A 144179-nucleotide genomic window follows, 5' to 3' on the forward strand; every position below is an offset into this window, starting at 1 on the left:
TACTGTAATATGTTCTTAAGGCATAACTCTGTTAAATTTACTTTACGTTTTTTGTCTGCTTTTTGCCTACGGTACGGTATGTGCTTGTTTGCCTTTAGTTCAACTACTGTTGCACATAAATCTTCATATATTTGTATGATTAATCTGACATTTTCTGTTCAAGCTGGGCTGAAGTGTGTTCTGGTAGGCTTTCATTCTATCACAACAATTTATTTTAAATACATGTTACATTTTGGTGAAAAGTGGTATTACGTAATGACAGTCATTTGTCCATGTACTTCAAATGTAATATTTGACACTTGTTCTCTGTGTAACAATGTTTTGACCCAAATGTAGACTATTATTGTATGGCAAAACAGCATGTTACCTAAAATAGCTGAAATGTGTCAGTGAATGTGCTAATCTATTGATTAGCTCTGGCACTCTGATACACAGATCTGTGTTTATATCACTTAAGACTGTGTCTCACGCACACATGCTTTGTTTGTCTCAGATTGCAATCTGAGTGTGTACATCAAGTTCAGCTGAGGCTTTAGTCTGATGTTTGGACTGTTTGGTTAATGAAATAATATAAATCCATTTTAATAATCAATCCTATCTTATGAAATCTTATCTTTACGAAATAACAGATACTTAGAGAATAGGGCTTTGTTTCAATTTGCCATTTTAAAAAGGTGCATATATTCTTGTACATTGTGGACAATACTGACCTGCTGTGATGTATGTTCTGAAATGCAGGTAATACAAATTAATTATTTGACATTCAACATTATATCTTGATTGTGTGTAGGAAAAGGAGGGGTGGGATGGTAGAGAAGGCATAAATATATAAGCAAAACTGAAATCAGGACTACATTAAAAATAACCCAGCTGCTGGGTCAATCCCCCAACCCAGTGTGCTGGGTTTATGTCAGAACCCAACACATTGGGTTGTTTTAACCCAGCAATATAGTCTAATTTACCCAACCGCTAGGTCAAGCGCTTAACCCAAGGTGCTGGGTTAAAGCACAACCCAACCCCGCTGGGTTGAATTAACCCAATGCTGTGTTTGACCAATATTGACCCAGCGCTGGGTTGTCGAAATGACCCAAATTGTGTTATTTTTAACCCAGCATTTTTTAGTGTAAAATTATTCATTTTGGAAAAATCATATGAATTGCCATATTAGGCATAACTCAATTTCTACCTTTTTAAGATGCAAAAACAAAATGTTTTCATTCATTGTTTTCAGTATCCAAATTTTGTTTTTGTTTTTGTGTTTTCTGATTGTTTCAGTGCATGCATTCAACAAGCTTTTGGACAAAGGACTTCCACAGGGCCGCCATCGCCAAAGTTCTCTCAAAAAGGCAATAGTTCTGAACTGGGTTTGATTTAGTTGTTTTAATTATTATAATTTTGTTAATTGTCTTTTAAACTTCCATTGGTTGAAATCTACTGCTCAGTTATCACTTGGCTCATGTAAATAGTTCTGTAGCTGCACATTTAAACATCCTAAGGTCAACATCCCCATAATGTTCACATTTCTCATGTAAACGTTTTAGGTACACACAGTGGGGAAAAAAAGTATTTAGTCAGCCACCAATTGTGCAAGTTCTCCCACTTAAAAAGATGAGAGGCCTGTAATTTTCATCATAGGTACACGTCAACTATGACAGACAAAATGAGGAAAAAAAATCCAGAAAATGACATTGTAGGATTTTTAATGAATTTATTTGCAAATTATGGTGGATATTTGGTCAATAACAAAAGTTTCTCAATACTTTGTTATATACCCTTTGTTGGCAATGACACAGGTCAAACGTTTTCTGTAAGTCTTCACAAGGTTTTCACACACTGTTGCTGGTATTTTGGCCCATTCCTCCATGCAGATCTCCTCTAGAGCAGTGATGTTTTGGGGCTGTCGCTGGGCAACACGGACTTTCAACTCCCTCCAAAGATTTTCTATGGGGTTGAGATCTGGAGACTGGCTAGGCCACTCCAGGACCTTGAAATTGTTCTTACGAAGCCACTCCTTCGTTGCCCGGGCGGTGTGTTTGGGATATTTGTCATGCTGAAAGACCCAGCCACGTTTCATCTTCAATGCCCTTGCTGATGGAAGGAGGTTTTCACTCAAAATCTCACGATACATGGCCCCATTCATTCTTTCCTTTACACGGATCAGTCGTCCTGGTCCCTTTGCAGAAAAACAGCCCCAAAGCATGATGTTTCCACCCCCATGCTTCACAGTAGGTATGGTGTTCTTTGGATGCAACTCAGCATTCTTTGTCCTCCAAACACGACGAGTTGAGTTTTTACCAAAAAGTTATATTTTGGTTTCATTTGACCACATGACATTCTCCCAATCCTCTTCTGGATCATCCAAATGCACTCTAGCAAACTTCAGACGGGCCTGGACATGTACTGGCTTAAGCAGGGGGACACGTCTGGCACTGCAGGATTTGAGTCCCTGGCGGCGTAGTGTGTTACTGATGGTAGGCTTTGTTACTTTGGTCCCAGCTCTCTGCAGGTCATTCACTAGGTCCCCCCCGTGTGGTTCTGGGATTTTTGCTCACCGTTCTTGTGATCATTTTGACCCCACGGGGTGAGATCTTGCGTGGAGCCCCAGATCGAGGGAGATTATCAGTGGTCTTGTATGTCTTCCATTTCCTAATAATTGCTCCCACAGTTGATTTCTTCAAACCAAGCTGCTTACCTATTGCAGATTCAGTCTTCCCAGCCTGGTGCAGGTCTACAATTTTGTTTCTGGTTTCCTTTGACAGCTCTTTGGTCTTGGCCATAGTGGAGTTTGGAGTGTGACTGTTTGAGGTTGTGGACAGGTGTCTTTTATACTGATAACAAGTTCAAACAGGTGCCATTAATACAGGTAACGAGTGGAGGACAGAGGAGCCTCTTAAAGAAGAAGTTACAGGTCTGTGAGAGCCAGAAATCTTGCTTGTTTGTAGGTGACCAAATCCTTATTTTCCACCATAATTGCAAATAAATTCATTAAAAATCCTACAATGTGATTTTCCGGATTTTTTTTTCTCAATTTGTCTGTCATAGTTGACGTGTACCTATGATGAAAATTACAGGCCTCTCTCATCTTTTTAAGTGGGAGAACTTGCACAATTGGTGGCTGACTAAATACTTTTTTTCCCCACTGTAAAAAGATTAAATAAACAATTTATTTGGGAAATATCCAGTCTCTGCTTTTTTCTTCATTACCATGCTGATGATTTCACGTTGTATTGGACTTATTTATCTGTTAAGACATTGAATACATGTTTCAATGTCAATGTCCCCTGTAGCTCAGTTGGTAGAGTATGGCGCTTGCAACGCCAGGGTTGTGGGTTCGTTTCCCACAGGGGGCCAGTATGAAAATGTATGCACTCGCTAACTGTAAGTCGTTCTGGATAAGAGCGTCTGCTAAATGACCAAAATGGAAATTTGTAGTATATTTACTATCTTTAGTACGTTTAGTTTTTTCTCTGAGAAGTAAGTTCATTTAAAGTTATATGTGATTTGGTTTATGTAAATAAACTCTTTCAATGTTGTTAACACACAATAAACAAAAACCTCTAATTTGAATATTTATACGGAGTTTGCAGCAAATAGAATGTTCGCCACAAGTTTCCCAGAATTGTTTGCCAGAAGTTCACAAGTTGCTGCAAATTACTGCAACAGTTTGCCACAAAACAAATTTGCATGTGAAAATATGAGCTTGCTACAACTGTTTGCAAGAAGCCATTTCGCAACAGCAAAGTTAATGTTGTTAATTTAGCAAACTTAGTAAATTTAGTAAACCTGCCAACAATACCTAAGTTAACGAGGCTAGCTAGACAACTTGCGTTAATGTTATTATCCTAAAAATAATGCAGTGAAAAACGCCAACTAGCTAAGTTGGCATGTACTTCATCGTTGAGTTTACTTTGTTAGCTGAACGTGTTAACGTTAATGTACTGTTTGAGCAAACATTAAAGACAAACAATCGTAAGTTATCAAAGTTTGCATTAGCTATGACAATAGTCTGATAACATGTAACACAAGAAGAAAAGGTGTAACGTTACTTACTTGAGGAAACAAGCTTAGTCGCAGTAAAAAAACTCTGTAGTAGAGAAGGGTGTTTCTCTTAAAAATGTCACCAAAAAAATTGGGACGGTTGGCATCCAACATCAATGAAAATAAATGGATTCCAAAAATGAAAATGAATGGGTTGGCATTGAAGATAAAGTGGATGCGACAAGCCCACTAACCAATCCAATTAGACCTTTTCCTTTTTGCGCAGGAACATGGGTGGGGGTTTTACTCAAGGACCAATGGAATTGCCCAAATTGACTTCAGTTACAAAACAAATATAACTAGTCATACAAATATTTGTGAAAAAGATACTCCATTGCAAGGAGAAAATAACAAATGCAACAGACTTTGAATTCCAATCTGGTGCATGAACAGATGAGTAAACTAAAAACAAACAAAAAAATTCAAATGCGTTGGTCAAGATTTTACATCGACAACGTGAATAGCTCTCCATGATTCAAAATCCAGGCCAGCATATTGGTGCTCCATCTATCTTTTGACTAAAAGTGTGCCACTAGTGTATATTTGGTATTTCAAAACTATTCTTTAGTTCCAAAAGCCAAACGTCACAATTTTTCTATAGCTACTACAGCATTTGAAGGAGGAATGCTTACTAACTTCCAGTTGATGACATTTGCCGTTTGGTCTTCTTCTTCTACGGGGTTTAATGGCGGTTGGCATCCAATGTTAATGGTGCATTACCGCCACCAGCTGGACAGGGTATTGAATAAGAAACAAACAAGAAAAACATTTAGGGAAAGCAGGAAAACAACATCAAACAAAACAAAACACGTCAACTAAGAAAACCCATCACACTTCTTCAATCACAGTCCACTCCAAAATACATCCCTACACAGGCTCAGGGGCCTGTGATGGGGGTACATTAACCGACAGGAATTCTTGCACGGCCTCGGCTGTGAAATCACGAAGACCCAAAAAACGTTCAGCGGCATTCACAATGATTCCAATTTTCTTAAGACTTCTTCTCTGCTTGTGCTGTACAGTTTATGACCATTGCAATAAATAATACAAAGTCCACGTTTTTAACATGTAGCATTTCACTATCCTTTCGTTGATGAGAAACCTTCACTGGTCGTGGTGGCTCTACTACCATTGCTTCTTCCCCGCCACTCGTTCCTTCCAATTGTCTCACCGCCTCCAGATAGGAAACACGCTGGACACTCCTTAGCCTTGCCACCTCATTCTCCTTCACCCTAACAGGGCACTCCAAGAATTCAGGCGCATGTTCACCTCCACAGTTGCAACATTTCCCTTCATATGGCATACGATATTCTTCCCTTCTGTACACACTTGACACCTGACCAAATCTTTTACATTGATGACACTGAAGGGGCTTGTGCACAAAAGCTCTTACAGGGTATCTCATGAATCCTAACTTTATATGAGAAGGGAGAGACTCTTCATCAAAGAACACTAGCATGGATGAAGTGAATTTATTTTCTCTGTCCACCATACAGGTCAGTCGACGTGCACCAACCACTCCATCGATGTCTTCAGTTATATCCTCTGCTTTTATTTATTGCGCCACCCCAGAAATAACCCCCTTGATAGGCACCCTGCTACAAAAATCCATGCAGGAAACATTCCACTCCGATATCTTTTTGAGTCTTAAAACACGCTTCTTCTGCTCAGCAGATGCACAAAAAATCCAAATAAAACCACTTCTTGTGACTCTCACCAACTCCACACTTTCCTCCAACACATTCAAGATTTTCCTGGAGACGTTAAACGGATTTCCCAAGTAGCATTGATCCAAAACCTTGACTCCGACCAAAAACGAGTCTAATGGTTTCCTATTTTCCAACATAGCTTTACCTCTCGTTTCCCTTTTTCTTCGCCAGTGTAACCCACTCATTCTCACTTTCTGTTCTATTAGCTTCACTCGACTCACTAGCAGTTTCAAACAAAACCTCAGTTTCTGCCATCTTCCGTCCTACCCAGTTCTCTTCCTCCTCCTCCTGTGCAATAATTTCACCTGCCTTTTGGTCTTCTTCTGTGAGGGTTTAAGAGGTGCCGCCACCTACTGCACGTAGTGTGCATTTCTCTTTTGGCAAGATTGTGGGAGAGTATAAATCATAGACTGTAGCAGTTTCCCCACCACTATCTGTAGTCACAGTTGAAAAGGCTGACATCCCCCCCCCCCCAATTAAATGGCTATGGGTTCCTAAAGTTTAGCAGTACAGGCTATTCATTGAAATGTGCATTGCAAGTTGCAACATTGGCTGTGGCTTCGATTTGAACATAGTTTAAAGCAATAAACAGGCCATGAAATACATTTAACAAAGTAACTGGACCAGTTGCTAGGAACAGTTGTTATTGCCTCCAAAATATAGCCTAGTATATAAAACAAATGACAAAAAAGGTAGGCTATTAATGGCTATAAACTGTAAATGATCACTTTTGTGTCATCCTCAATTATTTTTTATGCCTTGTGTCCTCCTGTGTGGTTGTTTTGTTTTAAAATGGGCAAATAAATAAAATCACAAAACATCTAGGCTAAGGATTATATATCACAACAAAAACAGCTAGCAGGCTCTAGCTGGCTGTGGTTAGCTGGAAGGTGGCAGGCCGAATGTGAGATTAGCGAAATTCCTGCCTATTGTTTAAGAAATGAACTCATGGCTTGCCTAAACGCCATAGATGAAAAAGCAGCCTGCCGAGGGCTTATAGCGGTCCTCTGAATGGGGGCCCGATGGCGGTTGGAGTGTATAGCTTTGGGCGTAGCGACAGCGGGAAATAGCAAGCAGGGGAGATTTTTTGCTATCTGGGGAACTGCATAGAGTTTGCATGGAGTCGATCAAAGACTAGCTTGTCTCATGAATCAACTTAATGGTTATTAAAGCTTCACTGCCTTTATATTGATATATTTTTTTGTTTGTGAAAGAGTGAGGATAGTTTTAAATCTCAGCTGTATCCCTAATGAATGTGTAACAGCCACACGGATACAGTTATATTGAGGAAGAACTGATCGTAGGAAATTAATGAGCGCGAGCACCGCCTCCGCGCACGCACCTACACGCTCCATCATCATAACGCACACCGGAAAACAGCTGATGTCATGGAGAGCACGACACATTGCCACCGATAACCGGGAATATACACTCTTATCGCGTAAGTGATTCAACATGTATCTGATTTGATGCTTCCTTACCTTGAAACGATCGAATGCGAAAACGTGAATGGTATGGGTGTGCGCGCAAGGGACTGCGTTGAAGCTTGTAGATCAACTCCAGGAAGAAAAACAAGTTATGGCCATGCCTCCAAAACCGCATTTTATTAGGTGGACATTATCCTTCTTCACGTATAACAAGCGCTTTGTTTGCCTTGAACAGAAACACATTAACACCGCATATTGGATAGGCCTACAATACACCGTCATTTTCCCTTTATTATTTTGATGTAGCTTGGTGCCTATCCGTTTCCATAGTAACCTTGGTGAAGCAGCAGATGCAATTCAGTCGGTGTCTGGGGATCTCCAGCAAAGATTAGAACATATTTGTTTACAGTCTCAATATGGGCATGTATTACAAATTGAAAAATCGCCTGTATATTGCATAATCTCTGTAATAGATAAAACACCTGCTACATTTGGATGTTTACTTTGCATACACTTGACATTTGATGTAGGCCTATCCAGTGCCAGCCAGGTGACATTTGTATTCAAGATGGATGCTGAGGACACAGACTTATGGTTGCAATACATGTACATTTGATTGATAGCCTATATATTGTTTTATTATCATGGACAGGAACCATAGGCCTATGCTGGACATTCTTTCTGGAACTGATAAGCATTGTGGAAGCTGCTTTAACACACAGAGTACAAATACCATTATTTAAGTCGCTATAGGCCTCTGCTCTGCAACTGTTGTCTTAAATTCCTCATGTGCAAGCTATTCCCCATTCCACAGAAGTTAATTGAAAGCCATATCAAATGTTAGCCAGCAAATTCCGACCCTACCTTATGCTTGTTTACACTGAGCTGCACTGGGGTCGGAACACCATCATGGTTAGATTAAGGGTGTTTTCACATATAGTCCTCTTTAAAATAACTGATCTCAGTCCTCTTTAAAGAGACTCGGGTAAAATCATTATGGGGGTATTGTGTGTAGATTGATGAGGAAAAATATGTATTTAATCTATTTTAGAATAAGGCTGTAACGTAACAAAATGTGGAAAAAGGGAAGGGGTCTGAATACTTTCCAAAGGCACTGTAGGTCAAATTTGGAGTAGAGTAGCATATCCCATCCCTGCATTAAGGTACATTTTTTCCAACCAATATCTCATGCCAGCTTACTTTAATTTAGGTTGCCGTTATAGTTATTCTACTATGGTATATAACACACAAAGATTATGTTTTGCCTAACAGTCTCTCTTAGGGTTGTGGCGGTCATTAAATTTTGTCAGTCGGTGATTGTCTAGCAAATAGCCTCTCCTGGCTTCCACGCATAGACCTTTGGAACATCTACATTTGAAAAAGTTGAATAAATCCATGTAATATAGCCTACACCATCAAAATAAATCCATTATTTATTTTAGACAGGTGTAAAGAAACATGATATGAAGAAAATGTTGTCTATTTCAGAAGAACATTTACATTTACATTTTAGTCATTTAGCAGACGCTCTTATCCAGAGCGACTTACAGTTAGTGAGTGCATACATTTTCATACTGGCCCCCCGTGGGAATCGAACCCACAACCCTGGCGTTGCAAACACCATGCTCTACCGACTGAGCTACACAGGGGGTTTAAGCAGAATAGCATACTCTGAGTTGTCCTTATGTTTGGCCCAGATCTGGCTATGCCATATGGCTGTGGGCTACTCTAGTTAATTTATCAGACAAGATTTGCTTAGAATTCCGGGGCATTATTTTATAGTATGAAAAATACAATTGAAAATAGCAGAATAAAACAGAAAAGCTATTTTCTCCAAACGATTTGAGGGAGTGCGCACATGCAGCTATTCTGTTTTGAGCGGTTAACAAAGAAACAGGTACTCTTATGTGATTAATTTCGAGTTATTTATGTAAATTTAGTTGTGATACAAATGTTGGGCTATATTTTTAAATTTTTAATACATTCTAAGGCTGCATGATGCGACTAATGATGATTTGAAAAAAGTTGCATGAAAGGCATGAGCTCTGCTTAGTTTTTTGCGCAGGCTGTACACACTTCATTAGTCTCATTCACAATTTGACAAGCACTTGATAATGCCTCGAATTTCCTGGCTGCATCCCCTTTGTGTGGCCGTGATGCCCCTTAAAACAATCCATGCATTTTGCGGCCAGTGGCCGTTGTGCCCTTGGGCTGAATATAATAATTATAATTCCCTTCTCCCGGCTGCGTGCCGAAGCACCTCTCACTCACACATGGCTCCCTCGTTTCTCACAGGCTACAAGTGAAGATAGATACATCTGGGATGCAACTGCACGCGTCCTTATCCAATTCCGAGGCGCATATGGAAGATATTGGAAAAACTATCCACATTTACTTTTGGTCAGCCAACAAGTTGAGTAGGCCTAACGAACAGCAAAAGCACAAGCCTATGTCAATCTACTATCCCCCATAGTACACAAGTTAACCTATTCTATTCTGTGTGAGAAATAAATATTCCAAACATAGTCTGGGACAGTTGTGGGATGCAATAGATCCCCAAATAAATACAACCACTAGCATAAAAAACTCAGTTTTAAGCAATGAGCCTGATGCAACAGATGAGAACGTTTAGCTTAATGTTGAGAAACTATTAGACTATTTCTTCACATTATAAGCGCAGCAATGCACACATGGCAGTATACTATAAGTATGAATGTTCCATTAGCAGGAAAAAAACATTATCAAAAGTGACCACAAATGTGATTATGTATGTAATGCCTTTATAATAAAGGTGCATTTTTATGGTGAAAATTATCTTCCCCAAATTTGAAACTCGCGCTGTGTATGCCAGTTAGGCTCGACACCCGTTGTAAAGCGGATTAATGTGCTTCATTTTAAGAAGTTATTTGGCCACTTTAGTTGTGATACAAACCTTATCAAAACATATAGGCCTATGGGCTAGGCTACATGAGGTGTGCGACTATGATTTGAAAAAGTCGGGGGAAAAAACACACTGTTTCTTGCCTTAAGCTGGGCATCATTCACAAGTGATAGTCTAATATATCATTCTTTACATATACTAAATAATATGTGTGAAATTTGTTTTGATTTAGAATGGACAATTATCATGCACCCGTCTCGAAACGGGCAGCGGAAAAAAAATACCTGTCATCTATGCACTTAAATAGCGAATGGAGGACCCTTTTCCCGTGGTTCATTTCCATGCCAGCCAGGTAGGCTATACTCCTGTTTTAAAGAGAGGCAATATGCTTAATATTAGGAAAGTTGAGAAATAAATATAGTAGGCCTAGCCTATAGAAAGCTGATGGGATCCTCCTCTTTTTAATAGAGGCCATCACTCTGTTTTCTCATGCAATTGCATAGCCTATCGAAATGTTGGGCAACATGAGCTCTCATCAAGTGTTTGATTAGATTTTAGGTTACATTTGCATTGATGTCAGAGTGATTAGAGGGACAATAGAGTGCTGAGTACCAGGCAGTTAGCAAGTTTAGTAGGCTACTAATGACCATCAGCAGCATCAGAGCTTGGAGAAGCCTAATTACCGTGACTAAACGTCTGTCGCATGAAACCACTCATATGTCCTGTGCACTTTTGGCAAGGTGAAACTTCTCAAATGTCCGGTAAATAAAAATATCCAGCACCACATTCTCTTAATGGAAACCCTGATATGCTCGTAAAAACCAATGAGTAGATGGGAGAGGCGGGACTTGCAGCGTGTCTAGCGTCTAAAATAGAACGTTCTATTTTAGCGCCTCGCTACGCAGACGCACGTTGACAAACGCAAGCAGTTCAGATGAAATTATTGAATACCATGTAATGTATGTGTAAATGTATTTTGCAGTGCTCGCGCACGCAACACAGCTGGCTGGGTCAGCATGCAAGTGTCATAATCGAGATGGAAAATTGTTTGTGTCTTGACAGTGTGTTAAGACAGTTGTCATACACAGTGGTGGAAAAAGTACCCAATTGTCATACATGAGTAAAAGTAAAGATACTTTAATAGAAAATGACTCAAGTAAAAGTCTGTCTTCCAGTAAAATACTACTTGAGTAAAAGTCTAAAAGTATTTGGTTTTAAATATACTTAAGTATCGAAAGTAAATGTACTTGGTAAAATATACTGTCACACCCTGGTTCTGGGACTCATTATGTTGAGCCAGGGTGTGTTCATTCATTGGGTGTATTTCTATGTTGGTATTTCTGTTGTGTTCATTTCTATGTGTGACTGAGTGACTCCCAATCAGAGGCAACGAGTGTCAGCTGTTTGCTGGTTGTCTCTGATTGGGAGCCATATTTAACTGTCTGTGTTTCACTTTGGGTTGGTGGGTTTTTGTTCCTTTACGGTCATTGTTACTGTGGACTTCACGAGTCGTCTATTGTTTTGGTTTTTGTGCGTTAGTATAATAAAGTCAATCATGTTCGCTCAACACGCTGCGTATTGGTCTACTCCTTACCCAGACGATCGTGACATATACTTAAGTATCAAAAGTAAAAGTATAAATCATTTCAAATTCCTTATATAAAGCAAACCAGGCGCCACCATTTTCTTGTTTTTAAAAATGTATTAACGGATAGCCAGGGGCATGCTCCAACACTCAGACATAATTTACAAACGAAGCATGTGTTTAGTGAGTCCGCCAGATCAGAGGCAGTAGGGATGATCAGAGACGTTCTCTTGATAAGAACAATCTGGGCTTTAATGGCCATGTACTCTCATAATCTCCACCTGGCACAGACTGAAGAGGACTGGCCACCCCTCAGAGCCTGGTTCCTCTCTAGGTTTCTTCCTAGGTTCCCGCCTTTCTAGGGAGTTTTTCCTAACCACCGTGCTTCTACATCTGCAATGCTTGGTGATTGGGGTTTCAGGCTGTGTTTCTGTATAGCACTTTAATTGATAAGTGTGTGAATTAGATAATTTTCCTGTCCTGCTAAGCATTCAAAATGTAACGAGTACTTTTGGGTATCAGGGAAAATGTATGGAGTAAAAAGTACATAATGTTCTTTAGGAATGTAGTGAATTAAACGTTTTCAAGAATATAAATAATAAAGTAAAGTACAGATACCCCAAAAAACTGCTATTGTTACTTAAGACCTTTACACCACTGGGCATACAATGTCACTTTGACAATAGTAGCTAGGTTATTAAGGTAGGCTATTACTGTACTTTGTCACTTTTCCCTATACTGTAGTCTCATTACGTCACACTTATTTTTCTTGCTATAGTTACTGTAGCAAGGTACAGGACTATTTCAGAGTGCACTGAAACAAACTCTTAAAAAGTATGTTTGTTGAAGCTAATAGATACTCACAGCTACAATTAATGTGCCCGATGATTAGATCCTGCTCGTGAGAGAAAATGTCCCTTTCTCCAAATGGGAGGCTAATTGTAGTCTCTGGCAACTTTACTCCCGCATTATAGCACTCACTCCCTGTAATTTTGTTTTCTCTCTTCCTCAAATCTCTACCAAAATATGCTAAGTGTAGCAATTACATTGCAAATTGCTTCTGACTGCATTGTGTGTTTAGAGGACACATATAAATCTTTTGCCACAAGGCGAGGGTGATATAGTGGGCATATAGGCATTATACAGTCCTCTCTCAGTTTCTAATGTAATTTCCCCATGCCTTGACTATTTTCGAATTGTGGACTTTGACGTTAAAACATTTCGCGAAGTGCAATTGGAGAAGTCTGTTTCCATCTATGGCTATTGGAATAAGACAGGGTGGAATTATAGGCTACTTATTGTCATTGATAATGGTCCACGGACTTATGATATCATGCTAATGTGATGTACAGAGAGTCTTGGCAGAGTCAAGAACAAACACGAATTCACACCATGGTCTATCTGGATGGAATATTTAGGATTTCACTTTGATTTCTGTATGGCTAACTGAACAACAGTTAGGCCTAGCTTACGTGTTCAGGCTAGCTGTTCATTTGATCAAGGTACTTAGTAAGGCTGACATTGAACTGACATATTCATTGAGCTGGAATTGATAGGCCAAACACTTATTGAAATTAATATTGATGATGTTTTCTATTGATAATTGCTCTATGTGCACACAGACCTCACTTCTGAACTGTCTAGCTGTACTTTTGACTGCTGAATGTTATCTCTCTCTTCCAGTCATTTGACTGCTGTAGTATTATCTCTATCTTACAACAGGTAACCCTAAGACACTGATACAGTATCACTCGCTCCCGGTCTCTCTCTTTGGCTGGTCTCTCTGCCCCCCCCCTCTAACCTGGGGATGAACGCACCAATGAGGAGCCAACTCACGGTGAGTCACATAACCCCTCCCCGCTGTCCCATCCTATCCCACAACACCTCACTCCACTGAGTGTGTCGTTTGCATATATGCCTCTCTGTCAGATGTTGGTGGGCGTTTTCTTGTCTCTCTCTGATCGTACTGTAGATGTTGGTACTGTACGTGTACATTGTACATGCACCATATATGCCATATTTACAGGGTATGCCTAATTGCATGTTATGTGCAGTACTGGAGCAATTTCAGCTTTACTTTTCCCTTTGGTATGTGTGCTTTGTCTCCATTGAGGGTGCCATTTCCCCCTATATGTGTACTTCTGTTCCAATTCTATCAGCCCTTGCTTACCACACACACACCCCTCTCTCAGTCACTTTGCTGTAGGTTGTAAGCCTACCCTGTAGCCTACTAGCCTTTGATGCTTCTTACATATGGTGAAGATCGAGTATGATCTTTATATCCTGGTAAGTAAGTTATTGAAGCTGTTGTTCCAATGTGAATACACTTGTTCCGTGTTCCCATGTGTGCTCTGTTGTTGTCTATCATGATGGCCATTCAACAACACAATATTGTTTTATTTTAATTCATTCATGTTGTCTATTATGTTATGAATAATATCTGGGCAGGAACTCTGGGCTTTTTTTGTATTTCAATACCAGAAAGCTTGCAGACTTCAATTGGTTTTAATGAAGCAAGTCAAATACTATTATTTTATTCAGAAAAAAAAGAGTCATGGACAGTATTTACCAGACCTGGGCAGAAAATACTTCTATTGGTGTTAGGGCTGTCAAATTTATTTTATCGTGATTAATCACATTGTCTGAAAGCATTCAAAATACCCAAAATACATTATCTATATAGCAAAATACATTATCTATACAGCAATGCAATGTAAAATAAGTTGATATTGAGGTTAAAGTGTGTTTCATCGATTTACCAGATTTTGCTAACCGTTACTTTGGACAAAATCAAGACGTCAATATTCTTGTATAAAAAAGCGTAAATTACAGCTCAATTTGAGCAAATTCGGAATTTGCAATTTGCTGTGATGCTGTAATTATCGCGATTAATTTATTTTCTTCTGTTTGACAGCCCTCATTTGTATAATTACCAACTTTTCAAATACTCTAAGTAGTTATTTGAAAACAGAAACATATTTATTTGATGGCTGGCAAATATGAAAAAATAACCTACAACAGTTATTCGTTTAGTTAGCCTAAATACAGTGCATTCGGAAAGTATTCAAACCCCTTGACTTTTTCCACATTTTGTTACGTTACAGCCTTAATCTAAAATGGATTAGATTGTTTTTTCCCCCTCATCAATCTACACACAGTGCCCTATAATGACAAAGTAAAAACAGGTTCTTAGACATTTTTTCAAATGTATAAAAAAAATATATATATATATATATATATATATATATATCACATTTACGTAAGTATTCAGACCCTTCAGTACTTTGTTGAAGCACCTATGGCAGCGATTACAGCCTAGAGTCTTCTTGGGTATGACGCTACAAGCTTGGCACACCTCTATTTGGGGAGTTTCTCCTATTCTTCTCTGCAGATCCTCTCAAGCTCTGTCAGGTTGGATGGGGAGCGTCGCTGCACAGCTATTTTCAGGTCTCTCCAGAGATGTTTGATCGGGTTCTGGCTGGGTCACTCAAGGACATTTAGAGACTTGTCCTGAAGCCACTCCTGCGTTGTCTTGGCTGTGTGTTTAGGGTCATTGTCCTGTTGGAAGGTGAACCTACGCCCCAGTCTGAGGTCTTGAGCAGGTTTTCATCAAGGATCTCTCTGTACTTTGCTCCGTTCATCTTTCCCTGTATCCTGACTAGTCTCCCAGTCCCTGCCGCTGAAAAACATCCCCACATCATGATGCTGCCACCACCATGCTTCACCGTAGGGATGGTGCCAGGTTTCCTCCAGACGTGACGCTTGGCATTGAGGCCAAAGAGTTCAATCTTGGTTTCATCAGACCAAATAATCTTGTTTCCCATGGTCTGAGAATCTTTAGGTGACTTTTGGCAAACTCCAAGCGGGCTGTCATGTACCTTTTACTGACGAGTGTCTCCCGTGTGGATACCCTAGCATAAAGGCCTGATTGGTGGAGTGCTGCATACAGTGGGGAAAAAAAGTATTTAGTCAGCCACCAATTGTGCAAGTTCTCCCACTTAAAAAGATGAGAGAGGCCTGTAATTTTCATCATAGGTACACGTCAACTATGACAGACAAAATGAGAAAATATTTTCCAGAAAATCACATTGTAGGATTTTTAATGAATTTATTTGCAAATTATGGTGGAAAATAAGTATTTGGTCAATAACAAAAGTTTCTCAATACTTTGTTATATACCCTTTGTTGGCAATGACACAGGTCAAACGTTTTCTGTAAGTCTTCACAAGGTTTTCACACACTGTTGCTGGTATTTTGGCCCATTCCTCCATGCAGATCTCCTCTAGAGCAGTGATGTTTTGGGGCTGTCGCTGGGCAACACGGACTTTCAACTCCCTCCAAAGATTTTCTATGGGGTTGAGATCTGGAGACTGGCTAGGCCACTCCAGGACCTTGAAATGCTTCTTCACGAAGCCACTCCTTCGTTGCCCGGGCGGTGTGTTTGGGATCATTGTCATGCTGAAAGACCCAGCCACGTTTCATCTTCAATGCCCTTGCTGATGGAAGGAGGTTTTCACTAAAAATCTCACGATACATGGCCCCATTCATTCTTTCCTTTACACGGATCAGTCGTCCTGGTCCCTTTGCAGAAAAAACAGCCCCAAAGCATGATGTTTCCACCCCCCATGCTTCACAGTAGGTATGGTGTTCTTTGGATGCAACTCAGCATTCTTTGTCCTCCAAACACGACGAGTTGAGTTTTTACCAAAAAGTTATATTTTGGTTTCATTTGACCATATGACATTCTCCCAATCCTCTTCTGGATCATCCAAATGCACTCTAGCAAACTTCAGACGGGCCTGGACATGTACTGGCTTAAGCAGGGGGACACGTCTGGTACTGCAGGATTTGAGTCCTTAGCGGCGTAGTGTGTTACTGATGGTAGGCTTTGTTACTTTGGTCCCAGCTCTCTGCAGGTCATTCACTAGGTCCCCCGTGTGGTTCTGGGATTTTTGCTCACCGTTCTTGTGATCATTTTGACCCCAAGGGGTGAGATCTTGCATGGAGCCCCAGATCGAGGGATATTATCAGTGGTCTTGTATGTCTTCCATTACCTAATAATTGCTCCCACAGTTGATTTCTTCAAACCAAGCTGCTTACCTATTGCAGATTCAGTCTTCCCAGCCTGGTGCAGGTCTACAATTTTGTTTCTGGTGTCCTTTGACAGCTCTTTGGTCTTGGCCATAGTGGAGTTTGGAGTGTGACTGTTTGAGGTTGTGGACAGGTGTCTTTATACTGATAACAAGTACAAACAGGTGCCATTAATACAGGTAACGAGTGGAGGACAGAGGAGCCTCTTAAAGAAGAAGTTACAGGTCTGTGAGAGCCAGAAATCTTGCTTGTTTGTAGGTGACCAAATACTTATTTTCCACCATAATTTGCAAATAAATTCATTAAAAATCCTACAATGTGATTTTCTGGATTTTTTTTCCTCAATTTGTCTGTCATAGTTGACGTGTACCTATGATGAAAATTACAGGCCTCTCTCATCTTTTTAAGTGGGAGAACTTGCACAATTGGTGGCTGACTAAATACTTTTTTTCCCCACTGTAGATGGTTGTCCTTCTGGAAGGTTCTACCATCTCCACAGACGAACTCTGGAGCTCTGTCAGAGCAACCATCGGGTTCTTGGTCACCTCCCTGACCAAGGCCCTTCTCCCCGTTTGCTCAGTTTGGCCGGGCGGCCAGCTCTAGGAAGAGTCTTGGTGGTTCCTAACTTTTTCCATTTAAGAATGATGGAGGCCATCATTGGGGACCTTCAATGCTGCAGACAGTTTTGGTACCCTTCCCCAAATCTGTGCCTCGACACAATCCTGTTTCGGAGCTCTACAGACAATTCCTTTTGACCTCATGGCTTGTTTTTTGCTCTGACATGCACTGTCAACTGTGGGACCTTATCTAGACAGGTGTGTTCCTTTCCAAATCATGCACAATCAATTGAATTTACCACAGGTGGACTCCAATCAAGTTGTAGAAACATCTCAAGGATGATCAATGGAAACAGGATGCACCTGAGCTCAATTTCGAGTATCATAGCAAAGGGTCTGAATAATTATGTAAATAAGGTTCTTTTTTTGTCTTTTTTTTACATGTGCAAAAATTGCGAACACCTGTTATCGCTTTGTCATTATGGGGTATTGTGTGTTGATTTATGAGGAAAAACATTAATTTAATGCATTTTAGAATAAGACTGTAATGTACCAAAGTGTGGAAAAAGTCAAGGGGTCTCAATACTTTCCGAATGCACTGTGTATGATCATTAGCAAATATTTTGGAGGGCTTTCAGATATGAATCTTATTATGTAAGCTTAGAATTAAGTACTAAATGATTGAAGAAAAAAAATTAACATGCTTAACTAACAGTTATTGACCAAAATAATGGAATGTAATACAAACAAATAAACAATCCGACAAATGTTGAGTGTTGAGTAAACTTTAGCTAGATGTAGGCAGCAATTTGTGAGGTACATGGACTCATTTCATCATTAGAGTAGTTTCAAAATGACAAAGAAATACATTTTCATAATGAGTGAGACATAAGGTGGAATTTTTTTGGGATCTGTATTAAAATAGTTGTGGTCACCTCCAAAGTAAGTAGCCCCCCCCCCCACTAAACTTTACAGTTGGCACTAAGCATTTGGACAGGTAGCGTTCTTCTGGCATCTGCCAAACCCAGATTTGTCTGTCTGTGCCACGTTGAAAGTCACTGAGCTCTTCAGTAAGGCCATTCTACTGTCAATGTTTGTCGATGGAGAGCTGTGTGCTCGATTTTATACACCTGTCAGCAACGGGTGTGGCTGAAATAGCCGAATCCACTAATTTGAAGGGGTGTCCAGATACTTTTGTATATACAGTGAGGGAAAAAAAGTATTTGATCCCCTGCTGATTTTGTACGTTTGCCCACTGACAAAAACATGATCAGTCTATAATTTTAATGGTAGATTTATTTGAACAGTGAGAGACAGAATAACAACAAAAAAATCCAGAAAAACGCATGTCAAAAATGTTAGAAATTGATTTGCATTTTAATGAGGGAAATAAGTATTTGACCCCTCTGCAAAACATGACTTAGTACTTGGTGGCAAAACCCTTGTTGGCAATCACAGAGGTCAGACGTTTCTTGTAGTTGGCCACCAGGTTTGCACACATCTCAGGAAGGAATTTGTTCCACTCCTCTTTGCAGATCTTCTCCAAGACATTAAGGTTTCGAGGCTGACGTTTGGCAACTCGAACCTTCAGCTCCCTCCACAGATTCTCTATGGGATTAAGGTCTGGAGACTGGCTAGGCCACTCCAGGACCTTAATGTGCTTCTTGTTGAGCCACTCCTTTGTTGCCTTGGCCGTGTGTTTTGGGTCATTGTCATCCTGGAATACCCATTCACGACCCATTTTCAATGCCCTGGCTGAGGGAAGGAGGTTCTCACCCAAGATTTGACGGTACATGGCCCTGTCTATCGTCCTTTTGATGCAGTGAAGTTGTCATGTCCCCTTAGCAGAAAAACACCCCCAAAGCAAAATGTTTCCACCTCCATGTTTGACGGTGGGGATGGTGTTCTTGGGGACATAGGTAGCATTCCTCCTCCTCCAAACACGGCGAGTTGAGTTGATGCCAAAGAGCTCGATTTTGGTCTCATCTGACCACAACACTTTCACCCAGTTCTCCTCTGAATCATTCAGATGTTCATTGGCAAACTTCAGACTGCCCTGTATATGTGCTTTCTTGAGCAGGGGGACCTTGCGGGCACTTCAGGATTTCAGTCCTTCACGGCGTAGTGTGTTACCAATTGTTTTCTTGGTGACTATGGTCCCAGCTGCCTTGAGATCATTGACAATATCCTCTTGTGTAGTTCTGGACTGATTCCTCACCATTCTCATGAACATTGCAACTCCACGAGGTGAGATCTTGCAGGGAGTCCCAGGCCGAGGGAGATTGACAGTTCTTTTGTGTTTCTTCCATTTGCGAATAATCGCACCAACTGTTGTCACCTTCTCACCAAGCTGCTTGGTGATGGCCTTGTAGCCCATTCCAGCCTTGTAGGTCTACAATCTTGACCCTGACATCCTTGGAGAGCTCTTTGGTCTTGCCATGGTGGAGAGTTTGGAATCTGATTGATTGCTTCTGTGGACAGGTGTATTTTATACAGGTAACAAGCTGAGATTAGGGGCACTCCCTTTAAGAGTGTGCTCCTGATCTCAGCTCATTACCTGTATAAAAGACACCTGGGAGCCAGAAATCTTTCTGATTGAGAGGGGGTCAAATAGTTACAGTGGGGAAAAAGTATTTAGTCAGCCACCAGTTGTGCAAGTTCTCCCACTTAAAAAGATGAGAGAGGCCTGTAATTTTCATCATAGGTACACGTCAACTATGACAGACAAAATGAGAAAATATTTTCCAGAAAATCACATTGTAGGATTTTTAATGAATTTATTTGCAAATTATGGTGGAAAATAAGTATTTGGTCAATAACAAAAGTTTCTCAATACTTTGTTATATACCCTTTGTTGGCAATGACACAGGTCAAACGTTTTCTGTAAGTCTTCACAAGGTTTTCACACACTGTTGCTGGTATTTTGGCCCATTCCTCCATGCAGATCTCCTCTAGAGCAGTGATGTTTTGGGGCTGTCGCTGGGCAACACGGACATTCAACTCCCCTCCAAAGATTTTCTATGGGGTTGAGATCTGGAGACTGGCTAGGCCACTCCAGGACCTTGAAATGCTTCTTACGAAGCCACTCCTTCGTTGCCCGGGCGGTGTGTTTGGGATCATTGTCATGCTGAAAGACCCAGCCACGTTTCATCTTCAATGCCCTTGCTGATGGAAGGAGGTTTTCACTCAAAATCTCACGATACATGGCCCCATTCATTCTTTCCTTTACACGGATCAGTCGTCCTGGTCCCTTTGCAGAAAAACAGCCCCAAAGCATGATGTTTCCACCCCCATGCTTCACAGTAGGTATGGTGTTCTTTGGATGCAACTCAGCATTCTTTGTCCTCCAAACACGACGAGTTGAGTTTTTACCAAAAAGTTATATTTTGGTTTCATCTGACCATATGACATTCTCCCAATCCTCTTCTGGATCATCCAAATGCACTCTAGCAAACTTCAGACGGGCCTGGACATGTACTGGCTTAAGCAGGGGGACACATCTGGCACTGCAGGATTTGAGTCCCTGGCGGCGTAGTGTGTTACTGATGGTAGGCTTTGTTACTTTGGTCCCAGCTCTCTGCAGGTCATTCACTAGGTCCCCCCGTGTGGTTCTGGGATTTTTGCTCACTGTGATCATTTTGACCCCACGGGGTGAGATCTTGCGTGGAGCCCCAGATCGAGGGAGATTATCAGTGGTCTTGTATGTCTTCCATTTCCTAATAATTGCTCCCACAGTTGATTTCTTCAAACCAAGCTGCTTACCTATTGCAGATTCAGTCTTCCCAGCCTGGTGCAGGTCTACAATTTTGTTTCTGGTGTCCTTTGACAGCTCTTTGGTCTTGGCCATAGTGGAGTTTGGAGTGTGACTGTTTGAGGTTGTGGACAGGTGTCTTTTATACTGATAACAAGTTCAAACAGGTGCCATTAATACAGGTAACGAGTGGAGGACAGAGGAGCCTCTTAAAGAAGAAGTTACAGGTCTGTGAGAGCCAGAAATCTTGCTTGTTTGTAGGTGACCAAATTCTTATTTTCCACCATAATTTGCAAATAAATTCATAAAAAATCCTACAATGTGATTTTCTGGATTTTTTTTCTCAATTTGTCTGTCATAGTTGACGTGTACCTATGATGAAAATTACAGGCCTCTCTCATCTTTTTAAGTGGGAGAACTTGCACAATTGGTGGCTGACTAAATACTTTTTTCCCCCACTGTATTTCAGAGGGGTGAAATACTTATTTCCCTCATTGAAATGCAAATCAATTGATAACATTTTTGAAACGTGTTTTTCTGGATTTTGTTGTTGTTATTCTGTCTCTCACTGTTCAAATAAACCTACCAATAAAATTATAGACTGATCATTTCATTGTCAGTGGGCAAACGTACAAAATCAGCAGGGGATCAAATTATTTTTTGCCTCACTGTATATTGTATCTGAAAATGCATGCAGTTACTTGCTGTATAACTCTGATAGAGCTAAATGTGGAATAATCGGAAATGTGTAGTTTTGACTCTGCTCTTCAAGAGGTGATGATATTAAAACCAAATAGTTATTACATTTAACAATTCCTTTAAAATGGCACGTAGGCCTAGTTGTCAATGGTTTTACCGGAGCTGGGGGTCTCCTTGCCCCCCAGCAGCCAAATCGAACGCTCTGCACTGTATTGTGACGTTATATTGATAACAACCAATATTCCCATGTGTGTGTGGTTGGCCGTAGAGTGTATATTGACCAGAGTGTCTCCTTCACTTCCTCTCTCCTTAAGTGGGCAGTCAGGCGAACATCCACCTGCACTTAACCAGACCAACTCATTCATGCAACATTACTGACATAGCCCTTCCTAGAGCATTGGTGGGTGCATTGTCTCTCTGTCTATGAGTGACTCACAGATCAAACGAGGCCTCTGCTACTCTTCACATACACACATGTCCGGACGTATTCCAAATGCTTTCCAAACACCTCAACAGACCAGCAGTCATACCCTGGGTTCCAAGGCTTCATGTTTTTGAAGGTGTAGTGCATTTGAACTATGATGGAAAATCACTTGAGCATCCAAATGTGTTACCTTCAACAGTGAGTTACCATGTGTCAGGACTAAGATGAATTATAATCAATACCCATTTTACACCACCCTCTGTCACTGTACAGTGATAAACCTGCACTCAAATTTTCCTTATGAATAGTGTGAAGCACAAGCATCCCAAATGTCCATTACTAACAAGACCATTTTATGCCCTTTTTATGCCCTCTGTCCATGTTTTTTTTACCACATATGTAACTCTGTGTTGTTGTTTTTATGGCACTGCTTTGTTTTATCTTGGCCAGGTCGCAGTTGTAAATGAGAACTTGTTCTCAACTGGCTTACCTGGTTAAATGAAGGTGAAATAAATAAAATAAAATAAAAAATGCTAATATTAGCATTTCTGGTCGCAAACCCTATGCAAGTCAATCTCTCCCGTTAAGCATGTTTTACATTTTGGAACCCAATCATCTGAAAAATATTTTTGGTTGAGCAACACAATCAATTTAAGAGATTATTTGGGCATGGAGTTGAAACATACTAAACGGGGGAGATGGTGTTTTGGGCCCAAAACGTTCATAATATTATTAGCATTTATTTATTGGCAGTAGCTTGTTAAACAAAACCCACACACTCCTTGTCCATAGACTGCTTTCAAGTTAAGGAAACAAATATTTTAATAGGTAATTTCACTAAACTCTCTGTTTAAAAGGAGGTTCCCATCCATAGAACATCCCCCTTGTGCTTGTACTCCTGAGGTGCTGACCTGTTGCACCCTCTACAACCACTATGATTCATTATTTGACTCTGCTGGTCATCTATGAACGTTTGAACATCTTGAAAAATGAACATGGATGATCAGCACAGCCAGAAGAGGACTAGCCTGGTTCCTCTCTAGGTTTCTTCCTAGGTTCTTGCCTTTCTAGGGAGTTTTTCCAATCCACCGTGCTTCTACATCTGCATTGCTTTCTCTTTGGGGTTTTAGGCTGGGTTTCTGTATAAGCACTTTGTTATATCTGCTGATGTAAAAAGGGCTTTATAAACGAACACATTTGATTGATTTTCTTTCAACCTGGCTAAGAGTGACCCTGTGAGAGCATGTGAAGTGCTTACCTACTTCAGTGGTGATTAGATATGGCCATGTTTGTCTGGCCTCGTGGCCTTTTAGTGTGCTCCCGGTTGAATTGTCTAATCAACCATTTTTCTTGTTTAATTTATGCAAAATTATCCTAAAGGAGGCGCATGGTCAGTTTCCCTGAGGGAGCACAGTCATTTGTTTAGTGCTTCTCCTTTGGCTGCAGTTAGGTATGTGTGTCTTGGAACATAATTTCCATTATGTACTTCAGTATATCACTCTCCCCACGTGTCCATTTATTAAAGGGATAGTCCACTCAAAATACAACCTAACGTGAAATATATATTTTGTATATTTGATATTGTGTTTCGTTAGTTTTATCACAAAGCCCCATTCAGTCTTAGAACATGTCTAGATCACCTCACAAATACTCCAATCCAACTCCAAATGGCATCAGTAGGCATCAAGTTATTTTAGAGCTCTGCAACTCTGAATTGATAAAGCCTGCTTTGAATTGAACATTTAAATGGATCTCAACTCTCTCTGTGTCTCTGTCTGTCTCTCTCCCTTTTTCTATTTGCTCCGCCTGTCTCCCTCCCTCTCCCCCCTCCATCCAGGTGGATAACTTGTACATTAAGGATCGCTGGTGTATGTTTGACGGCTTCATGGTCTTCTTCCTCTGGGTGTCTCTGGTGCTTCAGGTACAAACTTTACACCTTACATTGTCTCTGTGTGTGTGTGTCCAAAACCTTGGTAAATAGGTCTTTGTTTTCTTTAAAGTAGTTTGAACTATTATAGTGGTTCCATTATGCCAATCAAGATAAATCAAGTGCACCTAACGTATTTGAAAGAAAACAAATCCGTATTTATTTAACAAAGATCTGGAGTGTTAGTACATGCAAATGTGTGTGTGTGTGTTTGCATTTGCATACAGATTTACCTTACAACAGAGGTCTTCCAGGTACAGCACCTGTTCATAGCCTTCCCTCTCTCCCTCCGGTGTTTGAGATAGCGGATGTTGTTGACCAGATGTCTCCCTGGGGCATGTTGAGAATCCCCAGAGCCCTCATCACGAGCCTTCAGGATCTACTTCCGCTTCGAGCTGCCGCGCTCACGCATTACCAACATCCTCAAGTGCTCAGGGTTTTCTTTGGACATGACATAACCTGGATATGAAATATCATTTGAAATGGAAATCTATACTTGGTTGATGGTTAATGTAAAATATTCTCCCAGGCAGTCAGGGGAACAGATCTGGAGTGTGTCGATATTCTTGCTCTTCTTCTTCCTCTGTATGGAATCCTGGGAGTTCAGATGTTCGGAACGTTCAATCATCACTGCGTTACCAACGACACAACGAAAGGGTAAGGGCCTCCATTTACTCAATTTTTAGTGTACAAGATGTTTTCATCTACGGTATCAATGATAACAGTGGGCTAAACAGGCTGACTATAGGCTATTCATAACCTGAGTGCGTGTATGCAGCTTGTGGCAGTGAAATATGACAAGGTGCGTTTCTGTTGTACCCAGAGCCAATCAGCTCATGAGTGATTCCATACGAAACCAGGACCAACAAAATACCATGATTTTGGGGATTTTCATGAAATTGAATGGTCCTTTAGAGGAAGTATTGTTGAGATACACGTGTATATACAGTACCAGTCAAACGTTTGGACACATCTACTCATTCAAGGTTTTTCTTTATTTTTACTATTTTGTACATTGTAAAATAATAGTGAAGACATCAAAACTATGAAATAACACATATGGAGTCATGTAGTAACCAAAAAAGAGTTAAACAAATCAAAATATGTTTTATATTTGAGATTCTTCAAAGTAGCCACCCTTTGCCTTGATGACAGCTTTGCACACTCTTGGTATTCTCTCAACCAGCTTCACCTAGAATACTTTTCCAACAGTGTTGAAGGAGTTCCCACATGCTGGCTGCTTTTCCTTCACTCTGCCGTCCGACTCATCCCAAAACATCTTAATTGGTTGATGTCGGGTGATTGTGGAGTCCAGGTCATCTGATGCAGCACTCCATCACTCTCCTTCTTGGTCAAATAGCCCTTACACAACCTGGAGGTGTGTTGGGTCATTGTCCTGTTGAAAAACAAATGATAGTCCCACTAAGCGCAAACCAGATGGGATGGTGTATCGCTGCAGAATGCTGTGGTAGCCATGCTGGTTAAGTGTGCCTTGAATTCTAAATAAATCATCAACAGTGTCACCATCACACCTCCTCCTCCATACTTCACGGTGGGAAATACACATGCGGAGATCATCCGTTCACCTACTCTGCGTCTCACAAAGAGACGCCGGTTGGAACCAAAAATCTCAAATTTGGACTCATCAGACCAAAGGACAGATTTCCACCGGTCTAATTCCACCAGTCTAATTGCTTGTGTTTCTTGGCCCAAGCAAGTCTCTTCTTCTTATTGGTGTCCTTTAGTAGTGGTTTCTTTGCAGCAATTAGACCATGAAGGCCTGATTCACGCAGTCTCCTCTGAACAGTTGATGTTGAGATGTGTCTGCTACTTGAACTCTGTGAAGCATTTATTTGGGCTGCAATCTGAGGTGCAGTTAACTCTAATGAACTTATCCTCTGCAGCAGAGGCAACTCTGGGTCTTTCTTTCCTGTGGCGGTCCTCATGAGAGCCAGTTTCACCATAGTGCTTGATGGTTTTTGCGACTGCACTTGAAGAAACTTTCAAAGTTCTTGAAATGTTCCGCACTGACTGACCTTCATGTCTTAAAGTAATGACGAACTGTCGTTTTCCTTTGCCTATTTGAGCTGTTCTTGCCATAATATGGACTATTTTACCAAATAGGGCTATCTTCTGTTTACCACCCCTACTGTGTCACAACACAACTGATTGGCTCAAACGCATTAAGAAGGAAAGAAATTCCACAAATTAACTTTTAACAAGGCACACCTGTTAATTGAAATGCATTCCAGGTGACTACCTCATGAAGCTGGTTGAGAGAATGCCAAGAGTGTGCAAAGCTGTCATCAAGGCAAAGGGTGGCTACTTTGAAGAATCTCAAATATATTTTGATTTGTTTAACACTTTTTTGGCTACTACATGATTCCATATGTGTTATTTCATAGTTTTGATGTCATCACTATTATTCTACAATGTAGAAAATAGTAAAAAATAAAGAAAAACCCTTGAATGAGTAGGTGTGTCCAAACTTTTGACTGGTAATGTATGTCAATCTAACCAACCAGCAACTAAAAGCAACTTTCTAAACAATGCTTTGGTTAGTTTCTAGCTTGTTAGCTATCTAGCTAACGTTAAGTCACAAGCTTGATGTAGTCATTGCATGCTAGGAATATGGGAATTTGTGAATTTGTCCCTATATTTTTGGTCCCCTAAAATGGGTGGGAATATGTACATAAAGTGCTGTAATTTCTAAACAGTTCACCCGATATGGACAAAAATACCCTACAATTAAAGGTGACAGTCTGCATATTGTATCATTTCAAATCCAAAGTGCTGGAGTACAGAGCCAAAACAACAAAAAATGTGTCACTGTCCCAATGCTTTTGGAGCTCACTGTATATTATCCATATCCTCGCTCAGCCACAGAGCTCATCCAGTTTGTTCTCCAGTGACTGCACGTTCACTAATAGAATAGAGGGCAATGGCGGTCTATTTGCTCACCAACGTAGTCTCATCAGGATGCTGCCTCGCCTGCTTCTCTTTCGCCACCACTTCCTCTTTCGAGTCCTGGGGATTAGGGCCTGGTCCGGAGTACGCAGAACGTCCAGTGCTGCCGACTCGTTGGACATTTTCATCCAAATCGATGTTAGTGATTGCTGTTCTGATGTCCAGAAGCTGTTTTCTGTCATAGGAAATTATGGCGAAGACATAAAATAAAATAAAAACACAAAATAGCAGAATTGGTCAGGAGCTCGTAAGATGGCTACTATCCAGTGCAGCGCACTCTTTTCAGGAGAAGGTACTGTTTCTCCATTTGCAAATGGCAATGACTCAACTCCAGTGTGCTGTATGCAATTGTCCTCTGTAGCTCAGCTGGTAGAGCACGGCGCTTGTAACGCCAAGGTAGTGGGTTCGATCCCCGGGACCACCCATACACAAAAAAAAATGTATGCACGCATGACTGTAAGTCGCTTTGGATAAAAGCGTCTGCTAAATGACATATTATTATTATAGATATTTTCATCTAGTAACTACCTGTCTTGTCAGGCCATGGTCTGTAGAGAGAATATTTTCCAATCTCTTAAATTTCAAATATGAAAGTAATGAGGAAACACCTCTCTGCTCCCCTATATGCAATGAGGTCATGCTTGAGGGTGGTGTGTGTGTGCGTGCGTGTGGATTTATATGCCCCCGTGCGTGTGTGTATGTATTTGTAAGTGTTTAATATTCAGATACAGATGATGAGTGAGTGGTGAGGAGAGCAGAAACCCCAGCAGGGGAAACAAAAGAAGCATCACCATCACAGTTAGAGCTGTGATGCGCTGCACGAGAGAACCAGCCCTAATCATAATCATTAACATGTCCTGTATTGTCTGGGCTTTATATTAAAAGCCTCCACTCCTCCACCCTCGGAACTGTCCATCTCCGCTCATTGACAAGCGCTCTCCTGCCCCAGGGGACACTGCATACATTGAATTCTAAACAGATTTCATGAAACTAATCAGGATGAATTCCAGATTTCACAAGTTTGTTTTTGCTTTTAACTTGGTAAATGTTCTGTGACACAATATTACTGGACCTCTTAGGCATTAAGTCACCTATTTATGGGACCTTGAGTGGTTCTGGACCGGTTCTGACAGACATTTCTGTGTACAGAGCACTCTCTGAATGATGCAGCATCAATCCCTGTGCACTCCTTGAAAGGTCTGGTTGTCCCGCTTCTAACGTTGTCTCCCACTCTCCGATGAGATGCAGTATGTGAAATCTGACACCTAATTTGCGTAGAGAGCATCATGTCACATTTGTATGGACTATCCAGACAAATGATATATTTTCTCTGGCTGTGAAGCTACGATTGTGATATGGCATATGAAACGGAAGAGTCTAGCGATTGTAGCAAAAGCAGTCTCATCTCGCTGTGATGTTCTCCGGTGGATTTAGAGCTCTCAACATTAAAAAATACAAAATAATTGAGTAGAATTGAAAGAAGACTACTTTCTCTTGGTCACAGACGGACGAAAGCTGAAGTTCTAATGAGTCTGCAGACATTTCAATGGCGTCTGCGTTGCTCAGAAGACGCTTCACAGAACATTCTCTGTCGTCAGTTATATGAAATGGTGCCAATATTGTACTGTCAGTAAGTATGATCATATTTATTCATCTGTGCTTGAAATTCACTTCTAGATTAAGGGACCTTACAGATAATTGTATGTGTGGGGTACAGAGATGGGGTAATCATAGAAAAAATCATGTTAACCACTATTATTAAACACGGAATGAGTCCATGCAACTTATGCGATTTGTTAAGCACATTTTTACCCCTGAATTTATTTAGGCTTGCCATAAAAAGGGGTTGAATACTTACTGAATCAAGACATTTCAGCTTTACATTTTTATTAGTTTCTAACATTTTATACAATCAACATTCCACTTTGAAGTTATGGGGTATTGTGTGTAGATCAGTGACACAAAACCGCAATTTAATAAACAATTTATTCAGGCTGTAACACAACAAAATGTGGAAAAAGTCAAGGGTTTTGAATACTTTCTGAAGGCACTGTACACAGCGAATATGCCCACTCTGTTATTGGCATGTGCACTCTAGCCAACAGCTCGCATATACAGTGCGTGTATAGCCTAGATAATGAGATTATTATGGTCAAAAGAGATTATTTTTATTTGTCAAACGGCAGCCAAGCATCGATCATGTCACCAGAATAAAACACTCAATATTTATTGGAAAGGAGCATCAAGCTCATCACCTTGCACTTTCACCACCCTGTGAAGTTCATCATAATTTATTTAATCTGTAGCCTAATAAACTTCATGCTTTCACGAAGACCACACAACATGTCATCGTGTGACTCCAAGTTTACTTCGATATGATGGTTATTATATGAATATTTCAACATAAAAGCATTTCCACCGCCATTTCTCACATTATTAATTTTACCGACACAAAAAGATCCCACTTTGTCTAGCCTTTTTTTGTTTTGGCGACATTTGGACATTTCACCGACAAAGTTGCTGTTTTCATCAGGCCTGTCGTAATATTCTTTATCCGACATCTATTTTACTTGCATAAGAAGGCTGGATGGAAACCTGGTTACTGACAGTCACTCAATTAGCCAATTAGCTAAAATTGTTTAGATTGGTAAATTAGTCTAGCCAGCTTTCTAAACGTGTAATAATCATGGTCGAATTACCGACTGGGCAAGCAGGGCACGTGCCCAGGTGCCCAGACCACCAGGGGGCCCACACTGATTTTGTTAGTCACTCTTACTCAGATATCATATTAAGACGGCATAAGTCATGGCAAAATGTGTAGAATTGCAGGAAATTAGCTTTAAAAAAAAAAAATCTCCGCACCATGGGAAATGAAGTCTCACATATCTAATGCTGCCCTTTAGCAGTAGCATTTCCCCAGCATTACAGCACTCTACATCTCACAATATGTTCTCCTCTTGTCTGTGCATGTTACAGTTAAGTGTATTGAAAGAATTTCAGTAGTGTGTGTATACGTAAAGTATTTTCCTGTCTTTCATCAATTATAGGAGAAACAAAAAGAGGGGATATAGTTGAGACTGTTTAACGTCAGCTCTAAGGGCTTTCTCAAGACCAGTCTCAATGAATAATGTACTTATGGCTAACATAAGTAAGCACTAAAATGTAATGTGTATTCTCTGTGTTTCTGTGATTGTCAGTAATGTGACGTGGAACAGCCTGGCCATCCCAGACACCCACTGTTCACCAGATGGTGAGGGCTACCTTTGTCCACTGGACCTGGAAGAACTGGTGCTCAGCAGGCAGGGGGTGGGCTACAGCGGGTTCAACAAGCTTGGTACGTACAGACACACACGCATAATACACACGCACGATACACACGCACGCACACAAACAAACAAACACACACACACACACGCACACAAACAAACAAACACACACACACACACGCACACATGATGCACACAGGCATGATACACAAACAAACAAACACACATGCCCACACCTACACACACATTACTGCCTTCATGCTTTGAATAAATATTTGTACAGATATATCGGATAACAAATGTCAGGGTTTATCAGACTGGTTACTGGTATATTGTAGGTTGGAAACAGCATTTTTAACTGCTGTCTGAATAGCAGCTTTGGGTAGTATTTGTACAACTACCTATCTGTCAGATTACAATATTTCAAGGCTTGCATCTGTGTATTAGAGCTGTGCGACAGAGGCTTCATCAACCATAACATACAGATTACACCTCTGCTGAAACAGTGTTGATTTACATTCCTTCACAAATCTATCAGACCAAAACTGTTGAGGATTGTTGAGGATTATCCTGGTGTCAAGACCAGTCTCTCTAGACAATGTACAGTACCAATGTTACAGCATAGGTCTGGGATTTCTAATACTAGGTCGGGACCATTCCTGTGTTATTTTCTGAGCAGCAGAAAAGGTTACAAAGGGAAAAAGGCTTCTACATGAGCCTTGGTCTGGGGTTTTGGCCCAAATCCAGTGTTGGGTGCACTGAGCAGTGGCTCTAATCTCTAAATAGCTGTTAAGGATGGAAGAGAGAGAGACAGAGAAAGAGGGGATTCCGAGAGAGAGGGAGAGAGGGAGAGAGATAGCTTAACGGAGAGATGCATACCTTGACAAACTTGCGCACACTGGGCATGTAGGGAAGCCTAGACAAGGCTTTACCTCTCCCTTTCTCTCTCTTTCTATCTCTCTATTTCAATCAACCTCCGTTTCTCCCTTTATCCATCCCTCTCTTGCTGAGGAGTATTTTTCACAATGGAGGACAAAGTGCATTTCTCTGTCTACCAATGTGTCTACCTCTCGTCTTGTAGTGAGCACAAACACTCTCCTCTTTGGGTAGTTGGAACGATCCCCCCCCTCTCTCTGTTTGTTATATATCAATGGCCGTGTCCGAAATATGGCTTGCCTACAACTTACTTAAACTGCATACTGTGTACTAATCGTACTACATGATATTTAGAATGTACTGTTTAGTACAAACGTATGCAGTAAGACATAAATATCAACATAGTATTCATCCATACTGAGAAGGCGTCATCAAATGTGAAATTGCGCTTGTTCCCCGCCATTCATAAATTTTTGTAGAGGGCGTCCCCTACTCTGATTCTCTTCCTCAATAATGTGCAGCGAATTCTACTAGATGAAAAGCCAAAATGAGTATGACATCCGGGCATTTACATTTGAGTCATTTAGCAGACGCTCTTATCCAGAGCGACTTACAGTTAGTGAGTGCATACATCTTTCATACTGGCCCCCCGTGGGAATCGAACCCACAACCTTGGGGTTGCAAGCGCCATGCTCTACCAACTGAGCTACAGGAGGCCTATTTAAAGTATACTCCATTTTCAAAATGTCACATACTATAATATATACTGTATATTACATATATTATTCTCTACATCTCTCTGCACTTTAGCTCTTTTGTCGGGTGTGCGGTACAGTAGATTTCTCCAGTCTACAAAGACTTTCACACCTGTGTGGTTTCATGACTTCCATTCCCTCAAGGGTTAGATGGAGATGTAATAATTAGGCAAGTGAACTGTAGAGGGGAAACACTAAGTGGTTAGACAGGTCATGGTGATACATTCAAGTTCTATTTAACTAGAAGACCCACTCTACCTGCCTAGTTAGATGTCACCTATTGCTCCTCTTTAGTGAGATCAGTGTACTTTCTAACTGGACTAATGACTAAGAAACTGTCTCATTTCGTTTGTTCTCTCTCAACTCTCCCCCTTTTAATGTCTCTCTTTTGTGGTCTCTTGCTGGGACCTCTGCAAAAAATTACAGGGAGTTTACTGTACCTTCAGTGACAAATCCACATGTAAAATGTTGCAGAGATTCAGGAGGGATTAATATCTGGTTGAAATAAGATATTTAAAATTATATCACAGCAGAGAGGAAAGGAAAGACACACCTGGCTAAAAAAAATATATATTTAAAAAAATGATACTCAGATCGATACATTTACATGTGTGCAATGTACTGTATATTCCCCCATCTGACTCTTCATATTTTAACAAAGATTGTTTTCAGACTCTATTCTAATATAATTATTTTTCAGTCAAATCTAAATACTAGAACTGGTAAAGAAGCAGACTACATAGATTTAGAGGGAAACATCCATGTTCATTGTACTACATCTGTGTATCAATCATAACTGACTACACAGCTATGACAGTGTTGTCAACAAAAATGAAAAACAAGTGCTCCAGTTCTGTAAACGCCTGCGTCTGTACATTGTTAATGGCAGGACAAAGAGTAACTCTCTGGTTAGGTTTACTTATTGCTCCTTACTAGAAAACAGTGTAGTCGACTGTGCCAAAACAGATATGGAGCAAGAAGAAATATTTATGGTCATGCCACAGACCACTGCTAAATTATATTTAAAACCTAAACTCTACCCACCCACATTCAAGTAGACAAAAACTAGCCATGTTGAATTTGAGGCAGCATTAAATAGCATTGATATTGAAAACTTGATCTACAGTTTTATTTTTACCAAATTTAAAGATGACTAAGAGGGCATTCATTTAGCCCCTGATAAATTGATCGACATATTCATCAAACTGGCAAAAATATAAAATCTAAAAAAGGTGATAAATGGAACATCAAAAAAAAAAAATAAGAAAGGAAAAATGGTTTGACAAAGAATGTTCAACTGCAAGAAAACAACTGAGACTTTTGTAAAACCAAAAACACAGAGACCCTGTAAACCAGGAGACCTGTCTCATATACAGTGTCTTGCAAAAGTATTCATCCCCATTAGCATTTTTACTATTTTGTTGCATTACAACCTGTAATTTAAATTGATTTTTATTTGGATTTCATGTAATGGACATACACAAAATAGTCCAAATTTGTGAAGTCAAATGAAAAAAATTACTTGATTCAAAAAATTCAAAAAAATAAATAACAGAAAATTGGTGCGTGCATATTTATTCACCCCCTTTGTTATGAAGCCCCTAAATAGGATCTAGTGCAACCAATTAACTTCAGAAGTCACATAATTAGTTAAATAAAGTCCACCTGTGTGCAATCTAAGTGTCACATGATCTGTCACATGATCTCAGTATATATACACCTGTTCTGAAAGGCCCCAGAGTCTGCAACACCACTAAGCAAGGGGCACCACCAAGCAAGCGGCACCATGAAGACCAAGGAGCTTGCACAATTGGTGGCTGACTAAATACTTTTTTCCCCCACTGTAGATAGAGTAGGTCTGCTCATCTCATACGGGTGAATGGTTAGCTTGAGCGGCTGTGAATCATTCAGTGATTCATTCTGTCTGATTCATTTAAGCATGAGTGGCTGCTTATCTGTGTGGGTGATCAGACAACAAAAAGAAATCCTGTAAATAATAGCCTTTTCTTTGTGGAGAAAGTGTAAGGAAAGGGACTATATTTTAGGTCGTTTGAAGCTTCTAGGCTGGTGGAGAAAGGGAAAGTCCAATCTTGCATTAGGAAGAGGAGAATTAATAGTATGTGGATATTCATTTGAGTGTGGAAAATTCACATTACTGGGAGAAGAATGAAGAGGTGTGTGTGTGTCTTTTCCCAGAAGGGAGAGAGAAATCCTGTTGGAGGAACATGTCACGTGTACGGGGGTGATCATATGACGTCAACACATTGTATTTTGGTCAAGTTTTTAGGGGGTAATTAAAGTTGGGAAATTTAAAAGTAATATAGGATTATGGTAAAATTTACCACAGTAAAATAATAACTGTGATAGGGTTAACATTCGAAATTGGGGCCCGTTGGTAGAATAAAATATTCCTGTAGATTATACAAATAGTGATTAAGCACATTTGGGAACAACGTTGTGTGAATGTGATAAGAGAGTGGATAAAAGTGGAATAATATATAAGTGCTGGCTTCCGCGCCCAAACACGTAGACGTATGTGGGGGGGGGGGGAGACAGTACATACAGTGGGGAAAAAAAGTATTTAGTCAGCCACCAATTGTGCAAGTTCTCCCACTTAAAAAGATGAGAGAGGCCTGTCATTTTCATCATAGGTACACGTCAACTATGACAGACAAATTGAGAAAAAATAATCCAGAAAATCACATTGTAGGATTTTTAATGAATTTATTTGCAAATTATGGTGGAAAATAAGTATTTGGTCACTTACAAAAAAGCAAGATTTCTGGCTCTCACAGACCTGTAACTTCTTCTTTAAGAGGCTCCTCTGTCCTCCACTCGTTACCTGTATTAATGGCACCTGTTTGAACTTGAAATCAGTATAAAAGACACCTGTCCACAACCTCAAAAAGTCACACTCCAAACTCCACTATGGTCAAGACCAAAGAGCTGTCAAAGGACACCAGAAACAAAATTGTAGACCTGCACCAGGCTGGGAAGACTGAATCTGCAATAGGTAAGCAGCTTGGTTTGAAGAAATCAACTGTGGGAGCAATTATTAGGAAATGGAAGACATACAAGACCACTGATAATCTCCCTCGATCTGGGGCTCCACGCAAGATCTCACCCCGTGGGGTCAAAATGATCACAAGAACGGTGAGCAAAAATCCCAGAACCACACGGGGGGACCTAGTGAATGACCTGCAGAGAGCTGGGACCAAAGTAACAAAGCCTACCATCAGTAACACACTACTCCGCCAGGGACTCAAATCCTGCATTGCCAGACGTGTCCCCCCTGCTTAAGCCAGTACATGTCCAGGCCCGTCTGAAGTTTGGGAGAATGTCATATGGTCAGATGAAACCAAAATAGAACTTTTTGGTAAAAACTCAACTCATCGTGTTTGGAGGACAAAGAATGCTGAGTTGCATCCAAAGAACACCATACCTACTGTGAAGCATGGGGGTGGAATCTTCATGCTTTGGGGCTGTTTTTCTGCAAAGGGACCAGGACGACTGATCCGTGTAAAGGAAAGAATGAATGGGGCCATGTATCGTGAGATTTTGAGTGAAAACCTCCTTCCATCAGCAAGGGCATTGAAGATGAAACGTGGCTGGGTCTTTTAGCATGACAATGATCCCAAACACACCTCCCGGGCAACGAAGGAGTGGCTTCGTAAGAAGCATTTCAAGGTCCTGGAGTGGCCTAGCCAGTCTCCAGATCTCAACCCCATAGAAAATATTTGGAGGGAGTTGAAAGTCCGTGTTGCCCAGCGACAGCCCCAAAACATCACTGCTCTAGAGGAGATCTGCATGGAGGAATGGGCCAAAATACCAGTACCAGTGTGTGAAAACCTTGTGAAGACTTACGGAAAACGTTTGACCTGTGTCATTGCCAACAAGGGGTATATAACAAAGTATTGAGAAACTTTTGTTATTGACCAAATACTTATTTTCCACCATAATTTGCAAATAAATTCATAAAAAATCCTACAATGTGATTTTCTGGATTTTTTTTTCTCATTTTGTCTGTCATAGTTGACATGTACCTATGATGAAAATTACAGGCCTCTCTCATCTTTTTAAGTGGGAGAACTTGCACAATTGGTGGCTGACTAAATACTTTTTTTCCCCACTGTAGATCATGTGATATAAATAAAATTAAGCATTATAATAACTATCTATCACTTCAGAAGCAGAGGTAATATAGTAAAATTATTTTAGTATATTAGTGGGGAAAAACGTAATCCATTTGATTAAATTCATTAGATCTGTTACCAAATTAATGAATGTAGATTTGACTCGTTGACTGCTAAATTATTTCCTTTGAGTTTATGAGATCGTTGCCCGGTAAAGCTATTTTCGGATAAGTATGAGGTGCCAGATACTAAAACTACAGATCCTTATAATTTGGATAAAGGAAGATTTACTTGTCATTTCAATGAAGCATAGTTCTGCATTACTGACTAAAATTTAGATTTTCTGATTAGAGTGTAAGACTGGGATTTAGAAGTTTCCGGGGTTTGAAGTGAACAACTACTGTATTCAACAGGAATAGTGGGGGGGAGAAAGATAGTTATTTTCTGTGGCGCCGAATGAGTTGATAATTTGAAAAACGACTGAGAATATAGTTGTAAGTTGGAATATTGAATTGAATATGGATGTGAATTAAATGTATGCTTGTCAACGATAGCAAGTATTTGTTTTATTAATTAGAGAGTAATCAGAAAGGACAGTTACAGAAATTGAATGAGCGGACTGGCAATTGCGATTGAGCTGTGGCCGTGATTTGAATTGATAACAAAGGAAAGTAATTTAATAAGGAAGTTAGAATTTCAACGGTGAATTGTTTGGGTAGACAGAGGAAAATAATGTATTTTAGTAATATGAATGCAAATATACTAGTAGTTATTGGTGGTTTGGGAATAGACTGTGCTAATGCCATGTTTTAGTTTGCGGGTAAAAGAGAGACAGTCTAGCGAGAAAGAATCGAGCTGTAAGAGGCATTTGAAGTAGAAGGAAAATTAATTAATGGAAAACATTTATTTTTCAAATTCTAATTGTTATTACTTTATTCTATAGGTTGTGTAACACCAGTGGTGTATGGAAATAGTTGTTGAATTCTAAAACGATAATTTGTTTTCGTTACGTGAACCAGTGGATCGCAAGTAGCTTTAGCTATTATGCTGATGGGATAGCACCAACTTATAGTGGGTTCTAGATTTGTTAAACAACAAATGTATATTTTAACTAAATTAATCCAATAAGCTACAATTATAACATTATCCGGAAAAGGCACAAGCTAATACGAAACGGTTATTACCTATGTCATTGATCCAGTAATGATACAAGGATAAGAATGATAGTAAATGATAAGGATAGGGAAGGGATAAAATCTAATTTAAGGAAAGAAGAAGAGTATGAAGATATATTAGGAAGAAGAATACCATTAACTGAGGGATATAAAAACGTTTAACTGAGAAAGGTAACAGGAATAATTTACCTTACACCCTAATATAGACACTGAACCACACAAGGAGTATGGATGGCAGGAACACCAGTAGCAATCATGAATAGAAGGTTCCCAGAAAATAGTAAAGATATTGGTAAAATCTCTGACAAATGGGTAAAAAGGACCAGGAAAATAGTAACTAAATGGCCAAAGGAGGGAACATTTGATGTTACAGTGTGCGAGGAAATGGATACCCTAATAAAGAACCATAAAACAGGAGAGAAAGGGGAGAAAAGAAAGAAGAAGAGAGAGAAATCTTGAAAATGTTCTGGGAGGAAGGAAAGAGTTGGAGGGACAGCATAGCAAAGACTAGAAGGATAATAATGGAGAGGGAGAGTGAACCAAAAAAGGTTGGCTTAACTACACCACCACCATACACAGAAGGGGGGCAGTATTCTCAGGTTACAGGTCTAGTCTCAATAACAGGGAATGTAGAGATAGAAGAAGAAGAAGAAGAAGAAGAAGAAGAAGAAGAAGAAGAAGAAGAAGAAGAAGAAGAAGAAGAAGAAGAAGAAGAAGAAGAAGAAGAAGAAGAAGAAAGGAAGCAACAGGTTTCCACGCCAAAAAGTGGAGAAAAATTACATTTACATATATACTGTTATGGAGGACTGAGGGGCATGTTAACAGAACTGGACAATTATGGGATAGATGAACAAGAGTATGATGGGCAAAGAGATGGGGGGAATACAAGTGATGAGGAAGGTGAAGAACTTAGACAGTATGCTGACTCTGATCAAGGACAGAGTGAGACAGAGGGACTAACGTCAGAATCACGCAAGGATTTCTGCGACCATATTATCCATGCAATGGAGAAATACAGGAGGGATGAACGGAAATTGGCGAAGCAGTGGAGAGAGATTCTGAGAAAACTAGGACAGTTGCAGCTGGAAGAGCTGACAAGAAAGGACAAAAAGAAAACACAAGCTACACCTGTTCCCCAAGGAGGTCAACAGATCCCGCCTCAGCAGCAAGGCCAAAGAGCTCCTGCCTTACCAGTAGTGAATGTGTACACACACCAGTCCCCTGGACAGCGGCAAAACAAGAATAATGAAAATGGACCCAGGAATCAATGGTACCAACCACAGCATCAGACACACCAGAATAGTGGACCAAGAAGACCAGGTGTCTGCTGGGGGTGCAATCAATCAGGACATGGGATGTCCTGACGCCCCGAGTGGCGCAGTGGTCTAAGGCACTGTATTGCAGAGCTAGCTGTGCCACTAGAGATCCTGGTTCAAATCCAGGCTCTGTCATAGCCGGCCGTGACCGGGAGACCCATGGGGCGGCGCACAATTGGCCCAGCGTCGTCCAGGATAGGGGAGGGAATGGCCGGCAGGGATGTAGCTCAGTTGGTTGAGCATGGCGTTTGCAACGCCTGGGTTGTGGGTTCAATTCCCACGGGGGGCCAGTAAAAAATATATATATATTTTTTTTATTTTAAGAATGACTCACTAACTGTAAGTCGCTCTGGATAAGAGCGTCTGCTAAATGACTAAAATGTAAATGTAAAATGACATATGAGAAGGGATTGTCCTACCATTCCGTGGGTGCCTAGGCAACCACAACAGGGAAATTGGCAAAGAAATGGCACCAGCTAAGATGATTGGCAGCAGTCTTAGAACTCATGGGATGGACCAAATCAGGGTAGCTAGAGAAGCATTTATTTTGGACTAGGGGACATCACTAACTTCTTGTAGGTTCTGGATTGATTGCACAACAATTTAAATGTTTACTAAAATCAATGCAGCAGGTTGAAATGATTAGATTACTGGAAAGTGGTTATGGGTTTTATGTTATAGGTGTATATTCTACTTAATGAAACATGATAATGTCTGATGTGTCTTGATTGGGAGTCTTTTTTCTGGGATTGATGGAAATCCCCTACAGTATGAATGATAAGGGAGATGTAGGAAACCACGTCTCAAACAACATTTTAATAGATAGTTGGGATCAAATATCACTGATTCCTTACACTGAGAAATTGACTGAATTTGTGACAGGGAAAAGTATTACATTCAGTGGGGTTAAAGAATCCTTCCGAGGGTCAAAGAAAATGGATTCTGATAGGTGAAATGTAAATTGACAGTATGTATGGGTGACAGTGCGAATGAGGGTTACAAATAGTCAAATGGTGTATCATGCTGCATTTAAACAATCGCTGGAGGGGTTGAATTTGAGTGTTGTGGATTGTAGTAAAGTGTTATGGGCGTCGAATGGCGAGGACACTAGTGGGCGAAACCATCAACACATTAGTAAACTATTTTGGTAGAAGGGGGGCCACAGGGCATGTGGGAAAGTACAACCAACAAGGCAAGAGATAGCATATTTGAGTTTTCGACATCATGAATTTTGGGCATGATCGAGTGGTAGCAGTGCGACTAGGGAAAAGCCTAGGGGTTTAAATCTTATGGGATTTTATTTTGTTTTATGTGCACTGGATTGTGGAATTCACCAGTGAAGGGAGCAGTCACGAGTGATGTTGTTGGGGGTTGTCTGAAAGGGGGAATCAGGAGATGTGGCAATAGAGAGGGATACTTTCTAATTTAAATTGTTTGGACTGATTACGAGGTATCAAAATGGAAACTAACTAAATGTGTACTTTTTCTTCCAGGAAAAAGGGGGGAGTGATTTTCTATTTTCTTTGAAATATTTTCAGAGACTAGAAATAAGGCCTGGCCATTTTTGTTTTGTTTATTGTTTTACTATATGGTGTTCAAATAACCACAAACAACCTACTTAGTATGAAATGTTAGCTGTGTAGGATTTTAATTTTTTATTTTAGGGTTCTTTTCACGGGGTATAAGTGGTATGTCTTAAGGGGGAAAACACATGTATTTTGGGCTTTTATTTACTGAATGATAGGTAACTACGTGTGATTTCTTTTGAAAAGAGCTGTACTAAGGACTTAATGGATACTCGGTATACACAACATTTATGAGATGTTTTAAATGTTGGTAATGTTTAGTATACTATTGGATAGAACAATTCATTGAATGATTTCAATGACCGCTGCAATCTTTCCTGGCTTTATAATGTGACTTGATCACCCGCACTGTAAATCCTAGAGGCATGCTGAATTGGGGGTTAGTTATAATAAGGAATTGTGAAGAAGTATTTAATTTGGCAATAATCCTATATATCATTCCAAACAGGACAATGATGAAGTGAGAGTTAGTCTGGAAGGAGAGATATTCCTTGAATAATGATGGAATGCAAGTAGGTTAAGATATTATCAAAGGTTGGCATTTTAAGTTCAGTTATTATTTTTGGTTTAACAGGCAGTATTGTTGTTGTTTTGTTTTTTTTAACACATGAATCACGATGTGATGCATGTGTTCAAAGTGGGGAAGTTGAGGTTTTAACGGTGTTAATGTTTTTTAATGTTTTTGTGGTAAGATATGCAAATTGTATTAAGGATATGAGCAGTAGAAATAATCGGTTATGGGTTAGGTTAAATCTTTTTGGTTTTTGTGATAGGAGGCAGGGTGTAGAGGCGGTCTGTCTATGAAATGAGTGGACTACAACAAGCTGCAGGAAGTGCGCTTCATAATCTCAAGGCTTCTCCTGACAGGAGAGAGGATATAAGTAGCATACTGTGTCTCACCTAACCTAACAATGTTCTTAAGACTTTCTTTCCATGGGTGAAGGTAACTCTGCCTAACTGAGTAGGAGAATCTGAGCATTTTCTGCGCCCTGAAGACTGTGACAGTAAAATATTACAGAAGGAAGAGCTGGAAAGACCCTATGTGGAGGGACCCGTACCAGGTGTTGTTGGCTACCTCAATGATGGTAAAAGTAGCAGAGACAGATACTTAGATCCATGTTTCCCACTATAGGAGTGTTCGAACCCCAGGAGAAGAAGATGGCCCCGCCATTGGGTAGCATTGTTGTCTTTTGTGTTTGTCTATGGTTGTGTGTCTTTGCAGCAGTAACTCCGAGCTTCCCTATGGGTAGGATGGAAAAAGGACACTTCGCAGACTGATGTCAATAGATTGAGAGGGACTCTGGCTGATCCGGAGACCCTAGTGACGGAAGAAGGTTAACAGCTAAAGTGACCATACATCGTCATCCAGGTTACACCAGAGGCTGTACGGAGAGAGGGGAGCGCGACCTGGTATCATCTAAACCATTGTACTAGAGTACCACGAGGGAACCGATGACTTAGAGATGAGCGAGCTGAGAATGCTGGAGGTGGCAAGAATCAGGAGATGGGGGAGGATGGCAATTACTGATGAGCTACGTGTTCTTGCTGATTCCCTCGGCGTAGGGGCAGACCTTCGAGACCTTCAAGACCTTCTAGATCTTCAGGATATTTCATACATCCAAGACGCACCAGATATCCCCATCATTGATTTCTCTGCCCTTGATTAGTTCCCCTAAAAATAAGGGGAATAGCATACTGACATTAGTGAAGAGCAAAATATCAAGACATAGAGATATAGAAATGATTAAAATGTATATTCCTGCGCAAGCAGGAACCATAACTAGAATACAGAAGGGGATCGCTATTAAAGTACAAGGATTAAATGATTATTGGTGTGGGAGGAACCAGCACAAGGAGTATGGGGAAATTACAGGGGGTAGTGTGACGTAGGATAATAAAAGAAGAAGGCAGGTGGATAATAGACATAAGGATAACTGCCCAAGACTTAGATAAACAATTTATTGTAGTACTTAGTGCTACATTTTCAGGGGGAAGTGTTGGTGAAGTAGTTATTCCTTGGGAAAGTGCACTAAACTTTGTACATGTTAGAGCCATACCAACTGCAGAAGAAAGGGAAAGGAAGGAGCCGTTAGACAATGATTAGTATAGATGAGTACAATATATTACGCTAAAATTAAATAAAGAAAATAGTCTAGTATGCATCACATCTCCTGTGAAATAATTAACAGTAATTCCAAATCCTCACAGTTACCAGGACTGTGATATGTTCAACCACAACTTCTGTCAGTTAAGGAACTCTGAAAGACTATATTGCCTGGCAGAATGTTTGTCATATATGGGAAATCCTAAATATGACCAATTTTATAATTTACATTTACATTTACGTCATTTAGCAGACGCTCTTATCCAGAGCGACTTACAAATAGATGCATTCACCTTATAGCCAGTGGGATAACCACTTTACAATTTATTTATTAATTAATTTTTTTTTTTGGGGGTAGAAGGATTACTTTATCCTATCCCAGGTATTCCTTAAAGAGGTGGGGTTTCAAGTGTCTCCGGAAGGTGGTGAGTGACTCCGCTGTCCTGGCGTCGTGAGGGAGCTTGTTCTACCATTGGGGTGCCAGAGCAGCAAACAGTTTTGACTGGGCTGAGCGGGAACTATGCTTCCGCAGAGGAAGGGGAGCCAGCAGGCCAGAGGTGGATGAACGCAATGCCCTCGTTTGGGTGTAGGGACTGATCAGAGCCTGAAGGTACGGAGGTGCCGTTCCCTCACAGCTCCATAGGCAAGCACCATGGTCTTGTAACAGATGCAAGCTTCAACTGGAAGCCAGTGGAGTGTGCGGAGGAGCGGGGTGACGTGAGAGAACTTGGGAAGGTTGAACACCAGACGGGCTGCGGCATTCTGGATGAGTTGTAGGGGTTTAATGGCACAGGCAGGGAGCCCAGCCAACAGCGAGTTGCAGTAATCCAGACGGGAGATGACAAGTGCCTGGATTAGGACCTGTGCCGCTTCCTTTGTAAGGCAGGGTCGTACTCTCCGAATGTTGTAGAGCATGAACCTACAGGATCGGGTCACCGCCTTGATGATAGCGGAGAACGACAGGGGTGTTGTCCAGGGTCACGCCAAGGCTCTTCGCACTCTGGGAGGAGGACACAACGGAGTTGTCAACCGTGATGGCGAGATCATGGAACGGGCAGTCCTTCCCGGGAGGAAGAGCAGCTCCGTCTTGCCAAGGTTCAGCTTGAGGTGGTGATCCGTCATCCATACTGATATGTCTGCCAGACATGCAGAGATGCGATTCGCCACCTGGTTATCAGAAGGGGGAAATGAGAAGATTAGTTGTGTATCGTCAGCGTAGCAATGATAGGAGAGGCCATGTGAGGATATGACAGAGCCAAGTGACTTGGTGTATAGCGAGAATAGGAGAGGGCCTAGAACTGAGCCCTGGGGGACACCAGTGGTGAGAGCACGTGGTGCGGAGACAGCTTCTCGCCACGCCACTTGGTAGGTATAATCAACCAGGATGAGGAGAGAAGTGTAAGCAATTGTTAGAATAGGAACAAGGAAAAGGGAAACACCAGAGTAATATCAAATAGACTATGAGCAAATATAGGAGTGTTACAATAAAACAATTGGGTTATATAATTTGGGAGAATTCAAGGGAGAATGTGGAACTATGTGGCATTTACAGTGGGGAAAAAAAGTATTTAGTCAGCCACTAATTGTGCAAGTTCTCCCACTTAAAAAGATGAGAGAGGCCTGTAATTTTCATCATAGGTACACGTCAAATATGACATACAAATTGAGGGAAAAAAATCCAGAAAATCACATTGTAGGATTTTTTATGAATTTATTTGCAAATTATGGTGGAAAATAAGTATTTGGTCAATAACAAAAGTTTCTCAATACTTTTTTATATACCCTTTGTTGGCAATGACACAGGTCAAATGTTTTCTGTAAGTCTTCACAAGGTTTTCACACACTGTTGCTGGTATTTTGGCCCATTCCTCCATGCAGATCTCCTCTAGAGTAGTGATGTTTTGGGGCTGTCGCTGGGCAACACGGACTTTCAACTCCCCTCCAAAGATTTTCTATGGGATTGAGATCTGGAGACTGGCTAGGCCACTCCAGGACCTTTGAAATGCTTCTTACGAAGCCAATCCTTCGTTGCCCCGGGCGGTGTGTTTGGGATCATTGTCATGCTGAAAGACCCAGCCACGTTTCATCTTCAATGCCCTTGCTGATGGAAGGAGGTTTTCACTCAAAATCTCACGATACATGGCCCCATTAATTCTTTCCTTTACACGGATCAGTCGTCCTGGTCCCTTTGCAGAAAAACAGCCCCAAAGCATGATGTTTCCACCCCCATACTTCACAGTAGGTATGGTGTTCTTTGGATGCAACTCAGCATTCTTTGTCCTCCAAACATGACGAGTTGAGTTTTTACCAAAAAGTTCTATTTTGGTTTCATCTGACCATATGACATTCTCCCAATCCTCTTCTGGATCATCCAAATGCACTCTAGCAAACTTCAGACGGGCCTGGACATGTACTGGCTGAAGCAGGGGGACACGTCTGGCACTGCAGGATTTGAGTCCCTGGCGGCGTAGTGTGTTACTGATGGTAGGCTTTGTTACTTTGGTCCCAGCTCTCTGCAGGTCATTCACTAGGTCCCCCCATGTGGTTCTGGGATTTTTGCTCACCGTTCTTGTGATCATTTTGACCCCACGGGGTGAGATCTTGCGTGGAGCCCCAGATCGAGGGGAGATTATCAGTGGTCTTGTATGTCTTCCATTTCCTAATAATTGCTCCCACAGTTGATTTTTTCAAACCAAGCTGCTTACCTATTACAGATTCAGTCTTCCCAGCCTGGTGCAGGTCTACAATTTTGTTTCTGGTGTCCTTTGACAGCTCTTTGGTCTTGGCCATAGTGGAGTTTGGAGTGTGACTGTTTGAGGTTGTGGACAGGTGTCTTTTATACTGATAACAAGTTCAAACAGGTGCCATTAATACAGGTAACGAGTGGAGGACAGAGGAGCCTCTTAAAGAAGAAGTTACAGGTCTGTGAGAGCCAGAAATCTTGCTTGTTTGTAGGTGACCAAATACTTATTTTCCACCATAATTAGCAAATAAATTCATAAAAAATCCTACAATGTGATTTTCTGGATTTTTTTTCCTCAATTTGTCTGTCATAGTTGACGTGTACCTATGATGAAAATTACAGGCCTCTCTCATCTTTTTAAGTGGGAGAACTTGCACAATTGGTGGCTGACTAAATACTTTTTTTCCCTACTGTATACAGATAGCCTTTGGAATGCTATCTCCTCAAAGAAAAATCTATCAGGCAGCAGGATCAAGTATTAGAAATTGGTATTAAGAATGAGTGGTGAAACATAATAATTTGTCATATAGACAATGCTTATAGGGATGTGTTGGATTGGAAATTAACCCAACTAAACTGTTATGATCTGTCCTTTCTCGAGGTTACTACGATGGTGTCTTAATGCATAGCAGAGATAATTCGGTCCAGAACGGTGTGAACCTCAATATAAACCCTCTACCCGGCTGAAGAGGAGCAACAAAGGCGTTTAAGACATTCCTGTCCAGCACCACCTCTACCAGGAGACCTGAATCAGAACCAGTATCCAATCGAAGCAATCAACTGCCTTTTCTCTTAGGCCTTTTCTCTCATGAATGTGACAGGAGTCCATGTGGAGTGAGCAGGAAGAGAGATCTATTCAAATACAACCTTTCTCATAGTTTGGGTATACTGGTTGGCAAAATGGACAAAACATTATGAAGGTAGAGGTGGGGCGGCTCAGGTGTTACATTGGAATTGGGACATTGCCATGGGCAATCCAAGATTAACTATGAAGCTATCTGAAGAACAAAATGAAGACGCCAGAAGATTAAGTGCCGGGGGAGGAAGGGATTGTTATTTGAGGTAGTTTGTTGATTAAGGAGGTATTATACACTGCTAAATTTATAGTAATTTAGACTAGGAATGTATTGAGATACTGATCTGTTGTAATTATCTTTATGAGGAAGCTAATGCTAAAATTATGGATAATATAAATGTACATTCTGCCAGTGTCAGTATGTGCCAAGGTAAGAGTTTTAACTTTGAATTATGGAACCAAGGTGACTAACTAAGAATTGTCATTCTCTCTTTAGCTCTGTAGCTCAGCTGGTAGAGCATGGCGCTTGCAATGCTAAGGTAGTGGGTTCGATCCCCGTGACCACCCATACACAAAAAAAAAATGTATGCACGCATGACTGTAAATTACTTTGGATAAAAGTGTCTGCTAAATGGCATATTATTATTATGATTATGAATTGTAAGCTGAATGATTGAACTGAATGAAGATATGTGAGTTAAAGATGTTGACACTATTCTTAAACATGTCCTAGGTAGTATGGTTAAAACAATGCTACATTAGTTTTAATGTGGTAGGATACTAACACTTATATTGGAATTATTTTGAGTAGAAATAGTGATATTTTTATTATGAGTATAACCTGGAATGCAAAGATTGTGATTGATAGCATAAGCATAATATACTTTTGTAAATTTATGGGATTAGTAATCCCATATGCGGGGATATGATGGAGATTTTTTTAGTGGACTATGAGATAAAACTGGGTTAACGACGAACATAGAGTTAATGTTCTTTTTTATTGGGCCAGTAACTTAATTGGATCATTTCACTGTGTGTGTGGGGGTTTGTGTATGTTTCAAGGATTTAGGGACCTGTCATGTCCAACAATCGGTCTTCAGGTCAAGCCCGGGAGAGCCGGGGTTGAACAGAGTTTAAACTAAACATGAGTGTTTTTGCAAGATAAGGGATTGATTGATGGTATTAGTATTGATTCTGAACTGAATGAAAGTCGAATTTAGCCGCCATCATTGACAAAAGAAGTGGGTGGAGCGATGAAGAGCAGGAAACTGAAGAGGGAGGGATTTTGAGCTAGAGGAGATATGGATGGGATATATAACTGGGTGAGAGAGAGAGAAAAAGGGTGCCACTCTGCAGACCGGCATCGGCTTTGTTGAAACTCTAATAAAGTCATATCTTGATGCAACAAAAACTCTGTAAGAACTTTGATTTTCCACAACACTAGTTTTTAGGGTAGGCTATTTTCCTGAGATCTGGAGCCAAGGCTTTATCACACCTACTGTATATATATATTTTTTTGACCCTAGTAACTATAGAGGCATCTCTGTTAGTAGTAACTTAGGAAAGGTTTTCTGTAGCACAATGAATGCCAGAATCCAACACATTTTAAGTAAAAGTAACATTGGATTCCTCCCTAAACACCGAACAACTGATCACATATATACCTTCCACACCTTGGTCAAAAAACATGTCCACCATACTCACAAAGGATTATTCATTTTTTTTTGCCTGTTTTATAGACTTTCAAAAAGCCTTTGATTCCATATGGCATAAAGGTATGTTCTTAAAGCTCCTTCAAAGTGGCATAGGAGGCAAGGTCTATGATATTATTAATGTGATCTATAAGAAATACAACAAAATAACACAATTCTTTAGTTAGGACAGAAGAGTTAGACAAGGTTTCAATGTTAGTCCAACCTTATTTCATATTCATATAAATTAACCATATTAGAACAATCTAGATCTCTGGGACTCACCCTAGAAGACAACAAAAATAAAGTTGATTTTATATGCTGATTATTTAGTAGTCTTGGGCTACAACAAAGCCTGTCCTTGCTAGAACAGTATTGTAAGGACTGGGCACTATCCATTAATATGAAGAAAAAAAAAGTCCAGATCTCAGGAAAACAGATACCATTTCACCCTAGGAGAAACAACCCTGAAACACACCACCAACTATACTTACCTTGGTCTGACTATAAATTAATCTGGGCAGTTTGACATGGCCATAAAGCCTCTTGCAGATAAAGCACTTTCACATGATGGGGTATTGTGTAGGCCAGTGACACAAAATCTAAATGTAATCTATTTTAAATTCAGGCTGTAACACAACAACATTTTGAAAAAGTCAAGGGGTGTGAATACTTTCTGAAAGCAACTGTGTACTATCCGAAGCCGGTTCATCTAGACCGAATCAACCGTCAGAAGTATGGACACTAAGCACCATATGCGCTAACGAGGGAGCAGTGACATCCAGTTGGTAGAACCTCATGAAGGAATGGGGTGGTTCCTCCAACATGCCGTATTACAGATCTCTTGAATAGAGATGCCTTTTATGTAGTTATACCTCTGGTGAAGTGAGCACTCAGGCACTCCGGAGGTGGTAAACCCTTGCTATTAAATGCCACTATAATAGCCTCCACTATCCAATGGGATCCACACTGGTGAGAAATGGGACTCCCCTTATGGGGAGGTGCCCAAGAGATAAGGAGCTGCTTGCTCATAAGCGGTGGAGACGCTGTTCCTCCATAGAGGAAAAAGCGGTAGGTGAAAGGTCAAAAGCTCTAAATTGAGGCCATAGTAAGCACTGCTAACGTTAGGCACAAAATGGGATTAGGTTGAAGTAACCCTGTCACTCATCAAAATCAGACCAGTGACAGAGAGATAGCTCAGCCTGCCAAAGAGGACACATTTTTCTTCAAACTGGCACAATAGATGGTACACACTCTCAACAGGTCTCTCTGACACAAACACACACACACACAAACACACACTCTCAACAGGTCTCTCTGACACAAACACACACACACACACACACAAACACACACTCTCAACAGGTCTCTCTGACACAAACACACACACACACAAACACACACTCTCAACAGGTCTCTCTGACACAAACACAAACACACACTCTCAACAGGTCTCTCTGACACAAACACACACACACACACACAAACACACACTCTCAATAGGTCTCTCTGACACAAACACACACACACACACACAAACACACACTCTCAACAGGTCAGCTCCCTCACGACGCCAGGACAGTGGAGTCACTCACCACCTTCCGGAGACATTTGAAACCCCACCTCTTTAAGGAATACCTGGGATAGGATAAAGTAATCCTTCTACCCCCCCTTACCCCAACCCACCCCCCACCAAAAAATAAATAAATACATTGTAAAGTGGTTATCCCACTGGCTATAAGGTGAATGCACCAATTTGTAAGTCGCTCTGGATAAGAGTGTCTGCTAAATTACGTAAATGTAATGTAAATGTCTCTCCAACACACATACAAAGCTTGTCACCTCATTTTCTCATTTCCCTGTGTGACTTCAACGGGCCCATTGAAATAACTTAATGATGTGATTTTAAATGAGACGAGCCCTGCCAGTGGTTCAATGCATAGATGCTGCTCTAATGGCGAGGCTCGTGATGACAGATTAGTTTTAAATTACATCTAAACGACGGCTGTGTTGTCGTCGCCTCCTGCTCGGACCAATCTAAATGGCTGGGCTTTAAAGATAAGGGGAAAGCAGCAGGCGTCGCTTACAGCTGTCTCCATGTTGATAGCATTGTGGCGGGAAAGGCCAAGCGCTCGCTGTGAGGGACTGCCAACAGAGAGAGGAGGGGGTGGGTGGGGGGGGGGGATAGAAAGAGCGAGGGAGAGGAGAGATACAGATGGGGAGAGAGTGAGTAGCTGGAGGGGAAACTCCCAATGATGATGTATTATATTTTATTGTTTTTCAGACAGGTTGAAAGATGGAATGGGACACTAAATTTAGAGGGGAGAAAGGGTGGAAATACAGCACTAGCACTGCGCCACACTCTGGCACCTGTTTTGCCTCTCTCTGACAGACAGGAACGATGGTCAGCACTTCTCTTTGACTCCCATTGGCTGTTGAATTCTTGACAGGAGAATCCCATTGCACAGCATTTGGTCTATAAATTGAAGCCAGCCTATTTCGCTGCTGCCAAGGGCCCTGACCCCTGTTGGATGGTTGCATTGCAGTGTGTGTGTGGCTGTGCCTGTGTGTGGGTGCGTGCATGCGTGTGTGTGTGCTTACCCCATCAAGCATTTTCAATGGGCTAAAACTATGCTGGTATGCACCAACAAGTATGCACCAACATGTTAATTACGACACTGATCGGAAGGTCAATATTTGTGCATTCCTAGGATTGTAATGATAATGTAAACGTTTGCGCCCCAGATGGCACCCTATTCCCTATATAGTGAACTACTTTTGACCAGGGCTCATAATGCACTATGTAGGGAATAGGGTGCCATTTGGAATGTAATTTATTCCGCTCTATTTGTTTGTCTCTCTGGACTGTCCTGCAATTAACTTGGGAATGTAGGCTACTGTACAGTCTTGGTCAAAAGTTGAGAATGACACAAATATTAATTTTCACAAAGTCTGCTGCCTCAGTTTTTATGATGGCAATTTGCATATACTCCAGAATGTTATGAAGATGAATTGCAATTAATGATTTGAATTGAATTTGCCATGAAAATGAACTTAATCCCCCAAAAACATTTCCACTGCATTTCAGCCCTGCCACAAAAGGACCAGCTGATATCATGTCAGTGATTCTCTCGTTAACACAGGTGAGAGTGTTGAGGAGGATAAGGCTGGAGATCACTCTGTCATGCTGATTGAGTTAGAATAACAGACTGGAAGCTTTAAAAGGAGGGTGGTGCTTGAAATCATTGTTCTTCCTCTGTTAACCATGGTTACCTGCAAGGAAACACGTGCCGTCATCATTGCTTTGCACAAAAAGGGCTTCACAGGCAAGGATATTGCTGCTAGTAAGATTGCACCTAAATCAACCATTTATAGGATCATCAAGAACTTCAAGGAGAGAGGTTCAATTGTTGTGAAGAAGGCTTCAGGGCGCCCAAGAAAGTCCATCAAGCGCCAGGACCGTCTCCTAAAGTTGATTCAGCTGCGGGATCGGGGCACCACCAGTGCAGAGCTTGCTCAGGAATGGCAGCAGGCAGGTGTGAGTGCATCTGCACGCACAGTGAGGCGAAGACTTTGGAGGATGGCCTGGTGTCAATAAGGGCAGCGAGGAAGCCACTTCTCTCCAGGAAAAACATCAGGGACAGACTGATATTCTGCAAAAGGTACAGGGATTGGACTGCTGAGGACTGGGGTAAAGTCATTTTCTCTGATGAATCCCCTTTCCGATTGTTTGGGGCATCCGGAAAAAAGCTTGTCCGGAGAAGAGAAGGTGAGAGCTACCATCAGTCCTGTGTCATGCCAACCGTAAAGCATCCTGAGACCATTCATGTGTGGGGTTGCTTCTCAGCCAAGGGAGTGGGCTCACTCACAATTTTTCCTAAGAACACAGCCATGGATAAAGAATGGTACCAACACATCCTCCGAGAGCAACTTCTCCCAACCATCCAAGAACAGTTTGGTGACGAACAATGCCTTTTCCAGCATGATGGAGCACCTTGCCATAAGGCAAAAGTGATAACTAAGTGGCTCGGGGAACAAAACATTGAAATGTTGTGTCCATGGCCAGGAAATTCCCCAGACCTTAATCCCATTGAGAACTTGTGGTCAATCCTCAAAAGGCAGGTGGCCAAACAAAAACCCACAAATTCTGTCAAACTCCAAGTATTGATTATGCAAGAATGGGCTGCCATCAGTCAGGATGTGGCCCAGAAGTTAATTGACAGCATGCCAGGGCGGATTGCAGAGGTCTTGAAAAAGAAGGGTCAACACTGCAAGTATTGACTCTTTGCATACACTTAATGTAATTGTCAATAAAAGCCTTTGACACCTATGGAATGCTTGTAATTATACTTCAGTATACCATAGTAACATCTGACAAAAATATCTAAAAACACTGAAGCAGCAAACTATGTGAAGACCAATACTTGTGTCATTCTCAAAACTTTTGACCACAACTGTACATAGGGCTCCATGCCATCAAACTGGCATGCCATTATTTTAACATACAACATGGTCTTTCAAGGTCAAAATAATCACACAATATGTTTAGGGTAGTGGGTCGTTTACAGTTACTGTAGACTCCTCTCACAGGTTGATGCTTCCAGGCATGTGTCCCAAATGTCACCCAATTCCCTATTTAGTGCAGTACTTTTGACCAGGGCCCATATGGCGCTACCTACAGTATCGGTCTTTTCTGTTTTTCTGCCTGTCTATATGTACAGTATGTGTGTGTTTGTGTGTGAGTGTCTGTCTGTCAGTCTACCTGTCTGTCGGTCTGTGGTAATATGAAAACCAGTCTGCTTGTCCGTGTGTAGGCCTGCCGGTCTGTCTGCCTGCCGGTCTGTCTGCCTGTCTCTATGTGTGTCCGTGTGGCCGTCTGTCTCTCGGCCAACTGATTTGATTTATTAGGATCCCCATTAGCCGACGTCAATGGCGACAGCTAGTCTTACTGGGGTCCAACACATAACAAAAACGAATTACAGACAAAATACTTTACAATTTACATACTTTTAAAAACATCTATCAGTTACACATACATGTCAGTACATACACACAACAATGCAGCAGGTGGAAGCAGCACTTAATTGTGTAAATGAGTAAACACCTGCTCATTCTAGAACCAGATTAGGAAACAGGAGAGTTCCCTCATGAGTAGTGCTGAGTGATTAACCAACATTCCGGTTTATTTTTGGTTTTTAAATAACAAATTGACTGACATCGGTTCAATTATTTTGAATTCCTTTTAGTCATTTTTTTTCCTGTGCGCTCAACGTGCCGTTTGTGCCATTTCTCTAGAGAGATTTCTCTCTGGGACATCTTGTCCAACTCATCACAGTTACGTGCAGAAAAAATGATAATTAACTAGAATGACCAGAATCCTTTGCGCCTACAGCTGCCTATTCTCATTGGTTCTTGCCCAGGCAAGCCTGTGGGGCCAGCAGACAGACAGACAAGGAGAGGAAAAGCGATAGAGAGACACGAGAGGCATAGAGAGCGGTTTCTTAGATATCTCTAACCGACAATACATCTAATTGATTGATAGTTGTTATTTAGCAGTCTTAAAAGTATGCCTTATCTACTTCGAAAAACTACTGAAATAGTGATTTCGTCAGACAGCAGGCAGCTAGCCAGCTAGGCTAGTCTACTAGTGTAGTGTATTAGGATTATGTCTTTGTTAATGTTTTTCATGTGGAACTGAACGGATGTTTATTTTAGTTCAAAAGTAGCCATTTGTAGGGTGACGCCCCAGGGGAGACAGGTGATTGGACAGCAGAGGGAGCAACCCATATTTTTGCATTGTTTATAAGTATATGCTGGACGAAGAAGAGGTTAGAGCAGACATTACAATTCAAGGACACTGCTCTCCGGGTGGTCATGACATCCGTCACTTATGCTGAAATCTTGTGATATGAATAAAACTTATGATCAAAGGTTCAGTATGAGCGGACTCCTTTGTTTGACAGCAATGAGCACCAGCAGCGACAAGATACACTACACTAGCCTGAAGGATGAATCTTTGGGCTGCACAGAGATAGATGGCTGGCTGCTACTGGCTGAGCAGAGATGAGATGATGACTTGGAATAAAATAATAAGTCATAAAAGAAAAAAATATGAACAACAACTGAATAATTTTATTAAAGTAATGTGAATAAAGGATGGTTTAATAACTGATATTCAGTGATGGGCAGTCACTACCATCATCAGGGTTTTATTATACACACTACCGGTCAAAAGTTTTAGAACACGTTTGGACACATCTACTCATTCAACGGTTTTTCTTTATTTTTACTATTTTATACATTGTAGAATAATAATGAAGACATCAAAACTATTCAATAACACATATGGAATCATGTAGTAACCAACAAAGTGTTAAACAAATCAAAATATAGGCTGGTAACTCTAATGAACTCATCCTCTGCAGCAGAGGTAACTCTAGGTCTTCCATTCCTGTGGCGGTCCTCATGAGAGCCAGTTTCATCATAGCGCTTGATGGTTTTTGCGACTGCACTTGAAGAACCTTTAAAAGTTGTTGAAATGTTCTGTATTGACTGACCTTCATGTCTTAAAGTAAAGATGGACTGTCGTTTCTCTTTGCTTATTTAAGCTGTTCTTGCCATAATATGGACTTGTTCTTTTACCAAATAGGGCTATCTTCTGTATACCCCCCCTACCTTGTCACAACACAACTGATTGGCTCAAACGCATTAAGAAGGAAAGAAATTCCACAAATTAACTTTTAATAAAGCACACCTGTTAATTGAAATGCATTCCAGGTGATTACCTCATGAAGCTGGTTGAGAGAATGCCAAGAGTGTGCAACGCTGTCATCAAGGCAAATGGTGGTTATTTGAAGAATCTCAAATTTTAAATACATTTTGATTTGTTTAACACTTTTTTGGTGACTTCATGGTTCCATATGTGTTATTTCATAGTTTTGATGTCTTCACTATTATTCTACAATGTAGAAAATAGTAAAAATAAAGAAAAACCCTTGAATGAGTAGGTGTTCTAAAACTTTTGACCGGTAGTGTGTGTGTATATACAGTGGGGGAAAAAAGTATTTAGTCAGCCACCAATTGTGCAAGTTCTCCCACTTAAAAAGATGAGAGAGGCCTGTAATTTTCATCATAGGTACACGTCAACTATGACAGACAAAATGAGATTTTTTTTCTCCAGAAAATCACATTGTAGGATTTTTTATGAATTTATTTGCAAATTATGGTGGAAAATAAGTATTTGGTCAATAACAAAAGTTTTCAATACTTTGTTATATACCCTTTGTTGGCAATGACACAGGTCAAACGTTTTCTGTAAGTCTTCACAAGGTTTTCACACACTGTTGCTGGTATTTTGGCCCATTCCTCCATGCAGATCTCCTCTAGAGCAGTGATGTTTTGGGGCTGTCGCTGGACAACACGGACTTTCAACTCCCTCCAAAGATTTTCTATGGGGTTGAGATCTGGAGACTGGCTAGGCCACTCCAGGACCTTGAAATGCTTCTTACGAAGCCACTCCTTTGTTGCCCGGGCGGTGTGTTTGGGATCATTGTCATGCTGAAAGACCCAGCCACGTTTCATCTTCAATGCCCTTGCTGATGGAAGGAGGATTTCACTCAAAATCTCACGATACATGGCCCAATTCATTATTTTCTTTACACGGATCAGTCGTCCTGGTCCCTTTGCAGAAAAACAGCCCCAAAGCATGATGTTTCCACCCCCATGCTTCACAGTAGGTATGGTGTTCCTGAGTGGCGCATTGGTCTAAGGCACTGCATCGCAGTGCTAACTGTGCCACTAGAGATCCTGGTTCGAATCCAGGCTCTGTCGCAGCTGGCCGCGACCGGGAGACTCATGGGCGGCGCACAATTGGCCCAGCGTCGTCCAGGTTAGGGGAGGGAATGGCCGGCAGGGATGTAGCTCAGTTGATAGAGCATGGCGTTTGCAACGCCAGGGTTGTGGGTTCGATTCCCACGGGGGGCCAGTATAAAAAAAAAAAAGTATTCACTAACTGTAAGTCGCTCTGGATAAGAGTGTCTGCTAAATGACTAAAATGTAAAAATTTGTTCTTTGGATGCAACTCAGCATTCTTTGTCCTCCAAACACGACGAGTTGAGTTTTTACCAAAATGTTCTATTTTGGTTTCATCTGACCATATGACATTCTCCCAATCCTCTTCTGGATCATCCAAATGCACTCTAGCAAACTTCAGATGGGCCTTCTTGCACTGCAGGATTTGAGTCCCTGGCGGCGTAGTGTGTTACTGATGGTAGGCTTTGTTACTTTGGTCCCAGCTCTCTGCAGGTCATTCACTAGGTCCCCCCGTGTGGTTCTGGGATTTTTGCTCACCGTTCTTGTGATCATTTTGACCCCACGGGGTGAGATCTTGCGTGGAGCCCCAGATCGAGGGAGATTATCAGTGGTCTTGTATGTCTTCCATTTCCTAATAATTGCTCCCACAGTTGATTTCTTCATACCAAGCTGCTTACCTATTGCAGATTCAGTCTTCCCAGCCTGGTGCAGGTCTACAATTTAGTTTCTGGTGTCCTTTGACAGCTCTTTGGTCTTGGCCATAGTGGAGTTTGGAGTGTGACTGTTTGAGGTTGTGGACAGGTGTCTTTTATACTGATAACAAGTTCAAACAGGTGCCATTAATACAGGTAACGAGTGGAGGACAGAGGAGCCTCTTAAAGAAGAAGTTACAGGTCTGTGAGAGCCAGAAATCTTGCTTGTTTGTAGGTGACCAAATACTTATTTTCCACCATAATTTGCACATAAATTCATTAAAAATCCTACAATGTGATTTTCTGGATTGTTTTTTCTCAATTTGTCTGTCATAGTTGACGTGTACCTATGATGAAAATTACAGGCCTCTCTCATCTTTTTAAGTGGAAGAACTTGCACAATTGGTGGCTGACTAAATACTTTTTTTCCCCACTGTATATATATTTTTTGATGTGTGCCTTTCCAAATCATTACATTTACATTTACATTTTCATGTCCACCTGTGTTAAATTCAATTCACTGGACATAATTTGGAAAGGCACACATCTGTCTGTATAAGGTCCCACAGTTGATAGTGCATGTCAGAGCAAAAATCAAGCCATGAGGTTGAAGGAATTGTCCGTAGAGCTCCTTGACAGGATTGTGTCGAGGCACAGATCTGAGGAAAGGTACCAAAACATTTCTGCAGCATTGAAGGTCCCCAAGAACACAGTGGCCTCCATCATTCTTAAATGGAAGAAGTTTGGAACCTCTAAGACTCTTCCTAGAGCTGGCCGCCCAACCAAACTGAGCAATCGGGGGTGAAGGGCCTTGGTCAGGGAGGTGACAAAGAACCCGATGGTCACTCTGACAGAGCTCCAGAGTTCGTCTGTGGAGATGGGAGAACCTTTGAGAAGGATAACCATCTCTACAGCACTCCACCAATCAGGCCTTTATGGTAGAGTGGCCAGACGGCAGCCACTCCTCAGTAAAATGCACATGACAGCCGACTTGGAGTTTGCCAAAAGGCACCTAAAGGACTCTCAGACCATGAGAAACAAGATTCTCTGGTCTGATAAAACCAAGATTGAACTCTTTAACCTGAATGCCAAGCATCACGTCTGGAGGAAACCAAGCACCGCTCATCACCTGGCCAATACCATCCCTACGGTGAAGCATGGTGGTTGCAGCATCATGCTGTGGGGATGTTTTTCAGCAGCAGTGACTGGGAGACTAGTCAGGATCGAGGGAAAGATGAACGGCGCAAAGTATAGAGAGATCCTTGTTGAAAACCTGCTCCACAGCACTCAGGACCTCAGACTGAGGTGAAGGTTCACCTTCCAATAGTACAATGACCCTAAGCACACAGCCAAGACAATGCAGGAGTGGCTTTGGGACAAGTCTCTGAATGTCCTTGAGTGGCCCAGCCAGAGCCCGAACTTGAACCCGATCGAACATCTCTGGAGAGACCTGAAATTAGCTGTGCAGCGACGCTCCCAGCCAACCTGACAGAGCTTGAGAGAATCTGCAGAGAAGAATGGTAGAAACTCCCCAAATACAGGTGTGCCTAGCTTGTAGCACCATACCAAAGAAGACTTGAGGCTGAAATCACTGCCAATGGTCATTCAACAAAGTACTGAGTAAAGGGTCTGAATACTTATGTAAATGTCATATTTAAACAAAAATTATATACATTTGTAAAAATTTCGAATTCCATTTAAGAAATTCCATTTAAGAATAAGGCTGTAACGTAACACAATTTGGAAAAAGTAAAGGGTTCTGAAGGCACCGTGTGTGTATATATATGATACTAAAAACAAATATGTAATATAAGCAAACCAAAATATTTTATTTAAGTAAAGTAATGTGAATAAATAATGGTTATAGCCTAATAAGTGATAGTAATGGTCAGTCACTGCCATCAGTTGTTGTAAACTGTGTTGTTACAGCTCTATGCAATGGTCGCATTGGCGGCAGGGGAGATTTTTATATAGAATTAAATCAAATGAAATCTGTACAGAGGTTTAGCTTATATGTGACTCATCTCAGGAAACTAGGCATATGTCGCGCATCACTACTTCACAGGAGAGCCATTTGAACGTAAACCAAAAAAACGAATCTAAATACGTTTTTGGGCAGAAATGCCTTCGGGAACATGTGAACTTTCATGTGCCTTAATAACAAACTTGTATGCCATCTATAAATACGAATAAAATTGTTAAATTACGAGCTGTTTTAGCCACAGAAGAAGACAGGAACCTTCCCGCTAGCCATGATTGGCTGAGATAATGGGTGAGCTCGACATGCCGAGAGATGAGTTCGGATTGGTCTGCCATGTAGCATGCTTCTGTCTATAACATGAGCTGGTCAGTATGTATAGGTAATCCTTTCTAACACTGCTTGTAGTAGAACTGCAAAGGTGATGCTCTCCACTTTCTGGAGGACTGAGTTTTGAAATCAGTGGAATGCACGGTGGGATTAGAGTATGATAGCTAAGGAGATGGAGAACATTCTGGCATTTGATTGCAAATATGCAGATGGAGTTGAAAAGAGAGCACACAGAAGACTGTTGTATGAAACACCTGTCTCCGGATTACATCTTCAAACTAAGGCAACCATGACAGAGAGGGAGAAGCGTCCATCCATGTATATGGGTAAGATAGTCTAGCTAGCTACATTTTCAGATATTACACGTTTCTAATTTAGTCAGAGAGTCGTTTTAATTTCAAGTTAAAGGGTACTATTAGCTAGCTAGCTAACGTTAGCTGGCTGGCTCGCTAGCTAACATTATGTGTATGATCTGTGAAGTAATATTATTTGTATCTCAGAGCCATTTGCGTTGCTAGGTATAGCCTAATGTTAGCTAGCTAGCTAACATTGAACCTGGTTGGTTAGCTACCTGCAGATTCATGCAGGGTAGTAACATTATGAGTTGGGACTATGGTTAATTGTTTAGCCAGCTAGCTACATGTCTAAACAAAAGACTCCACTATGCAAGTAACCATTTGATTAGAATGTTCATGATGTCACTGCGACAACTCTAGCTGGTAAATTCGCTCTGGCTATCTACTCCGATTTCAGAGCACTCGTCTGAGTGTGCCAGAACGCAGAATAACTGACTAATTTACGAACGCTCAACACCCGTTGAATATGGCCGGTGTCAGTAAACGTTGACAAAAAAGCGTAATTAAATTGTTGCCAGCAGCACTGTTGCAGTCACCAACCCTCTGTATAACATAAAAACAGCCTAACCAGCTCTGCTAGGGTGAGTCAAATGGTCAGATTGAGCTGTTCCCTCATTTGTGTCTGGAAGTAGCTAGCAAGCTAGCCAACGTTAGCCAGTTAGCTTGGGGGCTTGACTGCTGTTGTTAGGTCAAAACGCTCGGATCAACCCTACTCCTCGGCTAGAGCGTCCAGTGTGTGCTCTGAACGCTCCGAAAGCGAAACGCTCTGAATTTACGAATGGAGCGCACTCTGAGCACACTCTGGCAGTCCAGATTGAATTTACGAACGCCCCCCACCCCACCCCACCTTAGTATAAACCAGCATTTAGTCTTCAAATCTTTGGTTGTTTAGTACATGGCCTCACGTGAATCCTTAAAGAGCTGGGTGGGGCTAAAGCTTAAGAGGGTGTGAACAATGGGTGTAGACAAAGAAGAGCTCTCCAGTAGGTGTACCAAAACATTCAAGGGCCATTTTCTCAAATGTGAGGTTACAAGTTTATCAGTTTTCAAAGCAGAATTACTTTCCCATTGTTCCTCAACTGTAGTGTATGATATACCATTTTCTAGCTCTGAGTCTCTACTTTTATCCAATGTAAAAAACACAATTTCAAATTTTTATACGAATCGAGCCGGACGGTCACATATTAGGCTGTGCAACATAACGTCCATTTCATAGAATGACCTGGATATATAGGCTAAAGGGATTTCCCTGCCTTTATTTTTCATTCAAGTAAATTTCTCACAGCGAGGGAAATTGTTCTGATAGTAGACCCTCTGAAAATAATTTTCTTATAACAAATTATCCATGATCATGAAATGATTAATCAAATAGCCTTGTTTTCTACTCCTAATTTTGTATGCCTATTCATATAGATTATACCAGGAGTCTCCAACCCTGTTCCTGGAGAGCTCCCCACCTGTAGGTTTTCACTCCAACCCAGTTGTAACTCAACTGGGTCAGTTTATCAACCAGCTAATTATTAGAATCAGGACTGCTTAGATTAGGGTTGGAGTGAAAACCTACAGGACAGTAGCTCTACAGGAATAGAGTTGGAGAGCCCTGAATTATACACTGAACAAAAATATGAACACAACATGAAACAATTTCAAAGATTTGACTGAGTTACAGTTCATATAATGAAATCAGTCAATTTAAATAAATTCATTAGGCCCTAATCTATGGATTTCACATGACTGGGAATACAGATATACATATATTGGTCACAGATACCTTAAAAAAAAAGGTAGAGGCGTGGATCAGAAAACCAGTCAGTATCTGGTGTGACCATCATTTGCCTCATGCAGTGCGACACATCTCATTTGCATAGAGTTGATCAGGCTGTGTATTGAGGCCTGTTGAATCTTGTCCCACTCCTCTTCAATGGCTGTGTGATGTTGCTGGATATTGGTCGGAACTGGAACACCCTGTCGTACACGTCGATCCAGAGCATCCCAAACATGCTCAATGGGTGACATGTCTGGTGAGAATGCAGGCTATGGAAGAACTGGGCCATTTTCAGCTTCCAGGAATTGTGTACAGATCCTTGCGACATGGGGCCGTGCATTATCATGCTGAAACATGAGGTGATGGCGGCGGATGAATAGCACAACAATGGGCCTCAGGATCTCTTCACGGTATCTCTGTGCATTCAAATTGCCATAGATAAAATGCAATTGTGTTCGTTGTCTGTAGCTTATGTCTGCCCATACCATAACACCACCACCATGGGGCACTATGTTCACAACCTTGACATCAGCAAACCCCTCGCCCACACGACACCATACACACTGCTATCTGCCCGGTACAGTTGAAACCAGGATTCATCCGTGTAGAGCACACTTCTGCAGCGTGTCAGTTGCCATCGAAGGTTAGCATTTGCCCACTAAAGTCAGTTACGACTCCAAACTGCAGTCAGGTCAAGACCCTGCTGAGGATGATGAGCACACAGATGAGCTTCCCTGAGACGATGTCTAACAGTTTATGTTGAAATTCTTTGGTCGTGCAAACCCACAGTTTCATCAGCTGTCATGGTGGCTTGTCTCAGACGATCCCGCTGGTGAAGAAGCCGGTTGTGGAGATCCTGGACTGGCGTGGTTACACGTGGTCTGCGGTTGTGAGGCCGGGTGGACGTACTGCCAAATTCTCTAAAACAACGTTGGAGACGGCTTATGGTAAAGAAATGAACATTCAATTCTCTGGTAATAGCTCTGGTGGACATTCCTGCAGTCTGCATGCCAATTGCACGTTACCTTTCAATCTTGAGACATCTCTGGCATTGTGTTGTGTGGCAAAACTGCACATTTTAAAGTGGCCTTTTATTGTCCCTAGCACAAGGTGCGACTCAGTAATGATCATGCTGTTTAATCAGCTTATTGATATGCCACACCTGTCAGGTGGTTGGATTATCTTGGCAAAGGATAAATGCTCACAAACAGGGATGTAAATAAATTTGTGCACAGAATCTGAGAGAAATAAGCTTTTTGTGCATATTTACTTTTATTTCAGCTCATGAAACATGGGACCAACACTTTACATGTTGCGTCTATATTTTTGTTCAGTGTAAATGGACAGAATAGCGCTGGAATGTATAGAGGCCGTTTTCCGCCATCGTCTCGTTTGACTGAAAACAGCTTCTGGACATCAGAACAGTGATCACTAACCTCGATTTGGATGATGACTTCTACTTCAATGAGTCGGCGGCACAGGACATACTGTTTACCCTGGACCATGAAACCATTAGGGTACTTTGCCTCTACCCTCTATTCTATTGGCAAATGTACAATCAATGGAGAACAAACTGGACGAGCTCCGTTCGAGACTATCCAATCAACGAATCCTGAAGAACTGTAATATCCTATGTTTCTCGGAAACTTGGCTGAACAAGGACATGGATACAATTCTAGCAGGTTTTTCTATACATCGGTAGGACAGAACGGCACTGTCGGTAAGCTCAAGGGGGTGGCGTTTGTCTTTGTTAAAAACAGCTGCTTCACGATCTCTAATGTTAAGGAAGTCTCAAGGTTCTGCTCGCCTGAATTAGAATACCTCATGATAAACTGTAAACCATACTATTTACCAAGATCATTTTCATCCATATTTTTCGTAGCTGTCTATTTACCACCACAAACCAATGCTGGCACTAAGACCGCACTCAATGAGCTGTGTAGGGCCATAAGAAAACAAGAAAATGGTCATCCAGAGGCGGCGCTCCTAGTGGCTGGTGATTTTAATGCAGGAAAACTGAAATCTGCCAAAAAACTCTAGATCTTCTGTACTCAACACACACATACAAAGCTCTCCCTCGCCCTCCATTTGGCATATCTGACCATAAGCTACAGGACTATTTCGCTAGCATAGACTGGAATATATTCCAGGACTCATCTAATGGCATTGAGGAGTTTACCACATCAGCCACCGGCTTCATTAATACGTGCATCGAAGACGTCATCCCCACAGTGATCGCATGTACAGTGGGGAGAACAGGTATTTGATACACTGCCGATTTTGCAGGTTTTCCTACTTACAAAGTATGTAGAGGTCTGTAATTTTTATCATAGGTACACTTCAACTGTGAGAGACGGAATCTAAAACAAAAATGCAGAAAATCACATTGTATGATTTTTAAGTAATTCATTTGCATTTTATTGCATGACATAAGTATTTGTATTCGCCCCGGTTTTGAGATTGTTTTCATCAAAATAATGCAAAATAATATAACGTGTTACTTTCCATGCAAAGTAATATTGTAACGTAGCGCATAACTTTTGTTACATGTAACAAGTAATATGTTAAATATAACTTTTTCAAGTAATGAATCACAACATTGGTGAGCATACATGCAGGGGCAGGAGTTTTCCCCTGACCATGTGGCCTGACCAGAAAAAATTATTTAGGTCCTAGTTTCAAGGGCAAAGAGTTTTTCCAGGTCAGGTCATGCAGTCAGGACAAACTCCTAGCCATATTCCTATAGCACATTGTTTTGTAAATGTAATGTTGTTAACAACATATAGTCTCCTAGTGGAGAGGAGGTATGGTAGGTTAATGGGTCTCCTGTCTCTCTCTCCCCACAGGCCTCATACTAATTAGCCCCTGGCTTTTTCCCATACCATAATTACACTTGGCATAACTATAACAGAGTCTGCACACAGATAAAGGGTAGAGGAGGAGAGAGTGAGTGATAGATGGGGAGAGGGGCATGAGAGAGAGACATTGAGAAAAGCTGAAGCTGATTTATCTAGGTACATACCAGCAAACGAAAATAGTGAAACTTCCCAGAACATTTGTTAGGTTTTTATTTTTATTTAACCTTTATTTTATCATGGAGTCATACTGAGACCAAGGTCTCTTTTACAGCTGAGCCATGAATTACATAAATTACTGAAAATATCAATACAAGCAGAAAGAAGAACACATTCATAAAAACAACAACATATTCATCAGTAATAAGATCCTCAATCAGCTTTCTGAATTGCCCTAGAGGCACCAAACATCAAAATTAAGAACATTTTGAAGATTGTTCCACAAATAAGAAAAAAACAACAACTAAAAGCTGATTTCCCTAACTCAGTAGAAACCAAATGAATTTCCAGAGTTAGCCATCCCTGAGACCCGGTGTGGTAACTCGCATGTCTAAATTTTAATAAAGATGTTAGGTACTGTGAACATTTTTGTAAAAGGGCTTTATAAATGAAAACACAAAGAGGGCCAACCAACTTTCTGGTAGTGAATGTAGTGATGAGTAAAACATTTTTGTTGCCTGTAATAATGCACAGTTTGCTATGATAAACTGCATCTAATGGCTTTAATGAAGTGGCAGCTGAGTTCATATAGATGATGTTGCCATAGTCTAGGACTGATAGGAACGTCAACTGAATAATCTGCTTTCTGCTATTTAGTGAGAGGTACAGTGGGGAAAAAAAGTATTTAGTCAGCCACCAATTGTGCAAGTTCTCCCACTTAAAAAGATGAGAGAGGCCTGTGATTTTCATCATAGGTACACGTCAACTATGACAGACAAAATGAGAAAAAAAAATAAGTTTCTCAATACTTTGTTATATACCCTTTGTTGGCAATGACACATGTCAAACGTTTTCTGTAAGTCTTCACAAGGTTTTCACACACTGTTGCTGGTATTTTGGCCCATTCCTCCATGCAGATCTCCTCTAGAGCAGTGATGTTTTGGGGCTGTCGCTGGGCAACACGGACTTTCAACTCCCTCCAAAGATTTTCTATGGGGTTGAGATCTGGAGACTGGCTAGGCCACTCCAGGACCTTGAAATGCTTCTTACGAAGCCACTCCTTCGTTGCCCGGGCGGTGTGTTTGGGATAATTGTCATGCTGAAAGACCCAGCCACGTTTCATCTTCAATGCCCTTGCTGATGGAAGGAGGTTTTCACTCAAAATCTCACGATACATGGCCCCATTCATTCTTTCCTTTACACGGATCAGTCGTCCTGGTCCCTTTGCAGAAAAACAGCCCCAAAGCATGATGTTTCCACCCCCATCCTTCACAGTAGGTATGGTGTTCTTTGGATGCAACTCAGCATTCTTTGTCCTCCAAACACGACAAGTTGAGGTTTTACCAAAAAGTTATATTTTGGTTTCATCTGACCATATGACATTCTCCCAATCCTCTTCTGGATCATCCAAATGCACTCTAGCAAACTTCAGATGGGCCTGGACATGTACTGGCTTAAGCAGGGGGACACGTCTGGCACTGCAGGATTTGAGTCCCTGGCGGCGTAGTGTGTTACTGATGGTAGGCTTTGTTACTTTGGTCCCAGCTCTCTGCAGGTCATTCACTAGGTCCCCCCGTGTGGTTCTGGGATTTTTGCTCACCGTTCTTGTGATAATTTTGACCCCACGGGGTGAGCCCCAGATCGAGGGAGATTATCAGTGGTCTTGTATGTCTTCCATTTCCTAATAATTGCTCCCACAGTTGATTTCTTCAAACCAAGTTGCTTACCTATTGCAGATTCAGTCTTCCCAGCCTGGTGCAGGTCTACAATTTTGTTTCTGGTGTCCTTTGACAGCTCTTTGGTCTTGGCCATAGTGGAGTTTGGAGTGTGACTGTTTGAGGTTGTGGACAGGTGTCTTTTATACTGATAACAAGTTCAAACAGGTGCCATTAATACAGGTAACGAGTGGAGGACAGAGGAGCCTCTTAAAGAAGAAGTTACAGGTCTGTGAGAGCCAGAAATCTTGCTTGTTTGTAGGTGACCAAATACTTATTTTCCACCATAATTTGCAAATAAATTCATTAAATATCCTACAATGTGGCTGTCATAGTTGACGTGTACCTATGATGAAAATTACAGGCCTCTCTCATCTTTTTAAGTGGGAGAACTTGCACAATTGGTGGCTGACTAAATACTTTTTTCCCCACTGTAAGTAGGAAAACCTGCAAAATCGGCAGTGTATCAAATACTTGTTCTCCCCACTGTATATTTTTTAATAGCTATACAGTGCCTTCGGAAATTATTCAGACCCCTTGACTTTTTCCACATTTTGTTACGTTACAGCCTTATTCTAAAATGGATTAAATACATAAAAATCCTCAGCAATCTATACACAATATCCCATAATGACAAAGCCAAAACAGGTTTTTAAATTGTTTTGCAAATTTGTTAAAAAATAAAAAACTTGACTCGAAATTGAGCTCAGGTGCATCCTGTTTCCATTGATCATCATTGAGATGTTTATACAACTTGATTGGAGTCTACCTGTGGTAAATTAAATTGATTGGACATGATTTGGAAAGGCACACACCTGTCTATATAAGGTCCCAAGGTTGACAGTGCATGTCAAAGCAAAAACCAAGCCATGAGGTCGAAGGAATTTTGCGTAGAGCTCCAAGACAGGATTTTGTCAAGGCACAGATCTGGGGAAGGGCACCTAAAAATTTCTGCAGCATTGAAGGTTCCCAACAACACAGTGGCCTCCATCATTCTTAAATGGAAGAAGTTTGGAACCACCAAGACCCTTCCTAGAGCTGGCCGCCCGGCCAAACTGAGCAATCGGGGGAGAGGTGACCAAGAACCCGATGGTCACTCTGACAGAGCTCCAGAGTTCCTCTGTGGAGATGGGAGAACCTTCCAGAAGGACAACCATCTCTGCAGCACTCCACCAATCAGACCTTTCTGGTAGAGTGGCTAGACGGAAGCCACTCCTCAGTAAAAGGCACATGACAGCCCGCTTGGAGTTTGCCAAAAGTCACCTAAAGATTCTCAAGACCATGAGAAACAAGATTCTCTGGTCTGATGAAACCAAGATTGAACTCTTTGACCTGAATGCCAAGCGTCACGTCTGGAGGAAACCTGGCACCATCCCTATGGTGAAGCATGGTGGTGGCAGCATCATGCTGTTGGGATGTTTTTCAGGGAGACTAGTCAGGATCGAGGCAAAGATGAACATAGCAAAGTACAGAGAGATCCTTGATGAAAACCTGCTCCAGAGCGCTCAGGACCTCAGACTGGGGCGAAGGTTCACCTTCCAACAGGGCAACGACCCTAAGCACACAGCCAAGAGAACGCAGGAGTGGCTTCGGGACAAGTCTCTGAATGTCCTTGAGTGGCCCAACCAGAGCCCGGACTTGAACCCGATCTAACATCTCTGGAGAGACCTGAAAATAGCTGTGCAGCAACGCTCCCAATCCAACCTGACATAGCTTGAGGCGATCTGCAGAGATGAATGGGAGAAACTCCCCAAGTACAGGTGTGCCAAGGTACTTCAACAAAGTACTGAGTAAATGGCTGAATACTTATGTAAATGCAATATTTCATTTATTTATGTTTTATAAATTAGCAAAAAGTACTACAAACTTGTTTTTGCTTTGTCATTATGGGGTATTGTGTGTAGATTAGTCAGCCAGGCTCTGTCGTAGCCGGCCGCGACTGGGAGACCCATGGGGCGGCGCACAATTGGCCCAGCATCGTCCAGGGTAGGGGAGGGAATGGCCGGCAGGGATGTAGCTCAGTTGATAGAGCATGGTGTTTGCAACGCCAGGGTTGTGGGTTTGATTCCCACAGGGGGAATGAAAAAAATAATGTATGCACTAACTGTAAGTCGCTCTGGATAAGAGCGTCTGCTAAATGACTAAAATGTAAATGTAAAATGTAAATTGATGAGGAAAACAACAATTTAATCAATTTTAGAATAAGGCTGTAACGTAACAAAATGTGGAAAAGGTCAAGGGGTCTGAATACATTCCGAAGGCACTGTATATAGTCTTGTAAGTGTGCATAGAGCAAGGTTATTATAGGAAACGAAAACTGAAACTAATTAGTATTATTTTTTATAAAAAACTATTTTGTAAACTGAAATATAATAATTAAGAAAAACATTTAAAAAAGTAGAACTATACTGAAATTATTATCTTTGACTGAAAAACAACCCCCCAAAAAATAACTACATCATAAATTATGTTTAGTTTTTTTTAAATGTTTTCTTTTTTAATCAAATGGGGTTTTCAAGCTGTTTTTCTAATAGGGTTTTTGAGCTTCTGAATTTGGCAGGTAAATGCTGCAAGTAGATGGCAACGTTTCAAATAGGCCTAGCTTGTGCATCACTATCACCTGCTATCAGTAGCTAACAGGGAAGAAATCTGAGGGCGAGCGGAGCATGAGCGTGAACCGTAGGCATGAACAATGGTGGCAGCGAACCGAACACCAGCAGTGGTCTTTAGCAAAAGGCAAAGCCTCATATGGGATTATTTTGAGTATATTGCTGAAAAGGACAAAAGCAAATGTATTGTTGTGTCAGAAGATGGCAGCGTGTGTGGAACGGAGGTAAAAAGGGAAAAACCGAACCAACCTTCATGTTAATCTGAACAGTACCTACAAAGGATTTCAGGATAAAGACATGGTGAGACAGCTATTATTTTATTTTTGGAATTCGGTCAGGATTCGACTCCTGGTGTCATATAAACACACATTAGATGTGGACATTTTTTAGAATTGTAGAAAATGAGCGTTACAACTGCAAATTATTCTCTCTGCCAACAAGAAGGGTGTGAACAGTTTGGGATCGCATGGGTTGCGAGGTGGGGATTTGTTTCTACGGCGATAAATGACAATATCCATCCGGACCTTTGCCACCTAGGACATTTGTGACCAGACCATCTCAAATAGTACTTGAGTACCCCTGCTATAGGCCTACAACACATACATGGCTCATAGCCTCCCATACATAGGGCTGCTTTCTGTCCTTAACACTAAAACTGAAATGGGTCGAGAGCTCCAAGTTCCTCTGTGTCCACGTCACTAAGGACATATCATGGTTCAAATACACCAACACAGTTGGAGGCTGAAAAAGATTTGGCATGGGCCCTCAGATCCTCAAAAAGTTATACAGCTGCACCATTGAGATCGTCTTGACTGGCTGCATCACCGCTTGGTATGGCAACTGCTTGGCATCTGACTGTAAGGCGCTACACAGGGTAGTACGTACGGCCTAGTACATCACTGGGGCCGAGCTCCCTGCCATCCAGGACCTCTATAACAGGTGGTGTCAGAGAAAGGCCCAAAAAATTGCCAAAGACTCCGGCTATGGCAAGCGGTACCGGAGGGCCAAGTTTGGAACCAAAAGGCTCCTAAACGTATTTTACACCCAAGCCATAAGTCTGCTGAACAGTAAATCAAATGGCTACCCTAACTATTTGCATTGACCCCCTTTTTATTTGCACTGACTCTCTTGCACCGGCCCTATGCACACTCACTGGACTCTACACACACACACTCACACTTACTACACTGACACGCCAACGCACACATACAATTACAAACAGAAAGTCACAAAACTATAATAGCCTTGGTCAGTGCAAGATAGGGTCAATGCAGATAGTCCGGTTAACCATTTACAGCGCCTTCAGAAAGTATACATAGCCCTTGACTTATTTCACATTTTGTTGTGTTACAGCCTGAATTCAAAATGGATTAAATATATTTGTTTCACCCATCTACACACAATACCCCATAATGACAAAGTGAAAACATGTTTTTAGAAATTTTTGCAAATGTGTTGAAAATGAAACACATAAATAACTAATTTACTTAAGTATTCACACCCCTGAGTCAATACTTTGTAACGATTACAGCTGTGAGTCTTTCTGGGTAAGTCTCTAAGCGCTTTCCACACCTGGATGGCATCATGAGGAAGGAAAATTATGTGGATATATTGAAGCAACATCTCAAGACATCAGTCAGGAAGTTAAAGCTTGGTCGCAAATGGGTCTTCCAAATGGACAATGACCCCAAGCATACTTCCAAAGTTGTGGCAAAATGGCTTAAGGACAACAAAGTCAAGGTATTGGAGTGGCCATCACAAAGCCCTGACCTCAATCCTATTGAAAATGTGTGGGCAGAACTGAAAAAGCGTGTGCGAGCAAGGAGGCCTACAAACCTGACTCAGTTACACCAGCTCTGTCAGGAGGAATGGGCCAAAATTCACCCAACTTATTGTAGGAAGCTTGTGGAAGGCTACCCGAAACGTTTTACCCAAGTTAAACAATTTAAAGGCAATGCTACCAAATACTAATTGAGTGTATGCAAACTTCTGACCCACTGGGAATGTGATGAAATAAATAAAAGCTGAAATAAATCATTCTCTCTACTATTATTCTGACATTTCACAATCTTAAAATAAAGTGGTGATCCTAACTGACCTAAAACAGGGATTTTTTTACTAGGATTAAATGTCAGGAATTGTGAAAAACTGAGTTTAAATGTATTTGGCTAAGGTGTATGTAAACTTCCGACTTGAACTGTAGATGTATGTCCAAACTTTAACTCGACCACTCAGGAATATTCACTGACTTCTTGGTAAAGTCAGTGAGTACGAAAAAAAAAATATATAATAATAATAAATAAATAAATGCATGCACTCACTAACTGTAGGTCACTCTGGATAAGAGCGTCTGCTAAATGACTAAAATGTAAATGTAAATGTAAACAACTCCAGTGTATATTTGGCCTTGTGTTTTAGGTTATTGTCCTGCTGAAAGGTGTCTGGGGGAAAGCAGACTGAACCAGGTTTTCCTGTAGGATTTTGTATCCTGAAAAACTCCCCAGTCCTTAACGATGATAAGCATACCCATAACATGATGCAGCCACCCCTATGCTTGTAAATATGGAGAGTGGTACTTAGTAATGTGTTGTATTTGATTTGCCCCAAACATAAAACTTTGTATTCAGGACAAACAGTTAATTGCTTTGCCTTATCTTTTGCAGTATTACTTTAGTGCCTTGTTGCCAACAGGATGCATGTTTGGAATATGTTTTATGTTGTACAGGCTTCCTTCATTTCACTCTATCAATTAGGTTAGTATTGTGGAGTAACTACAATGTTTTCTCCTATCACAGCCATTAAACTCTGTAACTGTTTGAAAGTCACCGTTGGCCTCATGGTGAAATCCCTGAGCTGTTTCCTTCCTCTTCATCAACTTAGTTAAGAAGGACGCTTGTATCTTTGTAGTGACTGGGTGTATTGATACACCATCCAAAGTGCAATTAATAACTTCACCATGCTCAACGGGATATTCAATGTCTGCTTTTTTTACCAAAAGGTTCTCTTCTTTGTTAGGCATTGAAAAACCTCCCTGGTCTTTGAGGTTGAATCTGTGTTTATATTATTTCAAATCAATAAAATGAAATCAAATTGTATTTGTCGCATGTGTCGAATACAGCAGGAGTAGACTTTACCGTAAAATGCTTTACGAGCCCTTTCCCAACAATGCATAAGAATGGCGCCGGAGGAGATGGCTGCCGTTTTACAGGCTCCTAACCAATTGTGTGTGTTTTTTTCGCGTTATTTGTAACTTATTTTGTACATCATTTTTCTGCCACCGTCTCTTATGACCGAAAATAGCTTTTTGATATCAGGACAGTGATTACTCACCTCGTACTGGATGAATATTTTTTATTTAACGAGTCGGACACAAATAATTTTCTTCAGACACCCGACAAGGCCCAAAACCCAGTCATTCGCTTGAGAAAGAGACAGAGATATCGGGACGTAGGTAGGGGTGCCTTGTAAGGATCCGACGGCGAGTGGGTAATCTGCCTTTACCATCAGTCCTATTAGCCAACGTACAATAATTGGATAACAAAATAGACTAACTACGATCACGGATATCCTACCAACGGGACATTCAAAACTGTAATATCTTATGATTCACCGAGTCGTGGCTGAAAGACGACATGGATAACATACAGCTGGCGGGAAATACGCTGCATCGGCAAGATAGAACAGCTGCCTCCGGTAAGATAAGGGGTGGCGGTCTGTGTATATTGTAAACAACAGCTGGTGCACAAAATATAATATTAAGGAAGTCTCAAGGTTTTGCTCGCCTGAGGTAGAGTATCTCATGATAAGCTGTAGACCACACTATTTACCAAAAGGGGTTTGCATCTATATTTTTTGTAGCTGTCTATTTACAACCACAAACCGATGCTGGCACTAAGACCGCACTCAATGAGCTGTATAAAGCCATAAGCAAACAGGAAAACGCTCATCCAGAGGCGGCGCTCCTAGTTGTCGGGGACTTTAATGCAGGGAAACTTAAATCCGTTTTACCTAATTTCTACCAGCATGTTAAATGTGCAACGAGAGGAGAAAAAAAAACTCTAGACCACCTTTACTCCACACACAGAGACGCGTACAAAGCTCTCCCTCACACTCCATTTGGCAAACCTGACCATAACTCTATCCTCCTGATTGCTGCTTCAAGCAAAAACCAGGCAGGAAGCACCAGTGACTCGGTCAATAAAAAGTGGTCAGATGACGCAGATGCTAAGCTACAGGACTGTTTTGCTAGCACAGACTGGAATATCTTCCGGGATTTTTCCGATGGCATTGAGTACACCACATCAGTCACTGGCTTCATCAATAAGTGCATTGATGACGTCATCCCCACAGTGACCATACGTACCCCAATCAGAAGCCATGGATTACAGGCAACATCCGCACTGAGCTAAAGGGTAGAGCTGCCACTTTCAAGGAGTGGGAATCTATCCCGGACGCTTATAAGAAATCCCGCTATGCCCTCCGATGAACCATCAAACAGGCAAAGCATCAATACAGGACTAAGATTCAATCGTACTACACCGGCTCCGACGCTCGTTGGATGTGGCAGGGCTTGCAAACTATTACAGACTACAAAGGGAAGCACAGTCGTGAGCTGGCCAGTGACACGAGCCTACCAGACGAGCTAAATTACTTCTATGCTCACTTTGAGTCAAGCAACACTGAAGCATGCATGAGAGCATCAGCTTTTCCAGATGACTGTGTGATCACGCTCTCTGTAGCCGATCTGAGTAAACAGACGGCTTACCAGGACGTGTACTCAGAGCATGTGCTGGCAAGTGTCTTCGCTGACATTTTCAACCTGTCCCTGACTGAGTCTGTAATACCAACATGTGCCAAAGAACCCTAAGGTAGCACTCACGTCTGTAGCCATGAAGTGCTTTGAAAGGCTGGTCATGGCTCCCTCTGCAACTGGACCATGGACTTCCATGACGTGCTCTCCCCAGGTGGTAAGGGTAGGTAACAACACATCTGCCACGCTGATCCTCAACACGGGGGCCCCTCAGGGGTGCGTGCTCAGTCCCCTCCTGTACTCCCTGTTCACCCATGACTGCATGGCCAGGCACGACTCCAACACCATCATTACGTTTGACGACAACACAACAGTGGTAGGCCTGATCACCGACAACGATGAGACAGCCTATAGGGAGGAGGCCAGAGACCTGGCCGTGTGGTGCCATGATAACAACCTCTCCCTCAACGTGATCAAGACAAAGGAGATGATTGTGGACTACAGGAAAAAGAGGACAGAGCACGCCCCCATTCTCATCGACAGGAATGTAGTGAAGCAGGTTAAGAGCTTCAAGTACCTTGGTGTCCACATCACCAACGAACTATCATGGTCCAAACACACCAAGACAGTCACGAAGAGGGCATGACAAAGCCTATTCTCCCTCAGGAGACTGAAAGGATTTGGCATAGGTCCTCAGATCCTCAAAAAGTTATACAGCTGCACCATCGAGAGCATCCTGACTGGTTACATCACCGCCTGGTATGGCAACTGATCTGCCTCCGACCGCAAAGCACTACAGATGGTAGTGCGTACTGCCCAGTACATCACTGGGGCCAAGTTTCCTGCCATCCAGGATCTCTATACCAGGCCCTAAAAATTGTGAAAGACTCCAGCCACCCTAGTCATAGACTGTTCTCTCTGCTACCGCATGGCAAGTGGTACCGGAGCGCCAAGTCTAGGTACAAAAGGCTTCTTAACAGCTTCTACCCCCAATCCATAAGACTCCTGAACAGCTAATCAAATGGCTACCCGGACTATTTGCATTTTACCTCAGTTACCTCGACTAACCTGTGCCCCCGCACATTTACTCTGTACCGGTACCCCCTGTATGTAGCCTTGCTACATATCTATTTTTTACTGAACACTTATTTTTATTAAAACTGCATTGTTGGTTAAGGGCTTGTAAGTAAGCATTTCACTGTTGTATTCGGCGTATTTGACAAATAATATTTGATTTGATTTGACTGAGGGACCTTACAGATAAATGTATGTGTGGGGTACAGAGATGAGGTAGTCATTCAAAAGTCATATTAAACAATATTATTTTACACAGAGTGAGTCCATGCAACTTATTATGTGACTTGTTAAGCACATTTTTACTTGCCATTTAGGCTTGCCATAACAATTTAGGCTTGCCATAACAAAAGGGTAGAATACTTATTGACTCAAGACAAAAGCCACTGTATTTAACTATTTAGCAGTCTAATGGCTATTTAGCAGTCTTATGGCTTGGGAGTTGAAGCTGTCTCGGAGCCTGTTGGTCCAAGAGCCGATGCTCCGGTACCATTTGCCTGACAGTAGCAGAGTGAACAGTCTATGGCTTGGGTGGCTGGATCCTTTGGCAATTTTTCAGGCCTTCCTCTGACACCGCTTGATAAATAGTTCCTGGGTGGCAGGGAGCTCGGCCTCCGTGATGTATTGGGCTGTCCGCACCTCTGTAACGCTTTGAGGGTGGTGCATTTGCTATACCAAGCAGTAATGCAGCCAGTCAAGATGCTCTCAATGGTGTAGCTTTAGAACTTTTTGAGAATCTGATGGCCCGTGCCAAATCTTTTCAGCCTCCTGAAGGGTAAGAGGCGCTGTAATGCCCTCTTCACGACTGTGCGGGTGTGTGTGGACCGTTTAGCGCCTTAGTGATGTGGATGCCAAGGAATTTGAAGCTCTAAACCCGCTCCACTACAGCCATGTTGATGTGGATGGGGGCATGCTCTCCTCTCTTTCTCCTGTAGTCCACGATCAGCTCCTTGGTCTTACTGACAGAGATGCTGTTTCCTGGCACCACACTGCTAAGTCTCTGACCTCCTCCCTGTAGGCTGTCTCATCCCCATCGGTGGGCAGGTCTACCATGGTTTTGTTGTCAGCAAACTTGATGATAGTGTTGGAGTCGTGCGTGGCCACGCAGTCGTGGGTAAACAGTTAGTACAGGAGGGGACTAAGCACACCCCCCTGAGGGCCCCCCGTGTTGAGGGTAAGCGCGATGGAGGTGTTGTTGCCTACCCTCACCATCTGGGGCTGGCTCGTCAGTATGTCCAGGATCCAGTTGCAGAGGGAGGTGTTCAGTCCCAGAGTCCCCAGCTTGGTGATGAGCTTGGAGGAGACTATGGTGTCATGACCAGCCTTTCAAAGCACTTCATAATTACAGATGTGAGTGTTACAAGGTGATAGTCATTTAGGCAGGTTACTTTGGGAACAGGGACAATGGTGGTCAGCTTGAATCATGTTGAGATTACAGACTGGGACAAGGAAAGATTGAAAATGTGTGTGAAGACACTTGCCAGCTGGCTCATTGCGCTCTAGCGACTCCTTGTGTCGGGCCGGGTGCCTGCATGCTGACTTCGGTCATCAGTTAAACAGTGTTTCCTCTGACACATTGGTGCAGCAGGCTTCCGGGTTAAGCAAGCGGGTGATAAGAAGCGCGGTTTGGCGGGTCATGTTTCGGAGGACGCATGACTCGACCTCCGCCTCTCCCGAGCCCGTTGGGAAGTTGCAGTGATGAGACAAGATTGTAATTGGATCGCAATTGTATATCACGGAATTAGGGAGAAAAAATAGGTTTTTCTCACATCGGCCACGGAGAGTAAGATCACACAGTCATCCGGAAAACAACTGGGGCTTTCACAGAAGACTCTGTGTTGTATTTATTCCTCGAAGGGGGTATTAAAGCATTTTGCTCGTTTGGGAGTTCTGCATCACTGGACATCTCACGGGCTGGGTTTCCGTTTGTAATCCGTTATCGTCTGCAAGCCCTGCCACATACAGTGCCTTCGGAAATTATTCAGACCCCTTGACTTTTCCCACATCTTGTTACGTTACAGCCTTATTCTAAAATTGATTAAATTAGTTGTTTTCCTCATCAATCTACACACAATACCCCATAATGACAAAGCAAAAACTGGTTTTTAGAAATGTTGCTAATTTATTAAAAATAAAATACTAAAATATAGCATTTACATAAGTATTCACACCCTTTACTCAGTACTTTGTTGAAGCACCTTTGGCAGTGATTACAGCATCAAGTCTTCTTAGGTATGAAGCTTAGCACACCTGTATTTGGGGAGTTTCTCCCATTCTTCTCTGCAGGTCCTCTCAAGCTCTGTCAGGTTGGATGGGGAGCGATGCTGCACAGCTATTTTCAGGTCTCTCCAGAGATGTTCAATCGGGTTCAAGTCCGGGCTCTGGTTGGGCCACTCAAGGACACTCAGTGACTTGTCCCGAAGCCACTCCTGCGTTGTCTTGGCTGTGTGCTGAGGGTCATTGTCCTGTTGGAAGGTGAAACTTCGCCCCAGTCTGAGGTCCTGAGCGCTCTGGAGCAGGTTTTCATCAATGATCTCTCTGTACATTGCTCCGTTCATCTTTCCCTTGATCCTGACTAGTCTCCCAGTCCCTGCCGCTGAAAAACATCCCCACAGCATGATGCTGCCACCAACATGCTTCACCGAAGGAATGGTGCCAGGTTTCCTCCAGACGTGACGCTTGGCATTCAGGCCAAAGAGTTCAATCTTGGTTTCATCAGACCAGAGCATTTTGTTTCTCATGGTCTGAGAGACCTTTAGGTGCCTTTTGGCAAACTCCAAGTTGACTTACATGTGCCTTTTACTGAGGAGTGGCTTCCGTCTGGCCTCTCCACCATAAATGCCTGATTGGTGGAGTGCTGCAGAGATGGTTGTCCTTCTGGAAGATTATCCCATTTATACAGAGGAACTCTAGAGCTCTGTCAAAGTGACCATTGAGATTTTGTTGTAGGCAGAACTCATCGAAGTAGGATTCTATAGCATTGACATGCACGACTCAGCCCGTACTCTACACAGACTGGTGCGGCATAACCAATCAGAGCTGCAGTAGGCCTATATGCAAATAGACCATTGCCAAATATGGATCTGTGCCATCCATTTTGAACTGTGTTTACAGCATGAGCGGTCGTCAGTAGATGTGCTTGTTTTGAGATCACAACGAGAGCTCCATGTAGCCACTTGTGCACATTTGTTCATGTCCTTTGCCAGTTAGTGAGTTATTAGCCCAGTTATAGATGATTTGTAGTCAGCAATGGGAAGTGATTCCTTCCTACAAGAGCACAAAATGTGTAAATTTCTAGACATCTTTGAAAAGCAAGTCGGATAAATAGCTTTTTTTTGTCTTGAAGAGGCAGTGTTGTATTTTGAGACAGCCTTGAATAAGCTAAGTAGCCAATAGGCTGTAGCATAATTTGTCTGATTCTCTGTAATAATGGTATGGGAATAATAATAATGCATTTTATTTTGTAAAGTGGTTTCTTGCATCAAAGAACACAACAACATTTTCAGTCACCTCCTTGTCTGAAGGACAAGTAGATCAACAGGTTAATGTCAAGCCCTGCATGTTTTTTTCAAAGGTCTCATGGAATGTAGGCATACATTGAACACCACACATTGACTGCTACAGTAGGCTGAATGATAGAACAGCTATTTCCATGTTAAAATGTTATGGGACGCATTTTCTCCATTGTTTTTGATGGTAGGCCACTCTGGTAGGCCTACAATATGATCAAATAGCCACAGTAGCCTGCTTGACCACTGTCTGAAATGGTAACTTAAAGTGGGTATAGCCTCAGTGTTCACAGTAAACGCGCTCTGGAAGTTGCACAGAATTTTCACAAGGTTCAAGTTTGTTTTCAGCAGACATGAAATTTGCTCAGTGACTAAATAAATAAAAGGGAACTTTGCTGACAATGTCTTAACTTTAGCTACTTTTTATTCAGTATTACAGCTAAATAAACCTACCACAACAACATCATTATATATAGGGTCAAATAGCTTACAGTTGTAGAACTCCTGCACTACCTTGTCACCGATGGATTTGGCATTGTTGCTGTAGCAGCCCAGTAACCACAACAACATACGTTGCGACAGTCGCAGAGACATTAACTTTTTTCATGTCTGTGCAACAAGGAAACCGACAGTCGCAGTGACAGTCTACAGATATTTAAATGTTGTTTTGACCAGCGACACTTTTCGCATTCTAATTATCTACAGACGTGTCGTTAAACCAAGTATAAAGCGCCCTTAAAACTTGAAACAGGGCTGAGAAAGAAGGGGAAAGGAAGGGATATTTAGACTAGCTTTGCATTGGTCACTGTTACATAAAAGTGTATCTTTGTGTGTGTGTGGCAGCACTCCCAATACCCACAGTGAGGTGGTTACTTTCAGCATGGCTCCGTAAGAGGCACTCTATCTTTACTGTCACCCAGACGACTCCTTCTATCTCTCCGTCTAAATCTCTATCTTTCTTTTACAGACAGTCCCCCGTACTGGATCTGATTCCTCCCACCCACAAGCTGTACAAATTCAATGCAGCCTGCTCAGTGGTTAAAATGCCCCCACAGACAAATTATATTGTTTCTGCATTAGAAAAGAACACACGTGTCTTGCGTGAATAATATAATATGAAATCAAAATCACATGTTTTGTTAGGGCGTAGCTTATACTTGCTACATTTATTGTAATGATACAGGGACATATTGTTGTGTGTGCCAATTTTGGTTTTGATTGAAGCCCAGACTGTATCTCCCCATATAACTTCGGCTCATGAATTTGGCCATGCTGCTTGTTTTAGACATTCAATACCGTAGCTGGTCCCGCAGGAAATAATACAAATTAACTTCTTTCTAGTGTCTGAATACTATGGCCCAATCCCAAATCGACCCCTAGACCCTATGCACTTACTTGCCATCTGATAGACTAGGTGGAAGTTTCATCATACTGCTTAAACCAATCAAACCCTCTCTGATCTCCACAAGCGCATAGGGGATACAGTGGGGAGAACAAGTATTTGATACACTGCCGATTTTGCAGATTTTCCTACTTACAAAACATGTAGAGGTCTGTAATTTTTATCATAGGTACACTTCAACTGTGAGAGACGGAATCTAAAACAAAAATCCAGAAAATCACATTGTATGATTTTTAAGTAATTCATTTGCATTTTATTTCATGACATAAGTATTTGATACATAAGAAAAGCAGAACTTAATATTTGGTACAGAAACCTATGTTTTTTTTTTTTTTTTTTTTTTTTTTTTTTTTTTTTTTGGGGGGAATGGATCAGCTTAATATTGCAGATAGATTGTATCTTCTATCAATGTAATTGTCTGCATCACTTCCAATCCCCCATGTTTTTTTTTTTTTTTTTTATATATATATATTTTTTTATATATATACTCCCCTTTATTACTTTTCAACCCCACCATCCTTTCCCTACTTGGAGTAAATTAGTGAACAACAATTCCCAGGCCTCTACTTCCGGTCTATACTTACTATCTACACCTTATGGACACAGTTAATTTTACAATAATTCTATTATATATATACATATATATATACATATACATACATACATACATACATACATACATACATACATACATACATACATATCATTATTATTATTATTATTATTATTTATTTATTTTTTGCTCCTGAACTACTTCTACTCTCAACCTCTCCGATCGTTTACAGAAACCTATGTTTGCAATTACAGAGATCATACGTTTCCTGTAGGTCTTGTACAGGTTTGCACACACTGCAGCAGGGATTTTGGCCCACTCCTCCATACGGACCTTCTCCAGATCCTTCAGGTTTCGGGGCTGTCGCTGGGCAATACAGACTTTCAGCTCCCACCAAAGATGTTCTATTGGGTTCAGGTCTGGAGACTGGCTAGGCCACTCCAGGACCTTGAGATGTTTCTTACGGAGCCACTCCTTAGTTGCCCTGGCTGTGTGTTTCGGGTCGTTGTCATGCTGGAAGACCCAGCCATGACCCATCTTCAATGCTCTTACTGAGGGAAGGATGTTGTTGGCCAAGATCTCGCGATACATGGCCCCATCCATCCTCCACTCAATAAGGTGCAGTCGTCCAGTCCCCTTTGCAGAAAAGCATCCCCAAATAATGATGTTTCCACCTCCATGCTTCACGGTTGGGATGGTGTTCTTGGGGTTGTACTCATCCTTCTTCTTCCTCCAAACACGGCGAGTGGAGTTTAGACCAAAAACCTCTATTTTTGTCTCATCAGACCACATGACCTTCTCCCATTCCTCCTCTGGATCATCCAGATGGTCATTGGCAAACTTCAGACGGGCCTGGACATGCGCTGGCTTGAGCAGGGGGACCTTGCGTGCGCTGCAGGATTTTAATCCATGACAGCGTAGTGTGTTACTAATGGTTTTCTTTGAGACTGTGGTCCCAGCTCTCTTCAGGTCATTGACCAGGTCCTGCTGTGTAGTTCTGGGCTGATCCCTCACCTTCCTCATGATCATTGATGCCCCACGAGGTGAGATCTTGCATGGAGCCCCAGACCGAGGGTGATTGACCGTCATCTTGAACTTCTTCCATTTTCTAATAATTGCGCAAACAGTTGTTGCCTTCTCACCAAGCTGCTTGCCTATTGTCCTGTAACCCATCCCAGCCTTGTGCAGGTCTACAATTTTATCCCTGTTGTCCTTACACAGCTCTCTGGTCTTGGCCATTGTGGAGAGGTTGGAGTCTGTTTGATTGAGTGTGTGGACAGGTGTCTTTTATACAGGTAAAGAGTTCAAACAGGTGCAGTTAATACAGGTAATGAGTGGAGAACAGGAGGGCTTCTTAAAGAAAAACGAACAGGTCTGTGAGAGCCGGAATTCTTACTGGTTGGTAGGTTATCAAATACTTATGTCATGCAATAAAATGCAAATGAATTACTTAAAAATCATACAATGTGATTTTCTGGATTTTTGTTTTAGATTCCGTCTCTCACAGTTGAAGTGTACCTATGATAAAAATTACAGACCTCTACATGCTTTGTAAGTAGGAAAACCTGCAAAATCGGCAGTGTATCAAATACTGTAGGTTCTAGGGGTTGATTTGGGATTGGGCCATACTGATTCTGCTATCTCTCAATACAATTCAATTCAATTTAATTTCAATTCAATTTAAGGGCTTTATTGTCTTGGGAAACATATGTTAACATTGCCAAAGCAAGTGAAGTAGATAGTAAACAAAAGTGAAATAAACAATACATATTAACAGTAAACATTACACTCAGAAGTTCCAAAATAAAAAGACATTTCACATGTCATATTATGTATATATACAGTGTTGTAACAATGTGCAAATAGTTAAAGTACAAATGGGAAAATAAATAAACATAAATATGGGTTGTATTTACAATGGTGTTTGTTCTTCACTGGTTGCCCTTATCTTGTGGCAACAGGTCACAAATATTGCTGCTGTGATGGCACACTGTGGTATTTCACCCAACAGGGAGTTTATCAAAATTGGGTTTGTTTACGAATTCTTTTTGGATCTCTGTAATCTGAGGGAAATATGTGTCTCTAATATGGTCATACATTTGGCAGGAGGTTAGGAAGTGCAGCTCAGTTTCTTCTCTTGAGAGCCAGGTCAGCCTATGGCGGCCTTTCTCAATAGCAAGGCTATGCTCACTTAGTCTGTACATAGTCAAAGTTTTCCTTAAGTTTGGTTCAGTCACAGTGGTCAGGTATTCTGCCACTGTGTACTCTCTATTTAGGGCCAAATAGCATTTTAGTTTGCTCCGTTTTTTTGTTAATTCTTTCCAATGTGTTAAGTAATTCTCTTTTTGTTTTCTCATGATTTGGTTGGGTCTAATTGTGTTGTTATTGTTGTTGTCCTGGGGCTCTGTGAGGTCTGTTTGTGTTTGTGAACAGAGCCCCAGGACCAGCTTATTTAGGGGACTCTTCTCCAAGTTAATCTCTCTGTAGGTGATGGCTTTGTTATGGAAGGTTTGGGAATCGCCTCATTTTAAGTAGTTATAGAATTTAATGGCTCTTTTCTGGATTTTGATAATTAGCGGGTAACTGCCTAATTCTGCTCTGCATGCATTATTTGTTGTTTATCGTTGTACACTGAGGATATTTTTGCAGAATTCTGCATGCAGAGTCTCAATTTGGTGTTTGTCACATTTTGTGAATTATTGGTTGGTGAGCGGACCCCAGACCTCTCTCTCTCTCCCCCTCTCTCTCTCTCTCTCTATTGAATTATTTCTGATTGCTTTTCATCCCCTGCAGCTTAGCTGCCGGCCATGGTTGCCTGTTGCCATTTCCAATAAGAACCAGTGTCCTGCAAGCTCAACCTCACCTCGCCTCTCTTCCTCCCTCCCCATCGCGCTCTGCCTCTCGCTCTCCTCCCACTCAACATGTCTCTGAATATCTCGCCTTCTATCCGTCTCCACATCCCTTTTTCTTTCTCCCCCATTTCTCTCTTAATTTGTCTCATTCTCTATCGTGCTATAACTGAGACGAGAGGATATTTAAATCCCCACCAGCCAGGCACACCATTTGTCTTGTTTAATGGTTTTACAGACACACGTTTTCTCATGAATCATTACCTCAGAACGATGGGAAGTCTTATTTCGCTTTTACAATTATAATAAATGTATAATTTGGGTTGATCTAATCCGTTTGCTAGTATTGGCTATCGTGAAAGTTAATGGTATGTTTTTGCATTCATGTATATCATTATACTCTAGCTTAAAGGGCCAATCAGCAGTTGAAACAATAACAAAGTGTCCTTCTCGCCACTGTTTCTGTAAAATGCTGAGGGATGGGGCTTGAGAAATGTAATCACTCTCAAATTCATAGACAGAGCTATAGATGCAAGAACTGACCATGTTATCAAAATTATAGTTTTAACCATGTTTTGGATTCATACTACACTGCTAAAAAAAAATAAAGGGAACACTTAAACAACACAATGTAACTCCAAGTCAATCACACTTCTGTGAAATCAAACTGTCCACTTAGGAAGCAACACTGATTGACAATACATTTCACATGCTGTTGTGCAAATGGAATAGACAACAGGTGGAAATTATAGGCAATTAGCAAGACACCCCCAATAAAGGACTGGTTTTGCAGGTGGTGACCACAGACTACTTCTCAGTTCCTATGCTTCCTGACTGATGTTTTGGTCACTTTTGAATGCTGGCGGTGCTTTCACTCTAGTGGTAGCATGAGACGGAGTTTACAACCCACACACACAAGTGGCTCAGGTAGTGCAGCTCATCCAGGATGGCACATCAATGCGAGCTGTGGCAAGAAGGTTTGCTGTGTCTGTCAGCGTAGTGTCCAGAGCATGGAGGCACTACCAGGAGACAGGCCAGTACATCAGGAGACGTGGAGGAGGCCGTAGGAGGGCAACAACCCAGCAGCAGGACTGCTACCTCCGCCTTTGTGTAAGGAGGAGCAGGAGGAGCACTGCCAGAGCCCTGCAAAATGACCTCCAGCAGGCCACAAATGTGCATGTGTCTGCTCAAACGGTCAGAAACAGACTCCATGAGGGTGGTATGAGGGCCCGACGTCCACAGGTGGGGGTTGTGCTTACAGCCCAACACCGTGCAGGACGTTTGGCATTTGCCAGAGAACACCAAGATTGGCAAATTCGCCACTGGCGCCCTGTGCTCTTCACAGATGAAAGCAGGTTCACACTGAGCACATGTGACAGACGTGACAGAGTCAGGAGACGCCGTGGTGAACGTTCTGCTGCCTGCAACATCCTCCAGCATGACCGGTTTGGCGGTGGGTCAGTCATGGTGTGGGGTGGCATTTCTTTGGGGGGCCACACAGCCCTCCATGTGCTCGCCAGAGGTAGCCTGACTGCCATTAGGTACCGAGATGAGATCCTCAGACCCCTTGTGAGACCATATGCTGGTGCGGTTGGCCCTGGGTTCCTCCTAATGCAAGACAATGCTAGACCTCATGTGGCTGGAGTGTGTCAGCAGTTCCTGCAAGAGGAAGGCATTGATGCTATGGACTGGCCTGCCCGTTCCCCAGACCTGAATCAAATTGAGCACATCTGGGACATCATGTCTCGCTCCATCCACCAACGCCACGTTGCACCACAGACTGTCCAGGAGTTGGCGGATGCTTTAGTCCAGGTCTGGGAGGAGATCCCTCAGGAGACCATCCGCCACCTCATCAGGAGCATGCCCAGGCATTGTAGGGAGGTCATACAGGCACGTGGAGGCCACACACACTACTGAGCCTCATTTTGACTTGTTTTAAGGACATTACATCAAAGTTGGATCAGCCTGTAGTGTGGTTTTCCACTTTAATTTTGAGGGTGACTCCAAATCCAGACCTCCATGGGTTGATACATTTGATTTCCATTGATAATTTTTGTGTGATTTTGTTGTCAGCACATTCAACTATGTAAAGAAAAAAGTATTTAATGAGATCATTTCATTCATTCAGATCTAGGATGTGTTATTTTAGTGTTCCCTTTATTTTTTTGAGCAGTGTATTTTGCAAAGTCTCTACAACAGTATATTTGAAAATCTTATATTATTGATAGTACAGTGCATTCTGAAAGCATTCAGCCTTATTCTAAAATGGATTAAATTGTTGATGTTTTTTTTCATTAAACTACACACAATACCCCATAATGACAAAGCAAACAAAGTGTTTTAGAAAATGTTGCTAATTAAATAAAAAAAATATCACATTTACATGCATTCAGACCCTTTACTCAGTACTTTGTTGAAGCACCTTTGGCAGTGATTACACCCTAGAGTCTTCTTGGGTATGAATCTACAAGCATGGCACACCTGTATTTGGGGAGTTTCTCCCGTTCTTCTCTGCAGATCCTCTCAAGCTATGTCAGGTTGGATGGGGAGCGTCGCCGCACAGCTATTTTAAGGTCTCTCCAGAGATGTTCGATCGGGTTCAAGTCCGGGCTCTGGCTGAGCCACTCAATGACATTCATAGACTTGTCCTGAAGCCACTCATGCATTGTCTTGGCTGTGGGTTAGGGTCATTGTTCTTTTGGAAGATGAACCTTTGTCCCGGTCTGAGGTCATGAGTGTTCTAGAGCAGGTTTTCATCAAGGATCTCTGTACTTTGCTCCGTTCATCTTTCCCTCGATCCTGACTAGTCTCCCAGTCCCTGCCGCTGAAAAACATCCCCACAGAATGATGCTGCCACCCCCATGCTTCACCGTATGGATGGTGCCAGGTTTCCTCCAGACATGATGCTTGGCTTTCAGGCCAAAGAGTTCAATCTTGGTTTCATCAGACCAGAGAATCTTGTTTCTCATGGTCTGAGAGTCCTTTAGGTGCCTTTTGGCAAACTCCAAGTGGGCGGTCATGTGCCTTTTACTGAGGAGTGGCTTCCGTCTGGCCACTCCACCATAAAGGCCTGATTGGTGGAGGCTACAGAGATGGTTGTCCTTCTGGAAGGTTCTACCATCCCCACAGAGGAACTCTGGAGCTCTGTCAGATTGACCATCAGGTTCTTGGTCACCTCCCTGACCAAGGCCCTTCTCCCCTGATAGCTCAATTTGGCCGGGAGGCCAGCTCAAGGAAGAGTCTTGGCGGTTCCAAACTTCTTCCATTTAAGAATGATGGATGCCACTGTGTTCTTGGGGACCTTCAATGCTGCAGAAATGTGTTGGTTCCCTTCCCTAGATCTGTGCCTCGACATAATCCTGTCTCGGAGCTCTACAGACAATTCCTTCGACCTCATGGCTTGATTTTTGCTCTGACATGCACTGTCAACTGTGGGACCTTATATAGACAGGTGTGTGCCTTTCCAAATCATGTCCAATCAATTGGATTTATCATAGGTGGACTCCAATCAAGTTGTAGAAACATCTCAAGGATGATCAATGGAAACAGGGTGCACCTGAGCTCAATTTTGAGTCTCATAGCAAAGGGTCTGAATACTTACGTAAATAAGGTATTTCTGTTTTTTTATTTTAATACATTTGCAACAATTCCTAAAAACCTGTTTTCCCTTTGTAATATGGGGTTTTGTGTGTAGATTGATGTGGGGAAATGTTTTATTTAATCAATTTTAGAATAAGGCTGTAACGTAACAAAATTTGGAAAAAGTCAAGGGGTCTGAATACTTGTAAGGAAACAACAATGTCCTTTGGCAGACAGCTTTCACTGTTTGCGTTTACATTGCAGATTAATTCAACCATAAATCAAGATGCCATACATATATAAAATATATATTGTAGCAGGACTCATACTGTTTTACCAGATAAAAGTGTTTTAAGGCAACCTGAAACGACTCCTGTCAAAAGAAGTGTACTATGTGAAGAATGGGGTGTCATTTAGAACAGCCCTAGAGACCTCTCATATATGGGTGTGGGTATCTGAAGGGGTTTGTTATGGAATAGATATCAATATGTCCTCATTCTACATCAATGCTAAATCAATGTCTCAATGTTTCTGCAGCAACTGATGTGCTCCTCCGTCTTCCACATGTTTATTCTGACCTTGGTTGCTGTGGATGTAATCGTAGCCGCCAGCAACTACTGCAAGGGCGATAACCACCAAAGGCACTATGATGAGTTCTACCTGGCTGAGGTAAGGGATCAGAACGCACACACATACTGTACAGTACACACACACACACACACACACACATGCATATTCACACACTCACAACTGAATTTCACTCCCACTCCTATCTCTATGGATATGTTTGTCTTGCTCGGTTTTGCTATTGCTCTGTTCTTCTGTTTCTGTTCCCCCTTTGCTGCTATAACAGCCTCTACTCTTCTGGGAAGCCACAAGAGCATTAGTGAGGTCGAGCAATGATGTTGGGCGATTAGGCCTGGTTCACAGTCGGCGTTCCTATTCATCCCAAAGTTGTTAGATGGGGTTGAGGTCAGGGCTCTGTGCAGGCCAGTCAAGTTCTTCCACTCTGATCTCGACAAACCATTTCTGTATGGACCTCGCTTTGTGCACGGGGGCATTGTCATGTCTAAAATGTCATTGTATGCTGTAGCGTTAAGATTTCCCATCACTGAAACTAAGGAGCCTGAACCATGAACAACAGCCCCAGACCATTATTCCTCCTCCAACGAACTTTACAGTTGGCACTATGCATTAGGGCAGGTAGCATTCTCCTGGCATCCGCCAAACCCAGATTCGTCCTTCGGACTGTCAGATGCCAAAGTTTGATTCATCACTCCAGAGAATGCGTTTCCACTGCTCCAGAGTCCAATGGTGGCGAGATTTATACCACTCCAGCCGACGCTTGGCATTCCTCATGGTGATCTTAGTCTTGTGTGCGGCTGCTCGGCCATGGAAACCCATTTTATTAAGCTCCCGACTAACAGTTCTTATGCTGACGTTGCTTCCAGAGGAAGTTTGGAGCTCGGTATTGAGTTGCAACAGAGTACAGACAATTTTTACGTGCGACGCTCTTCAACACTCGGCGGTCCCGTTCTGTGAGCTTGTGTGGCCTACCACTTTGTGGCTGAGCCGCTTACAGTTGACCGGGGCAGCTCTATCAGGGCATTAATTGATGAACTGACTTGTTGGAAAGGTGGCATCCTATTGATGGGAATTTTTCAGTGGACTGTAGTTGGATATTTTCAGACTCAGTAGACTATAGGGCTGTTAGGGCTGTTTCTTCTCTCTTCATCTGACCTGACCTCGGGTCAAATTCCTTGCTCCTCCCTAATCCACGGCTGTCCTACCTTATCAGTGACTGAAACCACTGTTGCCTCCCTCCTTAGGCATATTCCTGGAACGGAGCCAGGGGTTAAACATAGTTCAGACTATAAGTTAAACATGGTTAATTACAGCATGACGGGCATTGGGACTGAGTGGGACAGAAGAAAGAGGCTTGGAGCCAGGAAATGGACCTGGGAATGGGCCTGCTATGTGTGGGAAAATATACACTATGCATGAGAACTGTATATGGTTGAGAATTTATTATGGCTCAGAAAATGGACCTGCCATGTTTAAACCATGTTTAAGTATCGATTGATATGTTTAAGAATAAACAGAGCAGAGCCAGGGAATGGCTCCTTTATCTTTTACATGACAGGGCTTGGTCCCGCCACTATTGTTTCCAGAAACGGAATATAGAAGAAGGAAAAGTCAGATTTCGCCATTGTTATAAAATAAGGAAGTGGGCGTAGCGGTCAAGAGGTGAAAACTGGAGACAGTGGTGGAGGAACCAAAGAGGGAGGGATTAAGCTAAAATGTATGTAAAATGAGTATATAAACTGAGAGCTGAGAGGTGGACAATTAGATGCTCTGCAGACCACCTCGGCTCTATTATCTGTGCAATAAAGTCTATCTTAATTCTACAAAAACTCTGAAAGTACTTTGTGTTCGACTGAGGACAAAGACAATTTTCTACAACACTATGACGGTGCCACGTTGAGAGTCACTGAGCTCTTCCGTAAGCCCATTCTACTGCCAATGTTTGTCTATCGATGTTGCATGGCTTTTTTGCTCGATTTTATACACCTGTCAGCAACGGGTGTGGCTGAAATAGCCAAATCCACTCATTTGAAGGAGTGTCCACATACTTTTGTATATATAGTGTATGAATACATAAATACAGCATGAACCCAGAAAAATGTATACATTTCTGTTACATAAACATATTGATGTAGATAGAAATGCTATAAAACAAGTTGATAAACAATCTAAGTAAACCACAGTATATATATAACACACAGCTTTTCACAATGTATATTGGTAAGAGCTTTTCCCTATGGTGATGTGAGGAGATTTTCTAAATGGGGATTTTATCTAGCACCATCTAAGTTTGTTATGGTGTGTACCTCATGAATGGATGACACTGAGGGGTAGGCTGTGATACAAGAGCTGCTAGAAGTGGCCCTTAAACAGATCTAGGATCAGATTACAGATTACCATACCCCCAATAAAAATTATAACTGTAAGGGGGGGTGGGGGGTGTAAGAACATCTGACCATATATCATCTTTTCTTCTCATTAGCTCACTAGATTGTTTGTCTTGTGTATATGTGTGTGTGTCTTTCTGTTTGTCTTTCTGTGCATGCATGCTGTTGTGTATATGTGTGAAATTGCCATAGAGCGCAGTTAGATAGTATTTCAGTGGCGACCCGCCATTCATGTTTTGAGCCCGACCTGTTTTGCATGTTATTTTCGCATTAATACAGTGGGGAAAAAAAGTATTTAGTCAGCCACCAATTGTGCAAGTTCTCCCACTTAAAAAGATGAGAGAGGCCTGTAATTTTCATCATAGGTACACGTCAACTATGACAGACAAATTGAGGAACAAAATTCCAGAAAATCACATAGTAGGATTTTTAATGAATTTATTTGCAAATTATGGTGGAAAATAAGTATTTGGTCAATAACAAAAGTTTCTCAATACTTTGTTATATACCCTTTGTTGGCAATGACACAGGTCAAACGTTTTCTGTAAGTCTTCACAAGGTTTTCACACACTGTTGCTGGTATTTTGGCCCATTCCTCCATGCAGATCTCCTCTAGAGCAGTGATGTTTTGGGGCTGTCGCTGGCCAACACGGACTTTCAACTCCCTCCAAAGATTTTCTATGGGGTTGAGATCTGGAGACTGGCTAGGCCATTCCAGGACCTTGAAATGCTTCTTACGAAGCCACTCCTTCGTTGCCCGGGCGGTGTGTTTGGGATCATTGTCATACTGAAAGACCCAGCCACGTTTCATCTTCAATGCCCTTGCTGATGGAAGGAGGTTTTCACTCAAAATCTCACGATACATGGCCCCATTCATTCTTTCCTTTACACGAATCAGTCGTCCTGGTCCCTTTGCAGAAAAACAGCCCCAAAGCATGATGTTTCCACCCCCATGCTTCACAGTAGGTATGGTGTTCTTTGGATGCAACTCAGCATTCTTTGTCCTCCAAACACGACGAGTTGAGTTTTTACCAAAAAGTTATATTTTGGTTTCATCTGACCATATGACATTCTCCCAATCCTCTTCTGGATCATCCAAATGCACTCTAGCACGGGCCTGGACATGTACTGGCTTAAGCAGGGGGACACGTCTGGCACTGCAGGATTTAAGTCCCTGGCGGCATAGTGTGTTACTGATGGTAGGCTTTGTTACTTTGGTCCCAGCTCTCTGCAGGTCATTCACTAGGTCCCCCCGTGTGGTTCTGGGATTTTTGCTCACCGGTCTTGTGATAATTTTGACCCCACGGGGTGAGATCTTTCGTGGAGCCCCAGATCGAGGGAGATTATCAGTGGTCTTGTATGCCTTCCATTTCCTAATAATTGCTCCCACAGTTGATTTCTTCAAACCAAGCTGCTTACCTATTGCAGATTCAGTCTTCCCAGCCTGGTGCAGATCTACAATATTGTTTCTGGTGTCCTTTGACAGCTCTTTGGTCTTGGCCATAGTGGAGTTTGGAGTGTGACTGTTTGAGCTTGTGGGCAGGTGTCTTTTATACTGATAACAAGTTCAAACAGGTGCCATTAATACAGGTAACGAGTGGAGGACAGAGGAGCCTCTTAAAGAAGAAGTTAAAGGTCTGTGAGAGCCAGAAATCTTGCTTGTTTGTAGGTGACCAAATACTTATTTTCCACCATAATTTGCAAATAAATTCATTAAAAATCCTACTATGTGATTTTCTGGAATTTTGTTCCTCAATTTGTCTGTCATAGTTGACGTGTACCTATGATGAAAATTACAGGCCTCTCTCATCTTTTTAAGTGGGAGAACTTGCACAATTGGTGGCTGACTAAATACTTTTTTTCCCCACTGTACGTGTCACATATCAGTTTGCAAACAATGTAAAAAATATATAATAATTGAGTTAGTAAAGCCGCATTCAAACATGGTCTCTTTTTTGCTTTCTTGACTAAGGCAGCTCCAAAATGCAGGTGTTTCAGCCTAACTCAGTGCTTTCTGTGGTGGGGCACCCAGCGGAAAATACGGAGAGTAGGGGTTGGTAATGTTCTCTAGTTGCGCCGTGCGCTGTGTTCTGTCACTCATTGGGAAACTACGTCACCGCAAAATCTACGGGGAGAGCTTGAAAATTCAAGCCGTGCTGCCATAGAGTTACATTAGAAGTGCCCATCAAAGAAGGCTCAAGATCATTGGCCACAGATAAAATGACATCAAATCACGTTATATCTACCGTAGCTTTGATTGGACTGATCAACATCATTCTTTCAAAATCTTAGCTAGCAAGCTAAACAAACAGTAATCATCATGAATCACGTCAACAATCTACTGGCAAATCTTTTTCAATCCTTGTCATATGAAGAGAAATTATAGATGCAACGTATCGGTGCTCATCGGCCATTGGACATAAACATTACACAATAATTTGGAAATCGCAAATTCAACAATGAGTTATTTGGAAAGAATCAGTGGCTAACTGCAAGTGTTGCAAAGCAATTACTAGCCTGCTATTCAGTGGAGTGTGTGTGTGGGCCAAGTCTGGGTTTAAGGGTCTATTTTCCAAGCTTAAAAGGATAAACATTCATGTTGTCAATCCAGCATGACTTCTGCCGTGTTCAAAACAACTGGAAACTCTGAACTGGGATAATCTCAGACTTTAGTGAGTTCAAGACAACTGGGAACTCGTTGATGAGCTCCGACTGGGAAAACGTTTTGAACGGTTATCCAACTCTGAATTCCAAGTCGAGAACTCGGGCCTCTTTCTAGAAAGCACCATAAATCCAGAGAATGATGACAAAGTTTGATGACAAAATTTACCCACAAGGACCACCGCGCCACCTTCCTGTTCAAGTGAGCACAGCACAACAAGGTGAGTCCAAAAATGTAATGTATGCTGCTGCATAAATGATGTAATATGCCAGGGAGATATGTATAATGTAGCTAAGAAAGAAATACTAAGTGTATGTTGCGTAGTAAGCTGTTAGTAGCCCATGTGCCTCACCCTAATAATTTGGTCCCTTGGTGGTGCACATGTAGCCTATAGCCTGTTTTAGAGAAATGTAATAATTGAATATTGTAAGGGCTTTCATTGTCTGTTTTTATGACCCCTTTATGTATCCTACGATTCTGACTTGGTGTACAGGGAGAATACTGTAAGAACGGCCCATGTTCTGAATTCTGTTGCTGTATATTTCAAAAGTGCTGAACAAATAGTTATATTGACTACGTCCATCCTAGCTCGCTCATTAATGTCTTAGTCGAAATGACGGATTGCTTCTTATCAGCTCGTCGTCCCCTTATGCCATAGTTTGTATATCTCAATTGTCAGTAGAAACCACATTTGTTTAAGCAAGTCAGCCATATAAGCTATGTTTTTTAAAAGGCAGTAAAAGAGGCTGAATTAACTGTTTCGCTGCCAGACAAGGCTCCGCTGATAGCCAGGTGTAGCAGTGGTAAGGCTCCACTCTATGGTGCTGAAAAGAAAGCTATGCTGTTGGGACAGCTTTATGTAGGCCCTAACAGTTTGTGGGCACCGTTTGTCACCGTTATAGTGCAATTAATGTATTGTTTAGTGTTGTGTAGTGGCTTTGCTGGCATGCATCATTTTTTGGGGGAGCATTCCCCACCAAGATTTACATGCTAAAATCACCACTATATTATTTTATAGCTGTCCAAGGCCATCAGTGGGGAGAAATGTACATGTACATTTACGTCATTTAGCAGACGCTCTTATCCAGAGCGACTTTCAAATTGGTGCATTCATCTTATGATAGCCAGTGGGACAACAACCCAATTTGTTTTATTTTTTATTAATGTGTGGGGGGGGTAGAAGGATTACTTTTATTCTATATCAGGTATTTCTTAAAGAGGTAGGGTTTCAAGTGTCTCCGGAAGGTAGTCAGTGACTCCGCAGTCCTGGCGTCGTGGGGGAGCTTGCTCCACCATTGGGGTGCCAGAGCAGCAAACAGTTTTGACTGGGCTGAGCGGGAACTGTGCTTCCACAGAGGTAGGGGGGCCAGCAGGCCAGAGGTGGATGAATGCAATGCCCTCGTTTGGGTGTAGGGACTGATCAGAGCCTGAAGGTACGGAGGTACCGTTCCCCTCACAGCTCCGTAGGCAAGTACCATGGTCTTGTAGCAGATACAAGCTTCAACTGGAAGCCAGTGGAGTGTGCGGAGGAGCGGGGTGACGTGAGAGAACTTGGGAAGGTTGAACACCAGACGGGCTGCGGCATTCTGGATGAGTTGTAGGGGTTTAATGGCACAGGCAGGGAGCCCAGCCAACAGTGAGTTGCAGTAATCCAGACGGAAGATGACAAGTGCCTGGATTAGGACCTGTGCCTCTTCCTGTGTAAGGCAGGGTCGTACTCTCCGAATGTTGTAGAGCATGAACCTACAGGATCGGGTCACCGCCTTGATGTTAGCGGAGAACGACAAGGTGTTGTCCAGGGTCACGCCACGGCTCTTCGCACTCTGGGAGGAGGACACAACGGAGTTGTCAACCGTGATGGTGAGATCATGGAACGGGCAGTCCTTCCCCGGGAGGAAGAGCAGCTCCGTCTTGCCGAGGTTCAGCTTGGGGTGGTGATCCATCATCCACACTGATATGTCTGCCAGACATACAGAGATGCAATTCGCCACCTGGTTATCAGAAGGGGGAAAGGAGAAGATTAGTTGTGTGTTGTCTGCGTAGCAATGATAGGAGAGGCCATGTGAGGATATGACAGAGCCAAGTGACTTGGTGTATAGAGAGAATAGGAGAGGGCCTAGAACGGAGCCCTGGGGGACACCAGTGGTGAGAGCACGTGGTGCAGAGACAGATTCTCGCCACGCCACCTGGTAGGAGAGATCTTTCAGCTAGGATGCAATCCAAGAGTGAGCAGCGCCGGAGATGCCCAACTCGGAGAGGGTGGAGAGGAGGACCTGATGGTTCACAGTATCAAAAGCAGCAGATAGGTCTAGAAGGATAAGAGCAGAGGAGAGAGAGTTAGCTTTAGCAGTGCGGAGAGCCTCCGTGACACAGAGAAGAGCAGTCTCAGTTGAATGACCAGTCTTGAAACCTGACTGGTTCGGATCAAGATTGTCATTCTGAGAGAGATAGCAGGAGAGTTAGCTAGGGCACCGTATCCTATGACGCCATAGCTAACTAGCATGCTAGCTTCCAATAACACACGGTTTAGCACCAATACTCGGTTACAACAAACTACCAATAGTGTGTTAACACGCTAAACAGATCATTCGTGTCCGTGTCTAACATTGTGTAAAGTTTTAGGGTTAGTTTTGACAGTTTGAGTGAGTACGTCGTCAACTTATTCAGCCAGTTAGTTAGTTAGCTAGAATAGTTAGCATATTAGCTAGCCATTGCTCTCTGTCAACGAACCACCCCCTTCTCCCACGGTACGAAACACACAGAGAGAGCCAAGCTAACGTTAACTAGTCACCCATGTCTTGAATTACTTTTGAACGACTCTGGTTACCAGTATGTAAAAATAAAAATAAAATAAATGTAGGTTATAAACTTACCCTTGAGCTCAGAGCGTGCACCGTTCCACTTTCAGTTATTTAACAACAAATGTCTTTAAATTTAAACTGCTATTATCTCAGAATAAGGACCTTTTATGGGACAGTCTACTTTTTACCTGATATTTACTGTACATAAGAATTGCAATAATGGTAGTCACATGATAAATACATTGCAATGACTTATAGAGAGAGAGTTTGTGTCGTGTGTGTGTACGTGTGCGTGGTGCATGCATACATGTGGGTACCATGTCTGTGTGATGAACGCTTTGCCTGACACCTGAAGACTTCAGTTAGCGCCTCGAGCCTAGCCCTTATCTAACAGTCTTGTGATGGGCAGGAAACCTGGGTTCGAACCCCTGTTGGTCACACTTATATAATGGCAACTGTGACATGGAATGTCTGTCTATTTGTCTCTAGGTTAGATTTACAGTGCTGTTTGACCTGGAGGCTATGCTGAAGGTTTGGTGCCTGTGCTTCACGGGCTACATCATCTCCTCTCTGCACAAGTTTGAGTTGCTGCTATTAGTAGGGACCACCCTGCACATCTACCCTGACCTCTACCACTCTCAGTTCACCTACTTCCAGGTAATCAATACGCGCACACACACACACGACATGCATGCACACAAGCACACTGACACACACACACACACACATGCACACACACATTATGATTGACTAATGGGCCTGCTTTGCTCTGAAAAATTACTAATTCATTAATGTAATTTACAGATTTGGAATTCATTTGTTGCACCTCCGTCACTCGGTCATGTCATTGTCATTGTTATCAACGTTCTACTACCATATTGATGCCAAAAGTTGAATGGGAGCTAATGACTGCTTCGTCTAAATTACACTATAGTGGCTTGGAAATACGATGACATTGCTAAAGTAGACAAACATTTAGTAGGAAACAACTTTGCCATCATCATGTTGCCATTAGCTAGCAAAGTAAAATATAGCTAGCAATGCTAACGTTAGCTAGCTAAAGTCACGCATTGATTAACATAATTCCGTGTTTACTCAATCACTGATCCATCCATTATAATAAAGGCTGACAATTAATGTCTGGCAAATATTAATGCTATCAAATGTAATATGATATGTTGTATGTTTTCACCGCTATTATTGCATTTGTCAGACTAATATCATAACGTACAAATCAAATCAACTGGCCCTCAATGTTTTTTCTTCACGCTGGTGTGTGTGTGAGAGCGAGAGAGAGAGTGTGTGTGTGTGAGTATGTGGATGCGGTGCATGTGTGTGTGTGTTTCGATATGTGTGAGACAAGTCAGAGGATATTAGGCAGAGAGCAGCAAGCAGGCAGCACCTGCTGCTGTTCCCCAGTCCTAATTGTTTGCTAAATGTGGTTAATAATGCGTATTGGCGGTTGCCTTGGTTGCAGTGTTGGCTTCTGGGTGGCCGATCTGTGCTTGTGTGTCTCTGTGTGTGTGTGTGTGTGTGTGTGTGTTTATGCATGTGTGTGTGTTTGTGCATGTTTGAGTAGCATCTGTTGAGAGAGGCAGGCAGGATCAGGCCGGCTCATGATGACAAACCTCATTAAGAACAGGAAGCTGTGGTGGAGTCACTCTGCCATACTCACCACAGCAGAGACCAATGGGTCGCTGAATGATTCTAACATCAATGTTACAGGCTTAAGTCTCACAAGGTGTTAGCAACACCAATGTTTTAGGATTAAGGCCCAAGGGGCTGGCAACACCAAACTATTAAAGTAGAGCTGTATCACACCCTGATCTGTTTCACCTGTCTTTGTGATTGTCTCCACCCCCATCCAGGTGTCGCCCATCTTCCCCATTATCCCCATTATCCCCAGTGGCTTGCGAAGGTATTCACCCCCCTTGGCATTTTTCTTATTTTGTTGCCTTACAACCTGGAATTAAAATGGATTCTTTGGGGGTTTGTATCATTTGATTTACACAACATGCCTACCAATTTGAAGATGCACAATATTTTATATTGTGAAACAAACAACAAATAAGACTAAAAAACTGAACATTTGAGCATGCATAACTATTCACCCCCCCAAAGTCAATACTTTGTAGAGCCACCTTTTGCAGCAATTACAGCTGCAGGTTTCTTGGGGTATGTCTCTATAAGCTTGGCACATCTAGCCACTGGGATTTTTGCCCAATCTTCAAGGCAAAACTGCTCCAGCTCCTTCAAGTCTGGGCTCCCGAGTGGCGCAGCGGTCTAAGGCACTGCTTCTCAGTGCTTGAGGCGTCACTACAGACCCCCTGGTTCGATTCCAGGCTGTATCACAACCGGCCGACCAGCGTCGTCTGGGTTTGGCCGGTGTAGGCTGTCATTGTAAATAAGAATTTGTTCTTAACTAACTTGCCTAGTTAAATACAGGTAAAATAAAAAGTTGGATGGGTTCTGCTGGTGTACAGCAATCTTTAAGTCATACCACAGATTCTCAATTGGATTGAGGTCTGGGCTTTGACTAGGCCATTCCAAGACATTTAAATGTTTCCCCTTAAACCACTTGAGTGTTGCTTTAGCAGTATGCTTAGGGTCATTGTCATGCTGGAAGGTGAACCTCCGTCCCATACTCAAATCTCTGGAAGACTGAAACAGGTTTTCCTCTAAAATGTCTCTGTATTTAGCGCCATCCATCATTCCTTCAATTCTGACCAGTTTCCCAGTCCCTGCCGATGAAAAACATCCCCACAGCATGATGCTGCCACCACCATTCTTCACTGTGGAGATGGTGTTCTCGGGGTGATGAGAGGTGTTGGGTTTGCGCCAGACATAGCGTTTTCCTTGATGGCCAAAAAGCTCAGTTTTCGTCTCATCTGACTAGAGTACCTTCTTCCATATGTTTGGGGAGTCTCCCACATGGCTTTTGGCGAACACCAAAAATGTTTGCTTATTTTTTTCTTTAAGCAATGGCTTTTTTCTGGCCACTCTTCCGTAAAGCCCAGCTCTGTGGAGTGTACGGCTTAAAGTGGTCCTATGGACAGATACTCCAATCTCCGCTGTGGAGTTTTGCAGCTCATTCAGGGTTATCTTTGGTCTCTTTGTTGCCTCTCTGATTAATGCCCTTCTTGCCTGGTCCGTGAGTTTTGGTGGGCGGCCCTCTCTTGGCAGGTTTGTTGTGGTGCCATATTCTTTCCCTTTTTTACTAATGGATTTAATGGTGCTCCGTGGGATGTTCAAAGTTTCTGATATTTTTTTTAGAACCCAACCCTGATCTGTACAACTTTGTCCCTGACCTGTTTGGAGAGCTCCTTGGTCATCATGGTGCCGCTTGCTTGGTGGTGCCCCTTGCTTAGTGGTGTTGCAGACTCTAGGGCCTTTCAGAACAGGTGTATATATACTGATATCATGTGACAGATCATGTGACACTTAGATTGCACACAGGTGGACATTATTTAACTAATTATGTGACTTCTGAATGTAATTGTCACGTACGTTAAGTAACGGGACGGACCAAGGTGCAGCGTGAAAGGCGTACATGTTTTTTAAAGAATAAACACCGGATTGGGAAACGGCGCTGGATGTCTATGACTGTCTCCGTCCTTTATACTCCGCACCCCGTCCTCCTCCAGTGAGGACTCCTCCTTGAGCCCCCACGAGTGCAGTGGTCGAGGCTCCTCTGTCGCTCCCCGACCACCCTTTTAGCCCCCCCAAAAAAAATTATTGGGGCTGTCTCTCCACCCTGATACCTTTCAGGGCCTCCATCTGCCTTGCCTGATCCTCTCTTATCTCCCGCCAGGTCCATCCTCTCTGCTCCTCCTGGGCACGCTGCTTGGTCCATTGGTGGTGGGTTTTACTGTCACGTACGTTAAGGAACGGGACGGACCAAGGTGCAGCATGAAAGGCGTTCATGTTTATTAAAAGAATAAACACACAACACAGTAACCAAAATAACAAAACTTAACCGTGACGGTCCAAAGGCTAACACACAAGCCTAAAACAGGAACACAACAAAAACCCACAACACAGGCAGGAAAACTGGCTGCCTAAGTATGATCCCCAATCAGAGACAACGAGCGACCGCTGCCTCTGATTGGGAACCACACCCGGCCAAACATAGAAATACAAACCTAGAAATTCACACCCTGACCAAACTAGCTAGAGTTCTATAGGCCAGGGCGTGAGAGTAATTGGTTGCACCAGATCTTTTTTAGGGGCTTCAAAGCAAAGGGGTTGAATACATATGCACGCACCACTTTTCCGTTATATATTTGTTAGAATTTTTTTCACTTCACCAATTTGGACTATTTTGTGTATGTCCATTAGAGAAAATCAAAATAAAAATCCATTTAAATTACAGGTTGTAATGCAACAAAATAGGAAAAACGCCAAGGGGGATGAATAATTTTGCTAGGCATTATATTAGCCATTTCTTAGAAATATAACTTTACCATGTGCTTCTCCGAGCATGCTCTTCATATAGCCTAGGCCTATAGCCTATAGTATAGGCTATGGATAATTTTTTTTCTCTACATCCTGTTTTTTATGTACTTATTTTGTTTATTTTCTTATAAAATAAGTTTGCATCACTTTGTATAACTGAATGCTTGATTCAAATTCTTCACAATAAAACATATTTGAAACAAAAATAAGTCTCTCTCAAAATTATAAGATTTCTTTAGGTAATCAATTAACAGTGTCACCTATAGACCTAGATGTTGAGATTTTTGACTGCACCTCATTTCTTGTACTTGTTGAAGTGATGGGCTATGTTCAGTGCAACAGAGTGAAACAGGGAGTTGCTATCTGAACATGACCAATGAGAAACATTTCTGTAGCCAAAAGGTTTGAAGCGTGAAACTCATAAAGAGTAACCTCGAAATGGGAGTCACGTAGGCTATATAGTCCATGAGCCAGGGGGGTCGGTCGGGCTCACTGATTGTCTCCACCCCCTCCAGGTGTCGCCCATCCTCCCCATTATCCCCAGTGTATTTATACCTGTGTTCTCTGTTTGTCTGTAGCCAGTTTGTTTTGTTTAGTCAAGCCTACCAGTGTTTTTTCCCTTGCTCCTGTCTTTCTCAAGTTCCTGTTTTCTAGTTTTCCCGGTTTTGACAATTCTGCCTGCCCTGACCCTGAGCCTGCTTGCCGTTTTGTACCTTGTCACACCACCCTGGATTATTGACCTCTGCCTGCCCTGACCCTGAGACTGCCTGCCGTTCTGTACCTTTTGGACTCTGATCCAGCCCCCTGTTTTTGTAATAAACTTTTGTTACTTCGACAGGGTCTGCATCTGGGTCTTCTCCTGAAATGTGATAGTAAGAACTGGCCATGACTGACTCAGCAGACTCGGACCAGCTCCACAACGCCATCTCCTCCCAAGGAGCCACCATTGGAAGGCACGTGGAGTTGCTTCGTGGTCTCCAGACCTTGGCCGAATGCCATGACCGAGTGTTTAACACATTAATGGGCATTAATGCCTGCCCTTGACCTGTCGTTTGCCGGCCCCCTGTTTTTGTAATACATTTTTGTTACTTCGACACTGTCTGTATCTGGGTCTTCTCCTGAAACGAGATAAGCTGGGCAATATATATTTTTTGATAACGATAAATCAGCAATAAATTACGATAACTACTTTACCCGGGAAGTGCTAGAGCTGGGCGATATGGAGAAAAAGTCATACTGCGATAAATGTAACTATTTTCCTTGATAACAATAAATACAATGTTTTAATGGACATTTACTTTACATTCGTGGCAGGGCTTTAGACCATTTTTTTCCTGTGCGAAGTAACACAACTGAGATAATAAGCTATGGTTAAAAAAAGTAAGCTATTTCACCTAACATATCCAGGAAGTGCATGATTGCTATTTTGATGTGCAACCTGTCAAAATAGGATCCAGAATGATCAGATGTATTTTTGGCTCTTCAGAAAATTTGCTGAAATCTATAGGCTATTATTATTCACCACCTGAGGAAGTGGTAACTCAAAAACCACAGCTAGATTACTAACTCTAAATATGATATTGTTGCTAGATAGTCATGTAGGCTAATTGATTAATCTATCAATAAATGTAGGTTAGGGCCTCCAAAAGCTTTCCAGCGCTAGGCCTAGGCTACTTGATGTAGGCCTATTCACTGCAAATAGCGCGCTCCACTCGGCTCCGTTACGTGGCGCATCAAAACCATACTACACTACAGCCTACTCCGGTTGTAAAGTGGTGCCATGAACTAAATATTAAGAGGTGAAAAATACATTATATACTCACAGAAAGCTGTGACTCTCCTTTCCACATTAGCGTTTCGAGCAGCGATCTTATGCTTTTGCTTCTCAGAATGCATATTTTCTCAGAATGCATCTCTCCTTCCTCTGTGTGCTTAGAGGGGAGAGGGAGTGAGAGTCAGCAGCTGACCGCGAAACAGGGACAGGCAGATACTTTCATAGCAGGAATCAACATAATGCATAGGTTTTAGAACAATCTACAGGAACGTTGTGTAGCAAAATCACAAAAAATTACCTATGGAAGCAAAATGCTTCAGTAAGAGGAAGGCAATGTGGTGTCTGTGATTTTCGGTTTATTGTCCCAGCTCTAGTTGTAAGTTCAAGTCACACAAGGTGCTGGCAACACCAAGGTTGTAGGTTCATGTCCAACAAGGTGCTGGAAACACCAAGGTTGTAGGCTTAAGGCCCAAGGACCTAGAAACGCCAATGTTATGGGCTCATATTACATACTCAGTATTTTTGCAGTGTTTGTAACACCAAGGTTATGTGTTCAAGCCCCTTTAGGACAACACATTCTCAATAAGAGTGTTCACTGTCTTTGGATAACAATGCCTGCTAAATTAGACTACAATTCCATGGAGAGGTATATTGTTTGGCTGAACTCTCCGAAGAACAATCAGCATTCTCAGCCTAGTGTTCCCACCATCAATAGGGCAACATCTTTGGAGGCCACAAGGTATTTTGTCTAACTACTTATTGAAGAAGAACATTCATTTTTCCCAGACACCATTGTGAAGAGGATTTAGGAAGAAGCTGCAGGCTTATGAAACCAAATTGACATGGGACAAGCAGTGTAAAAAGCTGCAGGCTTATGAAACTAAATTGATGTGGGACAAGCAGTGTTTTTAATTTCTGAAGCTTCTAAAATCCTCTGTGTGAGGAATTAGCCTAAAGAGAGAGGCGTTTCTTTCTGTGTATTTTTTGGGGGGCAGGGGTGTGTCACTTTGAAAGGTCAGACTGAGCTGTTGTCGAAATATCACAACCTTGGACGGACACACACACCCACCCATGCACACACACACAAACACACAGCACACACACAAACTGTTTAATCACAGGAATGGTTACGCCTCCTCAGTTTCCCTCCTCAGTGTCCATAATCATCTCGCGTGAATAAAATGTTTCATGTCTTTCATGAGCAAAACATGCAAAGAGTTAAGATTAGGGTTGCAAAGCTCCGGTAATTTACCAAAGTTACTGGAATCTTCTGTCATTTTGGTAATTAATAGAACATGTATGGCAATCTATGGTAACTTTGGTAATTTATACATGAATAGCTTTAAAAATATAGATTCATATATAGTATCATTAGTTTTATGTCTATGTCCATATTGACCATTACTTTCTACTGGGTAGACCATATGGTTCAAGAGAAAATAGTCTAATTAAAATATTATTTTTTTCACAACTATTTCAGCCACACCCATTGCTAACAGTTGTATAAAATCGAGCACACGGCCATGCAATCGCCATAGACAAACATTGGCAGTAGAATGGCCTTACTGAAGAGCTCAGTGACTTTCAACGTGGCACCGTCATAGGATGCCACCTTTCCAACAAGCTAGTTTGTAAAATTTATGTCCTACTAGAGCTGCCCCGGTCAACTGTAAGGGCTGTTATTGTGAAGTAGAAACGTCTAGGAGCAACAACGGCTCAGCCGCGAAGTGGTAGGCCACACAAGCTCACAGAACAGGACCGCCGAGCGCTGAAGTACGTATTGCGTAAAAATAATCTGTCCTCTGTTGCAACACTCACTACGAGTTCCAAACTGCCTCTGGAAGCAACGTCAGCATAATAACTGTTCGTCGGGAGCTTCATGAAATGGGTTTCTATAGCCGAGCAACCGCACACAAGCCTAAGATCATCATGTGCAATGCCAAGCGTCGGCTGGAGTGGTGTAAAGCTCGCCTCCATTGGACTCTGGAGCAGTGGAAACGCGTTCCCTGGCAGTCCGACAGACAAATCTGGGTTTGGCGGATGCCAGGAGAACGCTACCTGCCCCAATGCATAGTGCCATCTGTAAAGTTTGGTGGAGGAGGAATAATGGTCTGGGGCTCTTTTTCATGGTTCGGGCTACAGTATACAATGACATTCTAGACGATTCTGTGCTTTGGGAAGGCCCTTTCCTGTTTCAGCATGATAATGCTCCCATGCACATATCGAGGTCCATACAGAAATGGTTTGTCGAGATCGGTGTGGAAGAACTTGACTGGCCTGCGCAGAGACCTGACCTCTACCCAATCAAACACCTTTGGGATGAATTGGAATGGCGATTGCGAGTCAGGCCTAATCACACAACATCTATGCCCGACCTCAATGCTCTTGTGGCTCAATGGAAGCAAATCCCCGCAGAAATGTTCCAACATCTAGTGGAAAGCCTTCCCAGAAGAGTGGATTTTATTATAGCAGCAAAGGGGGGATCAACTCCATATTAATGTCCGTGATTTTCGAATGAAATGTTCGACGAGCAGGTGTCCACATACTTTTGGTCATGTAGTGTATAAAGGATTGTTCATGCTAAAACCCTCATATTAACCACATAAATGTCTGGTCCCCTAAACAGGGGACCTTCAATAAATGTTTTATTCAATGTAATCTAAAATGAGAACGGTAGCCCCTATACGTGAATACATTGTGGCTCCTGAAAGCTGGGGATCTTGGCTTTCCAGCCGTACCATACAATCTTTGGTGCGACTTAGTACCATATATGGGCATACAACCATAAAAGGGCAGGTCACACCCACGAGCCCATTTCAAGATGGCTGCAACTAACAGTTTGTTAGTGTGGAGAAGCTAAATCTATATAAAATTGAAGAACATTGATATGTGGTGAAAGTGAAGACTCCATAGATGATAAGGATATGTTATTTGTCGGCCTGTGACCTACCATTATCGATTCACAGCCCAGGGAGTCAAGAAGTTCATTTTATACTTGGTTTACAAGGTAACTTTCGGATCCGGCGGCGTTATTCCCATAGATTCCCGGTGTTTGTGATGCTCGTTGTTTGGTGCGACGCAGACAGGGTGGCATGAGTGGCGAAACAGAAGAGTCGTCTGTTCTTTTGAGTTTACATGTTGAGTCTTTGGCCGACAAAGTGATGTTAGGATATATAAGTTATCCTGTATGAGCTTTTGTGCCGAATACATTACATTGTTACAGGTGTCAAGCTTATGGGCATGTTGCAGCAGTAGGAGGGAGGTTGCTAGGTGTGAAAAGTGTGCAGAAGGGCATGAGACAAAGGAATGTGTAGCATAGGGGAAAGTAGTGGTATGTGTTAATTATAGGGGTGCCCATGGGGCTGGGGATCAGAAATGTCCGGTGCGAGAGAGGCAGGTTGAGGTTTCCAGGGTTAGAGTAGTGCAGAAGTTGTCGTATACTGAGGCAGTGAAGAAAGTAGAGGAAGATGGGTCAAGCGGGAGGGATCCTGAGAGGAGTCGTGTGAGTAATAGATCTGTAATACATTTTACATATAGACACAGAGTGCCAGAGATAATTAAAGACACCTGTGATAATCTGAAGTACCCAAAAAGGCCACTATATATCATCTCATACAATTCTAAATTAACCTTGAAAGTTACCAAAATTTTTGTAGTTTACTCGTGAACTTAGAACGTTTCCAGTAATATACCTTCCCTTTGCAACCATAATATGTTACAAATCTGCATTAATATTCAGGGTGGAAAAATTTGACACAAAAAAGGGCTGAGGGGAAAGAACAAAGAAGATTGAAGGCTGCAATGTCCAGAATCAATAATGAGCCCCGACCACGTCCAGACCAGACAAGAGATGAAATACGGGTCGATGGGGTCAGACGTGAACCAAATGTAAACCGTTTTTTTTCGATAGTCAGAGTCAGAGTTCAATCAGCATGCCTCAGCTGTTTGGAGCCAAGGCAGGAATAATAAGGAGAGGAAGAAAAACGATGGTCTCTATAAACATCCCTGGAGTTAGAAGTCCAACGAGACATGCATAGTTTGTTGTTGACAAAATACATATTACAGACATTTCTTAACCTGATCCCAAATCGAGTGCCAATGGCCACAGGAGTTGACAAGACAGTACAAACAGATCTGGGAACAGTCTACATTTCATCCTCTATAGACACACACCTGGAAGTAAACACAGGAGGTCAGTACATGGATTGGTTCAAAGTGTGGACACAATGATGGAGAGGAGAGGAGACAATGGCAAAAGTCATCAAGCTCAAAACCAAAAGTGTTTTTCTGATAACATCCATCATGATGCTAGGTCAAGTTACTGCATTATTTGCTCCATCGTAGCTGCAGCTGGTAGCACTTTACACCTTTCTATATGGGAGAAGTGGAGTTGTCCATTTATTTGGGTTCCAGCGAAAGCCAGGAGAATAATCTTAAAGGCCAAAGGCATTGGGGTGTGGATGGGAAGATCGATAGACTTTCTCTGCCCTTGATCAAAACTTGACCAAGATGCATTGCCTTTGGGGGGGGTGCTGTCACCGAAAGCAATTTGGAGAGCACACCAGTGACAAAAAAATGCACAGCGAATGTCCATGTTATTACAGACTGAGGCAAAGATCAATGCATCCTCATTCCACATTGATACTGTATCAATGGCTTGGAATGGTTGTTTCTATACTGCTACCAGTATTCTAGATTTGTTGTGGGGCAAGGTTATTATAGTAAACTAAAACTAAAACTGAAACGAATCATGAAAAAACAATTTAGTAATAATTAACAAACCCGTGTGAAAAAACTAAAACTAAAACTATTAACTTTGACTCAAAAATGAACTAAAATAAAAAGCATCATGAATTATTATTTTTTATTTATTTTTAGTCATTTAGCAGATGATGTTCAGTTAAATGTTTTTCTTCTAAAAGGGGAACAATCGAATGGGTTTTTCAAGTTTTTTGGGGGGGGGTGTTTAAGCTACTTAATCTGGTGGGTATTTGCAGCCAGGAGATGGGGATGTGCATCATTATCAGTACCTATCACTAGCTAACAGGGGGGAAAACTCTAGGTAGCGAACTTGATTATTCTTACATGTACTACAAAAGTTTTTTTTTTTTTTACATTGGATTGGTGTAAACATTGGTGAGAGAGTTTTTTCCCCCATGTTTTCTGCACAAGTCTCGGCGCTAAATCCAAGTCACATTGAGATTTACTTTATAATTGAAACCTGACCTGAGCTCTCGAGAACCCGAGGCCATACAGCCATAGGGTTCTCATTTGAACTATTGGCCACAGCAGGGCCAATGTGTACAGGTGTCCTGACACTCTGTCTAACCGTTAATAATCAGCATGTGAAATGTGGTTTTGGAAACCGCCAAAATTCTACTTTCATATCACCCCAAAATGATTTTACAAATATAAAAGATACACTTACTCAGTGGAAATCTGAGTAAGTATATATGTTGTATTTGTAAAGTTATTTTTGGATGATAATTCAGTTTAGTGTTCAAGGTTTCCAAAACCGTATCACAATCAAGGATCAATTGCTTCTAGATAGAGCGTTTCACATTTCACCAAATCACCTCAGCAAATAAAAAGGGACGTGGAATGAGTCATGAGAAGGGCTAACCTAACTTGTGACCTGTCACATCACCTTATACAGTGCTTTCAGAACGTGTTCAAACCACTTCACTTTTTCCACATTTTGTTACGTTACAGCCTTATTCTAAAATGGATTGAATAGTTTTTTCCCCCTCATCAATCTACACACAATACGCCTTAATGACAAAGCAAAAACATGTTTTTAGAAATGTTTGCAAATGTATAAAAAATAAAATAAAATAAATAGCAAATTTACATAAGTATTGAGACCCTTTACTCAGTACTTTGTTGAAACACCTTTGGCAGCAATTACAACCTCAACTCTTCTTGGGTATGGTGCTACAAGCTTGGCACACCTGTATTTGGGGAGTTTCTCCCATTCTTCTCTGCAGATCCTCTCAAGCTCTGTCAGGTTGGATGGGGAGCGTCGCTGCACAGCTATTTTCAGGTCTCTCCAGAGATGTTCGATCGGGTTCAAGTACGGGCTCTGGCTGGGCCACTCAAGGACATTCATAGACTTGTCCCGAAGCCACTCCTGCGTTGTCTTGGCTGTGTGCTTAGTGTCGTTGTCCTGTTGGAAGGTGACCTCCGCCCCAGTCCGAGGTCCTTAGTGCTCTGGAGCATGTTTTCATCAAGGATCGCTTTCTACGCTCCTTTCATCTTTCCCTCGATCCTGACTAGTCTCCCAATCCCTGCTGTTAAAAAACATCCCCACAGCATGATGCTGCCACCACCATGCTTCACCGTAGAGATGGTGCCAGGTTTCCTCCAGACGTGACGCTTGGTATTCAGGCCAAGGAGTTCAATTTTGGTTTCATAAGACCAGAGAATCTTGTTTCTCATGGTCTGAGAGTCCTTTATGTGCCTTTTGGCAAACTCCAAGTCGGCTGTCATGTGCTTTTTACTGAGGAGTGGCTTCCGTCTGGCCACTCTACCATAAAGGCCTGATTGATGGAGTGCTGCAGAGATGGTTGTCCTTCTGGAACTCAGGATCTCTGTCAGAGTGACCATCGGGTTCTTGGTCACCTCCCTGACCAAGGCCTCTGCCCCGATTGCTCAGTTTGGCCGGCGGCCAGCTCTAGGAAGAGTCTTGGTGTTTCTAAACTTCCATTTAAGAATGATGGAGGCTACTGTGTTCTTGGGGACCTTCAATGCTGCAGAAATTTTTTGGTAGCCTTCCCCAGATCTGTCCCTCGACACAATCTTGTATTGGAGCTCTATGGGCAATTCGTTCGACCTCATGGCTTGGTTTTTGCTCTGATATTCACTGTCAACTGTGGGACCTTATATAGATATTTGTGTGCCTTTCCAAATCATGTCCAATTAATTGAACTTACCACAGGTGGACTCCAATCAAGTTGTAGAAATATATTTAATCAATTTTAAAATAAGGTTGTAGCGTAACAAAATATGGAAAAAGTGAAGGGGTCTGAATACTTTTCGAAAGCACTGTATTACTGAACCCCAGTTGCAAGAAGTGACATCCCAAAATATATACAACCCAAATGGCTCCTAGCAAATTAGGTCAAATTAGGTCTGAAAACTAGCTGAAACTAAAATGAATTCAAAATAAAAATTGTAAAACGAATAGAAATAAAAACAAATATAAAACACTAAACTATAATAACCTTGTTGTGGGGAATCTTGGATTACATTTACAGTAGGTACACATCAACTATACCATATCTGTTTGTGCTGTGTAGCTAACCCCTATGGTTGTTTCTATGAGTTAGAAAGACAGATTTGGGATCAGTCCAATCACTGTCAACTCCAATTTCATTGGACGTTCAGATTTATTTATTTATTAGGCTGTGTTTTGGTCCTTTATAACATGTAATAAATGCATTGGTATTATCATATTTGAGAGGCATTTTACGGCCTCCCGAGTTGTGCGGCGGTCTAAGGCACTGCATCGCAGTGCTTGAGGCGTCACTACAGACCCGTGTTTAATCCCAGGCTGTGTCACAGCTGGCCGTGACCAGGAGACCCATGAGGCGGCGCACAATTGGCCCAGCGTCATCCGGGTTAGGGGAGGATTTGGCCGGTCGGGATTTCCTTGTCCCATCCATCGCGCTCTAGCGACTCCTTGTGGCGGGCCGGGCGCCTGCAAGCTGACTTCGGTCGCCAGCTGGACGGTGTTTCCTCTGACACATTGGTGCGGCTGGCTTCCGGGTTAAGCGAGCAGTGTGTCAAGAAGCAGTGCGGCTTGGCAGGGTCGTGTTTCGGAGGACGCATGGCTCTCGACCTTCACCTCTCCCGAGTCTGTAGGGGAGTTGCAGCAATGGGACAAGACTGTAACTATCAATTGGATATCACGAAATTGGGGAGAAATATTTTGAGGCATTTTCTCAAAGTGATCTGGCTTGTTTATCAAATAAAACGAAGCCAAATGGCTTGCATAATGGATTGGATACATATAGGACTTTTATTTAAAAGTGTTCCAAATGCTTAATTTCAATTGTAAAGGGGAACCTCAAAATGTTCTCCTTTTCTCTCTCTCTCTCTCTCACACTTCTCTCTCACACACTCTCTCTCTCTCTCTAAACCCCCCTCTCCCCCTGTCTCCAGTCTCGTGTTGAGTCCCAAAAAAAAACATAAAACATTCCTTCCTCTCTCTCCATAGGTATTGCAAGTGGTGTGACTAATAAAACCTTCCCCTCTCTCCTCTACACAAGTGCTGAGAGTGGTGCGTCTGATAAAGATCTCCCCGGCACTAGAGGACTTTGTGTGCAAGATCTTTGGTCCTGGTAAGAAGCTAGGCAGCTTGGTGGAGTTCACAGCCAGCCTGCTCATAGTCATGTCAGCCATCAGTCTACAGATGTTCTGCTTCATGGTGGAACTGGACCGATTCACCACCTTTCCTAGGGTAAGACATCACTTATGGTTATCAATGATTGTGATCAGCTTAATATTACAGTATATTCCGGAATTGTCATATTCCTGATAAACTGAACCTGTAGCATAAGAATAGGTCTCACTATTACCTCACTTAGCATTTGGCCTGTGGCCTCATCAGTCTGTCTACCCATTTCACACTGTTTCAAATTATTTCAAATGTTCTCCCCAATGAACACTACCCAGATCCACAAGGAGTCTGTTCTTCTTGAACATGTGATGCACTGGTGTTACAAAATCAGGAAAACAGTTGTGAAAATCTGAAAATGTACTAGGAGTATGATGAGAGACTGAAATCCTTGGAGATGGGATTTAATTTGTCGACAGATGTGGAGCCCACATACACCTCCTTTGATTTCTAAGTGCTCATCAGCTTGTTTCTTTCTCATTAGCCACAACTTTTCATCCACCATAACCCCCCATTTTTTTCCGCTTCCACTGATCCCGCCACAGTGGGACTCGGAGGGGTTCTCATAAACAGATGCCGCTCGTTTGCCGCTCCTCATCTCCTCTTTCTCTGGGGCGCGGCCACACACGTCACACACACAAATAAGTTCACATATGGACACACAAATGGATACACACCACACACACGTGCATACAAACACAGGCACATATGGGTACATACACACACGGGCACATGTGTATACACACACACACACACACAGACATTGGCGTTAATGATGTCCCCCGTGGGTAGACCTGTTGCTGAGTTTATCTTTATCTGCAGTGACTTGGGATTAGATTAGATTAGATTAGATTTAGGAGAGGAGAGAGGGATTAGGTTTAGAATGCGCCCTGAGGCCACAGGCAATCAGCTGGCCAGCTGATCTTCATCTGATTTACAAACAGACCAGGAATGGACATGGGTCATAGCACTCCTGGGGGTCTGTATCAGAAACACAAACACGCACAGATACACCGGCCAAACCCACTCTCTTTTTCCTGGATTAATTGTGAGAAACCGGTAAATTATAATGATTCATTTCTATGAACAGAGTGACGTGAAATGGAACTGTGAAGTTATATGCAATGTCTAAATCTGTCTTCGCTACGGCCTTCTCTGCTCTGCTATCTGTATGATCAGTAAACAACCCTGTGTGTGTGTGTGTGTGTGTGTGTGTGTGTGTGTGTGTGTGTTTGTGTGTGTGAGAGCGTGTTGTTGTAGCCTACCGTGTTCACAGTACAAAAAGTCGGCATGAATTCAAACCGCACACATTGTTTATGCCGAAACTGTACACGCAACCTTGAAATGCAGTTAATAAGGTAGAAAACTATTGTCTCCAACATTTGAGCTACCGGTTGTCCTACCTGTTTTCATTCATTCAAAAAATGTTGTCTGTGTGACAGACCTTTACTAAAATACAGTGGGGGAAAAAAGTATTTAGTCAGCCACCAATTGTGCAAGTTATCCCACTTAAAAAGATGAGAGAGGCCTGTAATTTTCATCATAGGTACATGTCAACTATGACAGACAAATTGAGGAAAAAAAATCCAGAAAATCACACTGTAGGAATTTTAATGAATTTATTTGCAAATTATGGTGGAAAATAAGTATTTGGTCACCTACAAACAAGCAAGATTTCTGGCTCTCACAGACCTGTAACTTCTTCTTTAAGAGGCTCCTCTGGCTCCACTCGTTACCTGTATTAATGGCACCTGTTTGAACTTGTTATCAGTATAAAAGACACCTGTCCACAACCTCAAACAGTCACACTCCAAACTCCACTATGGCCAAGACCAAAGAGCTGTCAAAGGACACCAGAAACAAAATTGTAGACCTGCACCAGGTTGGGAAGACTGAAGCTGCAATAGGTAAGCAGCTTGGTTTGAAGAAATCAACTGTGGGAGCAATTATTAGGAAATGGAAGACATACAAGACCACTGATAATCTCCCTTGATCTGGGGCTCCACGCAAGATCTCACCCCGTGGGGTCAAAATGATCACAAGAACGGCAAGCAAAAATCCCAGAACCACACGGGGGGACCTAGTGAATGACCTGCAGAGAGCTGGGACCAAAGTAACAAAGCCTACCATCAGTAACACACTACGCCGCCAGGGACTCAAATCCTGCAGTTCCAGACGTGTACCCCTGCTTAAGCCAGTACATGTCCAGGCCCGTCTGAAGTTTGCTAGAGTGCATTTGGATGATCCAGAAGAGGATTGGGAGAATGTCATATGGTCAGATGAAACCAAAATATAACTTTTTGGTAAAAACTCAACTCGTCTTGTTTGGAGGACAAAGAATGCTGAGTTGAATCAAAAGAACAACATACCTACTGTGAAGCATGGGGGTGGAAACATCATGCTTTGGGGCTGTTTTTCTGTAAAGGGACCAGGACGACTGATCCGTGTAAAGGAAATAATGAATGGGGCCATGTATCGTGAGATTTTGAGTGAAAACCTCCTTCCATCAGCAAGGGCATTGAAGATGAAACGTGGCTGGGTCTTTCAGCATGACAATGATCCCAAACACACCGCCCGGGCAACGAAGGAGTGGCTTCGTAAGAAGCATTTCAAGGTCCTGGAGTGGCCTAGCCAGTCTCCAGATCTCAACCCCCATAGAAAATCTTTGGAGGGGAGTTGAAAGTCTGTGTTGCCCAGCGACAGCCCCAAAACATCACTGCTCTAGAGGAGATCTGCATGGAGGAATGGGCCAAAATACCAGCAACAGTGTGTGAAAACCTTGTGAAGACTTACAGAAAACGTTTGACCTGTGTCATTGCCAACAAAGTGTATATAACAAAGTATTGAGAAACTTTTGTTATTGACCAAATACTTATTTTCCACCATAATTTGCAAATAAATTCATTAAAAATCCTACAATGTGATTTTCTGGAAAAATAAATCTCATTTTGTCTGTCATAGTTGACATGTACCCATGATGAAAATTACAGGCCTCTCTCATCTTTTTTAAGTGGGAGAACTTGCACAATTGGTAGCTGACTAAATACTTTTTTCCCCAATGTAAATGCCACCTAGGCTGAATGCCAAGAACCATCTCTTTCACCCTTTCAGCTGGCAGGCTACCATGCACATACACCCAGTAACAAACTATTGTTTATTCGTTTGTTTGCTGCAGGGTAGGCCTACCAGGTTATTTTACTTAGCCTATACCCTAAGTTTGTGTGGCTAGAGAATTAAGGCTGACGTTATTCTATATTAGTTTGGCTGGGTCTTTAGAATCAGTCAGTTACAAGTACAGTTTTCTACAATTATATTTACTCTGTTTCTGACGAAGTCAGTCTCATGTTAAAAAATAATGCAAGAACCAAGTGTCTTTTAATGAATGTGAAGTTTTTGTTTTTACACTGCTGCTACTCACTGTTTATTATCTATGCATACAGTGAGGGAAAAAAGTATTTGATCCCCTGCTGATGTTGTAAGTTTGCCCACTGACAAAGAAAGTATCAGTCTATATTTTTAATGGTAGGTTTATTTGAACAGTGAGAGACAGAATAACAACAAAATCCAGAAAAACGCATGTCAAAAATGTTATAAATTGAAAATGCATTTTAATGAGGGAAATAAGTATTTGACCCCCTCTCAATCAGAAAGATTTCTGGCTCCCAGGTGTCTTTTATACAGGTAATGAGCTGAGATTAGGAGCACACTCTTAAAGGGAGTGCTCCTAATCTCAGCTTGTTACCTGTATAAAAGACACCTGTCCACAGAAGCAATCAATCAATCAGATTCCAAACTCTCCACCATGGCCAATACCAAAGAGCTCTCCAAGGATGTCAGGGACAAGATTGTAGACCTACACAAGGCTGGAATAAGCTACAAGACCATCGCCAAGCAGCTTGGTGAGAAGGTGACAACAGTTGGTGCAATTATTCGCAAATGTTAAAAACACAAAATAACTGTCAATCTCCCTCGGCCTGTGGCTCCATGCAAGATCTCACCTCGTGGAGTTGCAATGATCATGAGAACGGTGAGGAATCAGCCCAGAACTACACGGGAGGATCTTGTCAATGATCTCAAGGCAGCTGGGACCATAGTCACCAAGAAAACAATTGGTAACACACTACGCCGTGAAGGACTGAAATCCTGCAGCACCCGCAAGGTCCCCCTGCTCAAGAAAGCACATATACAGGGCCGTCTGAAGTTTGCCAATGAACATCTGAATGATTCAGAGGAGAACTGGGTGAAAGTGTTGTGGTCAGATGAGACCAAAATCGAGCTCTTTGGCATCAACTCAACTCGCCGTGTTTGGAGGAGAAGGAATGCTGCCTATGATCCCAAGAACACCATCCCCACCGTCAAACATGGAGGTGGAAACATTATGCTTTGGGGGTGTTTTTCTGCTAAGGGGACAGGACAACTTCACCGCATCAAAGGGATGATGGGACGAGGCCATGTACCATCAAATCTTGGGTGAGAACCTCCTTCCCTCAGCCAGGGCATTGAAAATGTGTCGTGGATAGATATTCCAGCATGACAATGACCCAAAACACACGGCTAAGGAAACAAAGGAGAAGCTCAAGAAGAAGCGCATTAAGGTCCTGGAGTGGCCTAGCCAGTCTCCAGACCTTAATCCCATTAAAAATCTGTGGAGGGAGCTGAAGGTTTGAGTTGCCAAACGTCAGCCTCGAAACCTTAATGACTTGGAGAAGATCTGCAAAGAGGAGTGGAGTGGAACAAAATCCCTCCTGAAATGTGTGCGAACCTGGTGGCCAACTACAAGAAACGTCTGATCTCTGTGATTGCCAACAAGGGCTTTGCCACCAAGTACTAAGTCATGTTTTGCAGAGGGGTCAAATACTTATTTCCCTCATTGAAATGCAAATCAATTTATAACATTTTGGACATGCGTTTTTCTGGATTTTTGTTGTTGTTATTCTGTCTCTCACTGTTCAAATAAACCTACCATTAAAATTATAGACTGATCATGTCTTTGTCAGTGGGCAAACATACAAAATCAGCAGGGGATCAAATACTTTTTTCCCTCTCTGTACAGTTGAAGTTGGAAGTTTACATACACCTTAGCCAAATACATTTAAACTCAGTTTTTCACAATTCCTGACATTTAATCCTAGTAAAAATTCCCTGTCTTAGGTCAGTTAGGATCACCACTTTATTTTAAGAATGTGAAATGTCAGAATAATAGTAGAGAGAATTATTTATTTCAGCTTTTATTTATTTCATCACAATCCCAGTGGGTCAGAAGTTTACATACACTCAATTAGTATTTGGTAGCATTGCCTATAAATTGTTTAACTTGGGTCAAACATTCCGGGTAGCCTTCCACAAGCTTCCCACAATAAGTTGGGTGAATTTTGGCCCATTCCTCTTGACAGAGCTGGTGTAACTGAGTCAGGTTTGTAGGCCTCCTTGCTCGCACACACTTTTCCAGTTCTGCCCACACATTTTCTGTAGGGCTTTGTGATAGCAACTCCAATACCTTGACTTTGTTGTCCTTAAGCCATTTTGAGACAAATTTGGAAGTATGCTTGGGGTCACTGTCCATTTGGAAGACCCATTTGCGACCAAGCTTTAACTTCCTGACTGATGTCTTGAGATGTTGCTTCAATATCCACATACATTTCCTTCCTCATGATGCCATCTATTTTGTGAAGTGCACCAGTCCCTCCTGCAGCAAAGCACCCCCACAGCATGATGCTGCCACCCCCGTGCTTCACGGTTGGGATGGTGTTCTACGGCTTGCAAGTACCCACTTTTTCCTCCAAACATAACAATGGTCATTATGGCCAAACAGTTATATTTTTCTTTCATCAGACCAGAGGACATTTCTTCAAAAAGTACGAACTTTGTCCCCATGTGCAGTTGCAAACCGTAGTCTTGCTTTTTTATGGCGGTTTTGGAGCAGTGGCTTCTTCCTTGCTGGGCGGCCTTTCAGGTTATGTCGATATAGGACTCATTTGACTGTGGATATAGATACCTTTGTACCTGTTTCCTCCAGCATCTTCACAAGGTCCTTTGCTGTTGTTCTGGGATTGATTTGCACTTTTCGCATCAAAGTACGTTCATCTCTAGGAGACAGAACGCGTCTCCTTCCTGAGCGGTATGACGGCTGTGCGGTCCCATGGTGTTTATACTTGCGTACTATTGTTCGTACAGATGAACTTGGTACCTTCAGGCGTTTGGAAATTGCTCCCAAGGATGAACCAGACTTGTGAAGGTCTACAACTTTTTTTCTGTGGTCTTGGCTGAAATATTTTGATTTTCCCATGATGTCAAGCAAAGAGGCACTGAGTTTGAAGGTAGACCTCCAATTGACTAAAATTATGTCAATTAGCCTATCAGAAGCTTCTAAAGCCATGACATCATTTTCTGGAATTTTCCAAGCTGTTTAAAGGCACAGTTAACTTAGTGTATGTAAACTTCTGACCCACTGGAATTGTGATACAATGAATTATAAGTGAAATAATCTGTCTGTAAACAATTGTTGGAAAAATGACTTGTGTTATGCACAAAGTAGATGTCCTAACTGACTTGCCAAAACTATAGTTTATTAACAAGAAATGTGTGGAGTGGTTGAAAAAGTAGTTTTAATGACTCCAACCTAAGAGTATGTAAACTTCCGACTTCAACTGTATATCAAAAGTATGTGGATACCCCTTCAAATTAGTGGATTCGGCTATAACAGCCACACCCGTTGATAACATAGAACACACAGCCATGCAATCTCCATAGACAAACATTGGCAGTAGAATGGTCTTACTGAAGAACTCAGTTACATTCAACGTGGCACCGTCATAGGATGCCACCTTTCCAACAAGTCAGTTTGTCAAATATCTACCCTGCTAGAGCTGCCCCGGTCAACTGTAAGTGCTCTTATTGTGAAGTGGAAATGTCTAAGAGCAACAACGGCTGAGCCACAAAGTGGTAGGCCACACAACCTCACAGAATGAGACTGCCGAGTGCTGAAGCGCGCAGTGTGTAAAAATAATCTGCCCTCGTTTGCAACACTCACTACCGAGTTGCAAACTGCCTCTGGAAGCAACGTCAGCACACAAACTGTTCGTCGGGAGCTTCATAAAAGGGGTTTCCATTGCCGAGCAGCCGCACACAAGCTTAAGATCACCATGCGCAATGCCAAGCGTCGGCTGGAGTGGTTTAAAGCTCGCCGCCATTGGACTCGAGTTATGAGTCACGCTTCACCATCTAGCAGTCCGACGGACGAATCTTGGTTTGGCGGATGCCAGGAGAATGCTAGATGCCCAAATGCATAGTGCCTACTGTAAAGTTTGGTGGAGGAGGAATAATGGTCTGGGGCTGTTTTTCATGGTTCGGGCTAGGCCCCTAAGTTCCAGTGAAGGGAAATCTTAACACTACAGCAAACAATTTCGATTCTGTGCTTCCAACTTTGTGGCAACAGTTTGGGAAGGCCCTTTCCTGTTTCAGCATGACAATGCCCCAGTGTACAAAGTGAGGTCCGAACAGAAATGGTTTGTCAAAATTGATGCTGAAGAACTTGACTGGCCTGCACAGAGCCCTGGCTTCAACCCCATTGAATACAGAGGGTAGTGCGTACGGCCCAGTACATCACTGGGGCCAAGCTTCCTGCCATCCAGGATCTCTATACCAGGTGGTGTCAGAGGAAGGCCCTAAAAAGTGTCATGGACTCCAGCCACCCTAGTCATAGACTGTTCTCTCTGCTACCGCATGGCAAGCGGTACCGGAGTCTAGGTCCAAAAGGCTTTTTAACAGCGTCTACCCCCAAGCCAAAAGGCTCCTGAACAGCTAATCATGGCTACCCGGGCTATTTGCATTTATTATCTATGCATAGTCACTTTACCTCTTCCCACATGTACATATTACCTCAATTACCTCGACTAACCGGTGCACCCACACATTGACTCTGTACCGGTACCCCCTGTATATAGCCTCCCTACTGTTATTTAATTATACTGCTGCTCTTTAATTATTTGCTATTTTTATTTTTCACTTATGTTTTTTTAAACTTTTTTTATTTTCTTAAAACTGCATTGTTGGTTAAGGGCTTGTAAGTAAGCATTTCACTGTAAGGTCTACACCTGTTGTATTCGGCGCATGTGGCAAATACAATTTGATTTGATTTGAATACCTCTGGGATGAATTGGAACGCCGACTGCAAGCGAGGCCTAATCGCCCAACATCAGTGCCCGACCTTACTAATGATTTTGTGGCTGAATGGAAGCAAGTCCCCGCAGCAATGTTCCAACATCTAGTGGAAAACCTTCCCAGAAGAGTGGAGGCTGTTATAGCAGCAAAGGGGGGACCAACTCCATATGAATGCCCAGGATTTTGGAATGAGATGTTCGACGAGCAGGTGTCCACATACTTTTGGTCATTTAGTGTAAATGTTAGCTTTTATGCTAAATATAGCTTACCTTAGAATGGCACATGATTTATGGCGGGTTTCGATTCGTGGGCAATGAGTAACCGCAGCGCTATTAATGGTGCTGAATCGCCTCTACAGATTATCTGTTTGATTAGCAGAGAATTAGATATGTTCGCTTTGACAAAATGACCACAATAAGAGGGTTATCGTAAAGTAAAAACCGCCACAACCTTCTCAAATTTCCCCGATAGCCAGGTGCAAGGGAGAGAAAAAGACCAAGCTGCATCTTTCAGTCAAAGGTATATAATTTTCACTAGACTAATAACCTCAGAATATTTTACCAGTCGGCCAACAGTGCTTCATAGGCCTACATTAAAAATAGGCTACATCAACAAAATAATGTGGTGACTTTGAGATAACTTTTAGTTGATTAAATTGCAACAAATGCAACAAGAAACCGTTAGATTCATACGTATATTCATCAATTTACAGTGGTATAGTCATGTCCGATTTTTTCCGCTGGTTTTAAACGCATTTCAATAGCACTTATGGTAATTGGTAGATTCTCTGGAAAATATAAAACCCTAGTGCGCTCACTCACACACACACACACACAGCTTAGGGTTTCATCCTCCATGACTCATTCTCTGGCAGTATTGTGTGTACAGTATCAGGTGTGTGACATTTCCATTCATCTGTCCCTGTGCATGAACATGTAAAGACTCTAACTCATCTCCTCCACATTGTGATCTTTGCCTCTCCATCAAGCCTTGATGTCCGGATGCAATCTCTCTCTGTCTCTCTCTCTTTCTCTCCCTGACCCCTTTCGTCTATTCTATTGTTGTCCATTGTATTATACTGGATTGTAATGGGATGTCTCTCTCTCTTTCTCTTTGTTGCTCTCTCCAGTTCAGATTGTTAGTGGAGGACGTCTTCATAGAGGAATGTGCTTGTTTTTTCTATTTGTTTCTTTTATTTTGTGGGGTTTCCTATGCTTCCGCCTTGTTTGAAGTAATTATGTCTCTAACTTTTAATGTGTAATTGCTTGTCTTGTCATGCAGGGCTCCCCTTGCAAAAGAGACATTGGTCTCAATTAGGGCTGTGGCGGTCATGAAATTCTGTCAGCGGGTAATTGTCAAGCAAATAACTGCCGGTCTCACGGTAATTGACCATTAATTAACATAAACACACTTAGCATCTCCTGTCTCCCACACATAGCCTACAAGCCACTGACATTTGGAACATCTACATAAAAAAAAAATCTAATAAATCTACACCATCACAATAAATCCATTATTTATTTTAGACAGGTCTAAAGAAAAATGATATGCAGAAAATGTAGTCTATTTCAGAAGAACAAAATAGCATACTCTGAGTTGTCCTTATGTTAGGTCCTGATCTGGCTATGCCATATGACTGTGGGCTACATTTAGCAGACAAGATTTGCTTAGAATTGCGTAGCATTATTTTATATTATTTTATAGTATGATGAATACAATTGGACATGGCTGAATAAAACAGAAAGGATATTTTCTCCAAACGATTTGAGGGAGTGAGCACATGCGGCTATTCTGTGTTGAGCGGTTAACAAAGAAACAGGTACTCTTATGTGCTTAATTTAGAATTTAGAATTATTTATGTAACTTTATTTGTGATACAAATGTTGGGCTACATGTGATCTCAGTCACGTGATCTGGTCTTTCTCACAGGCTACAAGTGAAGACAGAGACATCGGGGACGCAAATGCACGCGTCCTTATCCAATTCCGAGGCGCACATTGAAGATATTGGAAGAACTGTCCACATTTACTTTCGTCAGCCAACAAGATGAGTAGGCCTAACGAACAGCAAAGCACTAGCTTATGTCAATCTACTATCCCCCATAGTACAAAAGTTGACCTATTCTATTCTGTGCGAGAAATAAATATTTCAAACATAGTCTGGGACAGTTGTGGGATGCAATAGATCCCAAATTAATACAACCACTAGGATAAAGAAAATATGTTTTAAGCAATGAGCCTGACGCAACAGATGAGAACATTTAGCTTAAAATGTTGATAAACTATTAGGCTATTACTTCACATTATAAGCGCAGCAATGCGCACACGGCAGTAGGCTATAAGCACTTAGCAGGAAAACAGCATTCTCAAAATACGATGATGCATGTAATGCTTTTATTATAAAGGTGTATTTTTATGGTGAAAATGATCTTCCCCAAACGTAAAACATGTGCTGCGTATGCCAGTTAGGCTCTACACCCATTGTAAAATGGATTAATGGTGCTTCATTTTAAGAAGTTATTTGGCCACTTTAGTTGTGATACAAACCTTATCAAAACATATAGGCCTATGGGCTAGGCTACATGAGGTGATTTGAAAAAGTGGCAAATAAAAGCATGCGCTGTTTGCCTTAAACTAGGCATCATTTACAAGTGATAATATATCATTCACAAGTGATAGGCTAATATTGTCACCCATCACACTATTCTTGATTTAATCTTGTCTTTCAATATACTAAATAATATACAGTGGGGAGAACAAGTATTTGATACACTGCCGATTTTGCAGGTTTTCCTACTTACAAAGCATGTAGAGGTCTGTAATTTTTATCATAGGTACACTTCAACTGTGAGAGACGGAATCTAAAACAAAAATCCAGAAAATCACATTGTATGATTTTTAAGTAATTAATTTGCATTTTATTGCATGACATAAGTATTTGATACATCAGAAAAGCAGAACTTAATATTTGGTACAGAAACCTTTGTTTGCAATTACAGAGATCATACGTTTCCTATAGGTCTTGACCAGGTTTGCACACACTGCAGCAGGGATTTTGGCCCACTCCTCCATACAGACCTCCAGATCCTTCAGGTTTCGGGGCTGTCGCTGGGCAATACGGACTTTCAGCTCCCTCCAAAGATTTTCTATTGGGTTCAGGTCTGGAGACTGGCTAGGCCACTCCAGGACCTTCAAATCAAATCAAATCAAATCAAATGTTATTGGTCACATGCGCCGAATACAACGGGTGCAGACATTACAGTGAAATGCTTACTTACAGCCCTTAACCAACAGTGCATTTATTTTTAACAAAAAAATGTAAAAATAAAACAACAACAAAAAAAGTGTTGAGAAAAAAAAAGAGCAGAAGTAAAATATAATAACAGTAGGGAGGCTATATATACAGGGGGGTACCGTTGCAGAGTCAATATGTGGGGGCACCGGCTAGTTGAGGTAGTTGAGGTAATATGTACATGTGGGTAGAGTTAAAGTGACTATGCATAAATAATTAACAGAGTAGCAGCAGCGTAAAAAGGATGGGGTGGGGGGGCAGTGCAAATAGTCTGGGTAGCCATGATTAGCTGTTCAGGAGTCTTATGGCTTGGGGGTAGAAGCTGTTGAGAAGTCTTTTGGACCTAGACTTGGCACTCCGGTACCGCTTGCCGTGCGGTAACAGAGAGAACAGTCTATGACTAGGGTGGCTGGAGTCTTTGACAATTTTGAGGGCCTTCCTCTGACACCGCCTGGTATAGAGGTCCTGGATGGCAGGAAGCTTGGCCCCAGTGATGTACTGGGCCGTATGCTATACCCTCTGTAGTGCCTTGCGGTCGGAGGCCAAGCAGTTGCCATACCAGGCGGTGATGCAACCAGTCAGGATGCTCTCGATGGTGCAGCTGTAGAATTTTTTGAGGATTTGAGGACCCATGCCAAATCTTTTCAGTCTCCTGAGGGGGGATAGGCTTTGTCGTGCCCTCTTCACGACTGTCTTGGTGTGTTTGGACCATGATAGTTCGTTGGTGATGTGGACACCAAGGAACTTGAAGCTCTCAACCTGTTCCACTACAGCCCCGTCGATGAGAATGGGGGCGTGCTCAGTCCTCTTTTTTTTTCCTGTAGTCCACAATCATCTCTTTTGTCTTGGTCACGTTGAGGGAGAGGTTGTTGTCCTGGCACCACACGGCCAGGTCTCTGACCTCCTCCCTATAGGCTGTCTCATCGTTGCCGGTGATCAGGCCTACCACTGTTGTGTCGTCAGCAAACTTAATGATGGTGTTGGAGTCGTGCCTGGCCATGCAGTCATGGGTAAACAGAGAGTACAGGAGGGGACTGAGCACGCACCCCTGAGGGGCCCCCGTGTTGAGGATCAGTGTGGCAGATGTGTTGTTACCTACCCTTACCACCTGGGGGCGGCCCGTCAGGATGTCCAGGATCCAGTTGCAGAGGGATGTGTTTAGTCCCAGGATCCTTAGCTTAGTGATAAGCTTAGAGGGCACTATGGTGTTGAATGCTGAGCTGTAGTCAATGAATAGCATTCTCACGTAGGTGTTCCTCTTGTCCAGGTGGGAAAGGGCAGTGTGGAGTGCAATAGAGATTGCATCATCTGTGGATCTGTTGGGGCGGTATGCAAATTGGAGTGGGTCTAGGGTTTTTGGGATATTGCTGTTGATGTGAGCCATGACCAGCCTTTCAAAGCACTTCATGGCTACAGACGTCAGTGCTACGGGTCGGTAGTCATTTAGGCAGGTTATCTTAGAGTCCTTGGGCACGGGGACTATGGTGGTCTGCTTGAAACATGTTGGTATTACAGACTCAGTCAGGGACATGTTGAAAATGTCAGTGAAGACACTTGCCAGTTGGTCAGCACATGCTCGGAGTACACGTCCTGGTAATCCGTCTGGCCCTGCGGCCTTGTGAATGTTGACCTGCTTAAAAGTCTTACTCACATCGGCTACGGAGAGCGTGATCACATAGTCATCCGGAACAGCTGGTGCTCTCATGCATGCTTCAGTGTTGCTAGCCTCGAAGCGAGCATAGAAGTTGTTTAGCTTGTCTGGTAGGCTTGTGTCACTGGGCAGCTCGCGGCTGTGCTTCCCTTTGTAGTCTGTAATAGTTTTCAAGCCCTGCCACATCCGACGAGCGTCAGAGCCAGTGTAGTACGATTCAATCTTAGTCCTGTATTGACTCTTTGCCTGTTTGATGGTTCGTTGGAGGGCATAGCGGGATTTCTTATAAGCGTCCGGGTTAGAGTCCCGTTCCTTGAAAGCGGCAGCTCTACCCTTTAGCTCAGTGCGGATGTTTCCTGTAATCCATGGCATCTGGTTGGGGTATGTACATACGGTCACTGTGGGGACGACATCATCGATGCACTTATTGATGAAGCCAGTGACTGATGTGGTGTACTCCTCAATGCTGTCTGAAGAATCCCGGAACATGTTCCAGTCTGTGCTAGCAAAATAGTCCTGTAGCTTAGCATCTGCGTCATCTGACCACTGTTTTATTAACCGAAGTCACTGGTGCTTCCTGCTTTAGTTTTTGCTTATAAGCAGGAATCAGGAGGATAGAGTTATGGTCAGATTTGCCAAATGGAGGGCGAGGGAGAGCTTTGTATGCGTCTCTGTGTGTGGAGTAAAGGTGGTCTAGAGTTTTTTTCCTCTGGTTGCACATTTAACATGCTGGTAGAAATTAGGTAGAACGGATTTAAGTTTCCCTGCATTAAAGTCCCCGGCCACTAGGAGCGCTGCATCTGGATGAGCGTTTTCCTGTTGATTTATGGCCTTGTACAACTCATTCAGTGCAATCTTAATGCCAGCATTGGTTTGTGGTGGTAAATAGACAGCTATGAAAAATATAGATGAAAACTCTCTTGGTAAATAGTGTGGTCTACAGCTTATCATAAGATACTCTACCTCAGGCGAGCAAAACCTCGAGACTTCCTTAGTATTTGATTTTGTGCACCAGCTGTTGTTTACAAATATACACAGACCGCCACCCCCTTGTCTTACCGGAGTCAGCCGTTCTATCCTGCCGATGTAGCGTATAGCCCGCTAGCTGTATGTTATCCATGTCGTCGTTCAGCCACGACTCGGTGAAACATAAGATATTACAGTTTTTAATGTCCCGTTGGTAGGATAACCGTAATCTTAGGTCATCCAATTTATTTTCAAATGATTGAACGTTGGCTAATAGGATTGATGGAAGAGGCAGTTTACTCGCTCGCTGTCGGATCCTTTCAAGGCACCCCGATCTACGTCCACGATATCTCCGTCTCTTCCTCACGCGAATTACGGGATTTTGGGCCTTGTCGGGTGTCTGTATGATATCCTTCGCGGCCGCCTCGTTGAAGAAAAAATCTTCATCCAATACGAGGTGAGTAATCGCTGTCCTGATATCCAGAAGCTCTTTTTGGTTATAAGAGACGATGGCAGAAACATTATGTACAAAATAAATTACAAATAACGCGGAAAAACACACATAATAGTACAATTGGTTAGAGGGCTGTAAAACGGCAGCCATCTTCTCCGGCGCTGTTAATTAAGATACTTCTTACGGAGCCACTCCTTAGTTGCCCTGGCTGTGTGTTTCGGGTCGTTGTCATGCTGGAAGACCCAGCCACGACCCATCTTCAATGCTCTTACTTTTAATAAAATACTCTTCACAGCCTCATAATGGATTATATGATGTGCTGGTAAGGCCTCTAGTCTCTAAACAATCTTATAACCTCGTAGTGGAATATTCTACTACACCTTTGCTACCGTGGCTTGTAAGATCTCTACACTAGCTCACAATCTCATAGTGTAATATAGTACGTCGAGAAACATTGATTGAATATATAAAAAACAAAGCTGTATAAATAATGAAACGTTGATCTGACGAAGGAGTACGTCTCAGAAATGTGTCATGTAGGAAAGACCAGTAACTTGCATCAAATTGATGTACCGTCGCACACAGCCCTGTATGGTCACACCTATTTGAAATGTGGATTCAAACACAACAAGAGCCATTTACATTGCCCCAGTTGCATATAAGTTTTTTCAATATGTGTATTCACATCTATGATGAAGTACAGTGGGGAAAGAAAGTATTTAGTCAGCCACCAATTGTGCAAGTTCTCCCACTTAAAAAGATGAGAGAGGCCTGTAGTTTTCATCATAGGTACACGTCAACTATGACAGACAAATTGAGCAAAAAAAATTCCAGAAAATCACATTGTAGGATTTTTAATGAATTAATTTGCAAATTATGGTGGAAAATAAGTATTTGGTCACCTACAAACAAGCAAGATTTCTGGCTCTCACAGACCTGTAACTTCTTCTTTAAGAGGCTCCTCTGTCCTCCACTCGTTACCTGTATTAATGGCACCTGTTTGAACTTGTTATCAGTATAAAAGACACCTGTCCACAACCTCAAACAGTCACACTCCAAACTCCACTATGGCCAAGACTAAAAGAGCTGTCAAAAGACACCAGAAACAAAATTGTAGACCTGCACCAGGCTGGGAAGACTGAATCTGCAATAGGTAAGCAGCTTGGTTTGAAGAAATCAACTGTGGGAGCAATTATTAGGAAATGGAAGACATACAAGACCACTGATAATCTCCCTCGATCTGGGGCTCCACGCAAGATCTCACCCCGTGGGGTCAAAAGGATCACAAGAACGGTGAGCAAAAATCCCAGAACCACACAGGGGGACCTAGTGAATGACCTGCAGAGAGCTGGGACCAAAGTAACAAAGCCTACCATCAGTAACACACTACGCCGCCAGGGACTCAAATCCTGCAGTACAAGACGTGTCCCCCTGCTTAAGCCAATACATGTCCAGGCCCGTCTGATGTTTGCTAGAGTGCATTTGGATGATCCAGAAGAGGATTGGGAGAATGTCATATGGTCAGATGAAATCAAAATATAACTTTTTGGTAAAAACTCAACTCGTCGTGTTTGGAGGACAAAGAATGCTGAGTTGCATCCAAAGAACACCATACCTACTGTGAATCATAGGGGTGGAAACATCATGCTTTGGGGCTGTTTTTCTGCAAAGGGACCAGGACGACTGATCCGTGTAAAGGAAAGAATGAATGGGGCCATGTATCGTGAGATTTTGAGTGAAACCTCCTTCCATCAGCAAGGGCATTGAAGATGAAACGTGGCTGGGTCTTTCAGCATGACAATGATCCCAAACACACCACCCGGGCAACGAAGGAGTGGCTTCGTAAGAAGCATTTCAAGGTACTGGAGTGGCCTAGCCAGTCTCCAGATCTCAACCCCATAGAAAATCTTTGGAGGGAGTTGAATGTCCGTGTTGCCCAGCGACAGCCCCAAAACATCACTGCTCCAGAGGAGATCTGCATGGAGGAATGGGCCAAAATACCAGCAACAGTGTGTGAAAACCTTGTGAAGACTTACAGAAAATGTTTGACCTGTGTCATTGCCAACAAAGGGTATATAACAAAGTATTGAGAAACTTTTGTTATTGACCAAATACTTATTTTCCACCATAATTTGCAAATAAATTCATTAAAAATCCTACAATGTGATTTTCTGGAATTTTTTTCTCATTTTGTCTGTCATAGTTGACGTGTACCTATGATGGAAAATTACAGGCCTCTCTCATCTTTTTAAGTGGGAGAACTTGCACAATTGGTGGCTGACTAAATACTTTTTTTCCCCACTGTATATACACTGAGTATACAAAACATTAAGAATACCTGCTCTTTCCATGACATAGACTGACCAGGTGAATACAGGTGAAAGCTATGATCCCTTAAATATGTCACTTGTTAACCCCCTAGAGTCAATGTCCGTGCCCCCGCGGAATAACATTAGCATAATACAAAAATCCCCATGAAAATCTGTCCGTTTAAACTACAGATATCAGCCGATGTCGCACTTTCGCATCTGCGGTGAAAGGAGACAGCGCTAGAGCGGTGTTTGTCAGACCATGCTAGCTAGCTTAACCCTTTGACACGTACCAACACACGGGTGTGATCATTCTACAGTGGTCCCTGCAGCTTATGCTCAAACCGGTGTGATTAGAATGCTTATTTAGAGCTTCCAGTTTCGATTGACGCAACATTCAGCGTTTGAGCTGGCACACAGTCCTTACAACGTTATGTCCTGAATGTGACCAGTTTATTTTTGGATGCAATGTTCAGACATTCACAGAAGTGGCGACAGCATAACACAATCATCCAAACCGGAAAATGTAGGCTACATTACTCCTAGCGCTAACTGAGGAAAGATTGACCTAATACACGCGGTCATATTTAGCTAACTCTCAGCTGTCAGAAACCATAATATGAATTAGATAATATAAATTACTATTTACAATTCATCACATCATGGGTGAGCTCACCATTGATCGAAATAATTGAGTAAAACACTTTCAAAAAATCTAAAGTAATCCGATGATGGGTAGTTTGTGCGAGCCGCCATTTTTGTTTTTTGGGGTCAACCAAAGATAAGAAGAGGAGATAAGATGAGTTTGGTCTGTTTGCAGTATGGATGTTGAAGGGGGGGTGTCGTCTACTATCATTCACTTCCCTTCATTCACTTCCAGAAGTTTACTCGAAAGATGAGTGAACCATTCCTTCACCTCATAACATCTTTGGACTGACAGAATGCAACCCAGAATGCATTGTATAATGTCAACAAACATGGCGCCACACTTAGCTGGCAAATAGCTTAGCATTAGCTCATCATAATCAGTACAACCTTCAAAAAAGTATTTTACACACATCATGTGTCCATTACAATCTATGTAAGAATTGGAATGCATGATTTGTCACCAGTACTTGAAAACATGTGAATAAAACAGTAAATACATTATGCGTTCCAAGGGTATGTAACAACACATCCGCCACGCTGATCCTCAACACGGGGGCCCCTCAGGGGTGCGTGCTCAGTCCCCTCCTGTACTCCCTGTTCACCCATGACTGCATGGCCAGGCACAACTCCAACACCATCATTAAGTTTGCCGACTACACAACAGTGGTAGGCCTGATCACCGACAACGATGAGACAGCCTATAGGGAGGTGATCAGAGACCTGGCCGTGTGGTGCCAGGATAACAACCTCTCCCTCAACGTGACCAAGACAAAGGAGATGATTGTGGACTACAGGAAAAAAAAGAGGACTGCACACGCCCCCATTCTCATCGACGAGGCTGTAGTGGAACAGGTTGAAGGCTTCAAGTTCCTTGGTGTCCACATCACCAACGAATTATCATGGTCCAAACACACCAAGACAGTCATAAAGAGGGCACGACAAAGCCTATTTCCCCTCAGGAGACTGAAAAGATTTGGCATGGGTCCTCAGATCCTCAAAAAGTTATACAGCTGCACCATCGAGAGCATCCTGACTGGTTACATCACCGCCTGGTATGGCAACTGCTCGGCCTCCGACCGCAAGGCACTACAGAGGGTAGTGCGTACGACCCAGTACATCACTGGGGCCAAGCTTCCTGCCATCCAGGACCTCTATACCAGGCGGTGTCAGAGGAAGGCCCTCAAAACTGTCAAAGACTCCAGCCACCCTAGTCATAGACTTTTCTCTCTGCTACCGCACGGCAAGCGGTACCGGAGCGCCAAGTCTAGGTCCAAAAGGCTTCTCAACAGCTTCTACCCCCAAGCCATAAGACTCCTGAACAGCTAATAATGGCTACCCGGACTACTTGCACTGCCCCCCCACCCCCCACCCCATCGTTTTACGCTGCTGCTACTCTGTTAATTATTTATGCATAGTCACTTTAACTCTACCCACATGTACATATTACCTCAACTACCTCAACTATCCGGTGCCCCCGCACATTGAGTCTGCACCGGTATCCCTCTGTACATAGCCTCCCTACTGTTATTTTATTTTACTTCTGTTCTTTTTTTCTCAACACTTTTTTGTTGGTGTTGTTTTATTTTACTTTTTTATTTAAAAATAAATGCATTGTTGGTTAAGGGCTGTAAGTAAGCATTTCATGTTAATGTCTACACCTGTTGTATTCGGCACATGTGGCAAATCAAATTATATTCTATTTTATTTGCTCCATACATACAGTGGCTTGCGAAAGTATTCACCCCCCTTGGCATTTTTCCTATTTTGTTGCCTTACAACCTGGAATTAAAATTGATTTTTAATTATTTTAAAGTTATAATTTCATTTACACAACATGCCTACCACTTTGAAGATGCAAAATATTTTTTTTTAGTGAAACAAAGAAATAAGACAAAAAAACAGAACTTGAGCCACCTTTTGCAGCAATTACAGCTACATGTCTCTTGGGCTATGTCTCTATAAGCTTGGCATATGTAGCCACTGGGATTTTTGCCCATTCTTCAAGGCAAAACTGCTCCAGCTCCTTCAAGTTGGATGGGTTCCGCTGGTGTACAGCAATCTTTAAGTCTCTTAAACACTAGTAAAACTAAATGCATGCTCTTCAACCGAACGCTGCTTGCACCCACCCACCCGACTAGAATCACTACTCTAGACGGGTCTGACCTAGAGTATGTGGACAACTACAAATATCTAGGTGTCTGGTTAGACTGTAAACTCTCCTTCCAGACTCACATTAAGAATCTCCAATCCAAAGTTAAATCTAGAATCGGTTTCCTATTTCGCAACAAAGCCTCCACTCATGCTGCCAAACATGCCCTCGTAAAACTGACTATCCTACCGATCCTTGACTTCGGCGATGTCATTTACAAAATAGCCTCCAACACTCTACTCAGCAAATTGGATGTTGTCTATCACAGTGCCATCCGTTTTGTCTCCAAAGCCCCATATAATACCCACCACTGTGACCTGTACGCTCTTGTTGGCTGGTCCTCACTACATATTCGTCGCCAAACCCACTGGCTCCAGGCCATCTATAAATCACTGCTAGGCAAATCCCCGCCTTATCTTAGCTCATTGGTCACCATAGCAACACCCACCCGTAGTCTGCGCTCCAGCGGGTATATCTCACTGGTCATCCCCAAAGCCAACACCTCCTTTGGCCGCAATTCCTTCCAGTTCTCTGCTGCCAATGACTGGAACAAATTGCAAAAATCTCTGAAGCTGGAGACACTTATCTCCCTCACTAACTTTAAGCATCAGTTGTCAGAGCACCTTACCGATCACTGCACCTGTACACAGCCCATCTGAAATTAGCCCGCCCAACTACCTCATCCCTATATTGTTATTTATTTTGCTCATTTGTACCCCAGTATCTCTATTTGCACATCATCTCTTGCACATCATTCCAGTGTTAATACTAAATTGTAATTATTTTGCACTATAGCCTATTTTATTGCCTTACCTCCATAACTTGCTAAATTTGCACACTGTATATTATATGTATTTCTGTTGTATTTTTGACTTTGTTTTGTTTTACCCCATATGTAACTCTGTGTTGTTGTTTTTATCGCACTGCTTTGCTTTATCTTGGCCAGGTCGCAGTTGTAAATGAGAACTTGTTCTCAACTGGTTTACCTGGTTAAATAAAGGTGAAATAAAAAAATAAAAAAAGTCATACCACACAGATTCTCAATTGGATTGAGGTCTGGGCTTTGACTAGGCCATTCCAAGACATTTAGATGTTTCCCCTTCAACCACTTGCGTGTTGCTTTAGCAGTATGAATAGGGTAATTGTCTTGCTGGAAGGTAAACCTCTGTCCCAGTCTCAAATCTCTGGAAGACTGAAACAGGTTTCCCTCAAGAATTTCTCTGTATTTAGCGCCATCCATCATTCCTTCAATTCGGACCAGTTTCCCAGTCCCTGCCGATGAAAAACATCCCCACAGCATGATGCTGCCACCACCATGCTTCAGTGTAGGGATGTTGTTCTCGGGGTGATGAGAGGTGTTGGGTTTGCGCCAGACATTTTCCTTGATGGCCAAAAAGCTCAGTTTTAGTCTCATCTGACCAGAGTACCTTCTTCCAAATGTTTGGGGAGTCTCCAACATGCCTTTTGGCATACACCAAACATGTCCTATGGACAGATACTCCAATCTCCACTGTGGAGCTTTGCAGCTCCTTCAGGGGTATCTTTGGTCTCTTTGTTGCCTCTCCGATTAATGCCCTCCTTCCCTGGTCCGTGAGTTTTGGTGGGCGGCCCTCTCTTCGCAGGTTTGTTGTGGTGCCATATTCTTTCCATTTTTTAATAATGGATTTAATGGTGCTCCGTGGGATGTTCAAAGTTTCTGATATTTTTTTATAACCCAACCCTGATCTGTACTTTTCACAACTTTGTCTCTGACCAGTTTGGAGAGCTCCTTGGTCTTCATGGTGCCGCTTGCTTGGTGGTGCCCCTTGCTTAGTGGTGTTGCAGACTCTAGGGCCTTTCAGAACAGGTGTATATAAACTGAGAACATGTGCCAGATCATGTGACACTTAGATTGCACACAGGTGGACTTTATTTAACTAATTATGTGACTTCTGAAGGTAATTGGTTGCACCAGATCTTATTTAGGGTCTTCATAACAAAGGAGGTGAATACATACGCACATACCACTTTTCCGTTATTTATTTTGTAGAATTTTTTGAAATAAGTTATTTTTTTCATTTCACTTCACCAATTTGGACTATTTTGTGTATGTCCTTTACATGAAATCCAAATAAAAATCAATTTAAATTACAGGTTGTAATGCATCAAAATAGGAAAAACGCCAAGGGGTATGAATACTTTTGCAAGGCACTGTAAGTGTCATTATGCAGTTCATGATAGTTCTGGGAAATAAGGGATTTTGTCCTTCTCTCCACCCTTTTCATTTAAAAATAGTAATAGAAACAAAAGGGATCTTGTAGGATATGATAGATTATTAGGCTTAAAGCCAACATAATTCAGCCTACAGTGCCTTCAGAAAGTAATCACACCCCTTGTCTTTTTCCACATTTTGTTGTGTTACAGCCTGAATTTAAAATTGAATAAATGTAGATGTTGTGTCACGGGCCTACACACAATACCCCATAATGTCAATGTGGAATTATGTTTTTAGAAATGTTTACAAATTAATAAAAAATGAAAAGCTGAAATGTGACCTACCGCCTTGATTCGGTCTTATGTAGGAAAATCAAATTTACATGGGATAAAAGCAGAGACACAGAGCTACAAAATGGCATATCATACACTGCATTTGAGGAACAATGGGAAAATAATTCTGCTTTGAAAGTTGATAAACCTGTAACCTCACTTTTGAGAAAATGAATGTTTTGTTACCTACTGGAGAGCTCTTCTTTGTCTACACCCATTCAGCATCGTTCACACCCTCTTAAGCTTTAGCCCCACCCATCTCTTTAAGGGTTGATCCGAGTGTTCTGTACTAACAACAGCAGTCAAGCACCCAAGCTAACTGGCTAACTTGCTAGCTACTTCCAGACACAAATTAGAGAACAGCTCACTGACAATAACTCGCCCTAGCAGAGCTGGGTAGGCTGTTTTTATGTTATCCAGAGCGTTGGTGATTGCAACTGTGCGACTGGCAACAATTTACACATATTCAACGGGCGTTGAGCGTTCGTAAATTCGTAAGTTATTCTGCGCTCTTTTTCTTCGATTTGAGCATTTCCACGTGTAATCGCTTCCATTATTTTGCTTGAGCTGTATTCTTTGCATTGGTTACCTTGCGCACCTTGCGTGGACTGCATGGTAGTGGTTGCTTTCCTTGCGGTATTCCTGGATTTCCTTTGTTTGACGCCAGCTACAGCTATATCAACAGTTTGACTCTTAACAGGCCCTTTGCTCCATAAGCCTTGGCTCATTTATGCAGCATACTGTATAAATGTCTTGATGTATCAGCTTTCGGAAAATAATGTGCCTAATCAAAGGATTAGATAAAAAAATAAATGCTCAGTTCGGGAGCTTCAGGTGAGTGCTACTGCTCATTAGCACTGCATTCTGGGTGTCCCTACAACTTCAAATTCAAGTTCCAATAACATGTATTTCTTGTGAGGGGACTTGTGTGCCGTGCTTTACACAACCAAACATAGTACAGGCAATAGAGGACATGACATACATTACAAAACAAAACAATTTCAAAAAGCACCACTCACATCGGCAAATAACAATACTGACCTTTTCAACAAACATCCCACACCTTTTCAAATCTGCATTGTGATAGTCTACTCATAAGCTAGATATCTAATTCCCCAGCATTGTGATACAGATCTTTGTGATGCAGATCTGAAAGGCAGACACAAAATTATCTGATTTCCCTGGTGAGGATGAGGACACGTGGGATTTGTTATTTTAATTGAATGCAGTAAAATATTTGTGTAACACTTTATTTGGATAGTCCATCTACAGATGCTCTACAGACTATCAGTAAGATTTCAACTAACTATCTACTAACCCTGGCCCTAACCCTAACCTTAACCCTTACCCTTATTTTAAACCTAACCCTAGCTGTAACCTTAGCAAGCAGTTACGTATCAACAGATAGTTTGTTGATAGTATGACCATCTGTAGATATTTGGACTATCCAAATAAAGTATGACCATACCTTTTTGTGGGTAAAATTCATCAATATTCCTCTGACCCATTGTCAACGGTGTATGCTAAGATAACATTCCACAGTTCAAACACACCAATCTTTATGAATGTTTGAAATGTGTAAGTGTAAATTGAACGCAATGACAGAGTTTTATGGACGTTAATTTGGATTTGTCTTTGGGAGAATAAGATGTCTACACTGTTAGTGATACTCCTTGAGCGCCATATGTTTGTTATAATGTACAAAATCATCATCATCCATGCCCCTGAAGGATATCCTGTTTATAGGATTATATCACAATGCTGAGGAATGAGAGCTCTATCATATTCTAGACCTGGGTTTCCAATACTTTCAAAGTCATTTCACATATATTATCTGTGGCTGTTTGAGCTTGCCTGGCTCAATAAATCAATAGAAAAGTCCCAAATTTGCAAACGCCGACCATCTGAAAAAAATATCAGAATTGGGCTGCCTGTGTAAACGCAGCCTATCAAGCTGGGAGAAAGGGTGCATAGATGTACTGGTTACTCATTGTGTATATATTATTACTTTTATTATTATGTTTTACTTTTCTATTTTCTTTCTGTCTGCATTGTTGAGAAGGGCCCGTAAGTAAACATTTCACTGTTAGTCCACACCTGTTGTTTAAGAAGCATGTGAACGTTTTGATTTGATTTGGTCCATACAGGGTCGGCTCCAGGCATAAGCGACATAAGTAGTCGCTTAGGGCCCCTGGTCAAAACCATTCATCTTGGGGCGACGGGGGGAGCAGGGTTCCAAATGCAATCATATCACACACAATTTTACAATATTATAAAACGGTCATATTTATTTTTTTATACAGACTAGCTAAATAATATGTTAAACTTGACAAATTATCCAATGGATTATGATAATTTGCTGGTAAAAAAAGTGGAGGTGCAAAAACATAAGTTTGCCCCTATTTGAATCTGCTCCATTGCTCAGGCGGCCAAATGTAGGCTTCGGTGAAAAGCTGTTTGGCTCCGCCAAGGTTATCTGTTATATTGGCAGATAGCCTAGCGGTTAAGAGCGTTAAGACAGTTGGGCCAGTAACTGAAAGGTTGCTGGTTCGAATCCCCGAGCTGAATAGGTGAAAAATCTGTTGATGTGCCCTTAAGCAAGGCACTTGACCCTAATTGCTCATGTAAGTTGCTCTGCATAAGAGTGTCTACTAAAATGTAAAACATTTCTAAAATGTAATATTGCTCAGTCGCGACTCGCGAAGAGGAGGAACTTTGCAGGTGTTGCTGATTTAAAAACAATGCCATGCTGGTGGGTGGGAACATTCAAATAAAACCCAGCCCTGAAAAGAAATGTAGACTGACAGTATTAGGACGTCATACCGGCATTGGAAGTTAGCACATCAGATTTCCCACTTCAACCCCAAATACAGTGCCTTGCAAAAGTATTCATCCCCCAACCTGTAATTTAAATTTATTTTTATTTGTATTTCATGTAATGGACATACACAAAATAGTCCAAATTGGTGAAGTGAAATGAAAAAAATAACTTGTTCCTAACAATTCTAAAAAATAAATAACGGAAAAGTGGTGCGTGCATATGTATTCACCCCCTTTGCTATGAAGCCCCTAAATAAGATTTGGTGCAACCAATTACCTTCAGAAGTCACATAATTAGTTAAATAAAGTCCACCTGTGTTCAATCTAAGTGTCACATGATATCAGTATATATACACTTGTTCTGAAAGGCCCCAGAGTCTGCAACACCAATAAGCAAGGGGCATCACCAAGCAAGCGGCACCATGAAGACCAAGGAGTTCTCCAAACAGGTCAGGGACAAAGTTGTGGAGAAGTACAGATCAGGGTTGGGTTATAAAAAAATATCAGAAACTTTGAACATCCCACGGAGCACCATTAAATCCATTATTAAAAAATTGAAAGAATATGGCACCACAACAAACCTGCCAAGAGAGGGCCTCCCACCAAAACTCACGGACCAGGCAAGGAGGGCATTAATCAGAGAGGTAACAAAGAGACCAAAGATAACCCTGAAGGAGCTGCAAAGCTCCACAGTGGAGATTTGAGTATCTGTCCATAGGACCACTTTAAGATGTACACTCCACAGAGATGGGCTTTATGGGAGAGTGGCCAGAAAAAAGCCATTGCTTAAAGAAAAAAATAAGCAATCACTTTTGGTGTTCACCAAAAGCCGTGTGGGAGACTCCCCAAACATATGGAAGAAGGTACTCTGGTCAGATGAGACTAAAACTGAGCTTTTTGGCCATCAAGGAAAATGTCTGGCGCAAACCCAACACCTCTCATCACCCCGAGAACAACATCCCCACACTGAAGCATGGTGGTGGCAGCAACATGCTGTGGGGATGTTTTTCATCGGCAGGGACTGGGAAACTGGTCAGAATTGAAGGAATGATGGATGGCGCTAAATACAGGGAAATTCTTGAGGGAAACCTGTTTCAGTCTTCCAGAGATTTGAGACTAGGACGGAGGTTCACCTTCCAGCAAGACAATGACCCTAAGCATACTGCTAAAGCAACACTTTAAGGGGAAACATTTAAATGTCTTGGAATGGCCTAGTCAAAGCCCAGACCTCAATCCAATTGAGAATCTGTGGTATGACTTAATGATTGCTGTACACCAGCGGAACCCATCCAATTTGAAGGAGCTGGGGCAGTTTTGCCTTGAAGAATGGGCAAAAATCGCAGTGGGCTAATGTGCCAAGCTTATAGAGACATACCCCAAGCGACATACAGCTGTAATTGCTGAAAAAGGTGGCGCTACAAACGATTGACTTTGGGGGGGGGATTTAAGGGGGGGTTGGTGAATAGTTATGCACGCTCAAGTATTCTGTTTTTTTTGTCTTATTTCTTGTTTGTTTCACAAGAAAACATATTTTGCATCTTCAAAGTGGTAGTAGGCATGTTGTGTAAATCATATGATACAAACCCCCAAATAATCCATTTTAATTCCAGGTTGTAAGGCAACAAAATAGGAAAAATGCCAAGGGGTGAATAATTTCGCAAGCCACTGTATATCATACTTTGACTAAAACAATGACTTATTGACTTAAATTGTTGTTCAACATCATTGGTAAGCTATGGGCATCGTCTTTCAGCTGAAATAAAGTGCATTTCTGCTCTTTTTGGCATTTAAAACTGCAAAGATGTCTCTCCACCCCATTTCAAAATGGGTAGAATTGTAGGAAGTTAGCTGTAAAACTGCAAATTTTTTCACTCTGCCCATTGGCAAAATGAATAGAATTGCATTAAATGTGTTATAAAATAGCAAATGTTTCTCTCTGCCCCATGGCAAAATGTGTATAATTGCAGGAAATTAACTGAAATTTTTCTCACTGCCGTCAAGAGAAGGGGCCACTAAAATGTTTTGCAGCAAGGTGGGGGGGACCCCTCCAACCAAATCTCACTTACGGCCTCCAAAAGGCTAGAGCCAGCCCAGGGTCCAAATGTACTCGCACAAATCCATGCTGCTGAAAAGCTATTCTCAACTTCCCGGCTATTTGAAAATTGTATGGTTATTTTCAACTCAAACCCCACCCCCACCCCGCAAACCTTTTGGCTATATGAAATGTTATGGTAATTTTGCTCATTTCTCAATGCCAGTTACTCACACAAAATGTCACCCTATGAATGCAACCATTAATATTGAATTCACACAAAACAATTTTGTTGCAAAATTAAACTGGGCCATGTCAATATTTTTGGGAAAATATATAAATGCTATTTGAACCCAGGTCTGTAATTAGGGCCAATGTATAGCGCAGTACGCTGGTTAGCCGGCAATGTGGCTTTTAAATGTATTTACCCCGATGTTCGCGGAGATCGCATCCATAGTAAACACTGCACATTTTGTCCACCCGTATGACACATCAGTCTCAGCATGGAACAGTGCTATTCTTATTGAAATGTAAGTGCTTTCATTGTTTGTTGAAGTCAAAACGACAGCCAAAATCAATTATATGATATTAACGTTGCTGATCTGAAAATTGACTGATTGATAATTTAAATGTAATTGGGATGGACAATGTGTCAATCATCCACAGATAGGGACTGGTCTAAGGGGTGCTCTCAGGCTATTACTCAAAAAATAGTACTGTTCACTAACAGTTTACTGTGTGGTTCAGTTGGTAGAGCATGCAATGCCAAGGATTGTGGGTTTGATTCCCGCTGGTGCATGCCATACGAAAATGTATGTATTTTGCCTTGCAAAAGTATTAAACCCCCCTGGATTTCTTCACATTTTATTGTGTTACAAAGTGGGATTAAAATGTATTTAATTGTCATTTTTGTTAACAATCTACACAAACTACTGGAATGTCAACGTGTAAGAAAAATTCTAAATTTTTAAAAAGATTAATAGAAATTAAATATCTAAAATATAGTCGTTGCATAAATATTCTGATCCCTGAGTCAATACATGTTATAAACACCTTTGGCATCGATTACACCTGTGAGTCTTCTTGGGTAATTCTGTAAGAGCTTTGCACACCTGGATTGTGCAATATTAGTCCATTATTCTTCAAGCTCTGTCAAGATGTTGGGGATCATGGCTAGACAGCAATTCTTAACTTTTGCCATAGATTTTCAAGCAGATTTAAGTCAAAACTGTAACTTGGCCACTCAGGAACATTCACTGTTCTCTTGGACAGCAACTCCAGTGTAGATTTGGCCTGTGTTGTAGGTTATTGTCCTGCTGAAAGGTGAATTCCTCACCCAGTCTCTGATGTAAAGCAGACTGCAGCAGGTTTTCCTCTAGGATTGTGCCTGTGCTTAGCTCCATCCCGTTTATTTTTATCTGGAAAAACTCCCCAGTATTTGCCGATGTCAAGCATATCAATACCATGATGCAGCCACTACCACGCTTGAAAATAAGGAGGCAGTTACTCAGTGATGTGTTGGATTTGCCCCAAACATAAGGCTTTGCATTTAGGCCAAAAAGTGTATTCCTTTGGTGTTTTTTTTATTTTTTTGCAGTATTAGTTTAGTTTTGGTATATTTTTACTCTGTATATTTGTATTCGTCTTTTCACTCTGTCATTTACAGTAGGTAATTATTGTGGACTCACTAGAATGTTGTTGATCCATCCTCAGTTTTCTGCCATCATAGACATTGAACTCTGTAGCTGTTTTAAAATCACCAATGGCCTCATGGTAACATCCATGAGCAGTTTCATTCCTGTCCTGCAGCTCAGTTCAGTTCAGAAGGACGACTGTATATTTTATGTGTCTGGGTGATTTAATATACAATGAGTATACCAAACATTAGGAACACCTTCCTAATATTGAGTTGTTCTTTCAGTGGTGGACCATTCTTGATACACACTGGGAACTGTTGAGCGTGAAAAACCCAGCAGCGCTGCAATTCTTGACACAAACCGGTACAAACATTTTGTCTTGTCCATTCACCCTCTGAATGGCAAACATACACAATCCATGTCTCAGTTGTCTCAAGACTTAACAATCCTTCTTTAACTTGTCTCCTCCCCTTCATCTACACTGATTGAAGTGGATTTAACAAGTGACATCAATAAGGGAACATAGCTTTCACCTTGATAGTCTATGTCATGGAAAGAGCAGGTGTTCTTAATGTTTTGTATACTCAGTGTATAATCCACAGCATAAGTATTAATGTGACTATGCTTAAAGAGATATTCAATGTCTGATTTGTTATTGCTACCCATCTACCAAGCACTGCCCTTCTTTGTGAGGCTTTCGGAAAGCTCCCTGGTCTTTGTAGTTGAATCAGAGTATTTTGTGTAGAATACTTTTGCAAGCACTGTAGAATAGAATATAATAAAATTGAATAACATTACTTTTCCAAGAGGGAATTTCAGTTCTGGTCAAGCTAACATTCCACTCTTCAAACACACATCAAACTTTATGAATGTTATTATCAGTTTAAAATGTCTGGTTGCACAGCTAACGCGATGACATAGTTTTACTTTGGATTTGTCTTTGGGAGAATAAGTTGTCCATGGCGCTGCCAATGATACTCCTCGAGCTTCACAGTAAAGTTCCACTTGTTTTCTCCATATGTTTGTTACGAAGTGAAAAGTCATCATCCATGTCCCTGAAGAATGTTAAATGTCCTGTTTATAGGATGATACAGATGCAGTCTTTTGTTTGTGCACGTCATTCTCCTAGGTCAAAATCGCCTGGGTAAAAATATTGGTAACGATTTACTTTCACTACATCTCCATGACAAATTCATTGCACATCTATAAGCATTTCATGAATGTGCTATAACAGGTCCAACCACATTATTACAGGTTAATTAAATATATCCATAGCATATCTATAGCTCATTCATGACATGCGATGCCAAGAGCATATATAGGTATGTTAATAGATGCATTGTTACAATGACAGCGTAGTGTCATCATTATGGCTGTTCTCTAAAGTGTGCTTCTGCCATACTAGTGTTAGTGAATATGACAAACCATGTTTTGGAAATTATGCTGATATATAGCCTGTACCCGATTTCCACCACCGGCCAGTGAGCTGATTAGGACAGCTCATCAGTGGCATAGCCCACTTCAGAAATTGTAAAGGAGCAGAGAAAACTGTTACTCTCGACTGTCACGCTTATTCCCGATCCGGAATATTCCGGATATTCCCGGTATAGGTTCGTTCCTTACCTTCTTCTCACTGAGGTCAATGGTGCCAAATAGATGCATTGTTAAATAAATGACTATGTGTGGCCAAACTGGTACTGTATATCAAATCTACATTTCACTTTACCAATGATTACATAGTGTACAGTAGTGTTGTGTTCAAGACCACAGGGTTGAATCCTCAAAGTAAAGTTTACAGCTCAAATTGTGTAGTTGCATATCATAACTCATTTGTAACTTATTAACAGCCCACATCCACACCACAATAAAGTTGGTCATACTGGTCTATAACACACACATGAATTATTTCAAAGTATTAATTTCTGTTTTCCCATTCATAATACATTCATAGCCAAGCACTTCATGGTCATAACTGTGCAGTTTGCCACTGCTATAACACCAACATTAACGGTCTGTGTAAGAATGATATGCAGTCAATGTCCTGTCATTTCTATTTTCCCATTCATAAAGCATTTATTGTAAAAAGAAATACTAAAACGTAAAGTAATACGGACACAACACAGAATGGAAACATAAAAAAAATAAAAAAATGGAATCCTGATGTTGCTAGCACAGAAAACAAGTGCTGAGGACTTGGCCGAAGAATCCTACTTGCTAGTAGGTATTGACTTCCGCTTACAAAGATTCATATTCAAATGCAGTTCCCCATTTCAGACTCATAGCAATAACTATTTTAGTGAGTAAAACCATTTTTTTGGAATTTTATTGAAAAGATAGTTGAGTGACCGCTCTAACAATGGAAATACATTACATGTCCTCAAAGATGTAATGCAGACGGGAGGAGGCGAGATCAGGTGGGACCATTCTAGCCAGCGAGAGGGGCGATATGCATGTGAACAACAGGCACAGCTCCGATATAAAGTTGTTTTTGTCAAAGTTGCCGAAATGCCACGTGTCCACTTATATCAGTGCATTCGTAACAACCTAATCATTACAACACTTTTATTCAATCATACAAGCCCCACGTAGAAAATTAGCAATAATAAATGCTATTGACCAAATTTGACATACTCTCATTGACCTCCATACAAAAATTACTCACTTAGTGGTTTTTATTTTCGTGGACATATTTTGGGCGGAATAAACCGTCTCGCTTCACCGCTTCCTCTCTAGTAAAACATACTAACACAGGGTGGTAAAGCTAGTGTAGTATCTGAACAGTTTATAATTTTGGCTGACGTTTGCAAACGGTGTGTTAGAGGAATTTTACTCTGCTTTGCTGAAACATCTGGAAAGCATTACTATAGGGGCCCCCTGAAACAGAGGAGACTTGGATATGTGGAAGCCAGGGATTGGTCTATTCAAAACACCCATCTTATGTTACATAGGATATATATCAGGTTTTCAACAAAGGACGGGGAGAATAATCATTTTTAGATTGGGTTAGTTGTTCTCCGGATTTCTGCAGAAATCTGTAAATTGACGCTGGAACCTTTGATATAATAAACCTTTATAATTAAGTACAGTGTCAGCGGATTTCTTGTCTACACAGCATATCAGCATCGTTGCCTCGACACCACACTAGCTAGCTCTCTCCCATTATGCACGAATGTAGCTAACTGGCTAGCGAGCTGCTAGCTAAGCCCCTGGCACAATGTCAACACGCTTTACCAACTCAGTGAAATAATGTTACAAAATCTTCAGAAAACTCATTAAATATGTAGTTAACAATGCTATTTCACTCAACTTTTGCACATTATGAACCTTTAAAAACAGAACAAATTAAGAGACAGAAACATAATGTTGTTTCCATTTTGGCTGCATGGCAGTGTTAGAAGTGAGAGGTCATTGAAATGTCACTTCATGTTAACATTTCGCTTATACAAAATCGTTACACAAAAAAATTACTAATGAAACATTTAATTAGTTAAAGTAGACTCAGCGATATGACGTAGATGCAGAAAGTAAACCGCATAGTGAAGGCATGATTCACGCAGTCTCCTCTGAACAGTTGATGTTGAGATGTGTCTGTTAATTGAACTCTGTGAAGCATTTATTTGGGCTGCAATCTGAGGTGCAGTTAACTCTAATGAACTTATCCTCTGCAGCAGAGATAACTGTGGGTCTTCCTTTCCTGTGGCGGTCCTCATGAGAGCCAGTTTCATCATAATGCTTGATGGTTTTTGCGACTGCTCTTGAAGAAACTTTAAAAGTTATTGACTGAAGGTTCTTGACTTCATGTCTTAAAGTAATTACATTTACATTTTAGTCATTTAGCAGACGCTCTTATCCAGAGCGACTTACAGTTAGTGCATACATTATTTTTTTATCGAACCCACAACCCTGGCGTTGCAAACGCCATTCCCTCCCCTACCCTGGCCATTCCCTCCCCTACCCTGGACGACGCCGGGTCTCCCGGTCGCGGCCGGCTACGACAGAGCCTGGATTCGAACCATGATCTCTAGTGGCACAGCTAGCACTGCGATGCAGTGCCTTAGACCACTGCGCCACTCGGGAGTAATGATGGACTGTCGTTTCTCTTTGCTTATTTGGGCTGTTCTTGCCATAATATGGACTTGTTCCAAATAGTGCTATCTTCTGTATACCACCCCTACCTTGTCACAACACAACTGATTGTCTGAAACGCATTAAGAAGGAAATAAATTCCACTTTTAAGAAGGCACACCTGTTAATTGAAATCCATTCCAGGTGACTACCTCATGAAGCTGGTTGAGAGAATGCCAAGAGTGTGCAAAGTGTGGCTACTTTGAAGAATCTAAAATATCAAATATATTTTGATTTGTTTAACACTTTTTTGGTTACTACATGATTCCATATGTGTTATTTCATAGTTTTGATAGATTCACTATTATTCTACAATGTAGAAAATAGTAAAAATTAAGAAAACCCCTTGAATGAGTAGGTGTGTCCAAACTTTTGACTGGTACTGTATATATTATTTTGCTATTATTTTGTTGACGCACAAAACTATTAGGCCAACATGGATCTTGATCCAGGAGGGGGTTCAATGTCTCTGCTGCAACCAAGAAGCTTGAGCTTGACATCTAGCCACTTAGCTAGCAAGTTAGTAAACCAAATGCATAGCTGGATATAATTTATTTATTTAACACATTTTAGATTTCTTAACGTATAGTTATAACCAGTGGCGTAGCAGGCAATACCATGGGTATTTCGGAATACCCCGGTATACGGTATAAACGGTATATCGCCCAAGCCTACCTTCCATCACTAGGGTCTCTGGACCATGCAGAATCTTTCTCAATTTATCAACATCGGTCTGTGGAGTGTGTCGTTCTGGCAGCTTACCAATAGCGAAGCTGGGAGTCACTGCTGCAAAAACACACAGACACAGACAGACAGAAAAGAGACCGATGCTACACAGTGGCAGGGCCATCTTCCTCTTCTGGGGTTGGAACTCTCCTACAGTGGGACACATGGATCCAGGTATCTCTCTCTGCTACTTTTACCGCCATCGAGATAGTCAGCAACACCTGGTACGGGCCTCTCTACCTAGGTCTTTCCAGCTCTTTTTTCTGTAGTTTTTCACCGCCACAAAGTCTCCAGGGTGCAGACAGTGTTCAGATTCTCCTGCTAGGTTGGGCAGAGAAGCCTTCACCCGTGGGAAGAGAGTCTTAAGAACATTGTTAAGTGAGACCCACTATGGTACTGTACCATGTCTTCTTATTAGTCATGAGAAGCCTTGAGATTAGGAAGGGCACATTCTTACAGCCTGTTGCAGTCCACTAGTTTCAGAGACAGGCCCCCTTTGTACATTGTCTCCGGGCACAATTACATTTGCACATAAAACATTCCATCTAACCCATAACACATTAATTAATACTGCCCATATTCTTAAACAGATTTCTAAAACAAAGAAAAGAAAAGAGAACAACAGCAATACACATATATCACTGAAGGTGGGGAAAACTTAAACCCATTTGGATTAACTGTCAACCATTACCGACATGTATTCCTTCCTTTTACAGGCAGACGTGAAGAAATTCAATTTACATATTTAACCAACAGGTCTCAGGGGACTGGTATTCCCCCCTTTTTAGACATGACTCACATCGTGATTCATGTGTAAAAAGAAAACAACAACACTGCTGGTTAGCCTTTACGGGATCGGTGTTCCGTATTCGGGACGGTTGAGCTAATGTGCACTAATGTGATTAGCATGACTGTTGTAAGTAACAGCAAACTTTCCAGGACATAGACATGTCTTATATGGGCAGAAAGCTTACATTCTTGTTAATCGAACTGTGTTGTCCAACTTACAGTAGCTATTACAGTGAAAAAATACCATGCAGTCCTTCTCTACATGAGGCTCAAAGCATTTACTTTTAAAACTTAGAATTCTGAAGTCTTCACCGGTAGTGCGGTGAAAAAAAAGGTTAGCAATTACAACACTGCTAGAACTAGCAGGCAGTTAGAATATGGAAGTCAGTCATAACTCCTTCAGTCAGTAGCTTAGTTATAATTTTGTACAACTACAAGATCTACAGCAATTGTAGATATTATCAAATTTAGGAAGGTTTAAAGGAGTCCACTGAGTTACAACAGTACTCTTATTCATTCCAATACCAAATTAATTCCCCTTAAACAAATGTCATATACTTCAACGCAAATGTTCTAATAGTCTTCAAACTTTTCAAAACAATTATTTAAAAAATCACAATTCATCAATCTTGAATAAAAACAACAGTAGTACATGCTTTTCATTCAGAACATTTCCCTTACAAAACAATCATCAAAATAAGTCGCATCTAAAGCAACCATAAACAACTACAGTGGGGGAAAAAAGTATTTAGTCAGCCACCAATTGTGCAAGTTCTCCCATTTAAAAAGATGAGAGAGTCCTGTAATTTTCATCATAGGTACATGTCACCTATGACAGACAAATTGAGATTTTTTTTCCAGAAAATCACATTGTAGGATTTTTAATGAATGTATTTGCAAATTATGGTGGAAAATAAGTATTTGGTCACCTACAAACAAGCAATATTTCTGGCTCTCACAGACCTGTAACTTCTTCTTTAAGAGGCTCCTCTGTCCTCCACTCGTTACCCGTATTAATGGCACCTGTTTGAACTTGTTATCAGTATAAAAGACACCTGTCCACAACCTCAAACAGTCACACTCCAAACTCCACTATGGCCAAGACCAAAGAGCTGTCAAAGGACACCAGAAACAAAATTGTAGACCTGCACCAGGCTGGGAAGACTGAATCTGCAATAGGTAAGCAGCTTGGTTTGAAGAAATCAACTGTAGGAGCAATTATTAGGAAATGGAAGACATACAAGACCACTGATAATCTCCCTCGATCTGGGGCTCCACGCAAGATCTCACCCTGTGGGGTCATAATGATCACAAGAACGGTGAGCAAAAATCCCAGAACCACACGGGGGG

The 144179-nt window shown here is 41.9% G+C and overlaps 1 long non-coding RNA gene across 1 annotated transcript; it reads left to right on the top strand.

Moving 5' to 3' along the window:
• The first annotated feature begins 7116 nt into the window (after positions 1 to 7116).
• Positions 7117 to 86123, top strand: LOC121536614. The gene is made up of 6 exons (XR_005994888.2): positions 7117 to 7188; positions 13363 to 13477; positions 24000 to 24083; positions 24317 to 24746; positions 30254 to 30390; positions 86022 to 86123. It is a non-coding gene; the product is annotated as an uncharacterized LOC121536614 (long non-coding RNA).
• The last annotated feature ends 58056 nt before the right edge of the window (positions 86124 to 144179 follow it).

The sequence above is a fragment of the Coregonus clupeaformis genome, chromosome 23, assembly GCF_020615455.1.
Source record: "Coregonus clupeaformis isolate EN_2021a chromosome 23, ASM2061545v1, whole genome shotgun sequence".
Taxonomy (NCBI): domain Eukaryota; kingdom Metazoa; phylum Chordata; class Actinopteri; order Salmoniformes; family Salmonidae; genus Coregonus; species Coregonus clupeaformis.